Raw genomic sequence first — 123,842 nt, 5'->3', positions numbered from 1 at the left:
TTAACGCTATCGCGTTAATAATTGGTTGTTAGAGAAAGGAAACGGCGCAGTATCTCTGTCACATCTCGGCGGACACCTGAACAAGCGCCGTAAGGGAACTGATCAAGGAGGGACTAAGATAAGACAGGAAGAAAGAGGTGCCATAGTGGAGGGCTCCGGAATAATTTCGACCACCTGGGGATCTTTAACGTGCACTGACATCGCACAGTACACGGGCGCCTTAGCGTTTCGCCTCCATCGAAACGCGGCCGCCGCGGTCGGGTTCGAACTCGAGTACTCCGCATCAGTAGCCGAGCGCCCTAACTACTGAGCCACCACGGTGGGTTGAAATACAAAGATACGGGTGATGTCAGCGCTCGTTAAAGATCGTCAGGCGGTCGAAATTATTCCGGAGCCCTCCACTATGGCTCCTCTTTCTCTCTTTCTTCTTTCACTCCCACCTTTCTTCCTTCGCTTACGGCGCTCTTCTGGGGCCGGATTACGCAACTGTCACAAATTCTGTCAAAAGTTATTGACAGTGACGTCAAAATGGTGAAAGGAGAGACGTCACCACGTGACGCAACGAGGAATCAGGCAATTACAGCAGGACGGTGCCCCGAGAGCTTTTTTTTTTGCAAGGTGGGGGACCGTCTGCTAAATTTTTTGTATGAAGAAATAAGAAATAAGCAGCGCCCAAAATAATTAATATTTATTTTGCCAATGCATTGTGCTTAAAGTCCGAAAATATTAAGCAAAACAAAAAGTGTTCGAAGTTGTGCTAATAAATTGGCTGGTGGCTAAATTCTGCTGCCTTCGGGGATGCGCTGAGGGTGGTAAAGCATCAAGCCGCTTTGCACGAAGGCAGCCGATTCTACGCCGTGTTTATTGTTTGTTACGCGGCGTCTGAAGTTAAGCTACTGTGCGGTTGACCTAAGTGCTTAGAAAAATGTCAACGAATGCAGTGAAGGCTACGTGCCTACCGAGCGAACTTGCAAGAAGCGCTTGGTACGAAATCGACGAAGAGAACTTGTTGAAGTCTGTATTGTTCGGCGCTCTATCGATCGATGACAAAAATGCCAAGAGGTGGTGTTGCAGTATGTGATGCGTTGTTGTCGGTTTCTTTTTTATGGTTTAAGGGGGTTTAACGTCCCAAAGCGACTCAGGCTATGAGGGACGCCGTAGTGTAGGGCTCCGGAATAATTTCTACCACCTGGGGATCTTTAACGTGCACTGACATCGCACAGTACACGGTCATCTAGAATTTCGCCTCCATCGAATTTCGACCACCGCGGCCGGGATCGAACCCGCGTCTTTCGGGCCGGCAGCCGAGCGCCGTAACCACTCAGCCACCGCGGCGGCTGTCTGATTCTTTTCCCTTGGGAAACAGAACACGACCACGAAGCGCCATTTGCTGGGAAAATGAAGTGCTTTGCCAGCATAAGCGTGTTTTATTTATGTGGCGGAGAGGTGACCGCGGGAACCCACCCCTTCTGCGCGCTAACTTTGCAGATTGCCTGCAATACCTGCCGCACGCATTTGCTCACCGTCGGTTGTGCGATGACGACGTGCGCCTCGTAACCAACAGCAGCTTGAAAGCCGCCGGTAGCAAAGAACCGCAGTGCACACAGCACCTGCCACCGCACCAACAGCGCGCTCGCAAGCAAAATTCCTCTCAGTTCATCGGCGACTTCGTCGCACATCCACTCCACAGTGTGCTTTTCCACTCGAAAAAGGCGTCGAAACAGCTTGTCCGACAAGTCAAACATAGTCAAACGTGTCTTCGTGCGCTCTCCTTCACCGTTACTCGCGCCGGCGCAGCCGCCTCACTCTTCGCGTACACCGCCGCCATTTTCTGTCAAAAACGCGACGGTCAAATTGACCGCCTCTAGGATGTCACAAAAAACTGTCAGCGCCTGCATAGCTAGGCGTGCAACGTCACCACTTCTGCCACCTCCGTGACGTAATCTGCAGCCATCAATGACGCAAAAAAGCAAAATGGCCACCGACCACGACCGACCAATAGGAGCGAGGCTAATTGACAACTGTTTGACAAGTTTTTGTCAACTTTCCTAATTGACAGTTGCGTAATTCGGCCCCTGATGTCTACCGAGATGTGATAAAATTATGGCGCCATTTCCTTTCCTCAAAACGAATTTTTCAATTTTTGGCTACATTGGCCTGCCCCTCCGCAGTGGCTCAGTGGTTAGGGCGCTCGACTACTGATCCGGAGTTCCCGGGTTCGAACCCGACCGCGGCGGCTGCGTTTTTATGGTGGAAAAACGCTAAGGCGCCCGTGTGCTGTGCGATGTCAGTGCACGGTAAAGATCCCCATGTGGTCGAAATTATTCCGGAGCCCTTCACTACGGCACCTCTTCTTCCTTTCTTCTTTCACTCCCTCCTTTATCCCTTCCTTTACGGCGCGGTTCAGGTGCCCAACGATATATGAGACAGATACTGCGCCATTTCCTTTCCCCCCAAACCAATTATTTATTACATTAGTCACGAACTCGCAGCTTCGCGGTGTTCGCAGTCCCGCCGTGGTCGCACCACACCATGTGACCAACCACGTGACTGGTCACGTCACCAAACGCGTGACGAAGCACGTGACCAGCCACGGCGCCACCTCCTCGCCATCTGGCGTGACGTCAGAGGAGAAGCCGCGCGCCGCGCCGTTGGCCAACTAGCCGGACAACCACACTAACATGGACTTGCAATCAAGATTAAACAAGACAGCGTTTCGATGGAGGCGAAACGCAAAGGCGCCCGTGTGCTGTGCGATGCCAGTGCACGTTAAAGATCTCCATGTGGTCGAAATTATTCTGGAGCCCTCCACTACGGCACCTCTCTCTTCCTTTATTCTTTCACTCCCTCCTTTCTCCCTTCCTTACGGCGCGGTTCAGGTATCCACCGATATGTGACAGATGCTGCGCTATTTCCTTTCCCGAAAAACCAATTTTCATTTTCATTAATCAAGGCTAACAAAGCTATGCCTTAGCTTTCGCTACGTATATCCTGGCAGAGCCGAGCTAAGCCACTGCCAGTTTTTGTAGCGAAAACTACATTGGCCACGAACTCGCATTCCCACCGTGCTCGCATTCCCACCGTGGTCGCACCGCACCACGTGACAAACCACGTGGTCGGTGGCGGGAGCTACTAAACCCCCGCACACTCACCGAATTAAAAAAAAAAAAAACCCGGTGTCAAGGCCGGGAATCTAACCAGCGCCTTTGTCGTTTGAGGCGGAGACGCACCACTCCGCCAGGACGGCTCAAGGTTTAATCATGAATAAAGGCGCATCCAGTGGATGCACGGGTTTCATATATGTATTAACTCTTCCGAACCAGATGTCGCCTCGCTTTCGCTACGTACATCCTGGAAATAACAGAGCTAGGCCATCATTTTTTCTTCAATTTTAGGTCGTGTTTGTTTACCGTTGCACTAAGACTTAATAAAACAAGCGTTAAGCGACAGGCGGTTAGTGTATACGGGTTTCCTGACGCGAACACTGTCTGTACTAACAAGTCAGTTTTGTGCCTCGCAAAAAAAGGTCAGTTCGCTCAGCATTTTGAATTAGTCACAAAACAGAACAAAACTTGCAAAGTAATGTCAATCGCAACGAGGCGAAATAAACTGCAGCCGTATTTAAACAATACATGTGTCTTCGGGACCATTTGCTTCAGGATAAAATAAAACTAACAGGACGATTACTTTTGCTTAACGCGATTTTCAGCGATAGCTACCGAGGTGGACCGCGACATAAGGTCACGTGACATAATGTCATGTCGCGTGACCGTGACAACAACGCACTCACCGGTTACGGTGGCTAGGATGCCAGGGGCGGGCGTCTAACAGCTATCGCAGTAATATGCCGTCACTTTTAGCTGGTACCCTGTTGTCTTACCATCCCAGTCAGGGTGGTGGTTCGATGAATTTGACGCCATACAAGGGACCTCCAAGTGTTAGAATACTTTATTGTCAACGTCCACGAACAAACTGAAGCCGACACGGCGGCAGCGTCTTCCTTCAGCCGTAACGGCTGTCTCTGCTCAGTGGCCTCCGCCGTGCGGTGCCCACGATGACCTCCCGGTTGGGGATGTCCAAGACGAAGGTCAAGTGGAAGAGCACGTGGCAGCAGGCGTAAATCCACTGGCACACCGGGAACCAGCTGTGCTCTGGGGGCGTGCGCACCAACGGGACATATATAAGGTATACGCGCTGGTGAATTCTATAGAGGAAATACGAGGCGGTATACCTAAATCTTTCTCGGATCGGATCCTACGAGTCCGAGTCAGTACCGCCAGTATTCATTAATGTAAGCGACTTTCTATTTAGAAGATATGAGAGTTATGTCCCATAATAATAATAACTGGCTTTTGGGCAAAGGAAATGGCGCAGTATCTGTCTCATATATCATTGGACACCTGAACCACGCCGTAAGAAAAGGGATAAAGGAGGGTGTGAAAAAAGAAGGGAAGAAAGAGGTGCCGTAGTGGAGGGCTCCGGAATAATTGCGACCACCCGGGGATCTTTAACGTGCACTGACATCGCACAGCACACAGGAAAATTGTTCGACGCAGATTTGAGAAACGAGGTACTTGGGAGGTCTCCACTACGGCACCTCTTTCTTCCTTTCTTTCACTCCCTCCTTCATCCCTTCCCTTACGGCGCGGTTCAGGTGTCCAACGATATATGAGACAGATACTGCGCCATTTCCTTTCCCCCAAAACCAATTATTATTATTATTATTATTAAACGAGGTACTTGGTGGCTATAAGCATGCATTAGTTTTTCACTGTTCAGTTCCGCTTACTACTAAGCAAAAGTGGGTTTTTCAAGGAATGTTTCCCTAGCTCGTTAAACGGAGACGTTGGAAGCCGAGAGTAGTTGCCTGTCTGGCACTGAGGTTACACTTGCATGCTCATTTGATTATCATAAAACCAAGGAACACAACGCATAACCAGCTGGCGGACCGCAGGCTATTTCAGTTTCTTTGAAGTTTGAAAGGAGGAGGGTGAAAACGCACAACCAGCGTTCAGACCAACTGTGACAGTGCTCATTACGTTTTGCATCTGCGGGTTGGCTCTCACATTTGGCGATGATTAAAGAAAGCTGTGGCAACTCTCACCTCTGTCGACGCAAACCGCGTGGTGTTGGTGGACGTAGACGAGCAAGGCTGCTCCCACCGATGCTGCCACGGCCAGGATGCTTGCCTTGATGCGCAGCGACCGGCGGGCCTGCACCAAGCGTCATTCGAGCATACGCGTTGGGCTTACAGTTAGCCCACTCTGCCACGAAACAGGCTGTAATCAAATAGCGCTCATAACGACCAAAAAGGTAGCTCCTCCTGAAAGGCCACTTAACCTGTACATATCAGGAAACAACTAGTGGCCATGGCGCGTTGCAAATGAGGATCAGACCGTAGCCTCTGGGAAAACGTGAACCCATAACTGGTCTTTAAGAGCATGTCCAACGCAATTGGACAAAAATTATGAATATTAGAGTATTATAAGTTACTGTTATGCAAATATTGAAGGTAATGGTTCATTTTTTCGATGCGTAGCAAAATCTTGGGAATATCTTTCCCTCGCTCTCATCGAACAGTTAAGACTCCGATAGAAAATCAACGGGGAGCGTTTTTGTGGATAGAAAAAACGTTAATAGCAAAAAAAAATGAAAGCCTGCCGAAGAGAGATTTGGACTATATCAATTATTATTATAGAAAAATCTTACAATTTATGAAAAAAATCCGTTCATAAACTCTTTCCCGTTGAAAATTATTTTTTTCCCACAATTAACTGTTGGATATGGGATGGACTCGAGGAAGCTGCCACATACGAACCACTCTCACAAGGACTGGCGGCATGATACTCACCCTGTGTCCCTGTTCGTGCTGGCACATGCGGAGAGCCACGCATGCGCAGAGCATGAACATGAGCGAGCTGACCACGAAGTGGGTGTAGATCCTCTCGTACGCCGGGTACTCCTGGTTGCCGCGCAGGCCCGAGACGAGGCTTAGCGAGAGCGTCTCGGCCACGTGCAGCGCGAGGCCGGCGTGCGTGACGAGAGTGAAGAGGGCACGCTCCTGGTGCGCCACCAGCACCGCGCGCCGGCTCAGGTAGTGCCAGTGCAGGAAGGCGAGCACCAGGCTCGGGTTCAGGTCCAGCACCAGCGCCAGGCTCCATACGCGTCGCTGTGGCGCCACGCCCACGAACGGGTCCAACGACGGCAACAGGTCGTAGACCTGCACAACGGCAAGTCTCCGTGGGTCGCACTCTTACCCCGGGGTGTTTGTGCGATAGAAGATTAAGGTACGTTTGCCGTCGTTCGTGGGGCCGCTTTCTTCAGTAGCCAAATTACCTGTTCTTTAATAATATCGCGTGATCACTTAATAACCCGTACCAACAGATTTACTTCTGGATAGTGACCATCTGCTCTGTGACGTCATAATACCTCGCGGAAGCCTAGCACCATTTACAAGGTTTTTTTTAATTTTTCCTAGATATTCATTCTTGAACTATGTACAGGTTTGTAGGGTTGTCTCTGCAATGCTTGCAACTAACTGCGGTTATTTTTCTTTCAGAGAAAAAGAGAGAGAGAGGGGGGGGGGCAAGCAAAACTAGGACTTCCTTCGAAGAGAAAAAAAAAGACACACCTGCGGAGCTGGACCACGTGACTGGAGATGGCTAATAATAGCGACAACATGTCGTTTATGGCTAGGGCCGACACGGTCAGAATTCTATTTGGTGAGCAGGCGAACGCGATATAGTTGTTCCTTATGACATCCCATGACGACGCCTAGACCATTAACCAAGGGAAAGTGCCTCATGAAGTCATTTCTGTGAAATTACGCAGCTTTTAGCCTTGCCCCGCCCCTTCTACATTGCATGAAGAACTCATAAAGCAGCAGCTGGGGTTACCAACCAAAGTAGGTCGCATTCTTTCATGCGTGCTGAAGTTGATACAGCTGCTGCTTTATGAGTTCTTCATGCATTGTAGAAGGGGGCGGGGCAAGGCTAAAAGCTGCGTAATTTCACAGAAATGACTTCATTAGGCACTTTCCCTTGGTTAACGGTCTCGGCGTCGTCATGGTATGTCATAAGGAACAACTATATCGCGTTCGCCTGCTCACCAAATAGAATTCTGACCGTGTCGGCCCTAGCCATAAACGACATGTTGTCGCTATTATTAGCCATCTCCGCTTACGTGGCCCAGGTACGCAGGTGTGTCTTGAAGAAGGTGCACTTATGAGCGGAGGGTTTTTGTATTGTTTGCTGTCGCTGCGACTTATTAACTGCTCAGTTAAAACTGCGAAAAGTTGAGTGTTTTTTTCGGTTGTCTAGAGCGCCCTGAAATGGAGGGCCCGAGTCGCTCTCGAAACCTAGCGCATTCCCACTTAGGTCTCCTCCCATCATAAATGTCCTGCCGTCCAGATCAGAGAACAAAAATGCTTTCCTGCAGACTCTCGCGCGCCGGTCTGTTGCGTCTACAACCCTAGTAAGGAGCCCAATCACAAGTCGAACTTTGCCCTGCCCAACTGGACAAAGATTCCGCGAACCCGATGCACCACGTACAGCACCTCATTCGGCAATGCGTTTTGCCGTACTACCGTTATCGACATCCTGAACTGGTTTCGAGCTAGCTGACGAAGTGGGAAGCTTCGAATTAGTTTCGGCTTCCCGGGTTCGAACCCGACCGCGGCGGCTGCGTTTTTATGGAGGAAAAACGGTAAGGCGCCCGTGTGCTGTGCGATATCAGTGCACGTTAAAGATCCCCAGGTGGTCGAAATTATTCCGGAGCCCTCCACTACAGCACCTCTCTCTTCCTTTCTTCTTTCACTCCCTCCTTTATCCCTTCCCTTACGGCGCGGTTCAGGTGTCCAACGATATATGAGACAGATACTGCGCCATTTCCTTTCCCCCCAAAAAAACAATTATTATTTCTGAGGGCCGTATAGAGCGCACTGAAATCTTAGTTTGAACCCCATTTTTCTTAAAGTTCGCGACACCACGTTGCTCACTAATTACACGCTGCAGCTCTCTCCGTTCTGGCTGTGCAAGACCCCTTGAGGAACAGGCGTACCATGCACGATGTGTCGGCCCTTGCAGCTGTGCCCCAGAGCAGCGCCGGCGTCACGAAGCTGAGCACGAGTCCGAGGAAGCGAAGTGCCGAGGACAGGTACACGAGGTTGTGGAGCTTGAAGCGCAGCATGACGTCGTCCATGAGAATGGCTCCTGCTTCCATAGCGCCGACTGATTGGTGACTGCGATCGGCAGGGCTGTGGGCTGGTTTGTGGGCTGACGCTAATTGCTGGGGGACGACTGAAGGAGGTCCTGGTGGCAAGGTCAACGCAAAGGCTATAGGCGTCTCAGATGGCGAGCTCGAGAAGATCGTGAGCAGTGCTCGTGCAGCTACCAAGGTGGCCAAATGGTGTCGCACTTCCACCGGCGGAACACGTGATGATGATGATGTCCTCAGGCTCAATGGCACATACCCACGGCAGGTGATTGGCCAGGGTGCATTGCGGAAATAAACGTACTTATGGACAAGGAGCGGAGTATTTGGATAATTTTGTCTCTTAGACTAAAATTTCTACAAAAAAGAAAAAAGAAGGAAAAGAAAAAGAAGTGAATTCTCATTCTAGCAGAGGAATCTACCCCGTTTGACGTAATTTGATAAGCGTTCCGGCATTGTGCGCGTGCCTTCCTGAGAGACGTGTTTTAGAACGTTTGCTCACAAGAAGAAGAAGACGTGGTAAAAGTCATTGGCAGCCAGTATTCATATGATATTGTTGTGAGGCAAACAACAACAACTTGATCCCGCGCAGGCTGTGTGCGGGACGGGTACAGTAGAGGTTGTGGGGTTAATGTGATGGGAAGGCGAAGCCTCTGTTGTTCAAATGCTTACTTTCTTGAGCGAGCTCTTAACATCGTCGGAGAAAAGCAGCACGAACGAGGACGGCTCAAAAGCAAGAACGTGAGAATGCTTTGCTTGCGTGTTATTAGAGCTGAAGCTCTACTCCTCCCATGCAAAACCTCAAGGTGATGTCGCTGAAAAGGGAACAGCGCAAACACAGGACGAAAAGAGGAACGTACAACACGGGCGCTGACTTACAATTGATGTCTATTCGAAAGGTGCACACATGCGCCACGCTCAATGAAGAGCCTCCTGTGCTTTTCGTCAGCACAGTCGAAATTAGTGAAGCGCAGCATTGCCACATCAGCGCTAAGGAACGCACTGCAAAGATCTTGCTTTCACGGCATCCCGACCGGTTTCCAGGCGCAAGTCGGACGGTTGGCAGACGCGGGGTTCCCACTCCCGCTCCTTGCTAGTTTGGCAGAAAAACTACTTCGAGAGGTTCGCCATTCTCATCGCGCCAACAGCAGCCCGGATCGGTAAAGAACAGCGGTAATTCCCTACGTACACGAAGCAAGCCACAGACTCAAGAAAATAGCCGAGAAGCTCGGAGTACGCATGGTTTTTTCGGCGCCGAACAATCTAGGAGGCCTATGCAGACGAGTTAACCAAGATTTGCCGAAAAGCGCGTGCAAGATTAAGCACAGGAAGCCATTTTTAAAACAATGTGTAACCTCCGCTGTGTACGAGATACCGATATCGTGTGGTGCGTCTTACATTGAACAAACAGGAAGATGTATCAATGAGCGTCTGATGGAACACTCGACTTCACTCAAGACCGGCACAGGCAGCACCTTGCCCATTCACTGCAAGAAATGCTCTTGCGTGCCAGCCAGAAAAGATACCACGAAAAGCGCACACGTGAGAGATATACACGAAGCTTACTTAATTCAAAACCGGGGCGACACGTATGTCAGCAGTCTATCCATCAACCAGATGTCTAAGGAGACTGCCTATCTAGGCAAGTGATTTTATCTCGTTTTTCAAGTTCTTAACTATTTTACACAAAGTGTTAGCCACGTTCCCCTTTTTTTACCTGACCGCATGCCCATCATCCATCCTTCACCTGCATCTTGTTGTTTGCTTTGTCTCATGCCACCCTTCCACAGGCATCGTTCCTTGTTAAAACTTTTATAGCTTTTAAGATTTTATCGCTTTTATCGGGCCCTTTACACCGCCCCTGACGTTGACTCAGCTGACAGCTTGCCACGAGACTACTTATATGTGTGTGCACCTTTCGAATAGACATTAGTTGTGAGTCAGCGCCTGTGTTCTACGTTCCTCTCTTCGTCCTGTTTGGTTTTGGTTTGGTTTATGCGGGTTTAACGTCCCAAAGCGACTCAGGTTATGAGGAACGCCGTAGTGAAGGGCTCTGGAAATTTCGACCGCCTGGGGTTCTTTAACGCGCACTGACATCGCACAGTACACGGGCCTCTAGAATTTCGCCTCCATCGAAATTCTACCGCCGCGGCCGGGATCGAACCCAAGTCTTTCGGGCCGGCAGCCGAGCGCCGTAACCACTCAGCCGTCCTGCGTTTGCGCTGTTCCGTTTTCAGCAATGTTATACCAACCAGCCCGCAACAACACCATAGTAAGGCCATGTCGCTCCGAAGAATGGACTCCAAGTGGCGAAGTTGGGGTGTGGTTGTGACGTCATACCACGTGACTCGCCGCGCCTCGGCGCAGCTGCGGCGCGCGGAGCGGGCGGCGTTCGCTCGCTTTCGCAACTGCGTTGAACAAATTGGGCCTCTTCGATTATCCGCCTCTGGCAGCCCGCGGGCTGCCTGCGGGCTGCCAGAGCGCGGAGCCAGGAGCTAGATTTTCTCGGGCGGCTCCGCGCACTTCCGGTGGCTGCCCAGAACGCGTTTGTTTTTCCCTGGTTGCATGCTGTCGGTCTGCCAGCGAGCAGCCAGACTCGCCAGGACGATTTTCTGCTGGCAGCATAGTCTGCTTGCTCCACGGCTCTCCGCTGTGGCGGCTGGCAGACGATAAAATGCAGGTATGGTGCGGTGGTGGAAAACATTTATTCAAGGCATTTTATAGGAGCGAATAGGGACTGGCCTTAAGGGCCAGCCCCTTACAAATTCTAGGAGAGGTCCCTAGTTCGAGACCCCTGTGGCTTCCGCGGCAGATCGGGCCCCAGTGACGAGGGCTCTTTGGCTCTCTAACGTAGAGCAGCCGACCGGGGGTAAGCAGGGTTAGAGGGGCAAGCACACACCATACATGTAGGTACACGTCTTGAGAACGCGCATCCTCAATGCGGACACTCCCCGTTAAAAGCCGGAGGGAAGCGCATTCGCTATACAGCTTAGGTGGTTAACAGCTATAGCACGCAGAAACGGCGTTCGCGTTCGTATCTCTGCGCTGTTTTCCTAACATATTCACGTCGCGTGGTGTTCCGAATCGGGGGTGCAAATTCTTGTTTACGATGGTTATGCGTATCTTATTTAGAATCTCCAAGCCGCATCTTGTTTACTCGTTTCAACTAGCGGTTCTTGTTTCGGCACCTAAGCGCGGCGTCTCGTGCGAAGCGTCGTTACCTCTCTTGATTGCTCGCGCAGATGGGCTGGTTTCGGATCGTGTTTTATTGCACTACGCGCACATCGACATATCTCTCTGACGTATACGTTATGCATGCATGAGGGCGTTATTGTTGTTGGCTTGCAGCTGGTATATAATCTCTACTTGCGGCGACTACGTTATCTCTATTCTTGTATGAGCCGTATATATATTTGCTTCGTGTCTTGGAGGTTCAGCGGTCGCTCCCGATTTGCCTTTCGGACGGATATCATATCGCAAATTTCGGCAGTTCTGCGGGGTGGCGTCTCAAACGAGCGCGCCGTTATCTCTCATGGTTATAGGCCTCGCAACTTGTGTCAGTGCATACTCAAACTCGTTAGCATGCTTATATCTTTTCTTTTGGGCGCGGCGTGTATCTCGCCTCTGGTATCAGCTAGCTGTGTTGTATATCTTCTGTTCTGTTCGCATCTCCGGGTTTGGGCTCGACCGTATCGGCATTGGCGCGGTATACGCGTGAGACGCGGTTCACGAGAGATAACGGATGCACCGTGGACACCGGGCGTCCCATATACGATGCATTCGTTATCTCTCGTGAACTCACGGAGTTGGTTTCGGGTCGTGTTTTATTGCAGCACATGTATATGCGCGTGTCGGCGCATCCCTCTGATGTAGGCATGCATGCGGTGTAGCGCTTTCTGCTGCTGGCTTAAGTGTTATCTATGATTCTTAGTTTGCGGCGTCTACGATCTATCCATAGTTCTCTTCTGGTATCAACGTATCTTTGGTTCGTCTCTTGAAGAGGTTGGGTGATATCGTTCTGTCTCGGACCGCGCTTCGGCATCCAGCTCTGCGCGGCACCCGTGAGGAATCTCTTTGGTGCGGACATGCATGCGTGCGCCAGCGTTGGTGCAAGCTTACGGGTGGTATCTTATTCCGTTTCTTTGGCGGTTTACGTATGTCTAGCAGGAATCGCTCGTTCTGCATGCTATCTTTTCTATCTTATTGTTTTAGTCCCTTATTTATTTGTCAGCTCCCTTCCCACGCTTCATGCGTTCTTTTCGGAGGAGATACAGGATGGCCGCGCGGCTGAGAGTCCTCTTGCAATGTGTGGAGACAGAAATTTTTGAGGTAGTAGACGACACCGGTGCACCCATTGTCCACGGAAACCAGCGCCTTTATGTCACAACAGCTACTACGTATGTGTACAGCTTTTATATATATATATATATATATATATATATATATATATATATATATATATATATATATATATATATATATATATATATAGTTTGATCAGGCATAGTACAGTTTGATCACGTATAGTACCTAGCCCGAGGAGTTGTGACCTCGGGCCAAAGTTCCGTTCCTGATTGAAGAATATAAAAATGTCAAATCAGACCCTTCGAAACGCCCAAAAACTAAAAGGCAACTCTGGGAAAATTTGGCAGGTTTGGTGAAATGAAAATTCGGATGCCATTTGACCCATTCGCAAATTGAAAACAAGTGGCGGGGTCATGAGAAAAAAAATACAAAACGGTGCGACACTATAACAGCCAATCAGGGGCTGACCAGAGAACATGCGACTTTGTTTTGTTTTCCTGATTATGTATACGTGACTTTTGCCCCTGAAGCAGTTTAGTCAATCTGGAAACCTGTGAAGAATGTTAAGGCATTTTTGTTACTATTGGGTCTAGGTATAATGTGTGACAGAATAGCTGTAGCAATTTTGGACATTTTTTGTCTAAATGATGTAATTCCTGTTGTAATGTGAGGGCGTTATAGACTACACAGCAAAATTTGGGCGGTTAAATTGACTGTATTTTTGTAAACTGCATACAGCCGATGAGAGACATGAACCCGGACTTTGTGCTCATGTCAACAGCTTTGCTGCTGGGCAACTATCGGGCATTATGCATGCCGTGGTTGTAGGCTGTACAAATGTCTTGTCTCACTGAATAGATATGTCAAGCTCCATGCATGAAATAGTGTGTTTGCAAAGAGCTGTACACATATTAAGTCATGTCATATATATGTGTCAAATAGATCCTACATTTTTTTTTCTCTGGGAGCTCGCTGAAATTTTTGACAAAACTTGCAGCATCAACCCACCATACCTGCTGGGGCCAGGACTGGTCCGGAGCATCCAAGAGTGAGTAAATTTTTTTTCTGCATACAAGTGCGACAGGGAATTTGCATGCAGTAGCAACTGTATGCATGCACAGCCTTTTCCGAAATAACTAGTATATGAGGTTTGCCTCTCAGCCATATAGCGGAGCCCTTATGCACCATCACACACGAAATGGCCTCGAATAGTGAGTAATGGTTCTCCTCACAGATTTAGGGTTTAAGGGTTGCCATGTTCTCCATTACATGCCTAAAGAACAAACCCAGTTTCTTGGTTACTTTTGGAAAAAACAGTGCATGTCGTGGAAAACATATTTGAAATCAAACACCACCAGGTGTTTCCCTAAGAATAAAATCAGGTGGATGTTGTTGAAGGTAGAGGAGCTGCGGTAGTCATTTTTCAGTTTTTAATTGTGTCTTGATGTGGCACGTAGGACTAGGAAGGCTCATGACTTCGACACTCATGACAATGAGTGCCAACAACTGCTTCGCTTTAGACTAGGATACAAGTCATATTTATCAAGAGACAAAAGTAAGGAACAAGGACTACAAGCACTGTGTCCAGGAACTGCGCAGTAGCTTAGACTACTAATAAACCTTACAAGAAAAAAACTATCGCTGTTCAAAACCAGTCGCGTATCGAAGACGTGTAGAACTCTGCAAAACACGCACCTGTGTTCTGAACATAACAGATCAAGTCAGTAATTAAACACACACACCAAGAAGTCATTCCCATGCTGAACACTGTACGCACACGTGGAAGGTGTTCATCGGAGCTTTGATGCCAGCCGTGATGATATGCATGACACTGACACATCCAGGTATCAAAATTTATGGCTGCTACACACAGTTGGTTGAACACATACAACAGAGGCACTTCGCACACTCCGACTATTCACTCAATAACTATAAACCAATCAAGAAATATAAACCAAGACATGAGTATATCTGCGTGTTTCGTACTAATAAAGTAACTGAACTGCCACAAATATATGGCGCATTCACAACCACATTCCAAGCAGTTACATCCGGTATGAAAAATAATTCACTACCAATTAAGGAAGGGCCTTCAGAAAAACAAGGGGGTGCGTAGGGAAGCCACTGAACCTCGCACAGAATGATATGGCAGGCAGTAAACAGTGGGTTTAAGGGCACATGGAAGGCCACATATATTTATTGAAAAATTTGACTTTGTCTACAAATGAGGGGTTTTTCTTTATTAATGTGGCCAACATGTGAAATAGTGGCCCAGTACACACACAGTGCAGTAGACCACTTGGCACATGGAGTCTAAGAACATTATGACACCACATATCTGAGGCTTCATGTTTTGAGCGATATAGTGTCATCTCTCTCGCCAATCTAGAATTACTGACAATAAAATGCTCTCATATTTTGAGGATCTTGGTACATTTGGAAGGACATTAAATCTTTTGAATTTAGTTGGCACTTCTTGAAAAATTCTGTGCACTAGCTTCTTTGTAAACGTAAATGCGATGTCAGCACTATGAAGTTGCGTCTATTTTTTTTAATGACTGTTTAGGAAACAACATTAAACTTGACAGATTCATTCCATAGGGTAGACCTTTTCAACAAAATGGCATAATAATCTGCAGTGTTAAACACCTTATTTGCCTAACTTAAATTGAAAAGCCTTTGATGCCATTTCAGTTCCTGCTTCCTAAATAGTTTAAAAGATGTTCTAAGCTGGCTTTTGCTATCAGCAGAATTACGTACGAAATTAAATGACTAAATGAATGACAGTGCCCTTTGTGTAGGGATTACACATATGCACTACAATGTCTCTGTTCTTTAGGGATAGGAATGTATAATGATGTCGCCTTATTTTGCCACCAGCAGCCAGGCTGAACCTGCAGCCAGCCCCCAGCCTGGCCACATCAGGGTAACTGTCACAGCGAGCCCAATTCCCAAAAGCTCGCAACCGAGCACTAGCACCACTGCTGGAGACTCGCAGCCCCCAAGCCCATCCCCGCTGCCAAGTTCCCTGCAACAGCAACGAGGCCCAGCCAGGAAGAGGCCCAGGAGTCAGGACAGATACCTCCCGTGCAGTGTTCGAGTGTGCCGTCAGCCATGTTGAGGTGGCCGAATCTAACAGACTAAACGGCACAGGTAGCGCTTGGCCATTGAAGAGAGGAAGGTTGCTGCTGAAGAGAGGAGGACTGCAGCTCTTGAGCAGGTGGCAGCAGCACTTGAACGGCAGGCACTTGTCTCACTCTATTCTCCGATATGTGCCCCAATTCGTTCCGCAACTGATTTCCTAATTCATTCCTCAATCCGTTCTCCAATCCATTCATTAAGCCCTCCTTACTATAATGCACAGTTCTAATGTTTCGTTTTTTGTCCAGTCAGCACCTATTTTTGTAATTTTCAATCATAATTGCTTTTATATGTTTGTGTTCAGTTCCGTATATTTCCGCTAAGTTGCTATGTATGTGTGTGCGTGTGTATACAATTAGATATATGTAAATTCATCTCTTGTCCTTGCTGGCACTTCATATTGTGTGTGTACTTTAATAAATTTTACAACCATCTATTGATCTGCGTGTTTCAGGTAATGTACATTCTGGTCACTTGTTTCTATGTGTGCTGATAATAAATTGGATGGCGACAAAATTTCCAGAGCATACTTGTCTAAAATTTCTCTAGCACACATCATCCTCACAGCAGTTTAGCTTGCATACATGTCATTTACTACTGTTCAGGGGACAGAATGCACATTTGAACATTTTGTCAGCCATCTTATGGTGACTGAAGATAACAGACAGCAGTGGATGGCCATTGAAGAAAGATTGCTGTTGAGTAGAGGAGAGTGCAGCACTTAAGCGGGGGGTTGCAGCACTTAAGCGATGAACCTCCTCCTCACATCATTCTCCAAGCCTTCTAACTAATGCATAGTTTTTAATGTTTCCTTTTATTCTGTCTATTCAGCAATTGAATTTTTTATAACTTTCATTAATTCATTGCTTCTAACATTTAATTCTGGTCAATTCCATATATTTCCGCTAATTGGCTGCATGTGCGTGTGTATACGCACACTTGTAAATTCGTCTCTTATTCTCAATTACATTTCAATATGTGTGTACTTTAAATAATCCTAATGCTTCATCTGTCCACACATTCTACAACCATATGTAATAAGATCTCGGTGTTTCATTTAATATACATTCTCATTTACTTGCAGAGCATAACTGCATAAACTTTATCTGTCGCACACCCTCCTTCCAGCAGTTTAGCTTACACACTGCCTCTTGTCATTTACTGCTCAGGGGACAGAATGCAGGCATGTATGAAGAGAAAGCTGAAAGGTTACTTTGTGTGATTTGCGCGCGAAAATTAATTTTATGAACATCACACATAGACATAATTTTGTGTACCAATATCCCTTGCTACATTAAGCAGTCTGTGCAGCTGACACGCATTAGCATACTCCAACAATTAAAAAAAAACAGAAGCAACCTACAATAAAATGTGCCATCCTGCAGGACCACACAGCTAAATTTGCCTATAGTTAGCACACACAGCTTGAAACGTAGCAGCGTTAACAGGACCAACAACAAACCGCTGCAATATTCACAACTTATATGAAAAACTTAAACAGCTCACATTCAAACTCCTACCATGGGTTCATGATATAGTCCCTAATTAAGGGCAGGCCACAGGCGTTAGTAGGGTCGGCAGACGACGCAGCAGACGACGCGGACGCGCGAGCCGGCTGCTCGAAACTTTCCTTACGGTTTCCGGTGGCTGCCAGTTCACGTGACCATGACGCGACTTCCTGTCAGGGGCTAACTTGCTGGCAGCCAGCGGGCTGCCCGAGCGTGGAAAAGCGAAGAGGCCCATTGTTGCGCTGAACCACGTGACTAGCCGTTCATCTTATAAGATAATAAAAAAAATTCAGGGAGCACTTTGTTGACCTAAAGTGCGATGATGCGAAAGCCCTTAGCGCGGTGTTGCTACTTATGTCACTGATCTGTGGTTAAGATGTTGATTAAGTACACAATTGTTTGTGAATCTTAAATGCTGGAGACACTGTAGGGGGAGGCACCCGTCTGATTCGATGCCAATCCGCAAACAGTCTGCAGCGTCCAAGACGAGAACTACATATTCGTTTGCAGGAAGTAGCGTAATCGTTTGCACGCTCGCCTGCGCAGCGGAAGGATGGCGGTTGGAATCCCATCGTGCGCAAAAGTTTTTTTTTGCTTATAGAGTCGCTGAAGAGCGTAACGGAAGGACGGACGGACGGACGGACGGAGAGGGTCGTGGTCGCGAGTATGAGCCATTAAAGGCTTTCGCCTTAAAAAGGCGAAGGGCCGCGTTTTGATGGAGCCGAAATGCTAGGCGCCCTTGTGCGGTGCAATGTCAGTGCATATTAAAGAACCGCATGCGGTAGAAATTTATCCGGAGCCTTCCATTGCGGTGCCGCTTTCTCTCTTCTTTCGACCCCTTCTTCATCTCTTCCGTACCGCAGCGATGGCGTAGTGGTTGAGCATCCCCCTCGCATGCGGGAGGTGCGGGGTTGGTTCCCCAGTGCTGCCGGGTACCGACCGAGGATACAGTGGGTACAAGCTTTCCCCTGGTCTGGTGCTTGGCTTAATCAGGGTTAAATGCTTGGGAAATGGGTCTTTGACCCCACCTTGAGCAAACGAAAAAACCTTGTGCCGTGGCCCTATTTGGCCATAGGTGCCCTTGCGCCATAAAAAATCATTATCATCATCATCACCATCATCATCATCATCATATCTTCCCTACTCCCACCATCTTCCCTTCTCTTACGGCGTAGTTGAGGTGTCCACCGAGTAGCGAGACAGTTACTCTGCTATTTCGTTGCTTCAAAATCAATTTTTCTCACGGTGCAGTTGAGGTTTCCGCCGAGAAGGGAGGAAGTTAATGCGCTCTTTTCTTTTGGCAAACAAATTTTAGATTTTTTGGTTTGGTTTATGGGGGCTAACGTCCCAAAGCGGATCAGCCTTTGAGGAGCGAAAGCCCCACTCCTACAAAGCTGAAGATCATGTGGCTGTGAAATTTGACCTTCAAACCAGGAGGACCGGAGGCTTGGCTCTGACGTCATTCCACGTGACTCGCCGCAGCTGCGTGCGTTGAGCCGACTGCGCTCGCTCGCCTCGCAACTATGGAATCACGTGACTTGCTGCGCCTCTCCAAAGCTTCGTATGCGGAGCCGACAGCGCTCTCGCGACTGCCGGAAATCGCGTGACGCGCAGTTCGCTATATAAAAGCGGTTGGCGTCACGGATCACTAAGCAGACCTCACTTTAATAAAGTCTCAAGCCAAACCATTGATACGCAATAAAGTTTAATCAAAGCTAAACCTTGCCTAACCATGCTTAACAGAGCTCGTCTTACTAGGTTTTGTCGGGTTAATCCGCAACTATTTTGTTATTTTCATTATCACGCTGCACTTTTTTGACCTCATTTGCAGAAGTTTTAATCTGATGCTCTTTCTTGTTGCTTGATTAACTTTGGTTGAGAACAACCTGCACTGCCCAAAATGTGATTATGTGAAGTGGGCTATGAACAGTCACTTCACCGGCGACCTCAGCGAAACTGGTCTTCACTCCTACTTTTACCTTTCTATCTCCTGCATTCCATTCGCCTTATCTCAAATTATACCTCATGGCACACTTCTCGAATAAAAAAAACAACCTGCGCACTGATGAAGAGGAAAAGGAAGAACTTGCACGCAGCTCAGGCACCACGAGGAGACGTTCTTAGTTGAAGAAGTGAAGACCTGCGAGCTGTGCGGACACTGCGACTGAGAATCGTCTCCAGCACCTTTAACAGGACGTGAGAGGAGCCTGAGTTTTCAGTAAACTGTATCTTCGTGCCCATCAAGGCACTGAGACAGCCCGGACATTGCCGGCATCTGCAAGCCCTTTCCTCGGATCGCTCTGGTAAGCCAAGGAGGGCGGTTGAACGACCGCGCATACAGGCGATTTCCTTCGCGTCCTGTCAGACTCACTACTGGCCCACTGTGAGTTCCGCGCAGACGCGAAAAGAGGCGCTCATAGATAAATTTAATGAAACGTACGCAAAGAGGTCGGCCAGAAAGATCGATATCTGGCCTGCTACTCATAGCTCTCATAGTAAGCATCAAATTTGTGATGGCTGCAGCGTTGGACAAATAATTGCTGCCTGCTGACTCGGGCCATTTAGATTTCAGTGCGCCACCGTCTGCCGGCGGGCAATCTCTATCGCGCTCAGTTCTTATGGTTTCCAGAATAGGACTACAGAAAAACGGGCGTGTTCTCAGATTGTAAAATTCTGTTAAAAATGTTCTGCAACGTCCCTAGCAAAATCGTCACGGAATCAGGAACATTGGACAATAAGCTTTCCGTAGCACCCCCCCCCCCCCCTCAAAAAAACAAAATGTGCCCATAAAGCTGAATGCTCCGTCCCATTAAAGAAACCAGGTGCTCGATATGATATCAATTCCGAGTCATCTACTGCGGCGTCTGTCCTAGCCATGTGCAGCTTTTCGAAGTTAAATCCCACATACGAAGAAGATTCATCTGGAGATGTGCGTACCGCAGGATGAGTTTATACAAGCAGAGCGTGATTTGATTGAGGCCGACGGGATTGTTGCATTCCAGAACAAATGCGGAACAGCACTCGACTGCTTCCTGGAACTGCTGAGTGTGTACCTAAGGAGATGTAATGGCCTCGAACAAGTGGCGGTCGCCAGTATGCACCTGCATTTAAGCTTCGCCGCAGCAGGCCTCTCACAACTGTCAAATTTCTCCTCCTCTAAGAGTGGGTCGTAAATTGGTGCTGCCGTTCGCGGCACAGCGGCTGCTCCAACGACTCCTTCATAGACCTCGGGGAGGAGCTGCGGTCTGCTGAACCATGTCCAGCGGCTCGGAAGGCGCGGGGTCGGCCGAGCTCGAAGAATTGCCCCCCGACAAAGAGTACTACTCGAACAACCGAGCCTTTCTGTGCATCTGCATTTGCATCGGCTGCAGCTACCAGTGCCTCACTGAATTCCCCTACCTCGTCCTCAGCCACGGCGGAGGTGAGTGCACCCACTGCTGCTGCTCTCATAAGCGTTACGGTGCTTCAGCTCAGCTGCAGCATAGTAAGGCGCAACGTGACATCATTCACTGTAAATGATGTAGGATAGGTATAAGTTGGCGCGGCACATCTAAAGAACCGCAGGTTAGAATCATAAATCCGGAGCTCTCCACTATGTCTTTTCTCATAGCCCGTGTGCCGACTTGAGGCGTTAAGCCCCCCACAGCATGCCATACAGTACACTGGAGAATATCTGTTGGGTGTCGGAGACGGACAAAAAATGGTAAAGGTGCACTGAAGAGTCCTTACGTGCGGAAATGCGAAAGCTTGGTGCGGTCCGCCCCTTCGCCATCTGCTGGGCCAGCGCAGTACATTGTGAGGAGGGGGGAGGGAGTTCAGTGGGTGCCGCATGATGGCGCTACGACTGTACGATAAGCACGGAGGAAATGTACCGGAAACGGAGGAAATTTGGTTCTCGCTTAAGTGCGACATCTGTATTTAATATGATTATAATTACTCATGTAGGCCTCAGTAGGTATCTCGAAAATACGTTTTTAAGGACTGTGCATTCACTAGACGCGCCTTTATGCAGCTTCACATGTCGAAGTGGCTTGGCGGAGTGGCCGCGTCCCGCTCGCGCAAGCCGGCGGTCCGGGTTCGATTCCCCCTAAATCCGAATTTCCTTTCCTTATTATTTTAAATTACCTCGCAGTTCGTGCGTACCACGTCCGTTTACAAATTCCGTCCACGCCACGCATGAGCCAAGACAGGCTTTCGCATTAAAACGGGACAAGACATGTGGTGTATTTTCTTTGTCGTTGTCCGCCTAGTGTTGTACACTGCAGAACGGCTCATTGGTGGCCCCCAACGCAGCCTGCTTCCTGCTTGCATACACGGCGATGCTGATTCTTCTGGGGATCCCGATGGCCGCCTTCGAGATGACCATTGGCCAGTTCCGGGGAAGGGGAGTCCTCGAGTTGTGGACCTGCGTTCCCATCGGAAAAGGTGGCGTTGCTCTTGCACTCCAAGCGTTCCTCGACTGCTTAGCCAAGCGGCAGCCGGTGCCCATTGCTAGTAACCTCAACTCAGTTTTAGGTCTGAGTCCCATCAGCTTTGTCACTACTCAGGAAGAAGGCTGCCCTGACGTCTGTCAGCTTCGGCGTTATTTCTAATCTCAGTAAAGAAAGCGGTTGTGGTCAGATCTCTTTGTCAGCGATGCATGGACGTAGATCACCAAGGTCAACGAACTTCTCCTTTGCCCCGCACTTCCAAACGCCGCACACGTTCCTGAAGGACGCATTTAATGGCGCCGTGAACTGAACGTCTACAACACACTCTCCACGCCTTCACTTCTGGGGATTCCTTGCAGTGCTGCGGGCATAGTTCTATTGCAGTCTCTGATCTATTCTCGGTCTATATAAGTATCCCAAACAGTTAAAAGAGAGAACGCATTTATTGCTCATTAGTTCGGTATTAATACCAGTCTCCACTTACGCAGAACTTAAGTTAGTGCTTAAGTAGCGAAACGAAATGCGGAAAAGAAATAATTGTATATCGGATTTTGATTTTTGTGCAACAAGAATCCATACTTAATCAACAAAGCCAACAGAACCTTTAGAATTCAAAGCTTTAAGCACAATATACGATCTTTTTTTTGATCATAAACTTGTGATGAAGCAAGTAACTCAACTGGTGTATCATCGTGAGAGAGTGCTTGTTATCATATGATTATGGTACGAGTCCGTGCACCAGCAGTTTACCGTTGATTTTTGTGTGAGTAATAGAAGCGCTTGTGTGATTCTTTGGTGTATCCCATGTGTTTTCTGCGCAACGGCAAGTCAGTTCTATCTGTCCAGTTTGCTGACATGACTTTGTCATAGTCCTGCCGCGCTGACATTGCACCGCGCGCGTGCGCTGTGCGATGTCAGTGCACGTGAATTCCAGGCGGTTGAAATTTATCTGGAGTCCTCTACTAAGGCGTCTGTCATAGCCCATGTGCATCTTTGAGACTTAAAAGGGTAACTTTGGAGGTTGGTGTGAACACTTTGAGGCTGATAATCGTATCACATGCCCCAGAGTTCCTTCTCATCGGAGCAACAAAACTTTTTTCAATCGAGTGGAACTATTTCAAAAGTGAATAACGGTAAAACAGCAAACCGAACACAAAAGTCGTTTTGTGGCCAAGAACGAATCTCTTCTGCATGAGGGATAACGTCAGAAACATTATTTCAGTATATACTGGTACTGTGTTTATAATATGCCTCAGACCACCTAAGACAAGCGTGATAGTTGTGTGCAGGAAGTGGAGAGTCGGCATTAACCTGTGCGCCGTGTTTGTGAACTGGACTGAAACCATGGAAACGGTAAACCTTAAAATGGGGTTGCGCAGGAATGAACTTAAGGTAATATGACTGCAGTACTTGTCAGGACTGCTAAAGATGTAGTAGAAAACATACAGTAAATGTTGTATTATATCCCGTGAACCCTAAAAGTTACTTGAATTTTCATTTTAATCCCCACGTGCCGTGCCGTGCCTCACTTACCGTACCGTACCGTTCAGTACCGCACCATACCATGCCATATTATACTGTACCGTACCGTACCGTACCATACCATCGTTGCCCACATCGACAAATTATGTGAGAATGCTACCGTTGGAGCACCTTGAGGCATCTGCAGTCAGGCGGCCGATTCCTTCATCTGTCTTGCTTCGTGAGGAATCCCCGACTATTGGTTAACAGACAATACACAAGAAAACTTACATACCTTGCTAACGCACAAAAAGTACTGGTTCAGTTCTTGATCGAATGCGCCACCTGTTGCTACGTATTGAGCATCCCTTCCTTTGCATGTGCCAGGCGTCGGCATGGCCATGCTCCTGCAGACATTCGTGCTGACCGCGTACAAGGCGTTCCAGGACGGCTGCAGCTTCTACTACTTCCTGCAGGCCTTTCAGGAGGAGCTGCCCTGGGCCAGGTGCTTCACCTGGTGGGGCGCCAGCCCACTGAACTGCGCGGAGAGGGACGTTGCTACGTCGGTACGCGCACGTGGTATACTTAGGCTGCCGAGACTGCAAGGAGACGTGCTGTACATCGTCCATACAATAACGACTTTGCTTCCGATATATCAGTTAAAATACGCCTGTACGCCGACAATGCTGTAAAACATGGCAAAGGTGCATAAACTATTAAAAAAAATATTAGCTATGACTGTGACACGAAAAGTTAATCCGGTGAAGTTCCGCTACACCGATAACACCACCTTATCTCAGGTAACTAATTACAAATACCTTCCTAGGTATTTGTAATTAGTTACCTGAGACAAGGTCATAATGACATCAGATTTAAAATGGAATGACCGCATAACGTACACGCTAAACATAGCTATGCGGCAACGTCGATATTTAAGGGCAACCCTTGGTAAATACCCGGCAGAGATCAGACTATTTGCATAGAAATCTTGTTTTAGAATATGCGGCAGTTTCGGATCCGCACACCAAAATCAATATCACCGAACTTGAGAATGTCCAGTGTAAATCTGTCAGGTGCATACATAATTGTTATAGCTGGAAAACGTCCCCAGCAGGCCTTTTGCGAACAGATAATTTAGAAACCCTACAGACAAGACGATGCCAAGAAAGATTAAAACTTCTATTTGATATACATTAACCAACTTGGAATAAACAGAAATGCATATTTTCATTCAGTTACCCAGCGACAAACTCGTTTTTTTCATTCAAAGAAGGTACACGGGCGAATTTTTGTGCGCAACAAATGTGTTCAAAGCCTCATTTTTCCCTAGAAATATCCGTACTTGGAATGACCTACCTGCAAATGTGGTTGAGTGTTAGACGCTATCTTCTTTTTTTTAGTGCATTCCGTAATGGATATAGGTGTTTTACACTGTCATATCATAGTGTTTATACTTTTTTTCTTGCTTTTTACGTGTTATACATGTTATTTTTGGTGTCTTCCTTCGCAAGACTGAATCTACATTGTATTCCTGTAAACTGTATTGCTCTTTACCCCCACTCCTGCCTAAAGCCTGACGTTCAGGCCGGCAGTATGCAATAAAATAAATAAATAGCCCCGGGTGGTGCCATACGATTTCTCGTTGCGTATAGCTTACATGTGCTAGCCAAGTTGAGGCTAGCTTGCGACATGGATTTGAACTGACGGCATATGTACCTTTAATTGTATGCCTTCCCAGACTCTTCACCCCTTTCCGTCCACCGAGATGTGAGGAAGTTACTGCGTCATTTTCTTTCCTCAAAAACCAATTTTAGTAACAAACTTTGATGCAGCCGTTCGTCGCAAAGCGTTCTGGGTGGAGTCATATACTCGCACGTATGTCTGTCGATATACCCAGAGAGAGTAATGCTTTGCATTCCCACACGTAAGCAGTCTTAAGGGCCTGGGCCGAATTTATTTCGTTGGTACAGTCTGCAAGCGCCGCAATCAAGCATCTCTTACAGCGCACTGATCACTCTAAACAATATTAATCAACATTATAGGTGACCAAACAAGACATTAAGGAAAGACGCGGCTGTGAAAAACTTTCCGTTATTTATGCATGAAATGTAATCAAATTTGGCACATATATGCAACTTCTTAAGCTCATTGTGTAGTCTCTTAGTAGTTGCAATTAATTTCCTCGTAAAGTCATCGCACTGACTTCAAATATTTATTAGAAAGTGCACAACTCTATGTGAGCATGCTCACAAAGCCCTTTTATGTGCAATTAAGCTATCATGTTTTTTATACGCCCAGTAATCATAGAATCAAAAAATTAAACTGTAGCATGTGCATGACCATGAAACAGTGTCTTACAAAAACTATTGCCCCTGTACATAAAAAGATCAAGAGCTTTATAGCACTCCTTAACGAATCAGGATTCATGCGGAAGAACAGAATTTTTGTTCTTTCATTTGTTACGAAATACCATAGTGATGAGTTATAGCAGTCCAAGACAAAGTGAAAGCCGGGAAAATCGACCTCAGAGTTTATTCTCTCGTTCGCCACGGTCAGAAAATGCGGCATTGCAAGCAATGAAATCCATGATCTTCTTCACTCCCCTCTTCATATTAAAGAGCCAAGGGTTATAATAAAAAAAAATTAAGAAAGGGAAAACTTCTACAAAGTTGGCGATATTAATTACCCCGTTATATCGTTAGAGCGTGACCAGGCACCGCATAGCAGACAGTGTCGTTGGTTTGTGAATTGAACGGCAGCTCAAGCATTAGGCTTATGATCACGTCACGGTGGATGTCAGCACGTTAAGCAGTTAAGAAACGCATGCGACCCCATTCAAGGCATGTTTTTTTCTTTTTTCGCGAGAGAACTGAGTATGAACAACGCATAGTTAACTGTCACTTTAGGAAGCAAGTGTGCGATTTGTGAAATTCTTGCCGTCACCTGGATAACTGATAATTGGTTTTTGAGGAAAGGAAATGAAGCAGTATCTGCCTCATCTATTGTTGGACACCCGAACCGCGCCGTAAGGGAATGGATAAAGGAGGGAGTGAAAGAACAAAGAGAGAAGGAGGTGCCGTAGTGGAGGGCTCCGGAATAATTTCGACCCCCTGGGGATCTTTAACGTGCACTGACGCCGCACAGCACACGGGCGCCTTAGCGTTTTTCCTCAATAAAAACGCAGCCGCCGCGGTCGGGTTCGAACCCGGAAACTCCTGGATAACTGGCGATTCAGAAGTTTGACGCTGTCGGCCTTAGTTACAGCCACGTGGTTATTGCACAGCGTGATAAAAAATTTGGGGGGGGGGGGGGGGAGGAAATGGCGCAGTATCTGTCTCATTCATCGGCGGACACCGCGTCGTAAGGGAAGGCATAAAGGAGGGAGTGAAAGAAGAAAGGAAGGAAGAGGTGCCGTAGTGGAGGGCTCCAGAATAATTTCGACCACCTGGGGATTTTTAACGTGCACTGACACGCGATCCGTTTCTGCGAGCACCACTGACACAGCGACACGTGGCCACTGAGAGCGCGTTTGATTCTTCTCGACGCGGCAGGCGCGCATGCCGATGACGGGCACGTGGCGCCATCTGTCGCAGACCAAGCAGATCACGGTAGCGGATCGCGGATCGCGCTGTGCTGTAACTCGTGCTTATTCTTTCGTTAAAATTTAAGCAGCGCTAACTTTTAGGACGAATACACAGAAGACATGACAGGACAGCGCCCGTCCTGTCATGTCTTCTGTGTATTCGTCCTAAAAGTTAGCGCTGCTTAAATTTTAACGAAAGAATATGCATAACCAACTAGCCCCGCAACGTGTTTTACTAAGTAACTCGTGCACATGTTAAAGTGGTACGCGGCAAAATGCTTTCCACCAATTCGGGTTACGCCCACGTTTTCAGCGCCATTGCTACGGGGAGAGGACAAAGCTGTACGAAATGAGCCAGGAGCAGCGTTACGCGCCCACCGACAACGACACCTGGCTCTTGGTGTGCGGCCGAAAATTTCACGTGCCCACTGGTGTGTACCTGACCGCGATTTCGGAACAGTGCCGGGAGTCGCGACGACACTCCGAGTACGCGTTCTACCTGTGAGTGGTCTTCGAGTGCACGTCAAGTAACCGTACGTGGATGTCCACTGGATGTCCCACACAAATCCCAATAGCCGCCCATACGGATATCCGCACTTGACGTCCATAGAACGTCTACTCAAATTTGATGTTCATTTCCGAAACGTCATATGGATATTCGGGGCATTATTCCTGAACATAATGAAAGATTTTTGTCTGTAGACGTGCTAAAGGAACTCTTTTTTAGCCGCTCGCGCAACACTAGATATATAACTAGGAAAGTGGAATTATTCGAAATTTTTGATTACTGAATCTATAAGGTCCTCCCATTTGATTCGTCCAGCGAATAAAATGGGAGGACCTAATAGCAAATTGCAGAAAGCATTTCAATACGTTCCCAAGTTTTTGAATGTTTTTGAATTATTGGTATAAATAAACTCCTCCGTTTTCTTAGACTACCGTTTCGAAAACCGCGTCAGCTCCGATGCAGTACAGTATGCTGCCGAGATTGGTTCACGTAGAAAGGAACGGTCAGTGTCCTGCTGTGGCGTATGGCGTGCAGAAGAGTTTGCCGCGGCATTATGGTTCTGTGAAGAATAGCTCCAGGAAAACGAACGCTAATTGAATGACTCTTTTTCAGCATGCCTGGAGACGATTTGACAACGAATATTTTTGTACATATGAGCACCCTGACTTTGAAGACGTTGCAGAAATACTCCCTGTAGAGGCTATCACGTTACCTTTCGGAATCGCTTGATCTGAAACGGTGTTTGCGGTCATATTATCACTCCATATATTATGTCTGTACAGTAACGGTTGGCTATCCAGACGCGTTACAAAAATTGCCGAGCACGCCAGCTGACAAATTAGGGACATCTTTCAGATATCCGGAAATTCAGAAAGAGATGTCAGTGGCGCGCGAGTTTTTAATGAACATCTGTGGTTTATGGACATTTTTTTCGGTGATTCGCTCCGAAGCTTGACTATGAACGCTCAGGATGGAGTACTACTACAAAACAAATGTTGACTGTCACTGAAGCTGTTCGGTGCAGCTCAGCCAGAATGAGAAAAACACTCCAGTCGGTGCGAACGATTGAACGACAGGCAGACATGTAGACGTATCCAGGGTGAACGCTGTGTTCCAGCGTTCGTCGTGTGGCCCTCAGCGTGTCTTCGTCCGGTTTTGAACCTCTCGCGTTTTCTACCGGCGTGAACTGGCTAATGCTGCTTTCAATTCAATTTATTTCCAGAAATAAAAATTCTGGTGGGACACCTGGGCTAAAAGCTGCATTTGTCAGCTCGACGACGTCCAGGGCCCTCCACTACGGCACCTCATTCTTCCTTTCATCTGTCATTCCCTCCTTTATCCCTTCCATTACGGCGCGGTTCAGGTGTCCAACGATATATGAGACAGATACTGCGCCATTTCCTTTCCCTAAAAACCAATTATTATTATTTATTATTACAAGGCAGGGCAAGTCACACAAATATTGAAAACAGAAAAATAAAGGATCATAAAATATAGATACTTAAACACATAGCACAGATATACGTGTAAAATGTGGTTACAAGTAGAGCGTGTATACAATTTTGTAGTAATGTAAAACTGAAAATGAAACATGCATAAGGATGATTTTAAACACATTCAAAATCAAAATAAATAACATGAGTCCGACACGAGGTAGAAAAACAGTGCAAAATAAAAAAATTCATAGAATTTGGTTACAGTGGTTGTGTGATGAAAAAATATTAAGAAAAATATTTGGAAGAATGGAAAACAGTTATTCACCAGAAAATCTATAGGGATACAAAGTACTGTCGCAACTGGTTAAGGCTGGGATTGGTAAATTGCGAATGTTTATTTAATATTAACGGGAGGTTGTGCTTAAGGGACTGTAGTTTGCGATTGGTGCGGAAACGGGGAGTTTTCCGTAAATCAGTGCTGCGTGTAAATGCATTATTTCTGCTATGTTGAAGGGATGCGGTTGTAGAAATAAATTGTCTGAAATGACCGGGAGAAACATAATATGAGCGAAACATGCGAAATTCATATATGCTTTGTATAGGGACGATATTGCACTGACGGAAATATTGTTTAGTATAAGAAAAGTAGTCAATGTTAGCTATTTTGCGCACAATTTTTTTTTGTTGCATGTGGATCTTGTTAATGTTCACTTTAGTAGTCGTCAGCCACACTAAATTGCAATAACTAATATATGACGAGAACAGGGCGTGGTATATTTGAAGTTTAATATGAATTAGAAGAAAAGTACGGCATCGCGATAAGGCACCGGTTGTCCTGCAAAGTTTTGTGACCACAAAAACTATTTTTCGAGCAGGTCATTACACCATATTACAAGTTTATTTTCATCAGTGCCAGATAACAATGTTGCTGTCATCGGCATAGATAATAAACTGAGCATTTGAATCAATGATTACAATGTCATTAATGTATACATTAAAGAGAAAAGGGCCCTAAAATACTGTCCTGTGGCACTCCGGCTTTGATGGGTAGAAAAGAAGACTGCTGATTACTAATAGGCACGCACTGGGTTCTGTCGCGTAAATAAGATCGGATAAAATTTAGGGGTGTTCCTCGTATTACGTGTAGATGTAATTTGTGTAAAAGAATATCATGGCTGAGGGAGTCAGAAACCTTAGAAAAGTCGACGAATAGGCCGAGGGTGAAAAGCTTATCTTCTATATTTTGCAGGATGTTTTCATTCAGTGTTAGCAAAGAATTTTCAGTAGATCTCCCATTTCTAAATCCATACTGCGCGTCAGAAAAAAGCTTCATCTTATAAAAAAAAAAGTGTTAATCTAGATTGCAATATCTTTTCTAGCCCTTTCGAAAACACCGGCATTACTGATATTGGCCTGTAATTCTTAACATCATTTCGGTCGCCATCTTTGTGTATGACAGTTACCCTTGATTTTTTCATTTCCATACGAAACTCACCATATCCTCAATAATCAAATTGAAAATGTATGTGAGAACAGGAACAATAAACTTTAAAACATGATTTATGGGTTTTATTTGCAAATTATTAATGTCAAGAGGTTCACTATTGTTAAGTTGCATAAATGTTCTAGATACTTCTTCCTCGGGTACTGGGTGACAAACAAAACTGTTAGCTGGGCTGTTGATTGAAGGTGCTGTAAATAGCAGACTGTCATCTGACGTGATGCTATCGACAAATGCTTTATTGAAGTGATCAGCCAATTCTTGACCAGAAAGTCTACGGTTATTGAATAATGTCTTATCAGGCGTGATATTTTTGGTTTGACGACCTAAGGCTCTTTTGATCGCTTTCCAGGCGGCTTCTCGCTTTTTTCTTTGTTACGTCAAGAAACAGGTGCTCGAAGTAGGCAGTCTTTGCACGTCGAAGTTCACTGTTTAACTTATTTCGAGCAGCTTTGAATTCTTGGAACCCATTCAGTGTGCGCGCATTTAAAAATGCGCGATACAGGTTGTTGTTTTTTTCTTATCATGGCTAAGGGAACGGAGTCACCCATGGCTTTTTGTATCTTTATTGATTGGCGAAATGTTCTGATGGGAAAGTGGGCACAGTATATTTTCATAAATGTTTGAATGAAACCTGCGTATGCATCATTCGAATTTCGCTTCCTAAATATAAGCGACCGGTCATGTGTTCTAATGTCTTGCTCAAAAGATTCAAGTGCTGCGTTTGAAATGTGTTGGAAACTGAAAACGTCAGGGTGTGTTCTGTTTGACATTTTGGCGGAACGATAAAACATGAAAACAGGGCAATGGTCACTAATATCAGCAGTGATCGTACCAGCGAGGGACACAGCTGTTCCAATGTTTGTGATTAACAGATCAAAAGTGGAGGATGTGGACACTGTGACATGAGTTGGCGTTGTGATCATATTTGTGAAAGCGGTTGAAGTGAGCCTTGTCACAAAATCGTAGGCACTGGCATTAGCGCCTAGCATGATCAAATTAAAATCACCGCCACAATTTAACTGGTAATTATTCGCCCACAAATATTCTAAAAAATCCTGAAAAAAAATCAATAAATCAATTTTCAATAAATCAACAAATTTTCAATCAATAAATGAATCATTTTTTTCCATACCTGCCATTGGGGGGATGGTAAACAACGGCCAAGATTTCGCGGTTATGCTTAATTGTTAAAATTTCATAGTCATAGTCAACCTAGAACTTGCGTGGTTCCAACTCAGCTTCGTGCTGAGCATTCGCGGCTTTCTGGATGAATGGCGGGACGCCGTAAGGCGTAATGAGCACGCAACAAGCGTGAAAAATGTGTCCACCTAGCAGCTTCGGCCAATGAGCTTGTGAGCTTACAAAGCTCCAAGACATGTACCTATTGCTTCAGCGCACAGAAAGCTGCGATATTTGCGGTATTGGAGATGCAGGTTCGTGCGAATGATGCCCGGGATTAGTGAACCGAGCCGGATCATGTTGCTTGGATTGTCGAGCCAAGACAGCTATACCTCAGGGCTGCAGCGTCCCTGCATCAAGGGCCAAAACAGCTGACAAGTTTTTAGTGTTGCGCCACCGTTCTTGCCAATGTGGGAAGCGAGCTGAAAGCAAGAAACGTTCATCTATCGCCAGACCAAGCAGGTCATTCATATATTTCCCGAGAAAAAGGTATGCCGGTTATTTTGATTGCCATTGGGAAAGCGCCAAACTCTTTGTCTGGGCAGCGCCTTCGACATGATGAGTGAAGAACCTGTCCAGGTACGATATCCTCTTTAGGTTGGGCGAGATTTAGCGTCTGCTTTAGAGGCAACTTTTGGCTACTCCTGCAATTACACCCAACTTATCTGCATATGTAAAGCTGTCGTTTCCATGAGCTTTGAGAGAATGGGCCACCCATACACATGACAGGTCTCAAGCTGCGGTGCTATTAATTTATCCTTCTTTGCTTGGACGCTCTGCTTGTTCATAGCAACTTATACGCCACAGCGATTATTTGGAATATAGGACTTCAGCCCAACACAATACTGTTCGCCTCTGCCATTCTTTTGGTAGCCATGGCGCACTCAAGCTGACGCGTGGTATCGAGGACGTCGGTGGCATCCGCTGGGAGCTCCTTGTCTGCTACATCTTCACCTGGTTCGTTATTTTCGTCTGCTCCGCACACGGTGTCGCTACCGTCGGAAAGGTGAGCTGGCCCAACGCCGATAGACCTACATTTTACATTGGGGTAATGTGGCCCGGTCGGTTAAGAATGAGCACATTTGCCGCTGTGAATTTATTCAACAAACTACTACTGCTGCGAATACTACTGAATACCACTGCTAACTGCCGCTACTACTGATGGGGCTACTACTTCCATCATTGCTGCCACTCCTCCTGATATTACTGCCTCCACTGTATACCTCGACCACTCCGACTTTTATTGTTGCTTTTATTAATTAGGAGCGCAGTTTGCGCAGGCATCAAGGAATGCCAGGAGGTTTCGTGTCGGGCTGATACATGTGCCTAAAGCGGAGGCCGCCGCGGTGGCTCAGTGGTTGTGGCGCTCAGCTGCTGGCCCGAAAGACGCGGGTTCGATCCCGGCCGCGGCGGCCGAATTTCGATGGAGGCGAAATTCTAAGGGCCCGTGCACTGTGCGATGTCCGTGCACGTTGAAGAACCCCAGGTGGTCGAAATCAAGTTCCGGAACCCTTCACTACGGCGTGTCACATAGCCTGAGTCGCTTTGGGACGTTAAACGCTCATAAAACAAACAAAAACAAACCATGTGCCTAAAGCTACTGCCGTATTCGCTGCATCTAGAGCTTTACGCAACTTCATCTTGAGCAAGTATAATCAATCATCAATCAAGAAGTTTTATTGAATTACACAAACAAAATTTATACTCAGATATTTGGACCGATAGCCAATGAGGCTAGTCAGCGGCCCAATACAAAATAACATGCAGGTCAGCAGTCACAAACACATTCAAGAAAAACTAATTATGTAGCCTTGCTTCGATTCCCAAAAAATGTCTCCTGCATGTGAGTTTGAACCCGCCGCGGTGGCTCAGTGGTTAGGGCGCTCGACTACTGATCCGGAGTTCCCGGGTTCGAACCCGACCGCGGCGGCTGCGTTTTTATGGAGGAAAAACGCTAAGGCGCCCGTGTGCTGTGCGATGTCAGTGCACGGTAAAGATCCCCAGGTGGTCGAAATTATTCCGGAGCCCTCCACTACGGCACACCTCTCTTCCTTTCTTCTTTCACCCCTCCTTTATTCCTTCCCTTACGGCGCGGTTCAGGTGTCCAACGATATATGAGACAGATACTGCGCCATTTCCTTTCCCCCAAAAACCATTTATTATTATGTGAGTTTGAAATTCCTAGCTTGCTTTATTTAAATTTGGCAACGAGTTCCAAATTTTCGCTGCTGTAAATTCTATTTGTCTTTCTCCGTACACATTATATCAAATAGGAAGATTAAAATTGGCATTACTGGCTTGTGTAATGTTGCGGACGGGAATACTGAGTGTACTAAAAGGTAAGGGGTAGTTGATATTTCTAATATTCGTAACCATAAAAGCATGAATGGTCAAACAATGTACAATATAACTGTGGTTAATAGACTGTCCATGAATTGCTAATGAACCGTTTTTAGACCGTATATTATTGGCAATAACCGCGTCTATGCCAATAGACATTTCAATAGAACGTCAATAGATTATCGACGAACATTTATAAAGACAAGACACGGCATGCCAATTGGAAGTCAATAGGAAGTTATGAAGTACACTGTTCACAGACTGTGGGCAGTTCGCAAAAACCCTGGTGACCCACAGTCTGTCTATGGGCTCTCTATGGATCGTAATTGCAACTAACGTGCAGTACGTCCACTTTCACGGCACAGTTGTCGCCCCTGCTGGCCCTTGCTCCTTTGGTGCTGATCGTGGCGGTGACGGTCAGGGCGTTTTTTCTGCCCGAAGCCAGCGCGGCCATCGTAAAGCACATCTACCCTGGATGGAGGACCCTATTCGACGTCGACGTGAGCAAGATTCTCCTTAACCCATTCACAAGATGGACGTGTTCGGCGGACCACTTCGTGAAGTCAGTAGAGTTTAGTGGCCGACGGCTTACTTTACACGGACACTGAGTTGTCCTGAATCCACTGATGATTACCGTGTTTTAGTAGAAGAGGCTGCTTACACTTAGAATGGAGAATTTATAAGTTTGAAGAGGCTAAAATGTGACCGAATGGTGTCGCTGCATCCCAGCGTTTTCAAGAACTGCGATGACAACGAAATGGAAAATTAAAATTGGTTGCCCGGAAGGAGATGGCGTAGTAATAGCCATTTGTAGTAATTAACAAGCGTAGTCATTAACAATAAAGGTTTAACAGAGTCATTTTCAGTGTTCCTTCAATATCTGCAGCGGGGCTGGAAGAAACGCCACCGTGAGCCATAGTGTTCTAATAATACTACAGACAATTAAGATGTGCCAAAGAACCCCAGGTGGTCGAACTTTCCGGAGTCCTCCACTACGACGTCCGTCATAGCCTCAGTCGATTTGGGACGTTTAGCCCCAATGAACGAAACCAAACCAAACCAGAATGTCGGAAAAGCGCTATGGGCTGTCACCATTTCCTCTTCAGTCGCCACTGCATTTAAAAATTTGAATAAATTTTCTTATTTACTGAACAATATTACCTTACCGATACAGTATGAAATTAATTAATATTTCTTGGCGTGTAATATATTAAACGGCACATATAAGCAGGTAGATGAAAGTGGTAAATAAGAAAATTAAATCGTTCCACTACATGTCAGCTGAAACTTTAGAGATAGTTTTGCCGATAGTTTAAGCATTTAAAGCAAGTGATCCCAAAGGAAGCCTTGTGCAAATCTGCCAGCTGACTGACTTCGCCGTAACATGTTACGAAATGCGTGGCTTCTGCGAAGATTTGATATTCTTTAGGAAACATGAACATCAGTTGTTCCCTTTTGTACAGAGCCTATTGCGTCATTAGCCCAACAGCTCATAGACCTCATGAGCTGTTCGACCTCATGAGCGGTTGCCCTTCCATCTTTCTGAATTATTCTTACCCTACCTACTTGGTCCTAAAACTGTTTCGTTGTGGAGTGGCACCTTCGAGCGCAAGGAGGCCGCCTCGAGACAGGTGTCGTTGGCTGGCGAATGCGTGATGAAACAGGTGGTATATAGGGTTTAAACGTAGTTAAACCAAGTAGACGCGTACCCGCCGCGTCGGCTCAGTGGTTAGGGCGCTCGGCTACTGATCCGGAGTTCCCGGGTTCGAACCCGACCGCGGCGGCTGCGTCTTTATGGAGGAAAAACGCTAAGGCGCCCGTGTGCTGTGTAATGTCAGTGCACGTTAAAGATCCCCAGGTGGTCTAAATTATTCCGGAGCCCTCCACTACGGCACCTCTCTCTTCCTTTCTTCTTTTATTCCCTCCTTTATCCCTTCCCTTACGGCGTGGTTCAGGTGTCCAGCGATATAGGAGACAGATACTGTGTCATTTCCTTTCCCCCAAAACCAATTATTATTATTAAGTAGACGTGCGAAAGCATGTGTTCAGCCTGACTGGCTCATGAATTTGCTTTGCTGGGTCGTCGCCACGTCTGGTTATGGTTAATATTAGACTCAGGTTAAGCTCTGATCGAGGTTAAACTGATCTGATCTGTTCGCGCCGCAGGTGGAAGTTGATGGAAGTGACGATGTACTATGTACAGCGCGAGTGTGTGTTGGAGTTTAACACGAGGCGTGCTCGGCTGCGTCGACAGCATAGTGCTCTCCTGCAGTGGAAAGCTAAGCTTTTCTGTTCGAGCCGCCGCGGGTTCGAAACCCAATGGCGGGAACATTTATTTCCGTTCTGCTTCTTTGGTTGGGTCTGACCTCGTGATGTAGTGCTTTCGCACCAAAACACGCTCCTTTGGAATAGCACTGACCATTATTGGTCTGCAGCCACATTTTGGCTGTTGTACCAATTTGAGTTTTTCCGTCCTTAGAATTGAAAGAGAAACCAAAGTCTTGCTTTACTAGTCAGCTGCTGCTGCCAGCGGTTAACGATTGCTGTGAATCGATGACATCACGCCACGTGAATGGCGACCGTCTACATGATATGCAAGGTGTTCTACAACAATAGCTTTGGAATCTCTTTTATGGCGCGTTCACACTTGGACATTTGGCGGCGAGAGGGAGCGGAATCCGCGGCCGCCGAAATGCTGTCTCGTTCACACTTCCCTGCCACAGCGTCGTCGCTTATCATCTGTGTGTCGTCTGCTCACAGCGTACACAGATGTGGCAAGAGGTTAATCGATGCTGTCTACATACCAAAGCCGTATGCACGCTTGCGCGCGCTAAATGCAGCTGTTTTGTCGGACGTTACGCCATTTCTAACATTCTCACTTTTTAAACGCCTAGTGGCGCCATCTGGTGGTCAGGAGAGGAATCATTGTTGTCAACAAACCGACGCCCCTCTTAAGCCTAAAAGGGGAAGAATCGTCACCCGAAATAAAAATTGAAGCAAATTTATCGCTCAAACGTTTTCATATGGGCGAGATAAGACAAAGCGAAAGACCGCTGGCTCTTTTATGGCCTCTGAACGCGCTGAAAAAGGCAGCAACAGCGACGAATTCAGTCCGATGCGAGGCGTCCTGCATCGAAGGGCACCGCCATGCTTGTCGCCACTGGTACTCGCCTTCCTATTGGCTGACGAGATTCGGCGGATTTTTTTCCGGCGGCAGAATTCGGTCCTGGACCGATCGGCCTTTCCGCTGGGTATTTCGGCGGAATCTGCTCGCTCTCGCCGCCGAAAGTCCAAGTGTGAACACGCCATTAAAGAGGCACCCTTCGAATTCCGTTCGTCGCACGGTCTGGAATGGTGCCCTTTTTTATAGCCTTGGGGACGCGTCCAGGTCCCTTCTCACGATCGAGTGAGGCGGCACAAATGCTGGTGTTGCGAAGCAGTCACGCGCCTTTCTGCTGAGGCGTCAAACATGTCGCATTCTGAGCTCTTAAGACGATTGCTGGCTATCGAATCGGTTCAAGGCCACCAACCAATCATATCAATGCTGCCTCCAAAACACATGGGTGTGCTTCACGTATACGAATTAGACGCACCCTTCGCAGCCTCGCGAAAGTGGCCGAGCAGCCTAAGGCATCCCCTGACGCGATGTTTTTCATTCCAGTTAGAAATTTCATGGAGGCAGTAATCACCGCGCTGACACTGTGGAAAGGATGTGGGATTGCTCGGTTGAAAAAGCTGCACAGCAAAATGGTGGTTCTTCATCGTAGTGTTAATAATTGTTTTCATAGCGAATGTATTTCGAAAAAAAATAGAGGACCTAATATTACCGGCTTAGCGCATTAATAAGCGAAAGCTGACTGGAATTAGCGGCCGAGAGTTCTGGAGCTGCACGCCGGTTTTGAGGTTTCACAGGCTACTGACCGGTTGGGCGTCCCTACGCTCGCGCGCATACTCGGCCTCCTCCTGTTTGCGCAGTCGGTTGGAGTGCATCCCCTGCACACTTCACGGACCCGAGAGCCCGCTTGCACGAAGCGAACAGAATTGTCCATATCCCTGTCTAACCTTATTCGTATATATTGGAAACTGATTTTTGAGGGAAGGAAATGACGTAGTAGCTGTCTCACATATCTCGGTGGACACCCGAACCACGCCTTAAGGGAAGGGATAAAGGAGGGAGTGTAAGAAGAAAGGACGAAAGAGGTGCCGTAGTGGAGGGCTCCGGAATAATTTCGACCGCATGGTGATATTTAACGCTGGTACATCCGGTAGCCTCTTTCCCCACAACAGTCTAGTTCAACTGAGCGCCGCAAGTGGCGTGACAGTCTGCTAACATCTGAGTTTCCGACCATTAACGGTGGTGGATCTTGGCACGTGGGGTCTTCAGGGGACCTAAGGAGTTTTAGGTTAGGTTGGGTTGGGTTGGGTTAGGTTAGGTTAGGTTAGGCGATGCACAAGGCTGACAGTCGCTGCTTCTTAACAACGCAGACGTGGGGAGATGCGGCATTCTCGGTGCTGACAGGGCTCGCCGTCGGTGTCGGACAGCTGCAGACCCTAGCGTCGTACAACGCCTTCGACACCTACACGCTGCAGTGGTGAGTGTCGTGAAGATTGCGGTTTTCTTATCAGTATTCATTTGCGTTTCAGGAGCGCCGATAAGAAGAGTTGGCAGATTTGATGTCCTCACACGCGATGATGACGACAGCTTGTCAACTCGTCATCGTCTTCGTTATCGTCAGTCAGGCTAAATGCCTCTCCCACATTGCTCTATTCCCTGGCACATTTAACCCTGTCCTGCTCTAGCTGTTCAGCATCTGTGCCACAAGATTCTTAATATTACCTCCCATACTGACCGATTGTCGCCCCAGGGTGCTTTTCTCTTTGCTTAGTATCCACTATTATCCAGAAGAACAAGATTATGTGTTCTTCGCCGGCAGATGGAAAGTTAATACACCATTTTATGAATAGAATTGCCGCGCGGGCAGTGAAGATGTGTGTGCGACCACGACCGCATGCATTATACCGCTTTTTATTTTTCCTCAAGCACGATAACTTAAGGACACTAGTGATGAGCAATGTGGCAGTCCTCGAAAAAAGGTGTCTTAGTCTTAAAAAGCTTCGAACTCCATGGCTATTGCGAGTACTGCGGAAACGACCAATTTTTGCGCATGGTGTGTTCATCGGGACCAACAACGTCCTTGGTAAACCTATAAATGTCTAAATTCACTCATGTGTCCTCAGTTAACACAGTAGTGAGAGGACCGTTTGCTCTATTGAGCTTGTTTTTATGTTGGTACCTGTTAACGTTCGTAAACTACGATAGTTTGCAAGTACCTTAATTTTGTTGTTCGAAAATTCGGTTCGCGTAACTTTCACCGATTGTTCATAGTTTAAAGAAGGCTGCGCCTTCGGCTTATCTTTCCTGCCACTAGCCGTTAACGTCACCGACATGTTGGGCCTGTAGTTGCGTGCCATAGCTTGTGTATTTTATCCTCAGTTATTGCGCAGTTTTTTTTATCCCCTGCGTGAAAATAGGGAACGGGCGCTAGTTTCAGTCATCAGCCTCTCCTTACATGTTCATCTAAATTTAAAAAAAGAAGACTGCATTTGAATACAGACTATCAGGTGTACCTTGTTTGGGTTCGAATCGCTGCCCCAAATGGTTTTTCTCTGCTGTAGAAAAAAAAATTCAGTTAGAGGTCAATGGAGCGTGAACCTATGCTTTTCTTTTGAAACGTCGTGATAGAAACCTTTCGTCAACAGGTGTTTTCCAAAAACTGCTGATGATGATGATAGGTTTTTATGGCGCAAGGCCATCTGTGGCCAAAGAGCGCCATGACAAGAGGTAAATTCTTTTACTCAAAGTGGGATCAAAGACCCATTTCCCTAAGCATTTCACTCCAAATTTGCCGATCACCAGACGAGGGGGAAGCTTGTACCCGTTGTATGACCGGTGGGTACCCGGCGGCACTGGGGTTCGAACCCCGCACCTCCCGCATGCGAGGCGAATGCTCAAACCACTAGGCCACCGCTGCGATACCTCTTCCAAAAAATAATCAAAAGCATTTCTAGGCATCAATATTACGTTAGCCTTGTTGAAGCTGAAATTGTTTCGAAAGAAAGATATTGGCTAACCCCACAGTTTGAAAAGTCTTCGACAAGAGCACTTAAAGAGCGTGTGCTGCTCACGCATATAAAAAAGGGTTTCGTGAGTTCTTTAAAATACACAGTAGGCTTTTCTGACAGCTCGCAAATCATTTATAAAATCAACTTATGGGTGCCAGTGGCAAAACCTGAAATCGAATCGACAAGTACGACTAGCTCACTCCAGTCCGCATACCATACCTCAGCAAATTGTTGCTTGTTTTAAAATCCGGACTTTCGTTGCTGCGTTCAGGTTCTATTCTCTCAAAGTGAAAACCATTGCACGATAATCAGATAGCGCGCCTCAAGGCACTGAACCCTTGAATGACATTCTTTTCTGTTTCTACCTCTTCCAGGGCCTTTCTAGCGCTGCCGCTGTTCATGACGCTGTCCAACTTGCTGTGCTGCGCACTCGTCTTCGGCATGGGTGGCTACTTGGCCCGAAACGTAGCCGCCTGCATCCAGGACTTCGGCACACAGAGTGCGTGTGAAGAAGCTATACGGCTGGCGTATACGAGAGCATAAAAATGTCCCACTGTTGCAAAAACTGGGAAGGTAAACCATGGGTGCTACGTCTGGATCACCCTAGAGCATGAAATGCTACTGGGTATTCTTTTATGCAGAAAGGAATTTTATCATCTTTGCGCTTGCCTTAACAGAGCGCCCATAAAGGCCTGTGTATTCTTCAAGGCTATCATCTGCATTTCTGGGCAAATACTTGGGTGCTCCTCTGGTATCCATGTGAGGCTGGACTTATATTGTGGAAGTGGGCCGTGTTTTACAGCACTGGCTATATGGAGATGTTGCTAGCAACATCTCCACGGCCTACATCACCAATACAAGTCTAGTGCTCTTGTGAAAAGGATAAGCGGAGATGCCGAGCAGTGGGTCACTGACCTCTGCGCAGGGGTGCACCGGAACACCTGAGCAGACTGACTGTCAAGCATTAGTTGACAAAGGAAACATCCGAGTGGTCACTCAAGTAATAGTTGACAAGAGAGACTAGAAATTGGGAGGGCCGGACAGGGAACCGCCAAAAGTTACTGTGTAATGCGTTTCATGCTATACGATTGCTTAAGACACGCGCAAAATACGGTGCCTTGATCTCAAAGTTGCGCGCTGCTCCGCCAGTTGCCTTCTCCTTTCCTTACAACTTCTGGTCAGTCAAAGCAGGAGTAAGGGTTCAAGAAAATAAGCTGCTAAGGTCTGCTTGGTGGAAGCACAATGCCGATCGATCTATCACACAGATAACATAATATCCTACTTACCTGCTGGGAGAGTAGAGGTAGGTATATGTCATGAATGCTATGCAGTGTGCTGGAAATGAAATGTTTTCTGGGCGTTCGCAAGTGCGCCCAGAGTTGAGTAGTGCTAACCCTAACCGAGCATGTCATGTACACGAGTTTCTAATTCAGGACGCCATTGACGAGCAGACTTAGGATCTGCAGTAAGGTATGTGGGAACTGCTTTGTTGAAAGGGGTCTTCTCAAGTTTTGATGAAAGCGGTGCAACACGATTGTATTGTACAACATATACTGGTGGACTAGTTGGTCAGACATGGCTCTTGTAAACCAGCGCAACGGCTCGAAGCCAAACAAGGAAGGGACAAAACACAGCGCTGAACCTCACTTGACGTTGCCATTCGGCCCTCAGGAACTTGCATATCATTATACCTTGGCTAACTGAAGGCTGAAAGGCCACAGACAAGCCCAGCACCTCAGGAGGCAGAATGCGCTTTCGAATGCAGAAGCCAAGCATTCGTGATTTACACGAAGCATTTGCGATGACGGGTATGAAACGAGACGGTTCGGTGAGACAGGACATGTTCATGTTGTACAGTTTTATTTCTTGTACAAGGGGCTCTATGTCTTCATCCTGTCTCACCGAACTTTCTCGTTCCATAGCCGTCATCGCAAATGCTTCGTGTAAATCACGAATGCTTGGCTTCTGCATTCGAAAGCGCATTCTACCTCCTGAGGTGCTGGACTTGTTTGTGGGCTTTCAGCCCTCAGTTAGCCATGGCATAAGGATATGCAAGTTCCTGAGGGCCGAATGGCAACGTCAAGTGAGGTTCAGAGCTGTGTTTTGTCCCTTCCCTGTTTGGCTTCGAGCCGTTGCGCTGGTTTGCAAGAACCAGGAGTGTACTGATTTGGTGAGCGGGCAATTTCACGTCACTTCTGAATATGATGGCTGCCCTCTACAATGGGCTACAGGAAGAGCTTCCCGGCCGCCCTTGTTTATAGTGTGTACCAGCGGGTCATAGCATTTGACTTAAAACGCACCGTTGAATAGCACCCCCTTCACGCGATAAGCACACACAAGGAGGTGGATTGGGAGCATTTGAGGTGCAGCTGTGCACTCGTCCTGTCGCTGATTGCAATTTCTGCGTGGATCGAAGGGTGACGCTACTCGCATAACAATTTCGTGCAGCGGCGGGTGACAGTGGCGTGGTAGTCGCAGCCTCATTTGTAACTCTGCGGCCTTTTCGTTCGCAGCCTTCGTGTTCCCCTTCATCATTTTTCCCGAAGTGGTGAAGGGGATGGACTGGCCTCGCCTATGGTCGGGTCTATTCTTCTCTGGGATCTTCCTGATGTCCGTCGACTCAATGGTCAGTTTCAATTTTAAGACACATCATCATTTGTCACAACGACGCTATAATGGACTCAATGGAAACAAAATCATTTCTTTGCGTTGACGCAACGCACCTTAGCCAATAAGCGTCCAGGCTAAGGTATTTTCTGTCATCAGAAGTTAAAGTTTAGCCTCGTTTTGCGAAGATTTTTTTATCACGATGACTTGCCTAGTGGCATAATCAGCCTGAAACCGGAGCAGGCTACGCCACCTAGCGTTGTCTGTCAGCCAAAATGACAGGTTCTCCTGCCTTGTGGTCCAAAGTACGACTTCTTGTAATCGTCTTGTTCTTGAAGACTGCGTACCTGGGCGCGTCCACGAAAGGTGGAGAAGATAATCCTTAGCGACCGGCGTGGAACATTTTAAGATTTAGAGCATGTTCTCGACACCGCATGTTATTAACAGTCCCATCGGCATGTCACCGACGGCATAAGGGCTACCGGAGCCCTTATCCTGCTAAAGGACACCTCCTTCAATCTCATTATGTTACGAGCGACGAGGGAAGTTCACGGGCAAATCAAGGCGCGCGCACTTCTGAAGGATGACGAAGGGGGAGACCGGAGCGGAGATCAAAAGGGAGACTATGGGGGGAGGAATTTGTGTTTAGGACTCCGTAGCTTAGGGTGTCTCCTCCTTGCCGAGAATCTCTTTGTGTACAATGTATCTTGATACGTTTTGTTGCTTATTGAGGTCATCTATCTCCTGAGTAGCGCTGAATGTCTTTGTAACTCTTTTCAGCTGTTCTATACGCTATGAAGTTTGTGTAGCAGTGGACCTCTCTTCGAAACACAATATAATTTACGGCTCCATCGCATAACGGACAACGCAGAGCTCCATCACGACTGGTACGGGTGGTCCTAGACTTATTTCCGACATGTGATTAACTCTTAGTGTGTCGAGCTGGCAGTTGCCCTTCTTCCGCCCTTTTCTATGACCGACGCGTGCGTATAAGCTGTACACCTTCCTTGGCCTATATCAAGTACCCCCGAGAAGTTGAGCACCAGGTCAGTAAAAAGCTTGTACCCACTGGAAGACCCGTGAATACCCTGCGGCATTGGGGATCCATCTCTGAGCCTCCCGCATACGAGGCGGATTTTCAATCCACTGAGCCATATCTGTGCGACTGTTCATTATGAGGCATGCAAAATACAAGGAACATTTAGGAAACTGAACAGCAAGAAAGCATTTTATCACAGCTGCCGCGGCGGCACAGTGGTTATGGCGCTCGGCTGCTGACCCGATGAGACGCGGCTTCGATCCAGGCCACAGCGGTCGAATTTCGATGGAGGCGAAATTCTAGAGGCCCGTGTGCTGTGCGATGTCAGTGTACGTTAAAGAGCCCCAGGTGGTCGAGATTTCCGGAGCCCTTCATTACGGCGTCCTTCATAGCCTGAGTCGATTTGGGACGTTAAGCCCATACGAAGCCATGAACCCATTTTATCGCAGTGCAATGTTAACATCACATTCTGGTAAAATTGATATTAAATATATAGAAAATTAATGCGCACATGAATGCGGCGCCTGCAATCCTTTCTCGAAATATTGCCCCTGCAATCTCGGCGATGTGCGCGCGCCCAGATCTTCAACGTGTGCACGGTGATCGCGTGCGTCGAGGACCTCTTCCCCCAGGTGCGCGCCCACAACAACGTCAGCAAGGTGGCCTTCGTCGTGTGCATCGGCATGTTCGTGTCGGGCTTCCCCACCGTCACCCAGGGCGGCAGCTACATCGTCCGGCTGCTGGAGGAGCAAACCGTCAGGGGCATATTCGGCCACTTCATTCCCCTCGCCGAGGTCGTGCTCGTCATGTACATCTACGGTAAGTGACTCCCACACGCATCATCCCTGCCGCACGTTCCCTTGCGCCACTGTCTCCGCTATTCCTCTGCATGTGTGAACTCCCCCCAACGGTGGGCTCACCTGGAGCCTTCCCTTTTCCCCTGTCCTTTCGTCACTCAGTCCCCGCATTCTCTTGGCTCTTCGCATGGTGCGTTTGGTTCACTTCGGAACGGCTGGCGAATCAGCTGGCCATGGTGACTCTGGCTCAAAATCTGCTTGACGCCAAGTGATGGAGTATATACTCATTGTCATCCGCCTGGACGCAGCCGCACTGCTACAGAGGAAACATACACATTGTTTCACCTAAGAATTAACATAATTTTTAAAAATGGGCTTTTTAACTTAGAAGGCGCTTTTTCGCCATGGCATTTTCAGCGGTGTAGTACATCAGAATACAGCTAAGACGCGCTAACTGCGCTCCTTACGGGGGGCTGCACGCCTCTCAATAGTTTGGGAGACTAACAGTAATAGTCAGAAGGTACACTGTTCAGTATTAGTTAAACAGCCTGCTAGTTAGCGCTTATTAGGCCTATTCTGATGCTCTACACCGCTGACAATGCAATGCCGAAAAAAGCGCTCTTCTAACTCAAGAATCAATTTTTAAAATTGCATAGCAGATTAGGTGAAACAACCTGCACAGCTTTCTTTGCAATCTAGCTGTTCAAAAAAAAAGTGTGTCCAAGTGCAGGGCTCGAACCTGGGGCCATCAGCTGTCCACGGCCGTCACTCTCTCAGCTTAACTTACTATAACGGCTAGTAAATGGCAAAGCAGAATTTCATATTACCACTGACTGATTTCGTACACTTTCTTTTTGCATTGCACGATAACCGCTCCAGTCTCTAGCGCGAACGGCCCTGTTGACGCACTAGAAAAAAAAAATCCTTGACATGTTTTATGCGTTCGCCCCGTAAGTTCACAGCACAACGCAAGCTAAAGACAAGAGGAGGAACTTCACGGAAGGGCGAAATGCTTCGCGTTCACCACAAGGCAATCTCGCATTAATGACAGCAGCAGTGCGTCGTGTATGATACGTTGCTTTGACGCTTTGTTCTGAACTCTGCTGGCCCCTTAGTGCACAAGCATCCTTGTGTCCCCCCAGGCATTCGACGATTCTCGTTCGATGCGGAGTTCATGCTTGGCCGACGTCCCAACATCTATTGGAGGACATGCTGGATCCTTCTGTGCCCACTTGCCCTGGCGGTAAGTGTGTAAGAAACTGGATCCGTGGTACGAAATCGACGCATGGCGTTTGTGCTCTTTTGTTCCATTTTGTGACCCGCCGCGGTGGCTCAGTGGTTATGGCGCTCGGCTGCTGACCCGACAGACGCGGGTTCGAACCCGGCCACGGCGGTCGAACTTCGATGGAGGCGAGATTCTAGAGGCCTGTGTACTGTGCGATGTCAGTGCACGTTAAAGATTCCCAGGTGGTCGAAATTTCCGGAGCCCTCCACTATGGCGCCCCTCACAGCCTGAGTCCCTTTGAGAGGTTAAACCACCATTAACCTAACCTGTTCTCTTTTGTGTGCACTGGAAATATACAGGGTGTTTCACCTACGACTTTACACAATTAAAAAAAGGCCTTTTGATTTAGATGAGTGCTTTTTAGGCCATAGCACTGTCAGCGGTGTAGTACATCAAAATACAGCTGAGACGCGGTAAATAGCAGGCTGGATAAATAATATTGAATAGTTAACTTTTTGACTATTACTTTAAAGCTCCTTGATTATTTAAAGGCGTGTAGCCCATCGTAATATCCATATCAGTTTTTAGAATTGCGAAGACGCGGCACCTTCGGAGATGTGGCCCAAGTAATTTTGGCTACATCACGCCAAAATACATGCGCTTTCAAGAAGCTTGCAGGCAAAGTAACCTCTCCAGTGCAAGCACCTCGCCGAACTAGCCAGAATTTGTTTGGCCACAGCGTCGAGCGTAACCGCATCTTTGAAACTGTAGAACTGATATGGGTATTACTTATGGTGGGATACACGCCTGTCAATAGTTATGTAGCTTAACAGCAACAGTTAAAAAGTTAACTATTCAATATTAGTTAACCAGCCTGCTAGTTAGCATGTCTTAGCTGTATTCTGATGCGCTACACCGCTGACAATGCTATGCCGAAAAAAGCGCTCGTTTAATTCAAAAGGCCATTGTTCTTAAGCTGTCCAAAGTCTTAGATGAACCACCATGTAGAACGCTGAAGTTACAAAGAAAGGTCACTGTTTGCATACAACGAGCAGCCAAGTGAATAGCATTCGAAAGGCTGCTGCTTCATTAGGTTTCCGGGAAATGAAACTGCGCATTCACACCGCGTCAGTTCGCGAAATTACTATGAAAATACACTAATCGTGTGTCTTGCTTGGTCCGAGAGTTCTCAGCCGTTAAATGGCGCGGGCACTTTTAACTGCTGCTTCTTCCTTCGCAGTTCGCCTGCTTGCACAAAATAAGGACGATCAAGACTCCCGTTTTCTTCAACGTTACCATACCGGGCCAGTACCAGGCCCTCGCCTGGATCATTGGCTGCGCCGGATTACTCCAGATACCGATCGGCGCTTTCTCCTCCATCATGGAGAACATTCGGGTGAGCGCCGAGTGTCTCCGATAGGCGTCGCATTCTCCGGGGGGTCTAGGTGGCGAACTGATTCCGGTTAATTGCCTTTTACTTTCCCTTACAAAAATGATCTATAGACAGTCTATAAACTTCTTATAGACTCTATTGCCTTCCTACAGATATTTCTTTTTGTCTGTACATAGTCTCTAGACTGCCTATAGACAAAGTCCACTGAAAGTGTACGGCCATAAATCTATAGACTGCCTATAGACTGTCTATATATAGCATTTGTATTGCATATAGACTGTTCTCTATGGTTTGTCTATAGACTTTATAGACAGACGTCTATGAATAGTCTATAGACTGTCTAAAGAAATTATTGCAAAGGTTATGCGTGATCTTTCCTTCCGAAGATTATACTATAGGGCTTACCCCTCCAGAAATAAAGGATGCTACAAGAGTACTTCATAGCTTACTCACTCCTCTGTGGTTGTATGCTGCAAGAGACTCTTTGAATGGCCCGGTAGCCTACACGTAGTATGGAAAAGTGATCTACATTTTTATGCGTTGGTAACACATTACTGTTTTTCATCCATAGTGTTGCTTCGCAGTTTTCCTTAAAACTGCAACACGATTTTTTCTTTTTCACATGAGGAGCTGAGGAGTGCCAAATTATTGTCACAAATAATATTGAAATAATGCGCCATGCTTCCTAAATTACTCCTACGCTCTTGCAACATCGTCACTGTGGGCACACGCTGTTGCATGAGCAGTGACTAGGACCGGGATATCTGCTTTCCCCCCCAAACTCTGCCGCTTATCAGACGTTTCGCAATTGTCAAGCGCAGGGAAGTTTGTTTGCCATTTACAGGCGCAGCATTATAACTAGTTCCCGCAGTCAGATGTCGAACAGTTGCCGCCAGCCGAATCCTGTATTTAGTCGCATAATAAACACACTTATTCGAAAAAAAAATCTGTCAACAGTCAGGGGGTGCGTTAATCATTCGGGATAAAACGTTCGTCAGAAATAAATATTTCTGCCCGTTTTATAAAAAATTGTTTATGATGGCATTTCTTTTTTCATTCATATATCCTGAGATTCATATTGACAATCGAAGTGCGATATGCGCTCGTTCGGCGAGCGCGTACGTTGCGCGAGTTAGTACGGTACTTCTACGACGCGCCGTAAATGCTCGTTTTCGTTGAAAATCGCCATTGCGCCTGCAATGGCGCTGCTTTGTTTAAATGAGTACAGACACAAAATTTCAAACGCAAAAAAAACGAGATAATTTATTTCATGCGTGTTAGGAGATTTTCAGCCGCAGGCGTTCAGCGGAACTTACCTTAATATGATTTTCAATGTTGCCAGAGCCGCCACTCAGCATTTGCACCCGAAGGAAGTGACGTCAAGGTGCGCTTTCACCATTTACTGTGGCGTCACCGAACCCAGTGGTTGTTCGCGGAAACAAATTGTGCTTACCAACGGCACTGACGTGGCAAAAAATGTGGGAGCTCGGCTTGATAAATCGATGGTGACGTCTAGGGGCCCTCCATAGCTGGCGCTGACCGAAACTGAAATTGCTGGTACAAAATCGTTTCTAGTAAATGATTCCCATGACGTACTCGTGATTTCAACTCATTTTCATGATTAGGCCTACTATGCCCGTAGACCTATTTCAAGGAGAAAAGAAACACCTAAAAATTTTGTGTCTGCCATTTTAATGGAGAATTGATTTGTAGGCAACGCACCGCATTAAAAGGGAGATAACTAGAAAGTTGTGGGCGAAGAAGAACATGACGACCTCGATACATAGCTGGAAATGCATTTATGCGCAAGTTACACCTAATGATTAGAGTACCTGTCTGGAAGTTATTAAAGCGAAAGCTTTCCTGGCCTAGTCGAGCCAAGGTCATCGGCGCCGCAATTTGACCTTCAAGTGGAGGAGCGGTGGAGTTGTGGCAGTCACGTAACATACCACGTCACTCGCCTCCCCCTTGGCAGCTGTGGCCAAGTGACTAACGACGTGACTCGCCGTTTTCTGAAAAAAAAAAGAAGCCGGCGCCGCTATCGCGGCATTCACATTGCAGCTCTCGATATGGACGGAGCGAGTCGGCCGGAGCCGTCCACGTCGTCGGGACGATTTCGCTAAGCCCCGCTTAGCTGAGCTAAACTGGGACCATTTTTTTACAATCGCCCTAATTAATATTCTGTTAATATATTTGGCCCATTTTTCTGCATTTGACATGTTCTTATGATGCTTTTATTTTTTTCTGTTAACTGTTTTTGGAGTGCAGCCATGCGGCTGAATTCTTTAATGCATGAACAAAATAATTGTTACATCAAATGTTCAGTCAACTAACCAATTAATCAACGAATTGGTCAGGTAATCAATCAATCAATCAATCAATCAATCAATGAAAGGTAGAATGTGACGAGATACTGCGCTGTGTGGACTTCTTGTCCTCGCAGTTTCCGCTCCGGGCCTTCCAGCCGGAGTACCTGTGGGAGCCAAACACGGTGAACCGGGTGAATGCCTACTTCGAAGAGATCGAAGACCGGGACATCGGGGTGGGACAGGAGTCCAGCGGGGTGGAGGCTCCGGGCATCCTGTACGACGCCACCGAAGTGCTGGACATTTCCATGAACCAGGACGAGCCACTGGCCTTCCGGCCCTTCGTGGGATGAACGACCCGCCCGCTGCTCGTCGCAGGAATTTCGACAGCGGCATTATTTTCGTGCCCCGGAAATATTCTCCCGCTGCCTCTGCCACCATACTCCTGTGCATTTCCGGAGGATCGGATTCATTTTTCCTATTGTACAGTGTTTATCATTTGCATTTATATCGGTATACGAGAATATCAGTAAAAAAGAACCTTTTTCACTATCGGTACACAGATAATCACATTTTGGTTTATGAAGTTGCAGAATATAAGTATCTAGGCCTTTATATATCTAATAACCCCTATCGGAACAAGCATGTTGACTGTTCAGGCGAATGTTCTCCGAAGCCTTTTCTTAAGACTCTAGCTACGCCTCACGACGCTCGAAAAGGATACCGAAGCGTTTTTCTTACGACGCACGACCCATATTCGAATACGCAGTAATCGTCTGGGATCATTTTACGAAAAACATAACATAAACAAACATTGAGGTTGATATACGACTCATGTGGACGAGCACCAGTCAGTGACCTGCTTAGAAGAAGTGGCTTACCGTCTGCTTAAAAAACAAATTGCGCATATCGGTTGAAAATTTTCTTTCAGCTACTTAAGAATTTCATCGCGAACACTTCCAATATTTTTACTTAATCGTCGCGGTATCATATTACAAATCGCCACCCTTTGATAACAAAAACTCGCGGGTTAATGCTTTTAAGTGCTTTTTCTTTTTCTAAGGACCATCACTCACTGCAACAGTCTCACTGATAGTTGTGAACCAGAAGACATTGCATTTTTCTGAAAAGCATTTAAACTGTTGTTAATTAGCTTGCCGCAGTATTTTCTTTCCTGAGCCTGTACGTATGCATTTTTCTTTCTTTTGCGTGCCTGTATTTTTGTATTTTGGAAGAGCTATATTCCCATCTTGCATGAAATCGCATTATTCATAGATACACTAACTAACGTGTTTCGACTGTCATGATGGGCGACTCCTGGCGAACAATTGCTCATTTCTCGAACAATTGCATTCGAAGACTTAGTCTGCAGTCAGCTGTGCTTTAATAAAGCATAAACAACTCTTAGGGAGCAGGTGGATACGCGCCTTTTCCGAGGGGTCGTGTTAGTACCTCAGCCTCTACTGGTCTCTTGTGTTAGGCACTTGTTCCATGCAATGCGGTTCCGGCGGTGAGTGCGACACCTACGATCAGCAATCCCAAGCGCCCCGAGAAAAGTAAAAATTGGCTGGCGGCTTAGCATTGCTCAGCACGAGATAATGTGCGAAAAAACCGTTTTCTGCAGGTGGAAATCATCGCCACGTACCTGAAAGCGCGATGGAGGTGTCCAATGACCCACGGAGCCAGTTATGCTGGTCTTCAACTTTTCATCGTCAATGACAATGTAACCAGTGTATACACCGGCGTCCCATGCTCCAGTGCCGCGTTTCGGCAGCCATGCTGCCAACGCCAATGCGTATTGCTCGAGTGCCGTGTTTCTGCCACAAGGCTCTCCACCCCAACGCATGCAGCGCACATCTCTCTTTCACTGTCGCCTCATAGCTCAAAATGAGAATATTAGTGACAGTAGTATTAGTTGATGAAAGTGGCGATGTGCAATGCACAGCGTGAGAATTTGCTGCAGTTTAACGCGAGGCGCGTTTGGCTGTGACGAGTGCCATGTGCTCTCGCGCAGTGGCCAGCGAAGCTGATCTGTTCCCGCCGCCACAGGGCCGATTTTTGTCCCGGATATTTACTTGATTTTTACTTTTATTCGTTTCATTTGGTAAACCCCTACAAACGTCGCAAGATCTTGCTCAGGGTTTTCCCATCTGAAAAGCGCTTTCGCTTATTAATAACAAACATTCGCCCTGAAGGTATATTTATAGATGCCAATGGCAGCTCGATTAGTGATAATGGCACTACTGCGCCTCGCAGGGAGAGGCTGCGGCGATGACCGATTGGTCTAAACGGTTTAAAAAAAAACGAGTGGCCTAAAGGAGTGGCTAAGCGAAGCTAATCTGGTCGCGCAGTCGGAGGTTCAAATCACGCTCAAGGCTGTTTTTTTTCTGCTCGCCTTTCCTCCGAGTCTTGAGACAACGACGCCCACGGAGAGTTTTGTTCCCTCATGGAGATTCTAATACACTAAAATCTCTCTGGTACGTGCCAGTCTATCTGAGCAAGACAACAGTGACTGACGTAGCGCTTTGCCTTCAGAGTGCTGCTCTTCCCATGTAGGCAACCAAGTCCACATATCCGAATATACGAAGCTGTGTCTTGTGCATATGCTCATTGGCGACCGTAAACATGCTGGTTGAAAAACTTGGATATCTGCAGGTAGCGTCTGCTTTTCCAATGTGCCAGTAATACCCTCTAAGGACATTACTAGGCCGCACAAGAAAGTAATGATGATGTTGATGATGATGCTATATTTTTATGGCGCAAGGGCATCTGTGGGCAAGCAGCGCAATGGCACAAGTTTTTTTCTTTTGCTTAAGGTGGGGTCAAAGGCCCATTTTTGAACCATTTCACCCCGAATAAGGCGGCGCACCAGACCGAGGGAAACCTTTTACCCATTGTACGACCGGTGAGTACCGGGCGGCACTGGGAAACGAACTCCGCACCTCCCGCATTCGAGGCGGATGCTCGAACCACAAGGCCACCGCTTCGGTACCACGCACGAAAGACGTATCTGAATGAATATAAGTTTCCGCCGGTACCCACTGCATTGTAAGGGTTAGCAACGCGTGCTTGCAGCTTGCACTTAGAGTGGGTTTATGGCCTCAAGTGGGATTATGACCTCGAGTGAGATTCAAACTTGTGGTGGCAGTAAAATAGATCAGCTTCGCTTGCCGCTGCTGCGTATCACTCAACCATCGGCTCAGAGTTTGATCCTAGTTGTTATACTTCCAGCTTATTTATAGCGCTATGCTTTGGACACCGTCGCTTTCAACAACTTTTTTCCGTGCCTTTCGCGCTGTCCTTTGCCAATCCTCGTCTGCATCAACATTCCTCTGCTTCCAAACGCCAAAACACGCGGGAACTTGGGCACAAAAAGCAGACGCCATCTGAGGGGCACGCCTTAGGCCACGCCGGGAGATTTTGTTACTTCACGTCCAGTAACCCCGGCATGGTGAGCCTCCACGTAAGCTTCACCTCTGCCCTTCACACTCGGGCATACGAAGACTGGGCAGGACCCCAGTGGCGAAGCCAAGCGCTAGTGCAGTGCCCTGCTGACTTTGTTTCGGTGTACCACATACTAACCCTCACCTAAACCTCTCACTTCTCAGCTCATACTAACCCTCACCTAAACCTCCCCTCCTTAGGACTCGGGTGATCATTGCTAATAATGATTGGTTAGTGAATGCATGTCCAGCTTTCCAGGGCAAAAAAATTTTGAAAATTTTAAAACTGCAAAAAAACAACTAAGACGCTGTTATGGAAATATCGAAGGTAATGGTCCATTATTCTGATATGTAGCAAAATCTTTCTTTTACAGTGTTTCTATTGATCGGATCGAACAGTTAAGGCTGCCATAGAAAAACCAGTGGGGAACGCTTTTCGGGATATCAAAAACGTGAATAAACAAATATACAAGACTGCCGTCGGATGACCTGCGGCTGTATTGATTGTTATAGTGAAATCAGACGTTATATGAAAAAATTGCGTTCATAAACGGTTTCTCGTTCAAAAACGCTTTTGTCCAGCATTGCTGCATATGAATGAATGATTTGAATTAACAGAGCCACCTAAAAAGCACTGAGAATTTCGCACGGAACGGCGATTGGTTTGAACCTGGGCAGCAGGACAGCAAATAACTGAAAATGTCATTGGTGTGAATGAATTCAGTTCGTTCACGCAAACCGCTCACGAAATCTGAGCCAACCTGCTGTGACGTTCCCTACCCACCAAGTGCATAGTTCGCAGGTAAGTTTTTTTCTTTTCTACGGATTCGCACCCAATGCAGCATAAAGTGTCTTGTTGGCCGCATATCTGTGGCAAAAGCAAATATAATAAAAACACTACTTATTCAATTACATTTTCTTATTATAACCCTCTCCGCCATGTAAGCTGAGGTTTAAAGTAGGCATGGTGGTCTTTGAGCCAATGACTAGTTGGAATAACTGGAATAAAATCGGTAATTATGCTTCTCACGCTGTTCACGAGTGAAGGACCAAGAAACACCACTTTTTTACCAAGGCTAGCGTCATCTTGGGGAAACGAGCGCATTTTCATTCAAAAAAGATTTGAAGTGAGTTTTAAGAAGCCTGCTTTGTGAAACATATTAGCATCAGGCTGCAGCACATCTGACATACCTGGACGATGCAATGCATACCGGCAGAAAATTAGAAACGTGTCTGCTAAAGAGGATGGTAGTGTCTACGATACAGTTGTTGCAGCGGTAATATGCATAATTTTAACGATTTGCCTCGAGGATGTTAAGCGCAACATTGCTACCTAGGTGTCACAGCGCGAGAGATAAAGTTTTCGCCAGGAGCCACCGATCAACATAGTTATAACGCGTTTGTTTATTTATTTTATTTATGCAGTTACGAATACTGCGACGTTAATACACGATTACAGAAGGTGAGAACATAGCTCTCCCAAAATGAACAAATGCAGGCACGCACAAAAAAAAAACAAATACATATGTACCGATTCAGAAAAGAGAATATCGCGGCATGCTAATTAACAGCAGTCTAAATCCTCTTCAGATTAATTCAATATGTTATGCATCACAACTTGATCAGTGAGACTGTTTCAGTGGGTAGTGATGATCCTTAGAAAAAAAATTATACCACTTAAAAACATTAACCGGCGTGATTAATGATGTCATTTCAAGGCAATGGCGATTTCTATTATGATACCTGGAGGAATAAGTAAATATATTGGGAGAGCTCATGTTAGAATCTTTATCAATTATGCAAAAGAAATTTTTCAACTGACATGCACGATTTATTTTGGAAGTAGACGGTTAGCCACTTCTTGTAAGCAGATCACAGACTTGTGTTTGTCCATATGAGTTGTATATAGTAAAATTCGCTGGTTATTTCTGAACTATTTCTAGTAAGTGTTTTTCTTAAAATGAAAGACGTTATTAGATATCCATAAGTCTAGGTAGCTATAGTCTCTATCTTTGTGAGGGAAAAAATTATTAGCTGCGAACCGATACTGAAAATTGTAATTTTTGGCTGTTATTTTCAAATATAGATATCAAAGCAAAGGATACAAAACTTCACAAGAGCGAGAAATAAATCCGAAGGTCCGGAAATGCGGAATAGTAGGGGCAGCAGCAGCGGGAAAATGTTTTCTGGACACGGAAACAATGCCGCTGTCGAGGTTCTTGCGACGAGCACCCGGCAGGTCGTACATCCCATGTCGGGGCAATGGCCAGTGGTCCGTGCTGGGCCATGGAGTTGACCGGCGCCTCGGTGGCGTGGTACAGGACACACGGGATTTCTACACCACTGGACTGCGCTTCCACCATGATGTCCCGGTCCGCCAGCTCTTCGAGGTAGGCATTCACCCGGTTCACCGTGTTTGGCTCGCACAGGTACTCCGGCTGGAAGGCCCGGAGCGGTAAACTGCGACGACAAAATCCACACAGCGCAGTGTCTCGTCACATTCTGCCTTTCATCGATTGATTGATTGATTGATTGATTGCCTGTCTAACTCGTTGGTTAGTTGGTTACTTAATAGTAATTGTAATAATTAATTTGTTAACGCACTTATTATATTATAGAACCTGCCACCTTCTCCTCTACCCCTAGATACTTTCTTGCGCAATGCCTTCAAACCACAAGCTTTGCGCCAGCGAAAACGCGCTCTATTTTCTCCGTGTTCGCAACCTCTCCCTCGTGTTCTTACTCGGAAGGAGGAGGTATTAGTGCGCCGCAATCGGCAAGGATGTCTCCGACACTTCCTTTTGCGTCATCAGGTGGTGTTACAAACTTCTACGAGCGGCTGTCAGGTGGACTATCTTGGCTTTTAAAGGGACCTGTGTGATGCGCTGCCACGGTTTCTTCGGGAATTATATTCTTCAGAGAGGTCAGCCTGCGGTGAAGCGGCGACTCTAGCTACGAAAAGTGGGCCAAGGGCGATCGCTACACCGGCAGCCGTTGCGTCTATGTGAGCGAAAATGACCTTCACTCTTCTAGCTTCCTCCACCTTTCGGTTCCCCCTTTCTCATTATGCTACAGCATATCGCGGGAGACAAAGAGAAATATTCCCCTTCCCGCGTGGTAGTTTAATATCTATGATTACTTTTCACTTCGCTTAGCGTAGTTCAGACAAAGTAAGCAGTGCCGTAGTCTTCCTTCCCTCATATTAGCTTAAAGAGTCTAACATTGTTCCCAAAATAACCGACTAAAGGAACTATTCGATATGTAAGGAAATAAAGCAGACAAATATAGCCCCCTTTGTTAGCATTATCAGCGTTATTCTTCTATATTTTTACTAGCCTGTATTGAAGTGAGCATTTCTGATGTCTTGTGAATGCCACTAATCACCGTATACAAGAGACTGTGCGTGAAGCAAGAACAGAATACTTATTATAATTTCATGTTCTAAATCCCCACCTCCCAGCTGAAGCATATTCGTAATGGAAAAGTCCCCCATTAAGAAATTAATGCCCTGCCCGTCTCGCTACAGCGCGAGGAGGCGTCGGCTTAGAAGAAGAAAGAGCGGAAGAGATAAGCAACAGAGAAGTTGAGGCCTTGGCGACACTTGATGTTGCTAAAGCCTAAGACAGCGTTGAACACACGGCCCTTATTAACAATCTTGCTCAGCTACATCCACCACACTACATCTATGCTTGGATTTGTAAATTTTTAAAAGATATATTTTTCTTCTGTACAGACGGATCTTTCTGTTCTAATACCTATATTCAATCAAGAGGTGTGCCGCAAGGATCTGTTTTGTCTCCACTGCTTTTCAACATATTGGTTCGGGACGTACCCACTCATCCAAACATTGCAGTTTATGTATTCGCAGATGATATAGCTTTTTTCGTATCAGCAAAGGATATTCATGCACTATACGAGTGTTTGCAGGCATACCTGAATGCTATTGATGTCTGGTTGAACCAAATTAATTTATCACTTAATGTCAGCAAATGTGGCATGCTGATATTTCCGCCCGACACTCCTTTGTACATCTCGCTGGTATACCGCTCCACTCCAATTCCGCAGGTGGAGTCGGTTAAATACCTAGGCGTTACTTATGATCAAAGCTTGGACTGACGACACCATATTAAGAATAATGTTATTAAACGGGAAACGTGCTCTGGGCCGGTCGACACACTTTGGCAATAAAAAGTTTGGCATGCGTCGTGACACGTTACTGTTGATCTATAACACCTGGACTCCATGTACGCGAAAACTCACGCGAACGCGAAGGCGACGGCGGCGGCGATGGCTGGCGTTCGCTCCGTCGCTTGTGGGCAACCTCCATGCAAGCGAAGGCGGCAGGCGACGCGAACCCGCGACGTGCGCAGCGGACTCCGTGCTTTGCGCACTCAAGCTTAGAAACACGCCCGTAAACTGTTCAGTACCTTAAAATTTTGTGAGTGTGCCTCACAGTCAGGGCCAAAGGAATATTTCCTCTGCGGCAGCGGTGTAGCGGCAGTCGAGATAGCCAACGTCGTGCTTGCGGAGACGTAGTCACATCACGGGTTCACGGGGGAGGTGTGCTTTCGTTCGGTGCCTGTGCACTCCGGATTAGTAAAAACACTCCCATAAACTGTCACCGCAGTTTGATTGTAAATGAGCAAACTATAATTTACCAGTGAGAATTCACGCCGCGAGTGTTTCTGCACAGTTGGAGCGCAGCGGCACGGTGGATCGAGCGCCGGTACGCGCGGCTCGACACGCATCTCTCCCTGCAGTACGCCCGCGTGCGTAGCCCGCTCCAAATGCTGTTAGCCCTCCGCACCCAACAAGTAGATTGTTTTAATTATTTAAATCATGCGGGTCTGCCTCTCAGCTACAAAACCAAATATTTTATCGACGGTGGCGATGACCAAGATGACGGGCGGGTTTCGTGAGATGTGCCCGTGAGAAACCGTAGACAAACTGGAAACGGCTTTGGGAGGCTCTGGTTGGCCAGTCGCGTGGGGGACTTCCGGGCGACGAGCGAATTTTTCTGTGGGTGCAGATCCGAGCGACACGGCAAGCGAGACACATTTTGCTTTGCGCGACGGCGTCGCTCGTCGCTTGCCGCAGTCGCCTTCGCGTTCGCGTGAGTTTTCGCGTACATGGAGTCCAGGCTTAAGGCTTATATGAGACCGATTCTGGAATTTTGTTGTGTCTTGTTCTCTGGTAGCGCAAACTACAAGCTGCAGCCATTAGCTTTACTGGAAAGGCGTGCCCTACAGCTATGCCTCGGGCTCCCAAAATCAGCTTCAGACGCTGTCCTTTATCTGGAAGCCCGTATCCCCGATCTCTTTTCTCGCTTCCAACTTCTAACAGTGGGTACTTTCATCAGGTCCTTTCATCATGTCCATTGACCCGGCTCCCGGCGTTCGCAGCCCCATTTTTCTATCCCAGCCAGACCTGTTTTTCTCTAATCATTGGCCACGCTATCAGCTTCCGCAAGTTAGGTTCACGCAGAATCTGTTAGCCCCGCTTCAGGTTAATCTGATCTCATTGCAACAAGTTGCAAATACGCAGGCTGACGCCGTCTTCTATTATGACCATATTTTCCCGTCCCATGCGAAACATATGCCCGCAAATATTCTAAATGGTCTCCTTTCTGAACACCGACAGAATTTTCCTCTTCATACTGTTATCTCTACTGATGCCTCCGGCAGCTGTGCGAAGGCGGCGGTTGGGATATATTAGCAGGAGCTGGCTCGGAGCAGTTCCGTTCGTATCCCAAATTATACTCCTATATTATTCGCCGAGTTTCTGGCCATTGGTTTGGCTCTTCTCAAACATCCTAGGCATGTAGCACAGATTTTTATTCTTGCAGACTGCCTTTCAGTTCTAGTCTCTCTGCGAAATTCGGGAAAATCTTGACTGAATCGCTCGCTTAGGTTTTTTGTACCGCCCGCAGTGCGTGAGATCCGCTTTGTCTGGGTACCTGGCCATTCGGGCGTCCATTTTAACCACGTGGCTTATTTATTGGCAAGGTCAGCTCTCAGCGCTCCTGTAATCTATCCTGTCCCTCACCTCATTCTGTTAGAAACTACACGTTTCCAGCGCTTCCAACATATTTCAGCCAATCTGAGTGATCCATTGCTCAATAACGTAGATTTTAGCCACTTAAAGATCCCACGGAATAATCAGTGGTGTAAATCTAGGCTTTGCGAGGTGACAATGACGCTTCTGCGATGCAGAATCCCTCACTTAAATTTGTACTTATGGAGATGTGGGTTCGCTGCAACAAACATTTGTGTATCATGTGGGCAAGTTGAAACAATAGATCATTTTCTCCTCTCTTGCCGGCAGTTCACAGTTCAGAGAAAACAGTGTTTGGAGGTCCCTCTTTCGAGGTTAGGACTCCCATTGTCTCTTCCAGTTATTCTTTCGTTCGGTGGGAGCGCAAAGGGATTCCCGTTAAGCAGTGTCTGCGGCTACCTTCATGATTACACAAGGGCAATTGATCCATGACCTTCTTAGCTGTATACAAAATTTTGTCGAATGCCCAAAAATGCTCGATTCTATTCCTGGTAATTCATATTTCTGTAATTCATTTGACTTTTTCATTTTTTATTTTGATTTAGTCTTCTCACGGCTATTTTTCCACGCGCCAATTCCTCATTGGGATTATCTACCCAACCTTGGCCAATCCCCTGCGTGGGCATGTGCCATGCTTACTGAGAAGAAGAAGAAGAAAATGAAGAAGAAGAAGAAGAAGAAGAAGAAGAAGAAGAAGAAGAAGAAGAAGAAGAAGAAGAAGAAGAAGAAGAAGAAGAAGAAGAAGAAGAAGAAGAAGAAGAAGAAGAAAAGCTGGCCATGGCGAACCAAGCGGCGACACCGGAACCTACCAGCTCGCCCTACCAAACTCTGCGCACCGTAGTCCTCCCGGGACTCGGCAGCGTTCTGACGACCAAGAACTCCAGGCGGCGACTCGTGTTCCTGAGCTGGGTGCTTGTGATCTCAGCCGCGGTCTTCGTAGCCATCGCATCACTGGCCGTCTTTTTAAGCAAACGCTGGAGCCCACAACGCGGTTCCGTCGAGGCTGAGGGTAATTCCTCCTGTTCCCAGATGACGCTGAGGATGTAGCTCGATTCGTGAACGCCACCATAAATCCTTGCCGGAATTTCTTCGCTCACGTGTGCTCCGACGTCATCAAGCACAGCCTCTAGAGGCACCTCGAGAGACGGGAAGAACTTGCGAAGATCATGGTCACAGGGTTCTTGCCGAAGGCATTGAAGAAAGTCGAAGCCGCAATGTTCATCATCGCTTACTACCAGTCGTGTCTGAAGGCCATACCAAACCGCGATATTTTCCTCTACTCCATAGCCACTAAGCTGGCTGCGAACAACAGGGATCTTCTTAGGAGACCTAACACCACAAACGCCTTAATTTACGCCGCAACAGCATCTGTGAAGTACAAGCTTCCGTCAATCCTTGGCATCATTTACTACCCATTGATACCTCGTATTTTCATTAGGGTAAAAGATCGATGCTGCAATGACACATTGTCTTCGCATCTTATGCCAGATAGTCTTAATGCTTTGAAGAATGAGTTTGATGCCAAGATAACTCTGGAAGAACTTTCAGAAATGCACGCAAAAATATGTAGAAAACTTCGCAATCTTAGCGACGCGGAAGCACAATACTCTACTCCACAAGAACGCGACGTCTTCGATCACGATGTCTGTGATATAAAAGACTTGCGAGCCGCTCTTGTTGCGATCGGGTTCTCTTCTGGAAAAGAACTGGAAAGTAACGTTGCAGGCGGCAGAAAGATCCGGGTCATGCACGACTTGTTCTCCACGGACGATTACGGCGGCACAGACGTCGTCAAGGCTGCTTACTTACTCTGGCTCAGCGTTGCTAGTATCGCGGAACAGTTCTACGCTCCCTACAATGGTTCATGGCCACAGGTGTTTCAAATCTGCAACGACAGCGTGGAGACAATCAGTGAAATTTGGGATCTCTTTACGGCGGAAATTTTGACGATGCCACAGAAACACGAGCAGGCAATTGTGACATTCTCCGCTGGAAGGACGCTGTCTTCTGGGACTGTCGCCGCAGCTGGTTATTCGAGGGTGAAGACGCTACAAGGCTGGAGAGCTATTTTAATGAATTCGCTCTTCTGACTCCCACAGCGTCGAGTACAATGCCAGTTGCGCTTCCAAATCCAACGCTGGACTTCGCTGAAAACCTGTTGCGAGGCCGAGCGTTGAACTTTGAGGCCTTTAGGGCGCGTCTCTGGGGCCTGCAAGCTGCAAGAGTGTTTGACACCGATATCATTCGTGTCGTCGGTGGCCGATACTTCCTGCTGCCGGCCTTCTTCTACGATGCCATTCGTCCCAGCTCACCTTCCTCGCAGCTGGCCAACATGGCTGCCCTAGGCTGGCTTGTGGCGGAAAGCATGTGGTCTGTGGTACTCTACGGCATCCCGTGGAATTCCAAAACTGAAGCCAACCTCCAGAAGCTACGAGCTTGTTTCGTTAGGACCTACTTGGACAGTGATAGGAATCCCAAGTTGACGAACGCCACTGTGGCCACGTCTCTTGCCTTGACCTCGCTTCTTAGTGCTTTTCACCGTCCCGATTCGAACGTTACTCGAATGGCGTTCAACGCACTTGAGATGTCACACGGGCAGCTTTTCTACACTCTGGCTACCTATCTGCGTTGCCCGGCAGTAGAGTATCCAGAAATTGTGGGTTATGTTAACGTGCCACTGATGTACGCTGATGATTTCGCAAACGTGTTCGATTGCTCACTGGAGTCACCCATGACAAAGCCTGAACTTTGTTCTATTCGTGCTAAATTAACGTAATCAAGGACGTATTCACGTGAGCACTTTTTGTATTTTGCTGAAGTCATGTCTGCTAACATGAGGAGTGAAGACCGTGAGACCTCTTCTCCCGCTATTTTATTCTAAATTTTTTCAGGTGAATTGAGAATTTGATGCGTTCTCCTGTTTCCTGATTTGTTATTATACTAGCCTACCCAGAGGAGAACTTCTCTGAGGTCGGCCATAATGAACTACGTCTTTACTTTTGTGTCTTGAGTCTGCTTCGCCTGAGGAATGTGACATGAGATCTGAATCTTTAAAACTCTACCGGAGGACAATACTCCGTACGTTTGAGCACATTATCAGTACTTCATTTGAATAGAGATGTTTCCAAACAAGTGGCACATAACAAAACTTGTCTTTCTGATGAAATAAACCTTTAAATGTTTTCAAAGATATAATACTCGGTTCATTACAATAACGTAAAAATTATTTGTAAGGATTGCCAGCAGTCGTACAGAGGAAAAAAATCTTCTCGCAAAAGAATTTGAGGCACACGGGCCCCCTGGGGTCTGCACTATCCCAGTCTGTGTATATGCTCTTGTGATGTTGGGCAATGACGTATATGGCCAGGCTGGCGGCGGCATTCTGCCTGGCCAGTTCCGCGGACAGCAGTGAGGTCTCCCAGTCTACGCCGGGCAGGACAGGAGAATGCGGGTACTGGTGACCTTGGGGTGGGAGCACAATATCCTTACGGTGTATGCAGCGTTCGCGTGTGGAGGCGACGCCTGACTGACTGTACTTTGGTAAGGAGGGATGGTCGGGGCGGTGGGTAGAATGAGGCGCCCAGCGGCAGAGTTTGTGGTGAAATCAGCAATGGAGCGCATACGTTCCTTCGAGAAATCCCTCGCGAGGTCCGCCAGTGCCCAGTTTCTAGACTTTCAGGCTAAGGAGTAGGCAGACTGGTTACCCCGTTTTCCCGAGAGCGCAGGCACATAAATGAGCACAGCGCGTAGGGGAAGGGGAGGGGGGGGGGCATGTGCAATACGCATTGTGCCGGCGGCAGAATCCAGCTCCGGCATAGATTAAAATGGCGGTGTTTGAGTCAGAAACGATGTAACTGGCATCTGTGCATGACAGAGCAGTTACTATTCGCAATGTCCGTAGACCGTATCGCCACTTGGCGATGAGAGCGAGAAATGCTAGGAAGAGGGTACTGCGGGCGATCGAACGGCAGCATAAGCGCATTTCTCGCTTGGTCAGAGGCGCATACGCGTTCATTCTGTGTACATGGGCGTCCACGTGTCCATTTTGTTGGGAGTGGTACTTCTTCCCAGTTTCGATTATAAAGGTTCGTTACTTCCTGGAATCATTTATAGTGTAGATTTCTGATGACCGCTGGCGTAATCTGGTCTTCGCCCGGCGCAGAGTTCCTGAGCTTTTGAAGTATTGTCGGCACTTATGTTGTCGGTAGAGCAGCGTCTAATCGATCATTTAGTTCTCCTGCATAGTGCGGAGGGGTTGAGGTCGTCGTGTGCTGGCGCGCATATGCTTTACTGTAGCTATTAGGGTATCTGCGTCCCGTCTGTGTTGATGTGTTGTCCGGCTGTTATGATGCATGTGTATGTCTTGCTCTGCGGGGGGAAATGCTACTGTATGGCCTCCTCGTGCCACCCCCCCCCCCCACCCACCGCCACCATATACGGGCCGGTTTACTTTCGGCTACTAGGCTGTGTTCCAGTGTGACGCCAGCGGTGGGGATGGGCTGGCCGGGGCAGATCCTCTCGGGATGCGAAACCCCATGGAAGTGGCAGTGCCTCCCAGGCGACTGTGAGGGCCAGTCGCGCTCGTATTGTCCGATGCCTGAGCGGAGGCAGGCTTTGGGACACACCCAGGCTGGACCCACGAAATGCGGCACGGAAAGCACGTGTCAAAGTTCAAAACGTTTTCATATACATGCTACTCGCCTCCACACGCGGGGGCATGCACGTCTGGCGACCGACGGGCCGGTTTCTGGCTACGGAGAGGCCAGGTCCGCGCGGGGGCTTACAGCAGCCTGGCTCCTCGGAAGCGATGTCCTCGGGGAGGCAGCCTCTCGGCTGACCGCGGGGCAATTGGGGCCACTGCGGGATGCCGAAGTAGGAGAGCCTAGGACGGCCAGTGCAAAAACCGCCGATGTTGTGGAGCACCGGCGGAGCAGGCCCAGGTCATCACAACCTAAGCCACGTTCTCGGTTTGTGGCCCGGTCAGCCCAGTCTTGAACACTCCCTCCTCAGTAGGCGTGGAGCAAGCTAGGGAGAAAATAAGTACATGGTTGGTTGGTTGGAAGCACAGGTGGATCCCCCCGGAGGTGTTAGGTCATAACGCCGAGGGCAGGAGGGCCGATAGGCTGACGACCTAACCTTCTACTGGCCGGATCCCGCCACATATCCTTCCGGTGTCTGAAACGCAAAAAGCACTCGACGGTTAGTAGCTGTTACGTCCGAAACAAACCCTTAAAGTCGCGTAGAGGCTCGACGTAGCTGACCCCGAGTTAGGTTTACCCGTCTCCGGGGGTCGGGGCCCGTTACGTTTGTGGGTGGTTGGGCATCCAGTGAGTGGGGCCACACCATTGCCCTATCTTAACGCTACGTCTCAGAAGAGATAAGAGGATTCTCCCTGGGCCAGCTCCCCGGCTGTGGTTCACTATGTAGCTTTTTACCCTCCCCCAATTATTTCCCATTTTCCCCACTTACTGGTGGTACAATTATATCATTGTCTTCGGGCCTCCTCATTTATCTTCAGATTGAGTTAAGCCAGTTGTACGCTAGTGATGCAGGCAGGGGCTTATTATTTTTCAATCTTTTTAGGTTGTTTCAACCTAACGGATGTTTGTCTTGTTCTGGGTGGGGTCTAGAAGGTGGTGCAGTAAATAGTATGCACGACTTGTGGCGAGGTTCCCACTTAGCCCTTCACATATTCGAATTCAGTTCCGCTGGCAAAGTTGGTATCCATGTTCTTCGATTTGCTTTGGCTTGATTTATGATGTTTAACGTCTCAAAACGACTCAGGCTATGAGGGACACCGTAGTGGAGCGCTCAAGATAATTTCGGCCACCTGGAGATCTTTAACGTGCACTGATATCGTATAGTACACAGGCCTGTATAATTTCGTCTGCATCGAAATGCGACCGCTACTGTCGGGATCCAACCCGCGTCTTACGGGCCACCAGCCGAGTGCCATTACCATCGATTAACCGCAACGGCATTTTTATAATAAAAGAAGCCATGGAAGAGAGGGGGGGGGGGCAGCTTTTGACAGTCTGACATGCATGAAGTTTTTTTTTTGCTGAAGAAGAAAAAACTCGTCTTTGTTGGTTTTATGAGGTTTAGAGTCCTGAAGCCATAGTGGAGGGATCCGAATAATTTCGATCACCTGCGGTTCTATAACATGCACTGCTGTTGCACAATGCATGTGCCTTATCATTTCAGCTGCATCAAATTCAACCAGTGTGGCTGAGAACGAACCGCGTCTTTTTAGTCAGCAGCTGAGCACTGTAACCACCGAGCCACCGCAGCGGCTCGTTCTTTATATTGCGTGGCCAGATAACAAATCTGTTAATATTTGCGTTGGTGCGTCTTTGTGGCATATCGTTTAGTTAACCAGAGGTGGGCATCACGCAGGCGCACCATTCTGGCATCTGGCATCAGCACCTCTTCCTGTCTATCATAGCTCTGCGTATTAGTCATCTTGTCCTGAAAGAGTTGCCTCACCCATGGCCTTAATTCTGACAAGGGTTGTTGAGACTCAAGAAACCGGAGGGCCGGGACCACAGGTTTAGTAGGAACCAGAGTCAGGCAAAGCGGTCGCGACGCAGCCCGGGATAGATTATGATGATGATGGCAATGATGACAATGTGTGACCTCAGTCTTAATGGCACATACCCACGGCGGGGGATTGGCCAGAGTGCATTGCGGATAGAAACGCACTCATGGGTAAGGAGTTGGAGCAATTGAATAATTTTGTGTCCAAGACTGAAATTTGGATAAAGAATGGAGGGGAAAACGGAAATGATAAAGCCGTGAATTCTCATTCTAGGAGAGGTATATATCTGACACATTTGTACAGTCTTTAATATAATTCCACACTGGTTTGCAGGCATATACCTTGGCGCTTGCCCCGAAGGAGAGGAGAATCAGAATAGACAGAGGAAGCCCTAGTCGAGCGAGGGGAATCTCCAAGTAAGTTCTACGGAGAGAAGCGAATCGCAGGCAAAAGAGGAAAAAGTGGTCTATGAGCAAAATTTCGCCACAAGACTCACAGAAGTTGGTCAAGTATAGCCCCTATCTACGTAAATAAAGATTTAGGCACGCTATTCTGCCACACAAGAGGGTCATGGACACCTCACATTGCCTTGCACTGCACATCCGCACACTCCAATGAAATGCCAGGTGTTGAAAATCTGCTGCAGAAAGAAGCGGGTTAAATGGCTCACGTAGTGGAGACGCTGGAATCGTTGAAAGCGTGCTGCATTCAAGAACACAGTATTTCATAAGAACGGCAAAATATGCCCAGCAAGGAAGAGCTTTGATAAAAAAACCAGCCTTCTCATTAGAAGCACTGCCACAGTTCCCTAAGACCCAGTGAAGGCGTACTTCTGTAATATGTGGTGGATTAAAGAGTGAAGGGAACGGCTCAAAGGAGCATCCCCAGATTTTTTCCAGCGGTGCAAGACGGAAAGGCTGTCTGAAAGTATAATAACCTGAGAGATAATAACCTGAGAGAATCCCCATTAAGGCCAACTTAATAGCCCGAAACTCAGAGACAAAAATAGGGCAAAAATAGGGGTATAGTCAGATGCCCGAAATGAATAACTCCAATCAAGATCCTTTGAATAAATGCCAATGGCTGCCTTTTCATTTTGCTCGGGGGCGTGAGTAGAAATGGCAATATGGCTAGGAAAATTAACTATATACTCCTCAATGAACCCTTTTAATACATTGGAAGGCGGATTCTTAGCATTACAGGGAAAGTGTCGTCAAAGGAGACTAATGTTTCAGCCCGCCGGTGGTTAACCGGTAATAAAGCATTTATCGATACAGAAATTGTTGACAGGAGAGAATTAGTGAACACAACCTGAGGAAGTTCATGCCTAGGCCAGAAAATACCAAAGAAGAGAGTTGGGTTCGTTGTAAATATGAGGTTAGCCAATCCAGGAACAGGCTCCAAAGACCTTAAAAACGTCTGCAGAGTAAGAAGCTGAAACCGCGAATTTCGATCAGGTATCCATGCTTCCAAGTGCAGTGCAGCATTAGTAACTGATTTAGGCAGACCTAAGGCAAAGCGCAGAGCACTTCGCTTCATAACAAACGTGTTATTTTCACAGACCCTCTTCCTCTTTTCCGTCGATTTGCAGCGAACAGGAAGCAGGAAGTGGAGGGAGCCGGCATGACTCATATGACACTGCTACCCTCCCTCAAGGCGCGTCGCCTCGATGCGCAGAAAGGCACAACGAAAACACCCTAGCGTGTGCTGAGTGCCAAGAGTTAGAAGACGTGCTCCTAGCAGACAGAGTACGCGTGGAGGCGAACCACGTGAACGACTTCTGAGTGGTGAGGCAGTCGCCCAGATTGTTGCGCAACAACGGGCAGAACCTCGAAATTCAAATCGCCTGCGCGGAGAACCACTTCGTACTGTCCAAAGCAAAGTTTCAAAATCTGCTCTTCAAGACTGCGGCGTCGAACTGGATTTCACACGAAAACTCGATCACCAGGGTGTAAATGAACGTGAAGTTGGCCTAGGTTGTAACGGCGTGCATCAGTGCGGTGGCGTTCAGCTGTCGAACTTCTTCAAACGCTGTGCGACGGGTGAGCATCGGCTGGTGGGGCAGCACAGCGTCGAGCATGGTGGTCACTTTCCGGCCATGCACCAGGAGAAACTGTGCAAATCCGGTGGTTTGCTGAATCACTGTGTTGTACGCAAAAGTAACGTATGGTTGCACTTCATCCCAGGGTTTGGCCTCGATAGCCACATATATAGAGAGCATGTCAGCCTAAATCTTGTCAAGGCACTCGGAGAAACCGTTTCTTGGCGGGTGGTACACGATAGTTTTGAAGGTACACGGTGTGGCTTAAGTCCAGAATCTCTAACATGAATTGGGACATGAATGCGGCAGCACGATTAGTGATAAGAATATCTGGGGCACCGCGTCGGGAGAACGATTCAGTCCACGAAGAGCTTCGCCATATCCGCAGCTGCTGAAGGGAAAGATCGCAGTTAGGCATAGAGCGTGAGGTATTCCGTCGCAACAGCGATCGATCGGGTCCTTAACAACGACGTAGGCAAAAGTCCGAGTAGATGCATACCGATTAGCTGGAACGGAGGGCACGGTGCCATAATGGCGTGGAGAATTATCGCAGGCTTCACGGGTGGAGTCTTCCGCCTTTACGTTGGCGGCAGGTACTCGTGTAAAGACGAACGGTCTTACAGCAGATAAATATTTGATTTCTCAGGTAGAAACTTTGCCTATTCTAGATCTTCTTGATAAGCGTATACACTAGAGTCTGGCACCCATGGATGAGAGCCACCCGTAAATAAGCACAGGCTACGCTCAGTCTCCATCGCCGAATAGCAGTGCGCTCTGGCGGCGTTTGTGCTCATAAGTCCCAGCAGCCTTTGCGCTTTACCCGGGTAGTATACCAGGCAGAACTTCATCGTCTAACCCTAAGACAGAAGGACCCTCATGAAGCAATCAATTAAGGTGCCATACCGCCTAACATATGTTGCCCGTCGTGGACAAAAACTGTGCTTAATGAGAGTGCTCAACGCATTTCTGATGTCTTGAGGTTGCCGCTAATCACCATACATAACAGACTGTGCGTGAAGCAAGAACAGAATACTTATTATAACGTCATGTTCTAAATCCCCACCTCCCCGCTTAAGCATATTCGTAATGGGAAAGACCCCCATCAAGAAAGAAATGCCCCGCCCGTCTTGCTACAGCGCGAGGAGGCGTCGGCTTAGAAGAAGAAAGAGCGGAAGACAAAAGCTGTCATGTCGAACCAAGCAGTGATACCGGAACCTACCACCTCTCTCTACCAGACTCTGCGCACCGTAGTCCTCTCGGGACTCAGCAGCATTCTGACGACCAAGAACTCCAGTCAGCGACTGCTGTTTTTGAGCGGCGTGCTTGTGATCTCAGCCGTACTCTTCGTAGCCATCGCATCACTCGCCGTCTTCTTCAGCAAACGCTGGAGCACACAACGCGGTTTCGTCGACGCTGAGGGTAATTCCTTCTGTTGCCCAGAGGACGCTGAGGATGTAGCTCGATTCGTGAACGCCACCATAAATCCTTGCCGGAATTTCTTCGCTCACGTGTGCACTGACGTCATCAAGCACGGCCTCTGGAGGCACCTCGAGAGACGGGAAGAACTTGCGAAGATCATGGTCACAGGGTTCTTGCCCAAGGCACTGCAGAAAGTCAATGCCACGGGGTTCATCATTGCTTACTACCAGTCATGCCTGAAGGCCATACCAAACCGCGATATTTTCCTTTACTCCATAGCCACTAAGCTGGCGACGAACCACAGGGATCTTCTTATGAGACCTAACACCACAAGCGCTTTAATATACGCCGCAACAGCATCTGTGAAGTACAGGCTTCCTTCAATCCTTGACATCATTTACTACCCTTTGATACCTCGTATTTTCATGAAGGCAGAAGATCGATGCCGCACTGACACCTTCTCTTGGCATCTTGCATCATTTTGTTTGAAAGCTTTGAAGGATAAGTTTGACGCCAAGATAACTCTGGAAGAACTATCAGGAATGCACGCAAAAATATGCAAAAAATTTGGGACTCTTAGCTACACGGAGACACAATACTCGGCCGCACGAGAAAGCGACGCCTTCGATCGCGATGTCTGGGATTTAAAAGACTTGAGAGCCGCTCTTGTTGCGATCGGCTTCTCTGCTGGAAAAGAACTGGAAATTAACGTTGCAGGCGGCAGAAAGATCCGGGTCATGCACGACTTGTTCTCCACAGGCGAATACGGCGGCACAGACGTCGTCAAGGCTGCTTACTTACTCTGGCTCAGCGTTGTTAGCATCGCGGAACAGTTCTACACTTTCTACGATGGTTCTTGGCCACAGGTGTTTCAAATCTGCAACGACAGCGTGGAGACAATCAGCGAAATTTGGGATCTCTTTACGGCGGAAATTCTGACGACGCCACAGAAAGACGAGCAGGCAATTGTGACATTCGCCGCTGTGAAAAAAGCTGTCTTCTGGGACTGTCGCCGCAGCTGGCTATTCGAGGGTGAAGACACTGCGAGGCTGGAGAGCCATTTTAAGGAACTCGCTCTTCTGACTCCCACAGCGTCGAGTACAATGCCAGTTGCGCTTCCAAAGCCAACGCCCGACTTCGCTGAAAACCTGCTGCGAGGCCGAGCGTTTAACTTTGAGGCCTTTAGGGCGCGTCTCTGGGGCCTGCACGCTGCACAAGTGTTTGACACCGGTATCATTCCTGTCGTCGGTGGCCGATACTTCCTGCTGCCGGCCTTCTTCTACGATGTCATTCGTCCCACCTCACCTTCCTCGCAGCTGGCCAACATGGCTGCCCTAGGCTGGCTCGTGGCGGAAAGCATGTGGTCTGTGGTACTCTACGGCATCCCGTGGAACTCCAAAACTGAAGCCAATCTCCAGAAGCTAAGAGCTTGTTTCGTTAGGACCTACTTTGAGAGTGATAGGGATCCCACGTTGACGAACGTCACGATGGCCGCCTCCCTTGGCTTGTCCTCACTTCTGAGTGCTTTTCACCGTCCCGATTGGAACGTTACTCGAATGGCGTTCAGCGCACTTGAGATGTCACACGGGCATCTTTTTTACTCTCTGGCAACCTACCTGCGTTGCCCGACAGCAGAGTATCCAGAATTTGTGAGCTATGTAAACGTGCCACTGATGTACGTTAATGATTTTGCAAACGTGTTTCATTGTTCACCGGAGTCAACCATGGCAAAGCCTGAGCTTTGCTCTATTCGTGCAAAGTTAACGTAATGATGGATACGTATTTCTATGTGCGCTTTTGCGGTACTGTGGTTAAGTTATGTTTGCGGACTTAACGCGCGAAGCCTGTGAGACCTATTGCGCTCTTTTAATTTGACGTTGTTCAGCTCATTTGTTAACTTGATGCGTTCTTTTTTCATCTTGGTCCAGTGGTTATTGCGTGTTTGGTTGTCATATAAATAATCTGCTCATCTCCTTCCTGGTGTGGCATGTATTAGGACAAGAAGAGAAGACATGGAGATATTGTAGGTCTCTATTACTGGCACCAAGCAGCACGCTTTGCCTTTACTTATAATTTTAACTTATAACTAAAGAGCTTGAATCATTAAAGAATCTGATGCAACCTTGAAGGCTTAGCGGAAGGCATGGCGTACAACGTTTTCGCGGGCGAAAAAATGTTACTTTTAATCTGCCCCTCCCGGAGGACGACTACACTTAGGTCGGACAATCTGATGTACTCTTTATACTTTAATTTCTGGAGTATGCGTCACCTGGATTAGGTGGCGTCAGAGCTGGTATGTTGAAAACTCTTGTGCAGGACTACTGCAGACATTTGTGCCCATTTTCGACATTGCCCTGGCGTAGAAATGTTTCCAAATGAATCACACAACAAAACGCCTTGCTAGTGAAAGAACCCCGCAAAAGTTGTCACACATTGTTCGTTTCATGACTGCAACATCATAATTATTGGGAAAGCACTGCATGCAGCCACCTCACGAATGATGTTAGGGCAGGGAATGTCTTATTTGATGGACGTACTGGCTTCCGGCTGGTTTTGGTCTAATTTTTCTCTCCCAACAGAGTAGAGTTACAGTTGCTGAGCCACAGAAAAAATCGTAAGCACTGGCCATACGGATTCGTAGTGTTCTTTTCAAACTAGGCGAAGTAACTCACCTTTTTTCTGCATTTGCTGGGATACTGAAGACTGAGGTAATTCTAGACACGTATCGTTTTCTTTCTACATGGAAATATAGTCTGTGCAATCTCCAAAAAGATTGGTCCGATCACTGGTGCTATTTAAATATCGGCTCATGATATACCACTTATTTTTAATTTTTTTATTCATAGTACCTGTAAGGGCCCTCGTGCGAGGGTGTTACATAGGGGGGGGGGGGATACAAGCATAAGAATATGGCACAGGCCCTCGAAATAAAACAAATGATGCATGTAATGACGAAGTACGAAATAAAGCTAGTATAGTACACAAACAAGACAACGCAAAAGAAAATACTCAGGAATACTGTAATGCACATAATACAACAAAAAATACAAAATATGTAAGTCCATGGTTTGCTTTAACGAATGCTCACAGGATTGTAAGTTAGCCCCAGTAGCTATGTGTGATGGCAGGTTATTCCAGTCTATTATGGTGCGAGAAATGAATGATTTCGCGTAAAGCGATAATAATAATAATAATAATAATAATAATAATAATAATAATAATAATAATAATAATAATAATAATAATAATAATAATAATAATAATAATAATAATAATAATAATATTAATAATAATAGCTTTATTTCCATCAAAAGGATGGAGGGGCCGTGGGTAAAAGCTGCTGAACAGCTTGACTAGAGCCCACGGTCCCCTCTACAAGGCAGTACAGGAGCATACATGAAACATACAGGAATGAACGGCACGTTATGCGTTTTATTTTGTTTTCGTTGTCACGGCGAGGAAAGACTGCAGGGGGTGGCAAAAACAAGTAATCATGGAGGGTGAGATTATGGTATGATTTGTGAAGTAAGGTTAGGCAAGCGAAATGGCGTCGACATGATAGTGGTTCCAATTCGGCGCGTTGTTTTAATGCTGGGACACTGGTGAAGCGTGAATCACCTGAAATTGTGGAGCGAAAAGCACGGTTTTGCAGGGATTCAATGTTGTTTATGACGTACGATTGTTGAGGATTCCATATGGCAGAAGCGTACTCAAGTATCGGGTGGATTAGTGCGATAGTTTTCTTTAAGTTCGCGGTTTGTTCGGGATTTCAGGGTCTGCGTGTACGCTCAAGACGCTACATTTTTTTGGGTGCTAGAGACGTTTAGGCGCAATGCCAAATTTTTAAGTGCACTTCAATGGTCTTGAAGTGTACCTGATCAGCATAAATTAAGTCCTAAACGTGACCAAACTGTCGTTGCTGTTTTTCTTGGTCCACCGTCTTTTACGCCTAAATAACATACCCCCCTTAACCAATCCGACTGTTGCGTCGGGTGTCGATAACCTACGAGGGTGTGATATAAGAGCTCAACTAGGATAGGTGGCCTCATATCAGGAGTATCATGTCCAAAATATTGGGATAAAAATTTTGAATATTGTAAAATTGTAAAGAACTGTTATGGAAATATTGTAGGTAGTGGCCCATGCTTAACATGTGTACCACATTATTTTTTGTTTTTCCAGCGCTCGCATCGAACAGTTAAGACTGCCACAGAAAACGAACGGGGAACGCTTTTGACGATATCATAAACGATAATAACGGGAGATGTTCGGATATATTGATTTGTATTGTGACATATCTTACAGTATATGAAAAAAAAATTTCCTTCGTAAACTCTGTCCCGCTCAAGAACGCTTTTGTCCGGAATTGTCTGGTATAACACCCTTTAAGAGTATTACGATGATTAGCAACAGAAAATAAAGGATGTGTGCGCACTGACAGGCTAGATAGCTGAGACACGTATTAGAAATTAGTTGTTTTCTTCGACCGTGTTCTAAAGAACGGGGTCGGATGCCCTAACAGAGGTTAAGGAACATTACACAAAGGCAAAAATGAGATGTTCGCGCAAATATACAACCAGGCCAATGTAATTACCAATATGAATAACATGGTTAAAGCAGGTGAAAAACTTTGCACAGCTCTCCACAGGAGCGAAAAAATCGGAATGGTAAGGTCAAGCCAGTGGTGTGGAGACGTCCAAAGGCGGTAGGTGGGGATCAGGTTACTGCAGGTATGGTGACGGACGATGGGGAGATTGTACAAGAAGGACATTCCACACAGTATACCCAGCTTCTTTTGAACTCGAACCTGGTCGAAATTTAGAATGCGTGCTGACATTATCACAATCGGCGAGAAAGGGGACAACAAGCACATAAAAATTATAGACCCATCAACTTACTTTCGGCTGCACACACGGTGTTTGTAGAGGTGATCGCTAAGTGTTTTCAAGTGACCATAGGCTTCAACCATCCAAAGGGCCAGATTGGCTTTCATGAAGGCTACAGGGCAATAGGCCGTATTTACACCATCGATCAGATGATAGCGATATGCGCAGAATGTAATACCCCCCCCCCCCCCCCCCCCCCCTATATAGCCTTCATATATTAAGAGGAAGCATTTGAATGAAGCCAAACCTAAGCAGTCATGTCGACATTACGGAAAAAGGGTACAGCAGAGGCACATTTGAAAGTACAGGAAAAGATTTACAGCGGCTGCACAGCCGTCATAGTGCCGCAGAGTTAAAGTGGTACAATTTTCATTACAAAGGAAATCAGGCAGAGAAACAAATCCCCCAGTACTATTCAGCGCGTATTCAGAAGACGTATTTAGAAATCTGATTGGTAAGAATAAGGATAAAAGCGGATAATACGTAATAGGTGATTCGTTGTTGCCATCGCCAGCATGATTCAGTACTAGGACGGGCAAAGCAGAACAGTGGTTCTGAAATTTAATATCTATAAGACTAAACTGGTGATGAACATTCTGGGAAACCAACAGCAGTTAACGACAGCCAAAGAAGCGCTCTAAGTGGTAAGCAAATATGGACCAAGTACTTAGGGCAGGTAGTGGATGCAGGTGAGGACCAAGAGGATAAGGATGGGGTGGCCTGAATTTGGCGATACTCTGAGGTGTTACAATCTGCGTTCACCTGCATTCCTCGAATAGAAACTATATGACAGCTGCATCTGATGACAGCTGCCTCTGAGGTGGTTGGCAGTTCCACTGCCGACTCAATTTATGGTTGGCTCAAGCTGCGACTTGCAGTTTCATGGTAGACTTTAATTCCGCTGATTCTAAAATGTCAGCCATGCACCTGTGTGGCAATTAAGGGGCCATAATCTGCGCAAGAAATCGCACCACATGGGTAAGGCAGTGCGTCGCTTTCCACAAACCTTCCATTAAGTGCGGCCTGAAACGGAGGGGCTGCTAAGCTATGTGCCTGCCTCTTCCTTTGCGCCGGTACTTGAGGTGCATGCTCCAAGCATGACGGCTATCTGCATACGCGTTTAGGAAGTCGTTACGCAACAGCAGGTGCAAATTGAGTTCGACTCCTCTCTCCTGCCCCTGCAGTACCCTCCTCCTCCTCCACTTTCCAGCTTACGCTTCCGCCTTTCTCTTTCACCGCCTCCCCCTTCGCCTTTTCTTCCTTACTCTTCCTTGGTAATCGCCGTACTATCATCCTTCTGACGTTTCTGACGTTTTTAAGCGTACGCGTATTAGCCGTACGTATTACTCTGACGCATATTTGTGTAGCCTTTGCGCACTCTTTCACTGCTAGCCCTGGACATATTTACTTCCAGGCTTTTAGCGCAGATTCGCCGCTTCTGCTTTCGGAAGAGCTCCTTGCCTTCAAGAAAGGGTGTAAGGCAGGGGAGGTGGTGGTGAAAAACTTTATAAAGTAGAGCAAGCCTTAATTGTTACATCCTAGTGATGGGATTGCTCTTGGATGCGTGTTGTGGCCTGAAGGTGATGCTTCTCAGCGACTTCCAAAGCCCAGTCCACTAGCTGCGGTTGGGCAGCCGGGTCAGAACTGGACACCGCAGCCTCCCATCGCTCGAGGTCTCTGAGTTGCCAATCGGCTGGTGGAAGGAGCTCAGAGCAAGAATAAAGAATGTGTGCAAGATCCGCTTTCGGAGCGCCGCAGAGGGTGCATACTGGCGTGAACAGTCCCGGGTGAACCAGGGCTAAGTGGGCAGGGAAGAGGAAGGTGCGGGATTGTAGCTGTCGCCACGTCACCTGCTGCAATTTAGTGACAGACTTGTGCGGAGGGGGATACGTTAGCCGTTGCTCACGGTAGTGTAGAGTGATCTCGTGATACGCGACCATTCGATCTCGAGCGTCTCCCCAGGTGTCGGCGGCTCCTGCTCGGCTGACGAAACCTCGAGCTAAAGAATGAGCCGCCTCGTTACCTGGGTGGCCGGCGTGGGACGGGACCCAGAGAAGCTGAATAGGTCGGGTAGGGGCGGGAGACCGGCTTAGAAGCCGGAAAGTGGGTTCGGAGATGCGGCCTTTCGCAAAGTTACGGACCGTGGTCTTTGAGTCGCTGAAAATGTGGGTTGCTGATGTAGTAGCGATGGCTAAGGCTACGGCTGCCTCCTCCGCTTCCGCAGGAGTGGAGGCAATGACAGTGCCTGCCGTAATAGGGGTGTACGAATTGGACACTACCGTCAGGGCAAAGGCGGAAGAGGAGGTGTAAGAGGCTGCGTCGACGTAGACGCTCTCCGGCTGTGCGCCATAGTGTTTGTGTAGGGCTGCAGCCCGAGCAGCACGACGAGCCGCGTGATGCTCGGGACGCATGTTCTTGGTGAGGGGGTGAATGGTGATGAGGTCCTGTGTGTGGTGTGGGAGGGAGAAGGTGTGGGTATAATAGCCAGGGGGGTGTAGGCCAATGGCATCAAGAATGTGACGGCCGGCTAGGGTGGAGGAGAGCCGATCAAGTTGGGCAGATCGATGGGCCTCGGTGAGCTCGGCGAGGGTGTTGTGTACGCCCATCTTAAGAAGGTGTTCATTCGATGTGTGCTGGGGGGGTTGAGGGCCGTCTTGTACACCTGACGGATGAGGCAGTTGACTTTGTTCTCCTCTACTCGGGAGAGGAAGAGATAGGGCAGGGAGTATACTACCCGGCTAAGGACGAAAGCCTGGATCAGGCGGCGGAGGTCGTGTTCCCGCATGCCTCGGTGTTAGCGATTCGTCTGATGAGGCGAACGGTTTGTTGAACGGTAGCAGTGAGCTTGGTGATTGTTGCAGTGTTCTTGCCATTGTTCTGGAGAACCATTCCCAGGATGCGAACTTTGTCTACTTCTGGTATGCGGGTGGCATCATTGGTGACATCGATGCGAGGTGAATGAGTTTTGTCCAGTCTTCTCCGAGGGGGGCGAAGGACAAGAAGTTCCGATTTTGTAGGAGAGCATGCAAGGCCGACCTGATGGGCATAGGAGGTCACCACATCTGCCCCCGCTTGTAGTGTCTCTTCAATGGTGCCGACATTACCCGTGGAGGTCCACAGGGTGATGTCGTCGGCATATAAAGAGTGCGAGAGGGCGGGAATGGCTGAAAGAGCCTTTGCCATGGGGATGAGAGTTATATTAAATAGAAGCGGGGAGAGTACCGATCTCTGAAGGGTACCTCGGCTACCGAGGGTGTAAACATGGGAGGAGAGTGAACCAAAAGTGATTTCAGCTGTGCGGTGGCGGAGGAAGGCTGAGATGTACTGATGGGTACGAGTGCCGACGTGTAGGGACGACAGGGCGTCCAAGATGGCCGAATGATGTACATTGTCGAATGCCTGTTTTAGATCCAGGGCCAGGACCTTGCGCGTGCGCCTCGTGTTTCGGGGGTGGAGGACGTCTTCTGAGAGCTGAAGCATGATATTGTCACAGGCCAGACGGAGAACAGTCATAGACGTAGAGGGGGACCGCAGAACGGCCGAGGTTTTTAATCGCCCAGAACAGAGCCAGCTCGAGCGCGCCTCACGCGAACGCGACCACTTCGTCCTCGTCACGGCTTAGCGCGCAGGTAGCTCGAGCCAGGTCCGTGGCATTAGTCCCCCGAAAAAGAAGAGCATCGTCCCGATTCGAGGGTATGTACAAAGCAGAAAACGAACACAGTTTAAAGTGGAGCGTCATCGCTCTCACGCGAGAAGTATGGCTTAAGTCGCATTACATGCACAATGTCAGTCCGTGGTTGCGGACGACCGGTAGCCACAGTTCCACGTGGAACAACCTCATAATCCACGTTTCCAACACGACGGAGCACCTCATAAGGTCCGAAATATCGGTGCAGCAGTTTTTCGGACAATCCCTTTTGGCGGACAGGGGTCCACATCCACACACGGTCACCGATGTTGTAGGTAGCCAACCTGTGGCGCCGGTTGTAACGTCTGGAGTCTGCGTCTTGTTGAGCTGTGATGTGCAAACGAGCAAGCTGGCGAGCTTGCTCGGCTTGTTCGACAAAGGAGCCCGCATCTGGTGTCAAGTCATCATCCACGCACGGGAGCATGGCATCCAGCATCATCCGCACTTCTCTGCCGTAGACTAGACGGAATGGTGTAAAGCGGGTTGTTTCTTGAGTCGCAGTGTTGTACGCGAATGTGATGTAGGGGAGTATTTGGTCCCAGGTTCTGTGCTCCACATCCACGTACATGGAAATCATGTCGGCTAGCGTTTTATTCAGGCGTTCTGTGAGCCTATTTGTTTGGGGATGGTATGCTGTCGTTGTTCGATGGCTGGTGTGACTCAGCTCAAAGATGTCGTGGACAAGCTGAGCTGTAAATGCCTTCCCTCGGTCTGTGATGACGACGGACGGAGCGCCGTGTCGAAGCACTATTGCACGCATAAAGAAGTGCGCAACTTCGAACGCTGTGCCTTGAGGGAGAGCCTGCGTTTCGGCGTAACGCGTCAGGTAATCGGTTGCAACAGCTATCCATCTGTTTCCTCCCGACGACAAGGGAAATGGTCCGAGGAGGTCCATGCCGACTTATTCAAAGGGTATGTCAAGGGAGACCTTGGTCTTACCAGACCCAGTCGTCGGCGCCGTCTTCGTCGTCGTCGTCGTCGTCATCGGTATCGTGGTCGTCGATTCGGGAAGGGTCAGTCGGCGCGTCGGTGGAAGCTTTTCGGCAATACGGCGTTCGGCGGCCTCGCCTCCAAAGGTCGCCTATTCTAGTTTTCCCGGTGCGGGCTCGAGGACCCACGCTGTGCACTAGGTCCATAACCGGACTGATGAGGCGACGGATGGCGAGGTAAGGGCGATCGGGACGTTCGGCGCGGAGGAGGTGGTGAACCACGCCGGCGGGTGACGTATTCGTCAAACTCCTGAGGCTGTTCGGCATGCCGCGGACGGGGACTACCTGCAGACAAGCCTCGCAATCCCAGAGGCCGATATGGACACCGCCGGAAGATGTGACCGGCCTCGCCACAATGGTAACACAGGGGACGTCGGTCTGGCGCACGCCAAATATCGGTCTTCCTCGGCGCCTGTCCTCGAGCTTGCCAGTAGGGAACCGGCTGCTCGGCGTGTACTGCGACTACCGAAGGGGCATACGGTGGCGCGCAGGGAACCGGCGCAGGACGGCGCAGCACGTCCGCATACGTCGCTGGCGGCCAAGCAGCTGGCTGTGGTGGCGGCTCTACTGGAGCGACGGGCGATCTGAGCGCCTGCTGAACTTCCTCCCGAATGGCGCTAGTCAGAGAGTCCACAGGAAAAATCCCCTGAAGTTTCTGCAGCTCCTCACGGACCACAGAACGCACGATGTCCCGAAGGGAGCTTGTATTGGCCCCGAAGCAGCATCCAGGGGGTGTAGAGCCGAGATAGGGTTTAGCTGCCGGTCGTAGAAATTGTACCGTTGCTGGAGCGCCCTCTCCATGAGCACAGCCTCGGAGATGAACTCGGCGACTGTTCTGGGTGGGCTTCGCACAAGACCGCAGAACAATTGCTCTTTCACGCCTCTCATCAGGTGTCTGAGCTTTTTCTCTTCCGTCATGGTCGGGTCCGCTCGGTTGCAGAGGCGCGTCACTTCCTCCACGTACATCGCTACGTTCTCGTTTGGTAGCTGAATGCGAGCGGTCAATTCACGCTCGGCCTGTTCATGGCGATCGCTGCTGGTGTAAGTCTCCAACAGCTGGCGACGGAAGTCCTGCCACGTCGTTAGACTTGTCTCGCGGTTTTCGTACCAGATCCGAGCGGCGCCTTCTAAGCTGAAGTAAACGTTCCGGATCTTAGCACTGTCGTCCCAGCCGTTGAAACGCGCAACGCGCTCGAACTGATCAAGCCAGTCTTGGGCGTCCTCCCAGTATTCGCCGTGAAAGGGCTTCGGTATCCGGGGATTTTGCAGGCTCACAAAAGAAGCAGGTATGAACGGGGCGCTGTCTGACCTTGCTGCCGTGGTCGTAGCCATGGGTGCGCTCTCTTGAGGCTGGAGTCCGAATTCTGGAGACAAGCCGCGGAGCCTGCGGCTGACACGATGGACGGGGGTTCGCACAAGAGGCACCGGGCTTGTGCTTCGGCTCTCCGAGGAAGGATGGAGCATCAGCCGAGAATACCCAAGCGACCTCCACCAGATGTCACAGGGCAGACGGAGAACAGTCGTAGACGTAGAGGGGGACCGCAGAACGGCCGAGGTTTTTAATCGGCCAGAACAGAGCCAGCTCGAGCGCGCCTCACGCGAACGCGACCACTTCGTCCTCGTCACGGCTTAGCGCGCAGGTAGCTCGAGCCAGGTCCGTGGCAATATCTTGGGTGGAGAGGTGGGGACGGAAACCAACCATCGTTGGGGGAGGAGGAGGTTGTCGTATATGTGTTCCTAGAGGCGACCAAGGACGACGTGCTCAAAGAGCTTGCCGATGCAAGACGTAAGGGAAATGGGACGGAGATTTCTTATCTCAAGAGGCTTTCCTGGCTTGGGGATTAAAGTTATGCGGGCATGAGCCCACTGCGAAGGGAGGGTTCCAGTTCGCCAGCAGTGATTGAACAAGTCTGCAACAGCCTCCACGGACTGGCCGTCGAGATTGCGGAGCGCATTGTTGGTGACTCTGTCAGCGCCGGGGACGGTTGTGGTCCGAAGTTTGTGCATGGCCGCCCGAACCTCCGCCGTAGAGATGTCTCCGTCGAGTTCCGGGTTGGGGTCTTCCGTGTACGGGGGGAGGGGGGTGGGAGGGGTGGTGGTGATATATTGATCTTTGAGGGCTTGGAGGAGTGCATCGTCTGAGAGGGGGAGCTGGTGCAAGATGCGTGTGACATGCTTGCGTTGGGTGGCCTTCGTGTGACCCGGGTCCAGGAGATATCTGAGGAGGGACCAGGTGTCTTTGAGGCCTAAATTGCCACTCATACGATCGCAGACCTGTCCCCATTGTTCATGGTCCAGGTCGCGTGCATGTGTTTCAATCTCGCGTACGAGATGAGCAATACGGCGTTTGAGGGGCCGCTTGTGCTTTTGATTGAGCCAGCGCCTTTGCAGGCTGGCATGCGCTTCCCACATGTGGAGGAGCCGGTGTCAGCAGCCGACGTGTCCTCAGGTTCGGGAATGGTGGAGGTAGCGCGGGCGACATCGCGGTTGAGACTGGCGGTCCATTCAGAGAGGTCCGGAATGGTGTTCGGGGTTAGGCGCCGAAGTTGGCGGAATTTGTCCCAATCCACCACCTGTGTCCCTCGTCGTTTTGGTGAGGTAATGGAAGAGATATTGACCTCTGTGGAAATGATATAATGGTCGCTGCCAAAGGAGTGTGTCGTGTTGATCCATCGGCTGTCGCGAATGTGTTTGCTAATTGTGAGGTCTGGGCTGGTGTTGTGCTGAACACTGGAACCAATACGGGTGGGGATCGCGGTGTCATTCATAAGGGAGAGGCCTTAGTCCTGAATGAATGACCTCAGGGAGGTGCCTTTGCGACACTTCTTGCGGTACCCCCAACTGATGTGATTGGCGTTAAAGTCACCCACTACCAACAGGGAGTTGTCCGAACTGATCGAGAGCGTCTTGCGGAAAGCCGCAAGAAGAGGGGCAGGAGGACCTTTTGGGGGGCTATAGAGATTGAGGATGAAGAGGCTAAGTGACATGCGTGTGGGAGGGAGAAGCTCCAGCAGGAGACCGTCTATGTCGTCTACCTCTAATGGGTGCTCTATCGCAGTGAGATTGCGATGTACGAGCGTGGAGACCTTGGTCTGCGGCTGGGTAGAAGGTTCGTATGCGGTGTAGTTTCGGAGCTTGGCTGACGTCAGAGTTTCCTGAAGCGCAATGACCGCGGGGGCGTCGCGGCTAGAGAGGGTTTGTAAGTAAAGCTGCAGGTTATCTCGCTTTCAGCGAAAACCCCTGCAGTTCCACTGCCACACCTTAATGCGTTGGGGTGTCGCAGCCATGTTGGGCAAAGACGGAGGGAGCGGAAAATGCAGGGGGTGGTGTATGACCTCTGGGGAGAGGCAACAATCTCATCGTTGTCAATCACTGCCCGCTTAAAAGGCGCATTTAGAAGCTTGGAATTGGCAGAATTCTGTGTGGTTATTAGTGCAGAAACGAGTAGCACTGCCGACATCCATAAGCGTAGCCCTAATGAGTAATTCAGGACATGCATGGCAGCGAAATCTTGAGCAACTTACGATAGAATGTGGTACGGTAGGCGTAAAATGTATACGAAAACAAAAATTTCAAGCAATGGTCCGAAGTCTCGGTAGGAAGGAATAGTCGAAATTAGTCGCGAGCAGCTGTGAGGTCGACTTGTGCAGTAGTGACCAAGGATGAGGAAAATAAAAGAGAAATTTTTAAGATACCAAGATTAGGCTGACGAGCAATCGACATGGGAAGCAGCTCTCAAGTATCTGTCAAAATGAAACTATATACTGCCTGCAACAACGTTGTCTTTCTCGTCGCAACCGCAGTCACCAGCATGTACCTTGACCACGTGATCCCACTGCTATTTTTGTCATTCTTGCCAAAAATTGTTAACAAGTGGAACGACCTTCTCCAATAAATTGCAGTCATCGCCTGCTCCTTATCGTTTCTGGGTCGGATGATACTTTTCCTGGCATAGAAAAAAATTGTGTCATATGTTCACCGTGCTTACATATGATAGGTGTAACGTTAACAGACCGGAAGCGGGCAGAGTGGGCGAGGGAACAAACGCGGGTTAATGACATCCTAGTCGAAATAAAAAGGAAGAAACGGGCTTGAGCAGGGGATGTAAGGCGGAGGGGAGATAACCGATGGCCTTTAAGGCAAGAGAAGACAAGCGTAGCAGGAGCCGCAGAAAGTTAGTTGGGCGGATGAGATTAGGAGGTTTGCAGGCATAGGGTGGGCGCAGTTGCCACAGGACAGGGTTACCTGGAGAGACATGTGAGAGGCCTTTGCCCTGCAGTGGGCGTAGTCAGGCTGATGATGAAGATGATGATGATGACGAGGATGTTGGGAAATATGCGGGCAATGCAAGCGCTACACGCCGAAGTCTGGTGGTGGGCTTCTATTAAACGTTGGTTTGCTATCATTTTCAGCGTTATCCTCACTTCACAAATGAAAAAAAAAAACACTGTTCTTTTCCTTCCTGCCCTCTCCACTTAACCCTCAATAGACTATTCATCGAACAGCTGCAAAAGATAAGCGCTCAGCATGCGACCCATTCTAAAGCAACGTTGTTGCTTGCGCGGTTTATTGTTGTTATTTCGGTGTTCGCGCGCTCAGCAGAGAGCATTTCGTGTGTGGCAGAGAGCGTCCGGGCGACGGCAGATACCTCCGTCCTCACTCACTTGACAAGGTGGCTTAAGATTTGCCGCTGCCTTAAGCGAATAGACCTTCTCTGCTTACTCTTACCTGAAGCCTTTCAGCAAAGACTCCTTGCGGTTGTCGTTGAATTGGTCACGTGTGGCTGTTAAGTTGAAGCGGAGAAATTTGTTTACAAGGAATAGGTAAGAATTTGGGCGTGAGCGATGATTCTTCGACATGCTATTCTGCACTATGTAAGGGTGAGAGGGAAGAGACAGGATTGGGATAACTGGCGAAGCAGACGAAAGAAAGGTGGAAAAAATGAAAGGTCGGGCAGGCTGCATGAGCCACATCATAGTAGAATGGCACCAAAAGAAGAAGACGACCGAAAAGAGCGTCACAACCCGAGCCGAGAAGAAGAGGAAGAGTGAGCTGAAGTCAGCCACGACGGTTCTCCGAGGGCACAACGGTAACGACCGGTATGGGCGGTGAGTAAGGCCAGCAGATTCAGCTTTGTTGTCTCGTGTTCAGAAATTGGCTAGTTACGGGTGACGGCGAATACCTCCGTCCTCACTCCCTTGACAAGGTGGCTTAAGATTTTCCGCTGCCTTAAGCAAATAGGCCTTCTCTGCTTAGTCTTAGCTGAAGCCTTTAAGCAAAGGTTTTGGATGAACACTGGAGTTCTTGCTGAAGTACTACACTTGAAAAAAAAGGCTCCCGCGTTCTTCGTTTACAGATAGACGGGATTTAAAAGACGCCTATTTAAAAGTGCGTGATTTAAAAGTGCGTGATGATGACCTTTGCAAGTGCTGCTTTACGCCGCCATTATCAACAATGTAATAATAAAAAAGCCAAGACGCTGACGCATGAATCTTAGGAGGATTTAATCAAGGCTTACCTGAAATTAGCGCATTTTAAAATTGTACATGATACAGATGATAACTTCATTTCATAGCACGAAGAGGGCCCGCACTTATCTCCTTTACCAAAAGCCACGAAGGCTGCTTAACGTTGATATTGGTGATGATGATGCATTTTTATGGCCCAAGGGCTTTTGCTATCCAAAGAGCGCCATGGCACGGAGGTTTTTCTACTCAAGACAGAGCCTAAAACCCATTTTCGAAGCATTTAACCCTTTGAAGCCGTGCACCAGGCCAGGGGAATGCCTGCACACATTGTATCACCGGTGGTTACCCGAGGGTACTGGTGATCGAACCCTACCCCGCATGCGAGGCGGTTGCTCAAACGAGTAAGCCACAAATTATTTACACAAAAAGAAATGTGTACAGGTTGTGCGGGTGGTTAGTTCTGCTCTATCATGAACTAACCACGCGCATTTTTTTTTCTAAGGCACTAGAAAAAATCATTTTTGCTCGTATAACTAACTTCTTTAACAAAGAAAACATAATAACAAATGCACAGTTCGGTTTTAGGAAGGACAGATCGACGGAAACTGCTTTACTAACGTTAAAAGAAAATATTTTACGAAACATAGAAAGTAATTTGCTCTCGTTGGCTGTTTTTATAGATTTCAGCAAGGCTTTTGACTGTCTGGACCATAACATTCTTCTATCCAAAATACAAGCTTACGGGATCCGCGGCACGTGTCTAGCTTTGCTGAAGTGCTACCTCAGCAACAGGTTTCAGAGAGTGTTTGTCAAAAACTGCAGCTCATCCCTTTTTCCGATAAAGAGTGGCGTACCCCAGGGAAGTGTGTTAGGTCCGCTGTTGTTCAATACATACGTTAATGACTTGGTGAATATTGATAATACAGTAAAACTAGTGATATATGCTGATGATAGTACTATTCTTATTTCTGGCCCAAATGCTGATGGTTTAATCATGCAATGTAATGAATTTTTAGCTAAGCTATCCACATGGTCCAAGTTAAACAGACTTCAAATCAATTGCACTAAAACTAAAGCTATTATATTCCGCGCTAAAAACAAATTAGTTGAAATAAATCACACTATAACCTATGAGCACCAAGAAATTGAAATCGTTGACAACCATAAAATATTAGGTGTACATTTTTCCTCACATCTAACCTGGGATGCTCACATTGATCACCTTCGTAAAAAACTTTCCTCGATTACAGGAGTTATATCGCGCTGTCGTACTGTACTTCCACCCAAGATAAAACTTCAAGTATATCATGCTTTGTTTAACTCTCATTTAAGATACTGCAGTCTAGTTTGGTGCACAACCACAAAAACCAATTTAAATAAACTCCTGGTTTTACAGAAAAAAATCATCCGTTACATAGCAAATATTGAGCCCATGGAAACTACAAAGGGTGCATTTGAATCATTCAATATCATAAGTGTAGACAAGTTGTATGAATTTCGCCTATTACAGTCAATCTACTTTTCCTCCCCTGAAGTTACTAACCTTCTAAAGTCCTTGGCATCCTTAGAGCGACGAAATATTAGCGTGCAAACAAGAAATGTTGATGCGTGGGCAGTTCCTCATTTTCGTACATTTTATAAATATAAGTCACTTACCCATAACCTCCCTACAATACTAAACAAATATAGACACACAGTGGGCTTGAACAAAAAACAATTACATTCCTGTTTTGTGCAGTTGTGATCAATTAATTTTTGTTTGTTGTTTCCGCGTATGTGCTTTTCAGTTGTTTTATTTTGGTTTCAGTTCATTACTGGTAGCTTTATGTGATTGACATCATTATTACCTGTCACAGTAACCGTTTTATTATTTCCCTATTACTGTCTACCTATGTACTATTCATCTATTATGTTTCTATTCTTTACGCTGCTGCCTTGTAATGGTCTCTTGGGCCTCGTCAAGCTTTTGTGTAGCTTTTAGCCCAAGAGACCATCCAGTTGTCTTCTGGAAAATAAAGATGTATGTATTTATTTAAACCTGTACAGATTTCTTTTTGTGTAAATAATTTGTGTGTATTACCTCTCCCGCTATCCTCTCTCCCTGTCCCCTCACCTCTTTCATTTCATTTCTCCATCCTGCATGCTATCATTTACTTCCGCTGCCCCCGCTCAGGTGCTTCAGTATCGATGGCAGATGCCGGGGCTAGCAATAATCTTGTCCATTCCTTTTTATTATTAATACCGCAACAACAACAACTACTACTACTGCGGCTGGTTTGTTAACGTTACTGAGCTACTTAGATTGCTGCGTCAATGCCCTGCCTATTGTGTTTGGTTGGGACAGCATATCCGTGCTTTCCCGGAGGCAAACCCATCGTGTAATGCTCTCCCAGAGACCCCTTTGTGACCAAGGTTTTAGCCCTTTGTGACCAAGGTTTGAGCTCCTTCACGCTTGCTATATGCAGGCTGGGAACATTTATTGCTAGATGCACACCTCTCATTTGCGTTCAGTGAAGCAGTCTTGCACCCGCCTTCCTCAAAGGGCAAAGGTTTTAGCGATTATTCGCTGGTTATTTGAAATGCACAGACGTGAAACTAAATGGGAGTGACCCGAGTCGATCTGTTACCTTGTGTTTGGAGCTCTTTGCTTGAAGATGTCCTACGTCAAAGGGAGGCAATGAAACGTACAGACATCGAAGTTTACCTGGAATTGCATTGATCTCTACCGGCTTTTTCAGCGAACACTTTCAAACATTTTCCAAAATAGATTTGGGGTAAAAATACGGCTTTTGCCGCACAGTATTCCCAGTGTTGGCGGTTTCTTTAACACACACTGACATCGCACAGTACACAGGCCTCTAGCATTTCGCCTCCATCGAAATGCGACCGCCGCGTCCAGGATGAAACACGTGCCCTCCGGGTCGGCAGCCGAGCACCATAACCACTATCAGACCGCGGCTGCCTTCTTTACGGAACGGTAAGGGCGTACGGAAGAGAAAAAAAAAGGGCTGTGGCTTAACTTGGCTAACCCTGGAGGTCAGCTAAAAACAAGCACGCTTGCTAACTGTCTGAGGCTCGTCCGTGGCAGCTCCGCTACACGCTCGCTACACCCGTTCTATATAAGTATACCAACACGACCACGTGGCTATGACGTGATATCATATGGCCTTACGACACCCCCGTCGAATGTCATCACGCGGCTTCACATCACCCCATCAGATGTTCTTAAGGCCAAAGGTCAACGCAAAGGTCACCCCACGTCAATGGTGAAAGGTCACAGTTAACTAATGGTCACGGCTCAAGGCAGAGGTCAAGGGTTGGACACTATAACTGCACCACATATCGTCATACATTGCTAACGTGGTTTGGCTAGAGGTCGTTCAAGGTCATTCTTTGGCGTACGCGACCGACTGCTTTACTTAGAGTAGTGAAGCTGTTCGCTCCACTGACCCTGCATACAATATACAGCGTTCTTGAATATTAACCAGCTCTGCTCTGCGTCTCGTTGGCGAAGTCGAAAACGCTCGCGACTGCTCATTCCATTATCTCACTTCCGGCTCTTCTCGAAAGTCTGAGCAATTTCATGCGGTCACTGTCTCGATGAACTGTTTTCTTGCAATCTTCTCGAACATCGCGCCTCAAAACATCCATGTGCTCTGTTTACAGACCTTGAGGGCACCTCCTTTATTGAAGGTAAGCATACTCTTCGCCCGAAACGCATGCATTGATATCAACGCAGACGAGTCCAGTCTCGCAAAGGAAAATAGGATAGAACGTAGTTCTTCTCCAGTCCCGATTTTTACCTTTCTTTCATTTTGTACATTTCGCGATACGAGGATAGCCGATATAAAATCTGCAACTTTCACTGAAGGGTTTTAAGAGATATGCCGTGAAACGTACTAGCTGCGGTCATGTTCGATCGGGCTCTCCAACACGCAAGCACGTCACAAGTAGAATAAAACACATAAAAAAATTATGTCAGAAATCATTACGCTTGTTGTATCTGAAGCGCGAAACATTCCTCATGATGCGTCGTAACTCACTATGAAAATAACGACGCAATGAGAGCATTTTGTAGTGTCGTTCGTGTACAGTCGTGAGATCACACGTATGCCTCAGTGTGTTGCACAGGCTGCAAGGCACTCCGTACAGGTCTTGCAAGAATTAAGAGGCTTGCAAATTAGGCATTTACTACGGTGGTAGGTAGTTGTCCTGGCACACGCCTATGCCTAACTTCACGCATATTTTCGAGCCTCCTCTCGCACTTCGTGCTGCTTCGCTACGTCATTTTATGCTTGCACGTCTCGTGTTGAGTGTCCTCATTCTAGAGAGACCCCCCATTGGGGCACTGTGTGACCATGCTGACTTCAGCCGAATGAGTCGGCGCATGCTCGGCATGACTTGGCGGGAGTGTTAGCGACACGCGACTGGTGAAGCGAAGGGCGCCTAGTGGTAATGAATATTTTTATACTGCAACCTCGCTTTAGGGGCACAAAGTAATTTCGGTGGCATTGCTTCAATACGAGACTGCTGTTTTATCTGCTTTAGCTGAGCCGATAGCTTGCCCCAGTAACAAATATTTGGGTTAAAAAATTACGTCATGGTTATTCCTTAGTCTTTGTCGTTGTCCAGTGCTGTCTGCAACTTGCGAAGACAGAAGACGCCACTTCAGCACCAACTTATGTTTTTCCATTCTTTAAACAGTCAGTTCGTTCGAGCAATGTAAGTAAATGCGCAAGCATTCTCTTCTTGTGCCGTCTTTTGTTGTGAGCTGATGAGCTGCATTATAGTCTTAAGAAAAAGTGCATTTAGAATGCCTTTCACGCGCACACAAGATTTGGACCGTCTTCTAGCGCACCCACACACTCTTTCCTTGTTCTGTGGTCAGGTGGTAGGTCCTTTGATTTATTACATTTTTTTTGTGGCGCGCATTCTGAACACGAATACGCCTATATGTGAATAAAAAAAATGGAATTAGCGCACTCTCTTTTATAAAAGAGAGTGAGCAGCCCTCTAGTGCACTCTCTTTTATAAAAGAGTGCACTAGAGGGCTGCTTACTCTCTTTTTACTCCTTTCTGTTTGGAGTGCAGCGGGGGACGACAGACGAAACAGTAACAGAGACAAACCGCACGAGAGACTCGTCTCTGTCGGTATCTTTCGGCTCCTGCTGCGCTGCAGTTTGTTTATCAAGCATGCACTAAAAAACCCAACTAGCCACGAGGCTATAATCTCTAATAAGGGAGTAATTACTCTTTGGCATCCACGCGAACGCAGCCATACGGCTACAGAGGAAATCAATACAGCTTTCTCAGGAAGTTCGTAGTCAAAGAAAAATTCGTCCTGGTCCGGGGTTCTAACCCGGGACCGCCGCTTCACCGCAGCAGTCGCTCTGCCAGCCGAGTTAACCGTGACGGCAAGCTCATGGTAGGGCGATAGCGAATTGATCAATAACTCGAAGTGGATGCCAATGAGTGATTACTCCCTTATTACAAATATACTCCACCTTGGGGGATTCCCCTTAACATCTGACCAATACTATTCCCACCTCGAGTTATCAATTCCCTCTCGCCCCACCAAAGCTTTCCGTCCCGGTTAGCTCAGTTGGTGGAGCGACTGCTCCGGTGAAGCGGTGGTCCCGGGTTCTAAACCGGAATCAGGACGAATTTTTCTTTAACTACGAGGTTTCCAAGAAAGCTGCATACCTTTCCTCTGTAGCCGCATGGCTGCGTTCTGCGGGATGTCAATGAGTAATTACTCGCTTATTACAAATTTACTCCACATTGTGGGAATCCCCTATACATTTGAACAAAAATTTTGTACCGCTTAGCCGAAAATTCGTGCAATCGAAAGGTGGCTCCCAGCGGCAAGTAGGCAGATATGCACGCGTTAAATTCTCCTTGTTCCTAGCTTTTCGATTAAAGAAACTCTAGTTTAAGCTGGCTGGCCTAACTAGACCAGCTCGTCTGTCCTCCCCAACAGTTGGTAGCTGCTGGTAAACGCCACATCGGGTTGAATTTGCGAAATTATAATACGAAACATATTGATCGCATAAAGCACTGCACTCAACCGTCTGCGACTGAACATTAATGCGAGAAAATAAATGTTAGAAATGTAATGTTCTGAATTATAATCTTCCTACCTGAGGACCTCTCATGGTCGGTTTAATAAATTAGCAAGAATTCACCCAAAGATCCTGCTTGATGCTAGTTAGTACATTCTAGGGCTTGAAATGCTTGGAGCGCGACATCAACGCGCGAGACGCACAGAAACGCTGGCATTGAACTAGACGAGCCGAACAATATGACCCTGCACATGTGTGCGAAGAAAATCGGTGCTCGCTAAATTTTAACCAGAGCAAAAGTTTTTGAAGACGGCAAAAAGAAATTCGGAACGAGAGACTGTTGAAGCTCAACAGAGAAGCCGGGTCGAAATGTGCAAGCGCGCCCTGTACTTCCTCTTCGCATAAAGGACATGTTACTCTTTTGACAGGTTATCGGTGATGGAGGCGCTCAGTTTTTTACCTTTTATTTATCTCTCTTCCTCTCCTTCTCACAGTGTATGCAAGTTTAACTGCCGCGTATTAAAGGGCTGGTTAGTGAGTGTTCGTGCATATCTTGCATGACCCAGTCGCTCCAAGTAATTCAAGCCTTACGGGCTGTTTTTATTTTGAATCTGTACCTTTCTCTCGCCTTAAGCGGCACACGTTGTCAAAGGTGGCGCTAATATTATAATTCTTGCCTGCGCAAAACTTCTCATATCTCATCCCAGCTGGCGCCCGTCAAAGCTCGTCTCAGGCAGTGCGCCCTCATCACTGGGGAATGAATTAGAGCGTGCATTAAGCCTTGCAATGACCAATTGCCCGCGTCGACAGTTTCTTTGGGACAGTTGTTCCGGGGTGGTGCAGGTTACTCATGTGAACTGTAATTGTTCTGCTTAAGTGCGACAAAGTGAGAAATGCGTGCTTCGCTCTTCTGGGAAACAAGGCATTTCCGCTAGTCTATTACGCCGGTCTAGACGTTTTTTTTCTTCACAGCAGCACATTGACCCTGCTTTTGAGGTGCATTAAGATGCAACTCTATGTGTATTATTAACGTGGCCTGCGTTCTTTATCGTACGTGCTTACTAAAGCACGACACATTTTCAATGTACAAGACAAAGCAGTATGAACTTAATTAGAGAACATTAACGAGCACGTTATGAAAAGAATTCTTACTCAATTTAGTTTCGCATTCGTCCAGCCCTGTAATCCTTTTTTATATTTATTTAAAAAGCAATGTCCTTAGCCACAGAACCGTAGATGAACTTGTATGTTGTCCAAGAAGATTCCCTTGCCAGTGACAAGAACTACAGCTGACACTGTTCTAATGGTGCACAATAAATATTATCTTTCAGGCTGCAGCACATGGTATACTTTTTATTGAACAAAAATGGCCGAGGTTCAACACGGCTGAACCTAGTAGACGAGCGAAAGCAAAGCCGGCGGTATTTACAGCGATGAATGGTGTGACGTCATTGCTACGTAATCTCATGACGTCACATCAGACTATGCGAATCTCAGCTCTCAGGGTCAAGGTCGAAGGTCAAGTGACCACTGGTCATCGTTCACGTAGCTCCTGGTCATTAGCTATGACCATACCATACAGGCATGTCATGACTATGCGCAGCAAGATGCACAGTCATACATTGTTACTCTTTGGGATGTGTAGTTGGTTTGGCCTTGGTCGGACATCAAGGTCAAACGCGCAAAGCCAGACGAAACCCTAAGTTGTACCTCGAGTAGTAGAGCTTTCGCTCTAAAACGGTTTTTCGTTTTGATCAAAGAATTGTTCAATGTGCCAAGTACGGAAATAGGAACCTTTCTGTCCGTGACAGCTAATAACTTTTACCGCTTTCCGCACAGCGGGCATCTCCGACTCAAGTGAGTATACACAATAGCCACTTTTACTTTCTTTCGGTGTTTTCATTCGTAGTCCTTCTCCGACACACTGGTTTTAATCGCCTAAAAGGACACGGAATAATCGGAGTCGCTCCTACAGTGGTGAGATATTATGAGCAGATACATGAATCTGCCTCAGTGCTTTAGAAAAGCACATCCCCAGGGCCTTACAAACAGGATATCGATGTTGTCCTCTTGGTCTCTCACAGTTTTCCTGAGTACTTTCGAAACATGTCTTCCATGTAAAGTAGTATTCGTTCCGTTGACGATTTACGGAGCTTTGTCCTTTAACGTGGTTTTCATAGGCAAAATGCATACCTTCGTTACTGCACCCGAACACAAGTAATGCATCTCATTTTGTTGATACAGAACGCAAGAAACAGCATACAGGACGGACGAAACACACACCGACACGGAACTATTTCAGATGCAGCTTTATTGCCCTTGCCTTGCCTAAAATGCATAGCAAGCTGCTATAAGAAAAGATTAAAGGGAACGTTAACACAAAAGGCATAGCTATAGGTAATCAATACGTGGGCCCAGCGATGGCGCATGATGTGCAAAATATGTGGGCTGATTTTTCGTCACTGATAGCCAAGGCCTACTCACACAATGTTCATCTGCCTTTCTGATCAAAAGTGCTGGGATATATTTCTAGTGGCTTCTTCTTTGCGCTTAGCAATGACACTCTGACGTGTGTAGTGCTTGCATTCTCTATAGCTTGCAACAGGTCGCCTTTTTAGGCAGCTTTTGCCCATTTGCCGGACAATCTTTTCCGCAATATGGCAGTACACAGTACTCTACTCATCTGTACTAGAATGCTGTGCTTTATGGTGCATTGAAATTGTTTTGCTGACTAGGTCGTTGGCTTCAATTTAATTCTATAAATATATTGCGTATAGAAATATATAAAGAACAGTTTCGACTCTATGACCTTCCTTCTTTTTGTCCATGACGTTAGCAACACGCCGGTAAGTATAACGATTAGATCAATATCACTGGCGCAGTGATAATTTTAAGAGCGGAAGCTCATGCTCTACGATCCGCAACTTTGAAGGCAACTGGTGTCGCGCTGTCACCTCTAAACCGGAGGTGTGGGTGACGCCATACCACGTGACTCGCCGCAGCTGCGCCGCTCCGACCGCTGGCGCAGCGGTTCTCGCCGCTCCGCAGACCACGCGACTCCTCCTCTGCTAACCACGTGACTCGCTTGACCTATATATCGCGCGCTCTCAGTAGCCGCTCAGTCGCGCTTCGCGAGATCTTCCGCTCGTCTCACCAGGTATAACAGACTTAAGCCACGGCTAGTTTTAATTCGATTGCGGCTGGCATATAAAGCGTGCACTGGAGCCGGATAGGTCCGGGGAAACCACAGAAAGGTGCATATGCCACAGGAACAGGGAGGGGGCGGGTGCAAGGGGGGCGGTCGCCTCCCCCAACATTTTTACAGTGGGGGCAGCGTCCTCCCCCTCCCCCCGCCCCAAGACTCCAATTTCTTGCACTTGGATCAGATTTCTGACAGTTGAAACACTTCGGTTCTAAGACTCTTTTAAAGCAAATCACAGAGAGGCTGAGCTACTTGGCTTCGTAGCCAGTTGTAAAGCATTTCGTATATGAGTAACCTAAACCAGCCATGCCGCAACAGAAGGCGGCTACCTGACCCGTGTACATGATGATTAGCAGAATATAAACAAACTATGCACAAACGTTTTAATGCAATTGGTCACTTTTCGTGCGTAAAGCTTCCCATGTTTAAAGCTTCCGATTTCAATACGTTTTATTTTGCCGTGAACCTTTGCACGGTTTGCTCGTTCGCACTCAAAACCGCCGGCATGCGACTTCGCAGTTTGCTTTGTAAGGCGAGATGCGACCAGACTTATCTTCAATGATCATGGCTACTTGCAAATTCTTCCACACATTTCCAGATTGTTGTAGTTGCTTTTGGTTCTTCATCTCGAAGGTTCCTTGCCTCCTTTAAAGTGAGCGCGGCCAAGAACTACAGGCATTCAGTTCGATGACCGCCGAGGAGGCTTGTTGCTATCGCCGCCGCCGAGTCATTCAGCTCTTAGTGGGCGCGAGTCAACCGCTTAAACAGTTTCTTTTGGAAGCCTTTTCATTGCCTTCCTAACTGCTGGAGTGTCGTCCCCACAACGTGACAGTTTTACATCAACCTTTGAGCATTAAATTGAATATAATATTGATTACGTAAATGAGCATTAAATAAATAAATAACAAAATAGGCTTGAAGTCTTGCCCTCCCACCCATTCTCAAAAAAAAAAGTTCCTGAGTGCCTGTATGCCACCCTGTAACATAAAGATCGATTAAGGGGTGACCATTTTTACTGTTCCATGCTCAAGCCGCGCCGTGACCTTTTACGCACCTCAGGGAGTTCACAATCTGAAACAGCTATGCCTGCATCGGCGCATAGATTCTTCTTCAGATAGGGTGAACTTAAGGAAGGGAAGAAGTTCGTAAAGAGTCACAGCTATCTGGAGAGTGCATCGCACTGTCGTATTGCATGTAGCCACGTACTAATATAATTCGGCCGCAAGAATTCCAGGAGCCTGCTTCTCATACGTCAAGACGAACAGCTAAATGCAATAAACAGCACTTACGGTAATCCAGGGCGCCTAGCTAGTTGTCCGGCACGTTGCCTAAAAGGTTTTGTGGACAAATTCGACCCTGTTCGACACGTTTCTGATTAATAGAGGCTCAGTTCGCATTTTTTTTAGTGCTTGTGAAGACCCTAATCAGCTTTAACCTGAAATGAAATGCACGTGTTTTGCGACTTAAATATAAAAAAAATTGGTTGGACTTTTCAAGGTTATATGACGACAAGTCAGAAAATGACGCGCTTTTCGTCACTGTCCCTAAAGAAACAAGACCGATGCCATAATATCCAGCTGGTCTCATTCGTACGCAGCGTTCTGCGCTTGTGTAAACCTTGCTCCATGTTATGTGACCTACCCTGTATACTGACGCTGCGTCCGGGCAATATAAGATAACTGACGGTTATTTGGCTTGATAGCTCCAAGAATGATGTAGTTAAGCTTGTCTGCAAGCAAGCAAGGCGAAGGAGATAAGCCGCAGGTGATGATTATGTACCTGCACATCTGTTGAAGGACGGTAGGGACACTGCGATAAGGGAGCCCAGCTGTAGGCGTGTATCGTGAGTGCCTGGCGCAGCTGTGCAGAGAAAAGCAGTAGCAGGAAGGGACCCTCTGAAGCTGCAGATGCTGCTCAACGGCAGCCGCACTGTGCTAGCTTCGAAAGCTAATAAGGAGGGAGCCAAGCCTGAAATAGTGATGGATTTTTATGGCGCAAGGGCCTCTATGGCCAAAGAGCGGCATGACAAAAGATATTTTCTCTTTCTCAAGGTGGGGTAAACGACCCACTTCCCAAGCATTTCACCCTAAATAAGCCGAGCACCAGGGCAGGTGAAAGCTTGTACCCATTGTATCACCGGTGGGTGGCCGGCGGCACTGGGGATCGCACCCCGCACCTCCCGAATGCGAGGCAGATGCTCAACCACTTGGGCACAGCTGTGGTACAAATCCTGAAATGGTGACCACCTTTCCGAGGTCACGAGAAACGAAAGAGTACGAAGTCAGGGCGATGAGTCAAAAGCGAGAGGCGCAGTCAAGGCACTAACGCTCGTCAAATGCTGAGTGAAGTAATGGCCCATAGAGCTTAATGGTTTGGTTTGGTTTGGTTTATGAAGGTTGAAAGTCCTAAACCGACTCGGGCTATGAGGGATGCCGTAGTGAAAGGCTCCGGAAATTTCCACCACATGGGGTCCTTTAACGTGCACTGACACCGCACAGTGCGCGGGCCTCTAGAATTTCGCCTCCATCAAGCTAAATGGAGTAGGTCTGTTACATTCGTGAAAACCAAGGTCATCTGTAACCGCGGAATAAAATGTTTTCTATTAACTCCTCTTAGGGACCAAGAGGAGGAGGACAACAGGCAAAAAGTTTTCCTCGGCCTCCTCGTCTGCTGTCTGCTGCTGCTGCTTCTGCTGGGCATTTACTACTCTGTCTTCGGGTCCCGTGAGCGAAAATGCTCCCTTCCTTTTACAGGGTGTTCCACCTAAGACTTTGCACAGTTTTGAAAAATAGGCGTTTTGAGTTAGAAGAGCGCTTTTTTTGCCATGGTACTGTCAGGGTGTACCACACTCGAGTACAGCAAAGACGTACTAACTAGCTGGCTGGTTGAGTAATAATGAAGGTAACTATTTAACTATTAACTGCATGTCCCGAAATAAAGTTAGTGCAGGAAACGCAAAAAATGCGCGACCCATTTTTATTTTCTAGTGCACGGGGAGCCCGAAAAGCATTCCAAGCAGCCCAAAGGCTCCATAAAATTCAGTCTGAGAGCGCTGCTTTAATAATATACGTGACTTGGGGTTTGTAGTTTGTTTCTATAGGGTCCTTAGACGCTTCCAGTTACCTGTTTATTCGTACCTGTTTATTCGTACCTGTTTTAGTCAATTCCAAAGCTGCAGTGAAAAAAAAAATATGAGACTGCTCAGGACCTTTCATTATCACGAAAAATGGTCATCGCAGAGCGTAGTTTGTTTACATTTGTGGCGTCCGAGCTAGACTTCCATTGGCTCGCTGGACTTGGCTGATATTGAATCTAAGTGGCCCCCTTTTTTAAATTCTAAACGTATTCTTTCCAAAGGCGTTTTGTACCCAAACTGGCTTTTTTTGTTCTGGAGGCGGTGTTGGCCATGTTCCTTCTTCTAAGCGCACTTCGAACAATCACAAAATCTGACCTAGTCCCGGTTCTAGCATTTAGCTCATTTTGAAAAGATAAACACATACACACCCAGCTATCAGTCAACGGCTGTTAGAGAAATAGGTATATATGTGGGTTATAGAATTCAACGATATTTCAGTCTTGTCAACGCATTGCCTCCCCCGCGCATGCAGTGGCCACCAAAGAGCAGTGATTGGATGCCGAGGATATCAGATAAGCCCCTCAGCGCTACGTGCAAGATCTGTAATACATGTTTTCGCTGAGTCGGCAGCGATAACAGACCTGCTTGCACCGTCCAGCAGCCAAAGTATGCAGACTGCGACGGAACGCATCAGCGTCCAAGCTCAGGACGAAAATGAAAATAATAAACAAAATAGGAAGGGATCGGACGCCGTACACGAAAGCGCGCACACACACCAGACCCGTTGCCGTGGAAACGCTCACGCAAATGGCGACGTTAGCGTAGATGCACAGGCTACACCCGTGAAGAAACGACAACGACATTGTGTCCGGCGAGCATGTTATAGGTCGCATAGCCTGGTGGCACAGCAAGTCCACCTCTGCAGATTCACAGGATTCGGTCAAGGAGGAACGAGTTGTGCACTAAGATGCAAAAGTCATCGTGCCCACATCCACTAATGCGCTCTAAACAGAAAGGACTAAAAAGGGAGTAAGCTTACCTCTATCACACTCCTTTTTATATAAGGGAGTATGCGCTAGAAGAAAGTTTACACCCTTTTTACACCCACATAGGCGTATTTGTGTTTACAGTGCGCCTGTGGTGGGTGCTCACAGAGATAGACCTTGCGACGTTGCCTCCTCTGCCGTCGCCTACTCCTAGTACTGAAACCCGTCTACATGTGATCCTGCTATAGAACAAATTAACAGCGCCAAAGCAGCTGATTGGTGCTCCTCACCCGACTGCTGCTGATGCGTGTGAGCCCGTTGTAAAAGCAGCTGTGCAAATCGAAGAAGCGATTGAATCGGTGCTTGCACTAATGAACAGCGAACAGTAGTCATGGCTTTGCACTCACCGCCGCCTTCATTACAAGAGGTAGGCACCACAGTGCAGCCATTAGTGCCAGCTCACTCGTCATTACCTTTCATCTTTTTTGTCCTAATCCTGCATTTCCCCGTATACTATTCCGCCGCAATGTGAAGTAGCAAATCAGTGGCGTGTTACTCCGGCCTTCCTCTCTGCCTTTCCAAACCGTAAAAATCTTTGTCGTCTCTTCAAACCTAATCAAAAAAGGCTAGCGCAAATGTCATCAGGAAGTGCAATATGAAAAGGACCTAGCAAGTATTAAGGCTCGGATGAAGCATGAACGGACTTAAGCAGAGAGTAAACATAGTGAAAAACTAAATCTGCCTAATAAGTGACAAGAATCATGTTTAAACTGATTTTCGTATTCGTATTTGTGTAGCATTTTAATCATGCATGTCTGTGACTGCATAAATATTAGAGTGGAAGAAATGAAAATCGTGGTGGTAATAGAGAAGGAAATAAGTCATAAATGCCTACATATCAAGGGGTAGACCGTCATGATGTTTATCTTGTGGGATTGTGTGACCGTGTGTGCTCTTTGTGCCCTTATGCTGGCCGCAAATATACCAGGTGTTTCGAAGAAACCCCCAGTTTTTCAAAAATAGTTTTTTTTTAGTTAAAGAGAAGCTTTTTGCGACGTAGTAATACCAAAGTTCTAAAATTCTATAAACCGGTATAGCTATTACTAACAACAGACCACAAATTTCTTATAGCAAGTGGGCGCCTGTCGGTTTTAGTTTAAAGGTCAACTATTAGAGTTTAGCTTATCATTTTGCTAGCTGACATGAATCGCCTACTTTTTGACGTTCGACCACACCGGTATTACGTACAATGCTTTACCTCGAAAACCCTACTACATAAAATTAGTGGCGGCCTTCCCTGAGACACTTGGTATGCAAGATGTTTTGTCTTTTGGGTCTTGTATTCAAGCTGCGAATAACAAGGAGGAGGATCGGCTCTAGCCGCCCTGAGCGGTTGGATTTCTGCACGCTACAATGAGGGAAGAAAGCTAACCGCGCGCTCAGTGAAAAGGTGCCTTTTGTCTGGTGCTCCATGGAGTTATTTCGGGCACAATCCTGCCTACCGATGTTCTAATATGCCTCCCTCTGACATCGCAGCTGGCGATCCTGAAGCGGACGTGACGGAAAAAACAAAAGCACCAGAGTACATTAATATCCCTCCCAGCAGTCCGCCGTCCAAGCCTGGTAAGTTTAAATCAACTTTATATCGCCTATTTTTGCTCGCGATCCGGCTGTCGCGATTAGATCGAGTCAAATTCGTTGATCCTGTTTACGCTGCAGCTATATATATTGACTTCCATACCCAACAGTCCTAGATAAAAGCATTTTTGAGTAGAAAACAGTTTATGAACGCAATTTTTTAATTCAATGTAAGATTTAAAGATAATAATCAATATATCCTCAGATCACCCCACAGCAGTCTTGCATTTTTTTTCTATTAATGCTTTTGCTATTGTCGGAAGCGTTCACGTTGGTTTGATATAGCAGCCTTTACTGTTCGATGAGATCGGTGAAAACATTTGTAAACAAAGATATTTCTAGCATGCCAGAAGAATGAACCATTACCTTCAATATTTCCATAAGGCTATCTTAATTTGGATTGGAAAACGTTTATTATCGGCTTGAGTTATAAATGGGATTGTTGATCTTGTTAGGTGGCCGTCAGTGGAGACTGGCGGCGACCTCTTCTGCTCTCGTCACCACCTGTACTTGGGTTTCCAGGTCGGAGCCGAGCAACGGGGTCTACCACGGGCCCGGGAGCGCGAGCCTCTTGAGCGATATTTGTGGGGGATCTCTCAGACAGTCCCAGAAGATGTGGCCTACGGTGGCTTTCCCGCCGCATTTGCTGCACTCCGGCTTAAATCTATTCGGGTACACATGGCTTAGGACAGCTGGATTAGGGAGAGTTTTTGTTTGAAGTTGTCTCCACAGTACCTCCTGTTCTTTGTTTAGGCTTTTATGCGGAGCAGGGAAGGTTAGCCTTTCCACCCTGTAATGCTGAGTAATCTCATGGTAGGTATTAAGGCCGTCTCTCTTCACTTCGACGTCCGAATTAGCATTCATAGCTCGGTCGATAGATCCTCGAGCTTTACCGTGGGCTGCCTCGTACCCCGGGTTTGACGAGTGAGTCGGTACCCAAATCAATTCCACGTCTGTCCTGTCTTTCGGGTAATTCCTGAGAATTCCCAAGGAGATGGGAGCTATTCTGCCCTTGACGAAATTGCCAATGGCTGCTTTTGAATCGCTGACAATCACTTCTGCTCGCGGGTTTGTCAACGCAAAGGCGATTGCCGCTTATTCGACTATTTCTGAAGAGTTGGTACGTACTGTCGCGTTCGCTATGAGTTGGCCTTCCTCGGTCACCGCGGCTATCGTGAATGCTTTCTCGGGTGTTGGGTAAGCTGCCGCGTCTACGTAGACTACGTCCTCTCGGCCTTCAAGTTTCTTAGCTAGGGCTTTTGCTCTGGCCTTGCGTCTTCCTTCGTGATGGACGGGGTGCATACTTTTTGGTAATGGTTTTACCGTGATTGTCCTTCGAAGGTTGGACGGGGTTTTTCGAGTATCCGCGTTGAGGGGTTCCGCCTTTATTCCGAGAATTTCGATAATTGCTCTACCCGCATTGGTTCTAGCGAGCCTGAGCTCTTGCATTCTACGATGGGCCTCAGTCAATTCGTCTAGCGTGTTGTGTAGGCCGAGTTGCAGTAACTTCTCAGTGGAGGTGTTGATTGGTAGACCTAGGGCTGCCTTGTAGGCCTGCCTGATGAGTCCTTCAATTTTGAGTTTCTCAGCGTTGTATAACTGTAGATACGGGAGGGCGTAATTCATCCTGCTGATGTCAAAGGCTTGCACCAACCGACATAGATCTTTTTCCTCAACTCCTGTTCTTCTGTTCGCTATGCGTCGGATCAGTCTAATGGTTTGGTGAACTCAGGCGTTTAATTTTTCGATTATTTCGGTATTTTGGCGGTTCTCGTGGATTATAATTCCAAGGATTCGGATGGAACTCACTTGTCTAATTACTTTTCTTTGCACTTGTATGCTTATGTTGGCTGGCGGGAGGCTGGATTTCTGTTCTCTCGGAATGTCTCTTTTAATTAGGAGCTCCAATTTGGGATGAGAACATTCTAGTCCTACCGTTTTAACGTAGGCTTCTACGGTATCGACGGCCCTTTGTAGGGTCTCTTCTTTCTCCCCATCATTTCCTTTCGTAATCCAGAGGGTAATATCGTCCGCATAGAAAGTGTGTCTGAGATTAGGCATGGCCTCGAGGTGTTTCGGTAGTTCTACGAGGGTAAGATTAAATAAGAACGGCGAGAGTACACAGCCCATGCGTATAGGATCCGAGATCACCCCTCCGAGCGATATCTCTGCCATCCTTTGGTCCAGAAACGATCTTATGTAATTGAAGGATCTGAATCCTGGATTTAGCCTCGATAGGTTAGTGAGGATGGCCTCGTGTGACACGTTGTCAAAGGCCTTGTTTAAATCTAATCCGTGGATAGCTCTCGTGTTCTTGCTTTTGGAAATTACATCTTCACTAAGTTGAACCATGACGTCCTGCGTGGACAGTTGGGCTCTAAAGCCTAGCATGGAGGGAGGTAGGAAGTCGTTATCCTCCGCGTATCCCTGGAGTCTGTTTAGAACCACGTGTTCCATTAGTTTCCCTAAACAAGATAAGGAAGATGGGTCTTAGATTTTCGGCTGTTAGCTTCTTGCCTGGTTTAGGTATAAAGGTGATTCTGGCGTGTTTCCATTCTTGAGAGATTTCACCCTCCTGCCAGAGTTTGTTGATTAGGTCAGTTAGGGCAGTCACTGACGTAAGGTCTAGATTTCTCAACATTTTGTTGGTGACGCCGTCGGGTCCTGCGGCATATGTCGCTTTTAGTTGGCTCATGACTTGCCATACTTCCGCCGTGCTGAGTTCCTGGTCTAATTCTGGGTTCGGCTCGCCCTTATACCAGGGAAGGGGGTCGGTGGATTGCGTGGTGTTTAGGTATCTATCCTTAAGTTCTTTCATCAATTCTTCTGTGTTACCTGCATATTTGTGTGCTACTTGAGCAAGTCTATTGCGTTGAGCCGATTTGGTCTGTGTGGGGTCGAATAAGTGTCGCAGCAGAAGCCACGTGTTTTTCTTACCGAGGTTCCCGTTCAGCTGTCGCATACCTGTCCCCACTGCTGTCTTTCCAGCTCGAACGCGTACGCTTCTATGTTCCTTTGCAGCTGTGTTATCCTCTTTCTGAGGGCGCGATTGTGTTTATGTTTTTTCCACCTCAGCTGTAAGCTCAGGTGGCCTTCCCACATGTGTTTCAATCTGGGGTCGGTCGTGTGTTGCGAGGTTATCGTCTCTGTGTCCTCTGTGGTGGCTTTTACATCTTCTTTCAAGACGCGGGTCCACTCGTTCAGGTTGCCGATTTGTTTCGGAGCGGTTTTGTCCCTAATTTTGCGGAAGCGGTCCCAATATGTGAGTCTCGTTTTTAACGGGGGAGGTTTGTATGGGGCCGTCTCGAAGGTTGTTTCCGCTATGTCGTGGTCGCTTCCTAACGTGAGGCCTGTATTTGCGCATATGACTGAGTTAATGTTTTTACTAAGGGCAAGATCGGAGGTTGTGTCCATGCTGACGCTATTGCCTATCCTAGTAGGCGCTTCGACGTCGTTAAGGGTCGTCATACCCTCGTCTTGTATGGACTGCCATAGCGCCGTTCCTTTTACGTGCGCTATCCGGTATCCCCGGGCCGGGTGTTGCGCGTTGAAATCACCTACCACTACAAGTAGGGATTTCCCTGCTAGTTTTACGACCTTACGGATAATGTCGGAGGTTTTTTAGTTCTGTCCTTGGGTGAACTATAGATGTTAAGAATGTAGACGTTTCCATCCTCTTTTCTGCGCAGGGGATTTCTACTAGCGTGTGTCTTTGTGTCTTCGATTTCGTGTTGTATGGCTGCGATGTTGCGTGTTGCGATGTTGCGATTAATATGAGACCACACTAAACATGTTCGATACTGCTAGGCGCTTCCTCGGCCTGCATCGTAAAATGAATGCGTGTATGCCCAAACCACCGGCGGCACTGCATTCCTTTGAGCCTGCGTACCAAGAAAGGCACACCTGAAATTGTGCGTGATACCAAAACTATGCCATTGAACTGATGCACTTCTATGGGTTGCCTTTTTTTTCATCTAGACTGTCCTCACTGTAGCCTTATGCTGAATGCTATGTGATGCTAGAAGCTGGTTAAGCGCCGCTGTATCGAATCGAAAACTTGAAGGGCTACTCGATTTATACAGACATACTCACGCTCTAAATCGATTCGGTGCAGAGTAAATCAAGACTGTCGTTTAAAATAAATAGCCATTCATGTAGCCCAAAGGTGAGATTCCTATACGTAAGGGCTTTCTTACGCGGAAAACAGTGAGCTGAAATCATCGTCCACACCAAAAAAAAGCTAGATAGCCGAAGGACTGTTTGTGGTTTCCGAACGAACTGACCATAATAAAGGGTCAATTTTTTCACGAGTTATCCCCATGTGGGGATCGAAAAATTTAACGGTAAAACTAGAAGGACGTGTTGTGTGCTGCATTATGCGTGAGTGTGCACACGTTACTGTTATTGCCGGCAGATTTGAAAGGGAACAATTGTAATTCAAGGCAAAAATCTTGAAGTTAATTCGAAGCGTCGGATGAAAGGCCGGTAGCTCGTTGTTCAGTAGTATAGAAAGGTATTCCTGGGAATGCTTGCTGGAATGTTTTGCGCAGCGGTAGTTGGTTGGAATCAGCGGCGGAAGCGATTTGCAACAGTCCAGAGAGAAAGCGTTTCGACATTCTCCCTGCCTGATGAAGACGTTTTGTGTCAGCCTTTGCATCCTTTGTGTGGCGCGTGCAGAGGACAAGACCACCCGCATCCCGAGACCAGTGACAACAGACGCGACAAGGACGACCGGCACGAAGACGACGGGGCGTACAGGTACTGGGACGATGACAGCAGCAACGACCACGGCGGCGACTGGGCGTGAAGGCACTACGAGGATGACTACAGCGAAGACCACGAGGACGCCAAGTACGATGACGACCAGGCGTAAAAGTACTAAGGCGAGGACGAGAGCAACGACCACGAAGAAAACCACCAAGACCTCGACAACTACGACAACCACGACCACGACGACCACAACAACAACAACCACGACAACGACAAGCACTACGACAACAACCACGACGACGACCACGACCACGACAACCACGACAACAACGCGCACACGTGAGTACTTCAGGCTAAAGAAAGATAGCTCGGGATAAAAAGAGAGCATGGCCATTCCGTTCGAAAAAAATTGGCGGTGGTTTAGTTCTGGTTAAACCTGGAGTGATGCGATAGCTACAGCTGGCCGAGTTGAACTTACTCAGTTGAAATGCAATGCCATTCTTTCGCCGCTCCGTTTCGCTGGGCGTTCTTTCCTCATCTTCGTCCCACTTGACACGGCGCATGCGCACAGCTGTTGCAGCTCGGTTCCGCTGGGGCGCCGCACCACGTGGCTAACCACGTGATCAGCCACAGCGCTTCGCCGCCGGCAGCTGCTCCGCACCACGTGACCAACCACGTGACAGCGTGGCGGCGCAGCAACAGGGTGGCGGCGGCGCCGCCACGTTCAAGGCTCGAAATGCTACCGTAATGCAGCTATCGCTACAAAAAACAGCATGTAGCCATTGTACAGGAAATAGAGAAACAAAATGCAGCCGGCACTCTGTATTGTAGTTTAATGTCATGGCACTCTGGTCAGAAATGAGCATTTTAAGAAAATGCAATCTCTGCTTGACGCTCAAAAAAACACGATTTCCAACGAGTGTCGCGCACATCACAATGGGTTGTTTCGACGCCGCAAAAGTGCACGTCTGCGCTCATAAACATGCGTGAAATCCTTGTGATGCTTTCCGTCCGTGTCGCCGCAGAGGCTGCAGGGGGCTTGCGCGCAGAGGTTTGTAGCTTCGCCTGAAAAATCGCTTGCGCATGCTGGCTACCACGTTAGCTGTACGACAATGTCGTGTGTAGTGCGCCTAACTCGAGTCACCTAGTAATGACAGCTCATGACTTGTCGTGAGCCATGAGGGAACTCATGAGTCATGAGTCTGCGTCGTCCTTCCGCTATTTGTCCGCTATATTTTGTAGCGATAGCTACATTACAGAAGCATTTCGAGTCTTCAGCTTGGCAGCGCTGCCACCCTGTGGCTGCGCCGCCAATCTGTCACGTGGTGCGGAGCAGCTGATGGCGGAGCGCTGCCGTGGCTGATCCCGTGGTTCGTCACGTGACCAAGTTCCACTCGACCAACTGTAGCTATCACGTCACTCCAGGTTTAACCAAAGCTAAACCACCGCCACCTTTTTTTTTCGCTGGCTCATCAAAGCTTATTACTAGCCGTCAATCGTTTGTAGAATGTCGTCTACGCATATTCCGCTAGCCATGCGGTGGTTTCGTGTTTTTTCGGTCGTCAATTTTCCCACGATAACTGAAAGGAGCATTAAATAACAATTGGACAGGCGTTTGAAAAGAAAAATACCTTTAATCTTGACAGAGGAAGTGTTTACTGTTATCCACTGTCAGCTCCCATGCAGAGATAAATATCGCATTTTGGAATAAAATCTTTTAGCGGCTCCCGCCCACACCCTCTTGAGCCTCTGGATTATACTCCCTTGTAAGACTTGCGTATGAAAAGTCTTTTTTGAGCTGCAGGCGGCACGAAAAGCTTTTAGAGTTTCTGAAACATTCGTCGCGTTTTGAGTTTGATGGGTTTAGATCCAAACACTATAATCACCGTGCCATTTGCAAAAGCAGCAGAAATGCTGCCGGTGTCACCAGGTTGCTTTATTCTGAAAAAGAAAGAAGGTCTAGCGCTCAGTGTGACCCGCTTTAACGCCGCTGCATGCGAAGTCTCAAAGCTATCGGCGCTAACTGTTGCGAACTCGCTTTCTGCGACTGCAAAATGCCGATGTCTTCTTAGCATGGGGCTCGATCTGTAAGGTTTGCCGCGCTGGGAGTAATAATAATAATTGTTTTTTTTTTTAAAGTAAATGGCGCAGTATCTGTCTCATATATCGTTGGACACCTTAACCGCGCCGTAAGGAAAGGGATAAAGGAGGGAGGGAAAAAGAAAGGAAGAAGGAGGTGCCGTAGTGGAGGGCTCCGGAAAAATTTCGACCACCTGGGGATCTTTAACATGCACAGACATCGCACAGCACACGGGCGCCTTAGCGTTTTTCCTCCATAAAAACGCGCTGGGAAGCTGCAGAGGTTTCGGTTCTTTCGCTCCCTCTCAGCAAAGGGACAACGTCTTGGGAAGTGCGAACGAATCTCTCAGATAATTTTCTTCGATTCAGTTCTCTTCCAATCTGACCCTGAGTAAAGTGCAGTCCAGTTCTGTGCGTTTGTGCAGTTATTTACAACATTTACGACAAGGAAGCTTCACTAACGTCTGTTAAACCACCGCCGAGAGAGGCGCGTCTGTAGGCTTAGCCTACCAGGTGTACTTCTGGGGTCAACGGCAGATGGGAAGACTGCGGTGTCCCTGTTAGCACGCAGGGTAAGGCACGCCGTTGGTTAGGTATCCGTGGCTTACCGCAATAGCGTGCTTAATGGAGCTCAAGAGAATCGATCTTGTGGGCTGTGCTTAATCACGCGTTCCAGAATGGCGTTACGGAATGATACAAGATGCCAGCACTATTCTTTGACCATCACCATCTAGAGAAGTTTAATGAAAATAAGTAAACAAATGATGAAAACGGAACTACCCAGGACTCTGACACATCAGAGCACATTTTACTTATTTCACTAAAGGCTATACCTGCTGCCATATGGGCCCATGCTTTTATTCTTTTATGAGCTCTAACCCTCCGCACTGGATCAGCCATCAGGCGGAGTCATCGCCAAAATACCTTTAGTCCTGAAGCCCTAAACGCTTTGTGACACATCTGTTCAGAAGAAGTAACGCTAGTGTAAGGGATTCACAAACAGCTCAGTATAATTTGGAGCCTTGGTGGCCAGCTATAGAATCTGCCAAGCGCATTAGGATTGCTGTTTCATTGACAAGCCGCTCAGTAGCGAACAACACTGGACACCCTCCATGAAATTATTGCGTGGCATAACTTTGAAGAAAAAAAATTAGCTCTTTGCCTCCGGGGTATATCGCTTGAAATTAATGGCATATTGTAATATTTGCAGACTCAGAATTAGGCTTCATATGCAGGCTGTTTGCATTAACTCTCATGAAATTTTTTTTCGCCTATATATTGTGTTTCACAGTTTAATCTTTTGCTGTTCAGAACGAATAAGCGATCAATCACAGTCTGGACCTTCGTGCATGTACATGAACGCGTAGTGTATTATGATCCTGCGGGCACCCAGGAACCCGCATGCCGTAATCCTTTGGTAAAATAACGCTTTTTCTCTCTTGCACTTGCCTGGACGTCTAGGTAGTGCTGGTGTCTGCGTCAAACGTTTCAAGGTACCTGCTGAACGCCCTTCATATTAACTCCCCCGCCGCCCTCTGTGCTCGCTTTTTCACTGTTTCTCGCTGAGACATGTCCTGGACACTGTACAGTCTTTCTCAACAGTATACAGCCCAAAAGGTCTGCTTCTAAGCCCTGCAGCACGGCTCCTCTTGCATACTCAGGAATGCTAATCTCTAATCTCGCGAAGGCGGGAGGAACTCAAGTCCTCAACCTTCCAAAGCTTAGGACTGCCTGCTTAACATCCCCGCTACCCTGCTTGGAAGCTAACCCCTTGGGCTGTATATTTTTGACCTTCCACTTGCTCGCCGGTATCGTACGAGGCCCAAGTGCAGGCTGTTTTCACCTGCAGAGATGGATAATAGCTTGTTTACATGATTGGCGCCCCCGAGGAAAACCGAAATGCATGCCTCGCGCTGCCACGGCCCACTTACTGGACAAGCTGGGTTTCAGACGAGCGCACCATATAGAAAACATTGGAGAGAGGTTGTTTTTTTTTCTGCCAGCACATCTTTCACTGATTGATTACGCTAGCTGCAGTGTGGTCTGCAGACCGCATCTTGATGCCTCGATTGCTGATGCAGCTTCCACCGGCTACGGGTACCTGGTGTGCACGGTTGGCCGCTCTGGACACGACCCTGCCATGTTCCCCATCAAGGAGGCCCTGTGCGACATCATTGTGTTCACGCACGTCGAAATGTTAAACTCGACGCTCATCTCAAGCACGGGAGGAGTGGCATTCGACACCTTCCTCAAGGTACTGTATTTACAGGAACGCTACCTCCCTCTAACACCACTCTGAAATGCTCGCTAACAATAACTGACATAGAAGGATTTCAAAGAAACTCTCGGCACATTCGCATATCGGGTGGCACATACGAATTCTAGGACTAAAGTTCCGCTCAAAACTCCCACTGTGAAGATCGTCATGTTCGTATCAAAGCACTTTCGTAGCCTATTATAACCATTGAACGGGTTTCAGGCGCAGGGCAGGGCAGAATTTAAGGACTTATAAAAGCTCGAAATTATGAAGTACCCCTCTTTGCCGAAAGTTTCCATATCACAAGTTACATATTTCCATACGTCTCCATAAGAAATTTTATGGAGTCAGGATGGAGCATAAGAAGCCGTATGGACTATATGGAAGCACCCATGGAACCTTATGGACTGCATATGACGTCATGCACAGTGTATAGAAATCGTATGGAAATTATGTGCAATGCTAATGGACTCCGTATAGACATTTCTATGTAATTTTCTACACCTTATGGACTCCATATTCCCATAATTCCATATTCCATATTCCCATAATTGTTGATTCTAAAAGGTACCATGCAAAATGGACGGAACACGAAGGAAGATGACAGGCTGAAACGCCGCTTCCTACGGTTTAATGCGCCCATGACGCGGGGACAAAAGCATCCCCTCCCCCTTCAGTCTCAACCGTGCCTCACTTTATGCCTCACTGCATGCAAGCGCCACCTGACAATGCGCTTCTGGTGTCAATCAGTTCATTATTTTACCTGACAGTGCGTGAATATCCCTTGGATTCCATTCATAGTTGACCCAAAGACCAGCTGCAACGAGGATGATTGATTGAATCTACCTCACCACATAAAAGTTGGCTGATATAAAAGCTGGCTGCCTAGACTTATGGACCTCACACGGGAGGTAACAGGCATGCCATTCTTAATTACCTGAAGATTTCTTGTAGCTATTTTGAGCGAACAATTGCATTCACCTCCCGCCCCCACCAAAAAAACACAACAAAAAAGGTCATGCGAATATTGCAATAAAGTACATTAAGTGAAAGAAGGCACAGAGAGAGGTAGAGAGGACTGAAATGCGTAGCGTCTACGGGTATATCAGGACAGATTGATGCACCAAATATATTTGTCTTCTAAGCTCAACTAGGAGAAATAGAACATTTTCTGGTAAAGTCGTACTGGAACACACATAAGAGAAGCCAGTGAACATGCAGCCAACTGTGCAGAGCATACTGAAGTCGGATCAGCGTCTCTGGCTCTCTTAATGATAAAAAGCAGTAAAAACCGCAGTACAAAGCCACCAAGGACTTACGGCGTCGAGCGGAGGCCTCCGATAGCGAGCAGTTTGCTTGCATTTACCTACGAAAAACCGCGCAAATGCGCCTGTGGCAATAACACGGTCACAAATAATTGTTTTAAAGCGCGCCTATGAGTGTGTGGTCATCCTCAGTTAAGTAAAAATATATCATAGCTTCTTTAACACCTACCACAAACGAAAACGAAACTGTGATATAGAATTTTTTTTTCAATGAGTGAGTGGTATATTATAAATGACACATGCGTACCGCCTGTCCTATTTTAGAGTTCGATGGAGAAGTCTTGTGCACATGATTTCTATATAACTTTGTGTATAGTTTCCGAAGATATTTTTCCCGTATCTGTACTCCCTTTTGCACATAGACTACTCTGGTGCAAAAAAGACGAACTGCGCAACAGGAACACGGACGAAAGGGAGGCAGACACACACTGCGTTAGTGTGTGTCTGCCTCCCTTTCGTCCGTGTTCCTGTTACGCAGTTCGTCTTTTTTGCATTATGATCAACCAACTAGCCCGACAAGTCCTGTTGACTACTCTGGTGTTGCGTGTAATTTTTTCTAACATCCCTCTTTATAAACTGCAAAATCGTGCCAGATGCTGCATTAATGCGAGGACAAGACCCTCTCAAAAGGTCAATCACCTCAATTTTTCTTTCCTTGTGGGCAGTGTCTATAGTATGCGGCGTGAGGAAATAATAAAGAAATGAAGCATAAAACAATCACGGAGCACGAACCTTCATTAATATTAAAGGCACCTCCTACCACTCAAGTTTGAGAGCCGTGATGGCAAATAGAATGTATTTATTTATTTATTTATTTATTTATTTACCCTAAAGACCCAGAAGAGGGCATTACATAGGGGGGGGGGGGGGGGATGATGAAAAGAAAGCACACATAACAAATCAACTCATAACAAATGATGGTAAATATACAGAGGGCAGAGTTCGGGTAACATTTGGTTAAGTGCAGTATAACATATTGAAACCACAAAATTCAACACGTTCAAACAAGTGAGTAATAATTAGGGCAAAATAAGTAACTAAAAATACAATGGCACATAAAAGAGGCTCCGGAGCTGTTCAGCACACAAGAAACGGCAAAGCAAAAAAGGACCGCCAAAAAGTCACGGACACGGTAAATCATTCAGCACTCTATGACGCATTTTCCGTGTTCAGAAATGTTATTAAAGCTGTTTGAAAAGATGATAATTCAGTATGGCCGACAATGCTGGGTGGCAATGAGTTCCATTCATTTATTGACAAAACCAGCGGTGACTTCTGATATTTTAGTGTGCGAGCGAAAATCGGACGTACCTTATGCGCATGATCCAGGCGAGCTGAACAATGAGGTGCAGGAAAGATATGATTTCTGGAGAATGGCGTTTCGCTATAGTATAAGGTGTGAAATAATGACAACCGGGCGAACTTTCTACGAGTAGCAAGAGGTTGAAGATTCATGGCTTGCTTCATTGCTGATACCCTTTGATGACGTGAGTAGGATGAGAGTATGAATCTGACGGCTTTATTTTGTACTGCTTCGAGAGCATTTGTAAGAATCGCGTGGGAGGGGTTCCATATAACAGAAGCGTATTCAACAGATGATCTGATAAGCGTTGTATAAGCGCTGCGCCGTGTTTCAGCGTTCGCAAGGTGTAAACGGCGTTTCAAGAGACCAATTCTTTTAAAGGCTTTATTAGTTATGTATTCAATGTGAGCATCCCAGGTTAAGTTCTGACTGAAAAACACTCCCAGATATTTTATACACGACATAGAGTCAATTCCACTATTATTTAACCGGTAATTATTCTGTGATGTTTCTTCTACGCTAGAGAATCTTACATGCTTACTTTTACTGACATTAATATTTATCTGCCACGTTGAACACCATTCAGTTAGTTCTGTTAGATCTGATTGGAGAGCTAGTGCATCAGTCGGGGTGGTTATCTGCATGTATATTACGCAGTCGTCTGCGAAAAGCCGTATTGATGAAGTAATATTAGAGGCTATGTCGTTTATATAAATTAGAAAAAGTAATGGCCCTAATACTGAGCCCTGTGGGACACCGGATAATACGCGAGTGGGTTTAGAAATGAGATTCTCAATTTTGACCGAGTGGTAACGATCGGTTAGAAACTGCTCGATCCATGTAGTTGTTTTGTCGTCGAGCTGTAAAATTCGGGTCTTTAGCAGTAAGCGTTTGTGGGCAACACGGTCAAAAGCTTTTGTAAAGTCAATGAAAATGGCGTCTGTGAGATGAGACATGTGTAGGGATTGATGAATTAATACGTGGCAAAACTTATACACGTATTCGACACTCTAGCCATCAACCTAAGACGGCTCTTTTTCGTCCTAATAATTTGTGGTTATGTTTTTCAATCAGTCTGTAATATTCCGTTTTCTCTCAACTAATCGTAGCTCTGTTATTCCGTATTCGCAAATAGTTCTTATCTCAAATCTCACGTTATCTTCCTTTGCTAAAATTAACCTGTGGCTGCGTCGGAATATATACATATATATTTCTAAGCTGCACGGTGTCACTCCCAGGCTGCCACAAATCGAGATAAGTCCACGCGTATGTCGTTCGGTGTCAGCTTCTCGCCTAACCGGCTGCACATGGACTTGGCGTCTTCACCGGATGGAAAGCGACTGGCCGATCAATACGTGCTGGGAGCGAAACAGGTCTTCGCCAATGCCTCGCTCTCCGTGCTGGGCGTCATGGGTCTCGACCGGAAAGTGGCCGACTTCAAGAAGGAGCAGAAGCTATCCGCCATGTTCAAGGCAAGTTGCCCTGTGCAGTTCTCAAAACCGCTTCACCCCTTAATTACCATGCACCAAACCGGTAAAATTTCACAATTTTTTCCACCTTTTTAATCATTTTAAGTAAACTGCCAGCGAGGTGGTGAAACGCCTGTGGTTTAGTCTCACAAATTAATGACGTAGTGACTCATTACGGGTACAAGATATTATGCTCTTTTCGTGTTTCATAGCTTTCTATCCTCGAGCACTCACAGGAAGGGTTGTTGCAGCAGCTAGTCACATGATCACTCTTCTATATGAAGGCTTCGTGACAGCTTAGTGTGATTCAGAATGTCCAAGGAAACATTCACAATCTGCTGCTCTCACAAACTCCTGCACTCTAAACATGAATAAAGCTAAGTGGGAGTAAAAAGGAAGTCAGCTGTTCTCTGGCGCAGTTCCTTACATGCGCAGGGTAGGCGTCTTAAATTTCGGAGTAGATTTCGATCTCTAGTTATGCGGAATACTTAACCTTGGCAGCGGAGGTACATTCCCACTTCAAAGCGTAGTAACTTGATGCAATTAGCAATGGAAGAAGGCTTTTAAACGCGGCAAAGGAGGTACTGAAATTAGCAATTATAGGAGATCTGAACCTCGATTAAAACCTTCGCAACAGCAAGAACTTCTCATGTTTTGAAGAGGGATTTTATTTCAGTAGCCAATGTTAATTGTTCGGTATTTTTAGTGATGACAATGTACCCAATGGCTTGGGCAGCATATCCTGCCCCTAAATGGGAGTTCGCAGAGGACAGCTTGCAGTGCACATACAGAGTGAAGAAAAAAACAAGGCGCCTTCTGGCGTACTTTAAGCTCTGATGTCCATGTTGTTATCTTGTTATAAACTGCGGCTTTGAGCCGATAATGACATTCTTACTGCTCCACGCAGACCTTGGAGACGTACGTGAGGACACTTCCAGAGTCGCAGCTGTTCTTGGGCCTCAGGCTGCTGGACAGCGGCAAGGAGCTCGCCTCCAAGCAACAGCTGGCAAAGGACGTCTTTCGGGCCGTCAAGGACATGAAGTAAGTTGCTGCCTGGAATGCGCTGCGCTCTTCAAGGGGCTCTGGAACACCTTCCGAGGATAGCACATCAACTCGCTCAATCACTGCACTGTGTCGTCATGAACACCTGAGCCAAATAATACACTTCTACAGGCCGCAGAGCACCCACAAACATGCGCGAAAGTTGGCGAGCCCTTCCCGGTGACTTTTTCATGCTCGCACCCTCCTCCGTCGCTCGCACCTGCGTACATCAGTTCAGAGATGGCTACGTTGGTTAGATTGTTTCTGACTTCAGGCAGCTACCATGGTCGCGACCAATAAGCGGCGTAGCTCCGGCGAGTCAGGAAGCTCCGCCCCCGCAGGTGGGGCCGGCGGAAGAGCGCCGACCTTTCAGCGTGCAAAAAGTGACGAGAGGAGAGGGAAAGGCGCAAGGAACGCTGAAATTCAAATTTTCACTACGGTTAACTTAACTTCTGCAAAGGGCATCAAAAGAATTCTTACGGGAGGTTATTCATCTAAGATCACAGCCATACCGCAACTTCATTAGAGCCCCTTTCAGAGCCCCTTTAAATAGGAAATGAAACTTAATTTCTGGGCTTCAAATTAACAGCTTGAAATTATTTGGCACCCTGTCCAATTCGCACAGCTAAAATAAAGCTGGGTCTGCTTATTCCGTGATGCATAGAAATAAGAGAAAGGAAAATAGATTTGCTTCTAAAGTTGCATTCCCCAAATTTTTAAAATCGAGATCGCATAATTTTTACGGCAAGTCACGTTAGTGATATTCACAATAAAAGTGAAAGAGCTTGGCCTAATGATCCACTTGCTAATTCATGCATACTATACGCCTTCACAGTAGATGTTTGTGAAGCGCTAGCGCTAAGTTCTTACGCGTGTCGGTCATGGCATAATCTAGGGCGTCCCCCAGGCACATCGCCTGTCTCTCCGCGCAGCCTAGTTATTTGAAGAGCCCGGCGCTGTGGCTCATTGGCTCTGGCGTACGGCTGCTCGAGGGATTGCTCGAGGGTCTTATCCCGGAGGCGGCTGCCGTGTTTCGATGGAGGCGAAATACAAGAATGCCCGTGTGCTATGCGATGTCAGCGCAAGTCAAAGAAGCCTAGGAAGTGCAAAGTAATCCGGATGTCTCCACTTCCCTCATAGGCCCCGTGTCGCTTCAGGCGTTACTGGCGGGCTGTCATAGGAAAATAAGGACATCTTGTTCTCCAAAGGAATGGACATGCTTGATTTCGCCTGACATCCGCGTGTACCAGGAGAAAGAGTGCTCATTCTGGAGAACTATCGAGGAACCCGCTTAGTACGCGGCATACGCGAGTGTCCAGGCCCAGATTTAACGAGTGGTTCGTTGTGTCGTCCATGCCCAGAATCACCCTCCTCATACTCGTGACCCACAACGTGGAAGATTTTGGCAAATCGTGCACTTCCCTGCCGGTGAGCTCGTGGTCGCCCAGGAGCTACAAGGATGCCACAAAACCCGCACTAGTAAGTCGGACCGCAGTCTTCCATGGAGTATAGCGATGGGAGAACACTTTTAACCGCTGCTTCCTAGAACTAGTTGCCCTTTATTTTAGGAGACATGTGTTCACATCCACAATTGCTTTTCTCATCAGATAACCCCTGGAAAGCTCCTTTAGCACATGTTACGCCTTGAAGAGGAGATTTGACGCACAATGCCACTGCTGCACGCAGGAGGAGATATTCAAGTTCCTGGAGTTCGGCCTGAAGGGCGAGAAGCAGGTCGAAGTGACGCTCTCGTCCACGTTGGCTCTCATGACGTACAACATGCTTAAGAAAGTGACGAGTCCCGTGAAGTTCGGCGAGCCCTGCGCAGCGCGCTACGCCCAGCCCTTCTCCGTGTACTGCCTCGAGAAGCCGCCCAGTGAGCAGGAGCACAGCGACAGCCTGACCGCGGTGGGCTTCAACGACACCCTGCTCTTCACCTACGAGACGGCGGCGACGGTGGACAAAAAGGCGAGTGCAGTGTCGGCGCATTTGTCCCACGGGGCGCCGCCCTTTGTCATACTCCCCGACTGCAGCGACGCCTGCTGGGAAAGCCTGAGAAAGAAAGGACAGGACTCCAGTTTCGGTATCCGCAATGGTAGTCTGCCGACACATTTGATGCCGATGAGAAAAGAAGAACGGTGAAACACTCAATAATAAACAAAAAATTGGAGGGGACACTTAAGCTTCGCCCTAAGGGTATGACGCGACAGCGTAATGGAATATTTTTCATATATGCGGGTGGTCCTTCTCTGCTTTACATTTATAGATCCCTGCGAGTCCTCATACCACTCCTGGCGCTGTGGTGCAGCGGTTAACCGATTCGTCACTGCCCTGCAATGGCAGGTGCTCCCAGCGGTGGGCCTTGTGCGGCTCAGGTTGCTCTTCCCGAGCGACCAATCATTATTGCAACTGCCACGTGCCACGGTGGGCAGGGTGTGATGACGCCGCAAATTCACGCGACCTTGGTGGCCCACCTGCATCCTATAAGTTGCTCTCCGGGCACCACCTGCCAGAGTAATTAATGCTCGTGATCTTTCGCTCACAACACCGACGACGCCGACGCCGGATTTACTGCGTAACGTGGCCTTTAACGCTATCGCTATAATAATTCATCGTGTCTTGAAGAAACACTGAAGAGAAAGTCAGTTTTGCCTACGTCGATTTATTGACTGCTCCTAGTGCCAGAGGCTGATGTCAGTGGATCGATTGCTTATCCAAGCAAGAAACAAAAAAAGGGTAAGAAATGAAACACGAGTATGCTGCTGCCAGTGGCCGTTTTCACAACAGACTGTGATGACGTTAACACTTTTTTACGGGAATCTTCGACGCTAAACCGCATCGCCATCCACTTGAATTTCCGATCATAAAGCTCATAATAGTTTCAACGTTGCGAGTTCTAGTCCTGTGGCGGAAACAATATTGCTTCGTTTCTAACTCCAAATTTATCAGCAATTAAACCGTTTCTCTGCTGCCGAACTAATCCAACGCAGCTACTAAAAGCCAAAAAATTGAGTTTCTGCTACTAAAAACAATGGCATAGAGTTGTATCGTTTAGAAACGCGAGGGTAGAAGGCTTAAAGCCGCGATGACAAAGTAACTACAATACAAATATGCCGTCAAAATATCGACCAGTAGAAGCTACACTTTTATCAATATCTTGTCTCGTACCCTGAAGCTGGATTTTCGTAGTGGAATCAAATGTAGCGGCCCTATATAGAGTCAGAGTAGTGGATTTGAAAGTTCCCAACAATTCAGAAACAACGGTTATGTATGGACAAGAACGCACGTGGGAAGTGTATTGCATTGATAATGAAACTTCAGTTTCGGCAAGAACCTTTTCGTCCAGCTTGCAGCAAGATATAGACAGGTTACAGGCCTGTAACGAAACAAGAGCGAGAATTGTTGGTAATTGAGCAAACCAGAGTCTTTCGGCAGTTTTTTTATTCATTTGGAGCAAGAAATAATACCGGATATTTTTTCTGCTCATCAGGTGGAGCTCATCATTGAGCGGAGGCCTCCTCTACTGGCTGCGTAATTTCACTTGTGGGCATTAGATAAATAGACATTTTACTTATTTATTTACTTACATTGCTTCCACCTTCGTTTTAGAGCATAGCAGGTAGCGACGGGTTACAAATAATAGCATATATTCACAGTCATCTGCAGAAAATGGTTCACAACAAAAAGTGCCGGGATTAGGGACTCGAGAACACAATGAAGTTTTGAATGGAACAAAATTGCACTGATGGTTTCGTAATCAAAAATAACTTATCGCGGCCCACCTTAGACGCGCAATACAAGTCATGCTTCACCGAATTCGCGGAATGCAGTTTGCTGATCACAAACTACGCCCAGAATGAAAAGGCACAGTTCATACAGAAGGGGCTTGAGCTTCAAAAAGCAAACTGCAGTGTAAAGAAACAGAAGCTGCTTAGAGAGCTAGAACAAAACGTGAACTACCTCTAACCCTCTTTCGAAATAGGTGAAGAAACAGGCAGATGTGATGAAGGGATCCAGCTGGCTATATTCGTGTAATTCCAGATTACAAAAGATAGGCGTTGATACGACCATCGTGTTCGGTTAATCCGCAGTCGTGCTTCCGCCTTGCTGAACGCGTCTGAAAAAAGGTAATGTATTTATTAACATCTATTGCTAACATTTACAGAGCATTGGGAACAAATATTAGACGAGCTTGTCTTGCTGTAATAGGTAAAGCTCCAAGACAGGAGGCACCGAGTAGGTTGCTGGGGAATCGGTGCGTTTGTATTGATTGCGTAAAAACCATATAGGCTCTCGCGAAAAATTTTGATTTTATGGTAGTAGTAATTGTGTCGAAACCATACATATTTTAGCCGTGGCTTTCGTTACATTGTATGAGTGCACAAGTTTAATACGTCCAAGTAACAGCCTCAATCATCTCTTCAAAAACATCTTACGTATACGACACAGGCTGTTCGTCTGAGCTTAAAAGCAAGGCTGACGCTTAAACATTTATATATGTGCTTTTCTGTCAACATTAGTGTACTTAATTTGTTGTGAATTTATATGGTTGCTTGTTTCTGGTTACTTCTATTGCCGCGGATTTTTTAACATTGATCGAGATCTGTAACTATGAACACAGTCTGCTATTACATCAACTGACCTCTCAACTAGGAAATGCTCCTCGGAGTTGCTGATCTCGCTCTAAATGATTCAGTCATCAGCGAATAGTTTAATACTGCAGTAATATTATACAGGGCGTTTCACCCAGGACTGTCAGCAATTTTCAAACTTTTTGAGTTGGAAGACCGTTTTATTATTCGGAATAGATTTGCTGTGTTGTAAGACGTCAGCATACAGAGAAGATATGCTACTAGCAAACTGGTTCAGGCACAGGAGGAACCCATGGCACTGGGCGTCACCTCTCAAGACTCTGATGAACGGTGCATGCTTGATAAGAATTTAATGTTCTTCATACAAAGAGTGACCGATTAAAGGAACGGTCTTGATCTTTAATGAAAGTTCAGAAGCTTACTTCCGTAATGAGCGCAGCTAAAAAGGCGATACATACCGGGTTTCACTTTCTTTTTTTTTCAACCAAGACACAATACCCGATCTTCTGCTTATGGAAATTATCTCTGAATAAGAGAGACAACAGTGGGAGGTGGCTTAGTTGCTCCGAACGGTTCCTCTCCGACATTATGTTCGATAGCCCTTTACTGTAGATAACCAGCTTCGGTTCCTATACTTGATGCTCGTATTGGAATAAAACGACATTTTCTGGCGCCCCACTGGCGGACGAGTCGGCGCGCATTCTTTTCTGCACGCTCCTGGCTACTAAAGAGGGTTGCATGGATCGTGCCTGCTTTATGTTCAATAAAGCTTCTGCTCGCAAGTAAGCCATCCCGAATCTATCAGACTCCGACACACGTGACACCTGACAATCTGACACAACTATGAAATGCGGTAGTTAAATGGCATATTCGAATAATACAGTATGTTAACAAAGCTTAGCATTACATCCACCGAGTGTCTTACCCAAAAATATCCAAAGGAAATCCACGGACGCTCCAGCCAAAAGCGCCCAGACGTTACCCACTCACGTACCGTTGACGTTGATACCGCACCTTGTACACCCCAGGATGAAGAAAACAACCTTGAAGGGTTGGCTCACGACACTAATAAAACAAGCATGCGACTCCATGTAAACGTGTAAAATTTTATAAGGCTCAAGGGGCAAAGTTTGGCAAGAAACATAGACAATGATTTAGAATTCAAGGATGCAAATTCATGAAATATAGCTATCTGCGGGGAAGCCACACGTAAAGGAAACGGTGCGTTAATTATCAGTCGATAATTCGTACTATTTCACTGATAGCGACTGCAATCGCTGCGATGAGTGCCCCCCCCCCCCCCCCCCCTAGTGTGCGCGTATCATCTGGAAGGCCTTCGCCAAACCAGAAAGTGCAAGTTTATGTGAGCACACCGTCCGTTGCATAGTTTGTGGAGGAGGCCACTTTTCTCGTGTTGCGGTTTTCGAGCATGGGCCTTGTCGCTACCTTTTATCTGTTTTATACTCTTGTTTTCTTTTTATGTCGCTTGTATGCATGCACCACTGTTCTGATTTGGCTTTCTAATCTTTCTGTTGGCTACTAATTCTGTTTTTATTTTACTTTGAAGACGTTCAAGTTACATATCTATATTTCTCGCCTCTTAGCAGCAAGGCCGCCATACCTTGTTCCGCACGTTACCCTTTCCTTATTTTGTTCTCGTGCGGTTTTTAAAATAAGCCACAAGATTTCCCTACTGAAAGTTTCCAAATGACGAGTTCCATAATTCCATAAGTTTCCATCAGAAATTTTATGGAGTTACTATGGAACATATGCAGTCGGTATAAACTATAAGGAAGCACGTATAGAAATTTGCAAACTCTACATGACGTCATGTACCGTGTGTAGAAGTCATCTAGAAATTATGTAGAATGTTTTTTGATTTCGTACAGACAAGATATGGATTACCATATATTTTCAGTAACTTATCGACTCATTATTCTCATATTTCCATACGAGCGGCTCATATGGAACGTTTCAGTAGTGGATGATGGCGCTCTTGATATTTGTTTCCTTGCTGTCTAATCCTTCCCTTATAAAAATGGTCTATGGACAGTCTATAGACTTCTTATAGAGTCTATTTCCTTCCTGTAGATATTTCTTTGTGTCTATTCATATTCTCTAGATTATCTATAGACTAAATGTCTACTAGAAGTGTATGGCCATGAATCTATAGATAGTCTATGGACTGTCTATATGATTTTTATTACCTATAGACAGTTATCTAGTGTTTGTCTATAGCGTGTCTATATAGTTTATAGACAGAAGTCTATAGACTGCCTAAATAATTTTTGTAAGGGTTCGCTCTGTCTCAAGCATGATCGGTCGCCACTTATGCGTTTGGCACCTTAACGTGCACTAATCATAAGACGAAAATTGATGAGGATGTGATAATTGCATCACACAATGCATGGCTCTCCCTGTTTATACTCCCCTGCTGATCTTCTTCCGTCTGCAGATGCGCCGATTCGTGATGCCCTTGGACGACAAGGTGTTCAGGCGCGTGGGCTGGGCCTTCTTCGACCTCGCCCTCGAAGTCTACAACTATAGCTTCTGCAAAGTCAAGAACGCCTTCCCTCATACGTTCCCGCGGCTGGTGGCCGCGCAGAAGATCCTGCAAGAAAACAGAAACCGGAAGTTTAAGCGTTGAAAACAGATCGAATGATGCCAGCAGTTGCTTACGTGACGGTATGAATTAGTGAAACGTTTTACAATAAATGAACAATGTTGTCCATAAACCAGGATACTTATTTCTCAAGTACGGGCAGAACTCAACGAAGAGAGCTATGTAATGCAGTATTTAAATGGCATACTCGAACAATACAGTACGCTCAATAAAACTTAGCATTGTTTAAATCCAGTATCATTATCAGTGCATGGCTGGTAGCTACTTTGAACAATTGCTCGGTTGTTCGAAAGGAAGGCTTCGGGGTTGCCGTAACAGTAATGTTCAATAATCTTTAGCGGGATCTCTCGTGTTATACTTAGGAACTGAAAACAATCGTGGTTTGCTCTGGTGCAATGCACTCAGTTGACCGTTCAGGGTGAACAAAGGAACTAAAGAAGGGATGGAACCGCAGCTCTCGTGAATCATGTGATTTAATCACCAAGCGTAAACGTTATAAAAATTGAATGTTTTGCGCAAGGCGTTTACAAGTTTCGGTATTGGGACAAGTAATTTTCGCGCAACAGCAGATTCGCAGACAAGGAATACTATCCACGAGAGTCATAGCCAACTGGAGCAGCGAGATGGGGAAGTTTTTAGAGATAGGGTTGCCGCAGCTGGCGCGGGATAGAGATAAATGGGGAGCGTCACGAGAGGCCTTTATCCTGCAGTGGTGGTGGTGGCGGGTACTGTTGAATATACGCGTAAATTTTAAGGTGAAAAGTTTGTATAGCCCATCAGTCAAAATTCGGCGTTGACCGACCGTCCACGAGAAACTGCAAGAAAGCCCACGTGACCGCATGTCATCAACAGTGCCTATACATCATCAGTAATGAAATAAAATAAATATCCTCCGAAGTGGGTTCTGAACCCTGGCCGCGACAGTTCAGTGTGACGTCACCAAGGTCCTGGAACCGGATGGCGTCAACAGACCGGAAGCGAAACCGGAAGTGGGGGTCATCAGACCTGAATGGACATTAGCTAAACCGGAAGGGACGTGGTGGCTCGGTTAAAGCGACGCTTTATATCTACTTGTTCGTCATGTAGTCTTTCCTAAAGGTCTCCACCCTAAGGCCATGACCTCAAGGCCTTCCCCGGACATGCATTTCATGCGTTACTAGTGCTTATGAAGTAGTACTAGCTAGTAAACATAGTTAACTAGTAGCACACGATGACACACAAGAGGTTTCGCATTCACAGCATGTAAGTAGTCTTCAGTGCCCTGCAATTTTTTTCAAAGAAAGGCGGCCTCAATATTCTGGTATTTCCTTGTGAGTGCTTAGTTACTGGCGTTAAAAATTGAGACTTTGATGAGCTTGACTTAAGAACTGAAACGTGACACCGGTACGATGCAAAATATAGGACATGAGTGAATTTAAGAGGAAACTAGACCAGATTTTCGTTTGACACAGGCGGCTGCATGACAAAACTTATTCTTCAGTGAATGATAGAAGGATGGAAAGGACAAAGACACGGGCCTGTCTAGTGGAGAGCTAGCCACCACGTCCACTGCCAGCGTGCCATAGAAGGAGATGGGGGAGGGAGAAAAGATGAAAAGGGGGAAAAGAGGGAAAGAGAGGAAAAGAGGTGGGATGGGAAAAGGGGGATGTGAAAAAAAACAAGGGAATGAACTCAAGTATCTGATAACGACAACGACGTCCCCACTTGGATAGCTTACGTTAAAGGCGTTTGTTCTACTGCTCGCAAATAATTGCGGCCTTAAATGCATAAGTGGGTGCCTCCGCCAGCTCAGTGAAAGGAACAGCACAAAAAGATGAAAAAAATTGGAGTGGACACTTAAGCTCCGCCTTAAGGGTATGACGGGAGAGCGTAATGCGTAAATTCCCATATACGCAGAAGGTCATTCTTTACATTTGTAGGTCGCTGGGAGTCCTCAAACCATACTTGGCACAGTGGTGCAGCGGTTAAGCAATGGCAAGTATTCCATGCGTGTTATGTTAGCGACGCGATTTAGGAAGAATTTATAGCACTGCGAACGAATTCAGCCAAACGGGGGCCGCCTTTTTTTACCGGATGTTTGTCTTCATCCTTCTTTAACCGAAGAAACGAAGCGCTGCCTATAGTCCAGTTTTTGTGAAAACTGTCTTTTTCGGCCGGAACTGCAACAGGCGAAGCGTACTGTAGATTTTTAACCAATTCAATCAAGAACCCCTTCAGAACGCCAAGTCGATGAAAAAATTGGCTGGGGTTCAGCTTGGCTTCAACCTTGCTATACGAGCGAAAGGTTTGTTAAGCATGGCCTCCACTGTCTCAAATCAAGTGTCATGGTCAACGTCGACGATCAAGGTCAAAGGTCAAGGTCAGGTACCCAATTGTTATACTCATACGATCACGTGGTCAGGCTACCATAACTTGGGCCATACCACCGAGCAGTTAGGTCTGACCTTGTGAAGCATTGAAGGTCATTGTCGATGTGGTGCCCAGTGCCTCAAATCAAAAGTCAAAGTCAAAGGTCAAGGGCCAAGGTTAGGTACCCAATGGTCATAGCGTTGTGATCACATTGTCATAGTCATGTGATCAGGTGGTCATACTACCATAGCTTGGGCCACAGCACCGCACAGTCAAGTGCGGTTTGACCTTGTGAGGAATTGAACGCCATTGTCTCATTCGCATCGAAATCGGAAGGAATGAGTACCCCGAGCAGGAGAGCTCTCGCTCTAAAAGACTGCGGTATGCCACACAACGTTCGCTGCTTACCGTACTTGCAAAACGCCAGTGATGCGAGCACCCCCCGACTGCGACACAGCGCTGGGGCATGGTAATCACGCGAAAATATTCGAAACTCTTTTCACCTTCTTAAGTACCACAGTAGGCCTGGAGCAGTATTTCAGCCACCAATGTTTCACTTCATGCCGCCCGTAATCCGTTCATTGCCAGTGAGATCGGCTTGAGGAAGGCTCTCGGGGCCTGGGGCACCTCTCCACGTGGGAAGTATGAGAGACCCTGTTTTGCTCCGTGGACCCGGGCACGCACAAGATCGCGACGGACCGGGTCGCCGACGTCATAGACCGTCGTGTGCTCATGAGTGTTCGATTGCAGTGGCGCCATTCGCGGGCCCAGGGGCCTATGTGCCCTACCACCCTGGAGTTAAAATTTGACGAAAATAGAAGATGCCGACCAAAAGAAAGGATGGGATGATGTTTCGGCTCATCCCATCCTTTCTTTTCGCGACCTAAGGCTGAGCGCGCTGCAGCGCGCTTAGCCTTGAAGGGTCGTTGCCACGGCTCTCTCCAGACACAACGCCATCTACTCCTTCTGACGCGCGCTTAGCCTTGACTAGATTGAATGTATGCAGCTCGACGGTCCGAAAATGTGCCGGTCTTGGTACGAAACAAGCCACGCAGACGAACCATCTTGTAGAAAGAACTTTAAGGACCAACGATTATCTTGCCTTATCATTACATGGCCTGCCCAAGCCCATTTGTTCGTTTTGATTTCGATTAGGATGTCGTTAAACCGCGTTTGTTCCCTCACCCACTCTGCCCGCTTCCGGTCTCTTAACGTTACACCTATCATTTTTCTTTCGTAACCTCCCTGCGTTGTCCTTAAACTTAAGCTGAACCCTTTAGTAAGCCTTCCACGTCTCTGCCCTTTAGGTGAGTGTATCTCACCGATACAGGTCTATCTTGTAATTATATGGTTTCTGCTCCCCATATGGAATGTTCGTTGGACCCTTGTGAGATATTACAAATAGATTTTGAATAAATCAGTGAAAATGTGGCACTCAAAAAGATGAATTGGCAGTAAAGAAAGAGAGTTCATACCAAGCGCGTGTCGCTAGTGAAAAGAAGAAGAGG

General features: G+C 47.2%; 2 protein-coding genes across 2 annotated transcripts; one reads left to right on the top strand and one right to left on the bottom strand.

The window, feature by feature from the left end:
• Positions 1-3,808: 3,808 nt before the first annotated feature.
• On the bottom strand, positions 3,809-9,044 carry LOC144106895 (post-GPI attachment to proteins factor 2-like). Its single transcript, XM_077639844.1, has 4 exons — positions 8,059-9,044; positions 5,852-6,220; positions 5,105-5,213; positions 3,809-4,151 (listed from the first exon to the last, which is right to left on the bottom strand). The coding sequence occupies exons 1-4, from the start codon at positions 8,218-8,220 to the stop codon at positions 4,003-4,005; spliced, it is 789 nt and encodes a 262-aa protein (XP_077495970.1). The 5' UTR covers positions 8,221-9,044; the 3' UTR covers positions 3,809-4,002.
• LOC144106893 (sodium- and chloride-dependent glycine transporter 2-like) lies at positions 4,111-49,540 on the top strand. The gene is made up of 14 exons (XM_077639840.1): positions 4,111-4,185; positions 20,364-20,586; positions 21,459-21,590; positions 23,444-23,622; positions 26,953-27,140; positions 32,140-32,272; positions 33,972-34,106; positions 38,092-38,198; positions 40,104-40,228; positions 42,243-42,355; positions 43,957-44,194; positions 45,315-45,415; positions 46,638-46,793; positions 49,234-49,540. The coding sequence occupies exons 2-14, from the start codon at positions 20,421-20,423 to the stop codon at positions 49,447-49,449; spliced, it is 1,989 nt and encodes a 662-aa protein (XP_077495966.1). The 5' UTR covers positions 4,111-4,185; positions 20,364-20,420; the 3' UTR covers positions 49,450-49,540.
• Positions 49,541-123,842: the final 74,302 nt, after the last annotated feature.

The sequence above is a fragment of the Amblyomma americanum genome, chromosome 10 (genome assembly GCF_052857255.1).
Source record: "Amblyomma americanum isolate KBUSLIRL-KWMA chromosome 10, ASM5285725v1, whole genome shotgun sequence".
NCBI classification, from domain to species: Eukaryota; Metazoa; Arthropoda; class Arachnida; order Ixodida; family Ixodidae; genus Amblyomma; species Amblyomma americanum.
The sequence above is the reverse complement of the archived record's forward strand: the minus strand, read 5'-3'. Positions and strand labels throughout refer to the sequence as shown.

Coding starts and splice junctions, on each gene's coding strand:
- LOC144106895 (XM_077639844.1), bottom strand. CDS start 8,220: ATGGAAGCAGGAGCCATTCTCATGGACGACGTCATGCTGCGCTTCAAG. Junction 6,221..8,058: donor GGGCCGACACATCGTGCATG/GTACGCCTGTTC, acceptor GCCGTTGTGCAG/GTCTACGACCTGTTGCCGTC. Junction 5,214..5,851: donor AGCACGAACAGGGACACAGG/GTGAGTATCATG, acceptor CGCTTGGTGCAG/GCCCGCCGGTCGCTGCGCAT.
- LOC144106893 (XM_077639840.1), top strand. CDS start 20,421: ATGTCCAGCGGCTCGGAAGGCGCGGGGTCGGCCGAGCTCGAAGAATTG. Junction 40,229..42,242: donor CCAGGACTTCGGCACACAGA/GTGCGTGTGAAG, acceptor TTTCGTTCGCAG/CCTTCGTGTTCCCCTTCATC. Junction 44,195..45,314: donor GCTCGTCATGTACATCTACG/GTAAGTGACTCC, acceptor GTGTCCCCCCAG/GCATTCGACGATTCTCGTTC.